General features: G+C 31.9%; 8 protein-coding genes, 3 long non-coding RNA genes and 2 other non-coding genes across 22 annotated transcripts; 5 read left to right on the forward strand and 8 right to left on the reverse strand.

Annotated features, from left to right (window-relative positions):
- Nucleotides 1–10,001: 10,001 nt before the first annotated feature.
- On the reverse strand, nt 10,002–13,482 carry LOC7456284 (protein S-acyltransferase 8). 2 transcript variants are annotated; one of them, XM_024605250.2, is made up of 5 exons: nt 13,287–13,479; nt 12,449–12,634; nt 11,799–12,104; nt 10,969–11,199; nt 10,002–10,742 (listed from the first exon to the last, which is right to left on the reverse strand). In XM_024605250.2, exons 1-5 carry the CDS (start codon nt 13,323–13,325, stop codon nt 10,458–10,460), a joined length of 1,047 nt encoding a protein of 348 aa, XP_024461018.2. In that variant the 5' UTR covers nt 13,326–13,479; the 3' UTR covers nt 10,002–10,457. The 2 variants fall into 2 exon arrangements, with proteins under 2 accessions (XP_024461018.2, XP_024461019.2); XM_024605251.2 differs by lacking the exon at nt 12,449–12,634 and having other exon boundaries at nt 13,287–13,482.
- Nucleotides 13,483–28,253: 14,771 nt separating this feature from the next.
- LOC7456283 (ubiquitin carboxyl-terminal hydrolase 27) lies at nt 28,254–34,320 on the reverse strand. Of its 2 annotated transcripts, XM_052454622.1 has the most exons (11): nt 34,123–34,319; nt 33,828–34,088; nt 33,246–33,372; nt 32,764–32,864; nt 32,454–32,687; nt 32,124–32,192; nt 31,872–32,000; nt 31,442–31,579; nt 30,419–30,481; nt 30,018–30,275; nt 28,254–28,911 (listed from the first exon to the last, which is right to left on the reverse strand). In XM_052454622.1, the coding sequence occupies exons 2-11, from the start codon at nt 34,053–34,055 to the stop codon at nt 28,639–28,641; spliced, it is 1,620 nt and encodes a 539-aa protein (XP_052310582.1). In that variant the 5' UTR covers nt 34,056–34,088; nt 34,123–34,319; the 3' UTR covers nt 28,254–28,638. The 2 variants fall into 2 exon arrangements, with proteins under 2 accessions (XP_052310582.1, XP_024461497.2); XM_024605729.2 differs by lacking the exon at nt 30,419–30,481 and having other exon boundaries at nt 33,828–34,320.
- A 5,828-nt stretch (nt 34,321–40,148) lies between these two features.
- Nucleotides 40,149–40,256, reverse strand: LOC112328279 (small nucleolar RNA snoR99). Its single transcript, XR_002983034.1, has one exon. It is a non-coding gene; the product is annotated as a small nucleolar RNA snoR99 (small nucleolar RNA).
- Nucleotides 40,257–40,456: 200 nt separating this feature from the next.
- LOC7457152 (small nucleolar RNA SNORD14) lies at nt 40,457–40,584 on the reverse strand. The gene has a single exon (XR_002983027.1). It is a non-coding gene; the product is annotated as a small nucleolar RNA SNORD14 (small nucleolar RNA).
- Nucleotides 40,585–44,687: 4,103 nt separating this feature from the next.
- LOC18100991 (uncharacterized) lies at nt 44,688–45,661 on the reverse strand. 2 transcript variants are annotated; one of them, XR_002982903.2, is made up of 2 exons: nt 45,307–45,661; nt 44,688–45,194 (listed from the first exon to the last, which is right to left on the reverse strand). It is a non-coding gene; the product is annotated as an uncharacterized LOC18100991 (long non-coding RNA). The 2 variants fall into 2 exon arrangements; XR_002982902.2 differs by having other exon boundaries at nt 44,688–45,197.
- A 7,999-nt stretch (nt 45,662–53,660) lies between these two features.
- LOC7457151 (crossover junction endonuclease EME1B) lies at nt 53,661–62,931 on the forward strand. 3 transcript variants are annotated; one of them, XR_002982786.2, is made up of 13 exons: nt 53,661–53,986; nt 54,066–54,221; nt 54,320–54,393; nt 54,818–55,000; nt 55,084–55,237; nt 55,342–55,451; nt 55,626–55,801; nt 58,890–58,953; nt 59,062–59,180; nt 59,346–59,435; nt 60,200–60,314; nt 61,627–62,746; nt 62,846–62,931. XR_002982786.2 is itself a non-coding variant. In XM_024604935.2 (12 exons), exons 1-12 carry the CDS (start codon nt 53,746–53,748, stop codon nt 61,804–61,806), a joined length of 1,662 nt encoding a protein of 553 aa, XP_024460703.2. In that variant the 5' UTR covers nt 53,661–53,745; the 3' UTR covers nt 61,807–62,931. The 3 variants fall into 3 exon arrangements, 1 of the variants encoding a protein (XP_024460703.2); XR_002982787.2 differs by having other exon boundaries at nt 61,627–62,242; nt 62,434–62,931; XM_024604935.2 differs by having other exon boundaries at nt 61,627–62,931.
- A 1,232-nt stretch (nt 62,932–64,163) lies between these two features.
- Nucleotides 64,164–66,813, forward strand: LOC127905571 (uncharacterized). The gene is made up of 2 exons (XR_008059720.1): nt 64,164–64,663; nt 64,910–66,813. It is a non-coding gene; the product is annotated as an uncharacterized LOC127905571 (long non-coding RNA).
- Nucleotides 66,376–70,305, reverse strand: LOC7456281 (probable serine/threonine-protein kinase At1g54610). 2 transcript variants are annotated; one of them, XM_002310011.4, is made up of 7 exons: nt 69,442–70,305; nt 68,978–69,262; nt 68,389–68,706; nt 67,963–68,184; nt 67,717–67,811; nt 67,523–67,628; nt 66,376–66,732 (listed from the first exon to the last, which is right to left on the reverse strand). In XM_002310011.4, exons 1-7 carry the CDS (start codon nt 69,820–69,822, stop codon nt 66,376–66,378), a joined length of 1,764 nt encoding a protein of 587 aa, XP_002310047.3. In that variant the 5' UTR covers nt 69,823–70,305. The 2 variants fall into 2 exon arrangements, with proteins under 2 accessions (XP_002310047.3, XP_024461676.1); XM_024605908.2 differs by having other exon boundaries at nt 67,717–67,814.
- A 146-nt stretch (nt 70,306–70,451) lies between these two features.
- On the reverse strand, nt 70,452–73,162 carry LOC7456280 (TSL-kinase interacting protein 1). The gene is made up of 7 exons (XM_024605909.2): nt 73,043–73,162; nt 72,739–72,835; nt 72,396–72,631; nt 72,079–72,322; nt 71,302–71,715; nt 70,856–70,975; nt 70,452–70,776 (listed from the first exon to the last, which is right to left on the reverse strand). The coding sequence occupies exons 2-7, from the start codon at nt 72,802–72,804 to the stop codon at nt 70,684–70,686; spliced, it is 1,173 nt and encodes a 390-aa protein (XP_024461677.1). The 5' UTR covers nt 72,805–72,835; nt 73,043–73,162; the 3' UTR covers nt 70,452–70,683.
- A 7,975-nt stretch (nt 73,163–81,137) lies between these two features.
- Nucleotides 81,138–86,111, forward strand: LOC7457148 (UDP-rhamnose/UDP-galactose transporter 4). 4 transcript variants are annotated; one of them, XM_002310584.4, is made up of 6 exons: nt 81,138–81,438; nt 82,444–82,616; nt 83,515–83,699; nt 83,789–83,989; nt 84,367–84,528; nt 85,538–86,111. In XM_002310584.4, the coding sequence occupies exons 2-6, from the start codon at nt 82,490–82,492 to the stop codon at nt 85,865–85,867; spliced, it is 1,005 nt and encodes a 334-aa protein (XP_002310620.1). In that variant the 5' UTR covers nt 81,138–81,438; nt 82,444–82,489; the 3' UTR covers nt 85,868–86,111. The 4 variants fall into 4 exon arrangements, with proteins under 4 accessions (XP_002310620.1, XP_024461647.1, XP_024461646.1 ...); XM_024605879.2 differs by having other exon boundaries at nt 81,195–81,354; XM_024605878.2 differs by having other exon boundaries at nt 81,206–81,354; nt 82,394–82,616.
- A 9,092-nt stretch (nt 86,112–95,203) lies between these two features.
- On the forward strand, nt 95,204–98,634 carry LOC112328164 (uncharacterized). The gene is made up of 2 exons (XR_002982810.2): nt 95,204–95,778; nt 95,866–98,634. It is a non-coding gene; the product is annotated as an uncharacterized LOC112328164 (long non-coding RNA).
- A 1,484-nt stretch (nt 98,635–100,118) lies between these two features.
- On the forward strand, nt 100,119–104,670 carry LOC7456279 (systemin receptor SR160). The gene has a single exon (XM_002310583.4). The coding sequence runs from the start codon at nt 100,770–100,772 to the stop codon at nt 104,367–104,369; it is 3,600 nt and encodes a 1,199-aa protein (XP_002310619.2). The 5' UTR covers nt 100,119–100,769; the 3' UTR covers nt 104,370–104,670.
- Nucleotides 104,671–116,239: 11,569 nt separating this feature from the next.
- Nucleotides 116,240–120,048, reverse strand: LOC7456278 (probable WRKY transcription factor 13). Its single transcript, XM_002310008.4, has 3 exons — nt 119,353–120,048; nt 118,810–119,031; nt 116,240–116,822 (listed from the first exon to the last, which is right to left on the reverse strand). The coding sequence occupies exons 1-3, from the start codon at nt 119,658–119,660 to the stop codon at nt 116,651–116,653; spliced, it is 702 nt and encodes a 233-aa protein (XP_002310044.1). The 5' UTR covers nt 119,661–120,048; the 3' UTR covers nt 116,240–116,650.
- Between the last annotated feature and the right edge of the window lie 24,131 nt (nt 120,049–144,179).

Raw genomic sequence — 144,179 nt, forward strand, 5'->3', positions numbered from 1 at the left:
AAGGATGAAATCTAAAAAGAATTATATATCCCAAACAAAAAAAATTGTAATTAAAAGAATTAGGACCAAGGTTGAAAGATTAAATAATAACAGGGGGTGAAATTAAAAATCATTTGTAATATGATAGATTATTTATATATTAAAAAATGGTAGGGTGAAATAAAAAAAATTTATTAAGGGCTAACCCAACAGAACCATGTTATTCTAAGATTAAGACAAAAATAACATTTAAGAGAATGGTGAATTAGGTGTTCCACTAATTATATCAAATAATATAAATAATCACACTAAGCACATATAACACAATAACCAACAATATTATTAAAGTGCTTAAAGTAAAGAGATAAGGGAAGAGAGATCGCAAACTCAGTTTTTAATGCAGTTTGTCAAGCCTACATCCACACTTCAAGTACAAACCGTACTTAAGTATTGTACTCTTTTACTAATCCAATTGAAAGATACAATGCCATTGATGAATCTACATCAAACAATTACACCACTTGAAGATGCCCCCTCTTCAAGATTTTTCCTTTAATGACAATCAGTGGCTGAGGCAGGGGGGCTGGGCCCCTGTAAGGAAAATTTTTTCCAGCCCCTCTCTTGAAATTTTAACCCCTTTTAGAGTAATTCTTTTAATTTGCCCCCCCTTGATTTTTTTTCTTGCTCCGCCCCTGATGACAATACCTCACCAATACCAAGAGTTTATCCAGACTCTCAAGTGTTTACAATTATGATTTGTAGACAACAAAATTTACTTTCTAAAAGAGTAGATTATACAACTAAAAACCATAATATTTATAACTCACTCAGTAGTACTTAGGATGACTGAATGTATATAAATATAATGAGTATGAGATTTTATATTCTTGTGTTAGAATATAAAAATTTAATTTAACACAACTTAGAGTATGTTAGGATTAATGATTTCTAGTTGTGTTTTTTTTTTTACTAGCTTCTATACCATGTGTTGTAACCCATTTTTGGGTCCCCACAAAAAAAAACATATAATAATAATAATAAAATAATAATAATAATAAATAAATAAATATATATATAAAAAAGAACAGAACTGTGTTGTTTTGAACGATATTGTTCCTCTTTCTTCTTCCCCTGGACGTGCAGCAGGGGAAGAAAGAAAATTTTTGTTTTTTTTTCTTTAATTTTGCTGTCTCTCTCTTCCCGCATGCTCTGCCAAGACCCGAAGCCCCACGCCCTTTCATGATGAGAAACCGAGGGAGTCGCGCCCTGCCAGCCACACCCACTGGCCAGCCAACCCGGCACCATGGCAGGGCAGTAAAGCCATGCTCTCCATGCGTAGCAATAGGGACGCCCCGACTCCCTTTGCCCTATAAATATTGCGCCCAACACCAGCAAAAAAGGGGGAGGAGGAAGTTTGAAACAGGGAGATGCACTGTGAGAGTTAAGTAAGGGAGAGAAGTTTGAACGAGAAAAGAGAGAACAGAGAGAAAGGAAGGAAAGAATACAGGGAAGCTTGAAACAGGGGAGGGAATTTAAGAGAATGTAAACAGGGAGTGTAGAAAGGGAAGAGGCTTGATAAGGAAGAGAAGAGAAAGTAAAACGAAATACCAAGGGGAGTGAACAGTCGAGTCTCGCTACTGCTTGGAGCTGCCGTTCGTGAGCCACGACACCGCCACCGGCCTCCACCGCAGCACCGCCAGCGAAGCAGCCAGAACAGCAAAGCACTACCTACCTTCATATTAGAACCACCATTTGGAAGAAGAAGCAGAGAAGCAAGGTGACAAAAACAGTAAAGCAAAGCAAACAGAAGCAAACTAGGAAGGAAAACAGAGGTTGGTGCCTCTGCACGGGGAAGGAGAAGAAAAAAACTACAGCAAAACACTGCCCGCCACCTCAGGGAAGAGCCACCGTCGCTCTGCCATCATCACCACCGCCAGCTGCCACTGTTCTCCCAGTCGACAACAGCACCGTGAGAAACAGAAGGAGAAAACAGAAACATAGGAGAACAAAGTAGGAAAAAATAAACACAAAGAAGAAAAAGAAGAAAAGCTAACCACCGTCCAAGTCATTCTCCAGTCAGCAACCACCTTCAGAGCCACCGTAGGTCAGCCATCTTCCCCTTATCTCCTTTTACTGTTCATCTTCTTGCATGCAGAACGTGCACTATGCATGTTTTGCAAGCAAGAAAATAATTAACTAGTTATTGTTCTCATGCACAGTAACTAGTCCATGTTTGTTTCGGGCTGGAACATCAGCCCCGTCCATGCGGCCGGGCTGAGTCCAGCCCTGTAGAAACCAGGCCCCAATTTATTTTGGGCTGATTTCGGCCCAGTTTCCTTTTGGGTCGGGTCTGGCCTGTTCGAAAAATTTTCTTCCGAGAATTATTTAAAAAAATCTGTGATTTTCTGCAAGTTTGTTATTGCATTTTGATCAATATCGGTTTGTATTTTTATATTGTAAAGACACAAATCCGGTATGAAAATACCCGGTTTTCATCAAGACATCAAAAAAAAATATAAACAATGTTTTGTTTTCATGCATACGGCCTAGTCTCTCCAAAATAAAGAAAAAAAAAATCATCACATCATATTTTCATACAACAAAGGAAATTTAAAAAAAATATATATATTAGCATGCATTTTGGCTTTAACAACAAGTTTGTTAGAACCATAAGAACTAGACCAATATTTCAAAAATTCTAAAAAAATCTTTGTCTTCTTTTAGTATCTGGGATTACGAATTTATACGTAAAACATATTCCTAATATTAAAAATATAGTTTTCATATAGACGTTAGAACAATTAGGTTTTTACCCGATAAGATAAGGACCTCCTTACTAAGGAGAACTTTTCTTAAACCATAGACAGACCAACAACTAGAAATACGATAACACCTTTCCTTACCGAGAATGACTTTTCTTAAACCATAGACAGACCAACAACTAGAAATACGATAACACCTTAGCTTTTTATCAGACAATTAAACAATGCAGCTTACCTTAAGTAAGACGTATTTGAGGTGCTAATACATTTCCTTTACGCAATCAGTCCCCGTACTCGATCTCTAAGACCAGTTAGGGTTCCTAGTGACCAAAATATTAGGTGGCGACTCCTATTCCATTTTCCACCGATAAACGACAAGAATTTCTTGTCTCCCCCATATTTGCCAGATAGATAATTACACTTTATATTGAAGTGGAATATTCGACACGACGCCGCACACGTGCGACACCGTGTATGAACGTTTAGAATCTCTCTTTTATTTTGCATAAAAGAGAATTATATATATGTTTTTAAAAGAAACTAGTTGTTTATAGCCGTTGGAATGCCTCTGACGACTAAAACGGTCGACCAATTCCTGTAAAATTCTAAAGTGTTCATCATGGATGAACAATGATCGACCGGTTCACTTGGTATACCCAAGCGGTTGACCAGTTCAGCTTAAAAACCAGTTTTGCCAGTTTCAAACCTGGTGAAACTTGAACCGATTAAATATATATCAATCTTATTTATGCATGTAATGTGAAGTGTGTGAGTTCATTTTAATTTGCTTATTGATTAAGATATAAAGATTTAACAATAAGCTCTAAAATAAATCTTTAACAGCTAAGTCTTCACTTGAAAACATATGTAAAAACCAAAAAAGCCGAACAAACATCCTAAACATGGTCAAATCTTAAAAAGCTCGCAACTTATGAAACCCTGAATCTGGGCCCTATCAAGAAGTTTATTATAAGCCAATTTAAAATTTTAAAATTTAAAAACTTGTAAAAGAAAAAAAAAAAGATAACAAAAAAAGCCTCGAGCAAGCTGGGCAACCAACTTGAATCAACAAATCAAACACTTGACCCAACACATAAAATTTGGATGACCCTGTAAATAGGAAAGCAAAAACAATACCCGCAAAACAATATTAAAAAAAATGCTTTAAAAAAATATGAAAGTCAACTCGGGCTAATTCTTCAGATCTATAACTCGGGTCATGAGACTGGGGTGGTCCCATTAAGGACAAACCTAAAAAAAACAAAGAAGCAATATTCTTAATCAAACAAATATTGAGGGATGAAATTGAGAAAAAAATAAATTAAAAAAGCAATGCAAAAAAAAATAATTAAAGCAATTATGACTAAATTCGACATAAAAACTAAATGAAATTAAATATTTAGGGATGAAATTGTAAAAAAAAAATCCATTAAAAAAATAATTAAAAAAATTAGGACCAAATTTGACTTAAAAATTAAATGAAAATAAATGTCTAGGAGTGGAATTGAAAAAAAAAAACAAATCAATCAAGAAAATAATTCAAAACAAAACAAATAGTAATTAAAAGAATGGGGGCTAAATAAAAAATAAATTAAAAAAATCAAATAACCAGGGATGAAAATGTAAATAAAATCCAATTATAGATAATCAATGTAAATAAAACAATTGCAAATAGAGAAGAGAGACCGAATCAAAAGAAAAAATAAATTGATGAGTTGTTATGATTTTTTGCATGGCCAACATGCAACCCGAGGAAGAAAGAAAAGGAAAAGAAAAAAAGAAAAGAAAAACAATTTTGGATCAAACTACGTCGAACCACCATACACGCGCCACCTAGAGAGGAAGAAGATGTCAAGACGAATCAAATGATGCGGTACAATCACGGTTACAACCACTAGAGCCAACCATACGCATCACCAGAAGGTGATGGAGCGGCTGACGCGTGCGAGGCAAACATCAATAGTTTTTTTGTTTTTTTATTTGTACAAAACCAAAAAGCCCTAAGGACCAAACAATAATAACAAACAAAACATGATGAATTACAACTAAGCCCCTGAAACAAGGTTAAAAAAATTTGAATGGTAAGGGTAATATAGTAATTCTACTATTCTACCAAATATAAAAATACAAAAATATTCTTATGCAAAAGGTATTGGATTATTTTATTCAATGGTTACATTAGTAATTTTATTGTGTATTAAAAAATAAAATTATCAAAATAACCTTATATAATCCTTAAAAGACAATTATGTCAAGGTAAAATGACCAACCTACCCCAAAACTAACTTAAAAGATTAAATGACCAAGGGGCAAATATAGTGATTAATTACACTATGATAATAAATTGTAATCAGTGTCTTGGGATATATATATCTTTCAAATTAATAAGAAAAAACATTTAATAAAATTGAAGAACATCTTGGTGCGTTTGAACATTCTAAAAAGTAATTTTTTTTTGTAAAAATTATAAAACATAGATTTTTTGCTTAGACTTTTCTTTGCTTCCAGCGCCTTCACCTTGTATGTTTAGGTAAAGTCTTTTCCTCCTTTATACCACAGCCATCGTTGATGGATTGGATTTTTTCCCATCATTCAGTTCTATGGTTATTTTTTTGTAGCTTACAAGGGATTGGATTTTTTCCCATCATTCAGCTTCTGAATTCACTTTTTCTCTCTAAAAGTTGAATTTTCCTCTATTACGCGACTCGCAGTAAACCACCCATCATGCCAAACACCGACGGTACCATCTCCTTCGCTGAAGAGGGCAATGATAATGCCATGAAAAGTGGTTTAGATTCTTCTATAAATTGTTGGGTTTGTATAGACGCGTTCGATTGATATAGAGACATATATCTAGTGTGGCTGTCAGCTCAAAGACTGTAAATTCTCTCACTGGACTTTATATCGCTTTCTTCCTCGTCGACTCGCCTCTCATCAATTATGGCATGTCTTTTAGAATCCACTCATGATAAAGTGAGTTGCTAATAATATATATATTCTAATCTTCTTGATGGTTTTAACGATGAACTTTCTTCAATTCTTCACCTGGGAAGAATGATCATATATATAAGATGATGTTGATTTGATTTTGTACCATTCTTATTGTCTAACAATATTTGTGTTGGCAATTCTTTTCCTTTCCTTTACCAGATGTATGGAGGATTATTCAACTTTGTTATTGAGGATACTTTCATGTTTACTCCTTCGTTCTTCACTGCTTGCAAGAGTGATAAATACAGATGGTCACTGGATGTTTTGCAGGGCTTCCAAATGTTCCTTACCCACAATATTATGCTCTTGCTGTCCCTTCTCTCCACTTTTTTCTTGCTGTCTACGGCATTATACGTTTTATAGGTACTTTCATTATCATTCATCATTGGTAGATTTTACGAGCTTTTATTGGGTTTGTTTTCAACAATTGCATCAAATTTGAAAGAAATTATTGTACATCGATCATACTGATCCACCCTAGAGTACTGTAAGGGTGATGATTGATTATAGGTTTACTGCAAAATGTATTCATTGGATTCAGGATAATCTTCTGGTTCTAAAGCTCTTGTTTTTTATGTTGGAGATGAGAGAAACCTGACCCCATTGCCATCATTTGCATTTCCTTTGAAGGGCAAGATAACTACTTTTCCATCAGTTATGATAGTTCTTGATTGGAATAATAATTGTTTGAAACTTTCAAAAAAGATTCATCCGTAACTAGGGGTTTAATGCTTTATTTGAGGCCATAAATTTGTTTCACATTTAAGTCGATCGCTCCGTTGTAGTAGTGGAGGTTTGGGTTGCTGAAAATGGAGGTTGATCGGTTGTGAACAATTTACTGGCGACTTAAATGAAGAAAGAAGAGAGAAAATTCCCGTTGTACTATTATTAATTTGATAAAAATGAATATTATATAATTATTAATTTTAATACTTAATATAAATTAAAGTAAAAAAAAATAATATCTTATTATTACTTTAAATATATCAAATTTGATAATAATAAAAATTTAGAGTAATTTTTTTTTGTTTTATTCTATTTCGCTCGTCATCAATTAAATAAAATACAAAAATAATTACTTTGTTTTCTACTATACTACCTAATATAATTTTATTTTGTTTTTGGTTTTTTATTAACTATTTCTATATTTTATATCGCAATACATTAACCAAAAGCGGATAAAAAGTACTCCATATCCATTTTAAGGGTATTGTCGATCATAGTTTAGTGATTGGGATTTAAATTGAGGTTGATAAATGGTGTTAATGGCTATTTATAAGGCAAACAAATCTGACAACTAGCCAAGGAATCAAATATTTTGTATAAAATTATTAGTTTGAATCTCATTAAAATTTTATATGATCGTTAATTTTAGAATATATAACATTAGTCGAGGTATACACAAGCTGTCTAGATAATTATATATATATATATATATATATATATATATATATATATATATATATATATATATATATATATATTCTGCATAGGGTTTATTCTTTTGAATTTTTCCTTTAAGCTAGGCTAAAATGTTTGATTGGGTTAGGTGGATTACTCTTATTTTGTTGTACTCATCAAGCATCGTATCTTTTTAATGAAAGGGTTTCACATTTGAGCAAAAAGAAAAGAAGAAGAAGAAAGAAATAGATGGCTAGACATTCTAATGACATAATTACAAAATAAACTGAGGTGTGACGATTTTAGTGTTAATTGTTTTCTCACATTTCATTCTGGATTGAAATGATTCATTTTTTTAAATTCACATTTTGATTCTCAATTTTTTTTTAACTGAATTGCATCATTTTAAGCTCTAATTAACACCTAGTTACTTATTATATTTTTAAAAATGATAAAATTAAAAAAATAATGATCATTATAACAAAAATAGATAGTAACATTGAATTTCATACATAAAGTTCAGTTTGGTCCACCTTTCTTTTAAGTTAATAAATAATCGACTTCTTTAGTTATTAATAATTCAATTTTTATACAAAACTTAATTTCTTTTATTTTTAGTCTCTGGTTTGTCAGAAATGAGAGAGGGAGCCGCCAGATTTCAATGTAAAAAGAGAAAATCATCGTTGACACTAATTCTAACTATCAAAATTGTTCAACTAGTGCACTTGAGGTTGTGGCCCAGTGGTGAAAGGGACTTGTTCCCTCCCTCTGCACCAAGGTTCAAGCTTCACTGTGCACGCCTGTTATCCCCGCGGTGCCTTACATGCTCACTAGGCTTGCAGGATGTTCAGTGGGCCCGGGGATTAGTTGTGGTGCGCGTAAGCTGGCCCGGACACCCTGGGTTACCAAAAAAAAATTGTTCAACTAATGTCAATGAGTTCTATTCGATAAGAAATTTTTTATAGTGATTGTTTAGAATCTCAATATTGTTTTAAAAAACAGATCAAAGTCAAGGAAGAAAATTTTTATCTAATTTGATTTTGTGTTTTTTGACTGTTTTTGAGTTTCTGATGTTAATAAATTTATTTCTAGATATTCGAATGGTGTTTAAAATGTGGTTTTAGATTAAAACGAGTTGAAAATAAATTTTTAAAGCAAAAATATACTCTACCTTGATTTTCCAGTCATCACTATGGTGACCAGAATCTAGGCAGCCAAATGACCTATCGTTTGGTTATTATATTTTTTTTTAAAAAAAGGGATGAAAAACAAGTCACCCGCCCCTTAAAAAGATAATAAAATAAAATAAAATCAAGCCTAGATAGGTCGAAGGTGCACACACTTAAGCTCTTTTTTTTTTTTTAAGGCAGTAATTAGGCTTACATGCATAGGCTCTCAATTTTTTTTTAATTATTATCTTATATTTAAGTAAAAAATAAATTTAAGAAATTTAGAGCTTAAGTGTGTGCGCCTTCGAGCCCAACCTGTAGGCTTGATTTTTTCAAAAATAAAAGGATGAAAGACAACTCATCCACCCTTTAAAAAGATAAAATAAAATAAAATAAAATCAAGTCTAGACAGGCTAGGGCTCGAAGGGGCACACACTTAAGCTCTCTCTTTTTTTTTTTTAAGGCCTAGGTGTGCTAGGTAATTAGGCTTGCATGCATAGGCTCTTAATTTTGTTTTTAATTATTATTTTATATTTACGTAAAAAAATAAATTTAAGATTTTTTTTTATTAAACCTAGTTGAATCTATAACCCAAGTTGCAGGTTTGACAAGTTAAGCCACAACTTTTGGGTTGATCTAATATGTTGTTGTCTCAATAATGTTTTTTTAAATGTCATATTGAAAAAAAAAGAATTTCAAGAATTTAGTTTATTTTAAATTTTTCTTCAAGATGTGTTTTTTTTTTTAAAGATTAATTTGTTCAGAACTGCTTTTTTATATAAATCTCACAGTCTTATAATCCGAATCATAGGTATAAGAAATTAACTTTGTTTGACTTAAGCCATTAAACCATTCACCATGTCAATATTTTTTCCATAAAAAAAAAGTCATCTTGCAATTTGTTATCCTTTAATTTGTTTTCTTCCAGTTTCCTTTAATTTATTTTGTGTATTTTTTTTATCTCATATGTAGGTAAAAAAATAATTTTTTTAAAATAGATTATTAAACCCAATGGATTTTATGATCTAAATTGAAAGTTTGACAAGTTAGACTACGAAGCTCGAGTTAATCAAATATATTGACATTTCATTATTTTGTTAAAAAAGATGTAATACTAAAACATTTTCTAAGCATTTGTTTATTTTAAATTATTTTTTATAATAAGTTTCGTTTTGATTTTTGTATAATTAATTTTAATTTGTTTTTTATAGAATTTTTTACCATCTTGATTTCTTTTTAAATCAAAACCACAATATTATAGACCCTCCAGGTTGTGGGATTTAATGGTGCTACTTAAAAATTTCTGCAATCTTATATTTTTATATATATTTTAAAAAAAATTAACCAACAACAAAGTATATATCAATAAAGTCATTAGTTCAATATTCAATATTCGGATCAACTTTAACTCAGCATGTGTAAGAGCGCCATTAAAAAAGAAACCCTTCATAATTACTATATTAAGAAAAGATAAAAGAATGGTTTAAGACAAGTTATTTGTTGGGAATTGGGATGTGATGAGATTGCTATTCATAATTTTTGCAAATCCCGAGATTGTAAGAACAAAATCCTTGGTAAATGTATCATTCTTCTTGTTTCTCTTTCTTCTAGTTCAGGATGGTTAGACAGACATTCTCTCCCCTGTTTGTTTGTAAAATTTTCGTTACAAAATCACGACGACTATTGTTCTTCTTGCCAATTCTGAGAATCAAAAACTTGCATGAAATCATATAAAGTTTCATAAACTATAATTGAGAACCATATTGTTCAGCAATCTGAGAAATGGTTACACTGTCATCTTAATGATGGAAATCATCCAAAGCCTCCCATGTGGAAATCCGCACCTATACTAAATGGGTTCTCTAAGAACTTTCCAGGGTATTTGTGCTACTATTATCAAAGAAATCAACACAGCATCCAATGGCATAGAAGAAAAAAAACGGAGAATAACAGTGACAACTGATATAGACATCACCCTTGCAGTTCTTCCCTCTAAATTGTGTAACTTTTGCTATCAAAAACTACTCTATGGCAAGAATCCCAAATCCCCAAGCTACACCATTTTTTTCTACCACATTTGAATAAGTGAGTTTCATTAAAGGCTCAACTTGAGATTCCTAATGCAAAGGGAACTCAGCTTCTGCTGCCTTCAGCTTCAACTGTTAACAGCCTCTACAGCATCGCGACGCTGGGATATCTTTAAAAGGTCATTATCGATTTCTAGATTGTCTTGTACTTTTGTCCGACTGTCTCCTTCTGAATCATCTATTTTTACTTCTCGGTTTATACGCATGGGCATCTCTTCTTGTACATAAGCCTGGAAATTGTTTCTTGAAGGATTTGTCTTGGTGCAGAATACTTCAAGAAAATTCCTGAAGCAACCCTGGTCATAGACATTGTGCCTGTTGGCTGCTCCATAGCGAAAGTTTTCATATGTAGTCTGAGGGAAATGTTAAAAGAGTTAGAAAATGGGCCATTTGAAAGCATGAGAAAAAAAGACCACCGATAACCATTATTTCCAAAAAAGAATTGCTTTAACATTCGCCGAGGGAAGACCTTTCGGCAGTTCACGACTTACGAGCACACAAAAATGACTCTGATAAAAATTAAAAGTACTCAAGCACAAGAAAAGAATGGTTTCCTGAAAAAAAGAGAAACAAACTGACCTGGTTTCTGCCTATAAGATACAGATGGAAGCAGGTGAGGCCACCGACAAACCAGAGGAAAATGAAGGAATAAACTATTAATATCACAGATGCAGGTGACTCCTTCATTGCCTTCCAGGGAGAACCATAATCATCCATAAGAAACTTTACGTTCAAAGCTGACATTGAAAATATGAAGATGCAGAGAAGAGCTGATGAAGAAACAAACAGAAAGAAGTACCGGTAGTTGCGCTGCAAAGAGATAAATATACTTGGTTTAATGAAGACAGAATCCATTCTTTCACTAACGCATACAAAAGTTGAAAACACACTGTCCTTGATTGCAAGCAATCTTTTGAAGAATTCGAATTCCTCCATGTATTCAAATGAATTTTTCTAGGTTCAAGTTCTTTTCATTTTCCTCACTGTTCGCCAATACACTAAACTAGCAGCGAACTTTGGATGGATGACCACATTGGCCAAATCCTTTCCATCAATTTATATAAAATTCCTGAAACTATAGCTCAGAATGATGACTTCCCTCAACGACTAATTCTTAAAATGGGCCCTTATCCTTGTTAAACAAAAATTGCAATGAAAATCCTTGATACTAGAATGACAAGTTTGGTTTGACCAATAACTTCCCCAGAACAACAGGAATATCTTCGCAGATCCAGGTTAAATAAAGTCACGGGAAGACTTAATCACCTAGTAGATAATTTCAAAGAGATCACGGAACAGAAGATTTTCCGAAATGCATCTTTTTAAATGTTTTAGATGGGTTCTTAATTTGTACCATGGACTCAATTCAACAAAAAATAAAATAAAATTGAGCAATCTATACTACATACCAGTCCAATGCATTGGCCCACCCAGGGACAATGGTGATCGAATCGCTCCACGCAGTTATCACATACAGAGCAATGTGAGCAACGGGGTGGTCGATATATCATGCATGTATCGCAATACTTCACTTTCACAGAAAAACCATTGACAGTAACTTCTTTTGTGCGCGGTAACCGTGGAGTAGGTGTGTGTCTCCCGCCAACATCTACCGAGGTTGAAGGGTCGTAGCAAATCTCTTCCTCTGGTGGATGTGAATTTCGAGGAACAATGCCTGGGTCACGGGCTGAAGTGAGAAACAGGAGCACCAATACCTATCATGAGTTCATGACTACCTATGGTCAATCTGAACAGTAGCCAGACTTAAACTGAAGGCAAGCAAAACATTGACCAGGATGACGGCCAAAGAGATAAAACATATAAAAACATCACCGGCACAAGAAAAGCATACTAGATTAGAAAAAAAATGAACGATTTTTAAGGAATATTGGGATAGTGAGACAGAATTAGGCAAGCTAATAGAAACATTCTGACTTTATAATAAACAATTTTTCACCATATTTCCGATATAAATGTGTCTTCACTATGATAAATAAATACCAAAGGTTGTCACAACAGTTGAAGTTATTAGAACAGAACAAGGATCAGCAGGACTCACGTATATTGTGAACAGAATTGTTACGACTAGAATGACATAGCCAGTATTAGATGTTGGAAATTCATGGAGGAGGTTCCTTGCGACATTTGTACAGAATATAACAACGGGAACCAGGATGAGCAATAAGGTAATAATCAATGATTTGGCATCTGGACCAAATATAAGCCTCCCTTTGCAGAAGAAAATCTGCATTATGAACCCAATAAAAGAAGAAAATTCAGGAAAACGTTGAGAAGGAAGGTATCAATTTATATACTTAAACCAGTCAAATAAATAATTCCCCCCATTGTAGAACCACTAGCATCCCATTTCTTTCCCATCTCAAGATTGCTTATCACTAGCCACTACCAAAGCCTATAGTGAAGAGTTCGCTAATACTACTTAAAGGTAACAACATCCAACCACTAACAATGTCCATATAACATATCAGTCAGGTCTCGGGCTCAACACTTCGCAGCGCTCTCTTATAGCCATAAAGGGTCAGAGGCCTACTTCCTTGCGTGGAGTGGACAAAATATATGCCCGGAGATTTAAGGTTCACGATGTGTCCACTTGCACCGTAGGATGTTGAGGTCAAGGCTAGTTATTCAGCTATCAAAAACAATACCAGCTAAAAACAAGAACCAAACATATTAAAAAAAAACAAAAAAAACCAAAAATGAAAATAATTCTATAAAATGCTTCTCAATACAATACAACGCAATACAAACAACAACCAGTTCATTAATTCATTGGAAAAGCACAGAAACTTCACTCCAACAAAACCCATCAGTCTAAATCTTACATAAACAAACTATATAAATCATAACCCAGATCATAATTGAATTAAGAAGCTTACATTGCGTCCCTTCCAAACATGGTATACACGCCTAGCCATTTAGGAGGTAGGTAGATAATCTTACTAAGAAGGAGCAAAGCAGAGAGAGATAAAGAGAGAGGGCAGGAGAAGAATATTTGAAACTTATGGCTGGAGGAGTGAGTGAATTGCTTTTGCTTTACAGACAGAGAGAGAGAGAGAGAGAGAGAGGCGGTCAGGGGTTTTAAAAAAATGAGGTGGAAGGAAATGATGGGGTCTGGGTTTTGCTGGGGCTTTTGGAACTTTCCTTTAACCTTAATGCCCTTTGTTGGAATTTGAGATAAAGTCATGTATTTTCCTTCTTTCTTTAAAATAAAATAAATAAACAAACAAATAGATTACATATTTAGTTTTAAATCTTAAGTGGGCTAAAAATAAAAATATTTTTTTATAAAAAAAATATCATTGATTTTTCTGGGTTAATTAACTATCCATGCTTTCTTTTATAGTTCATTTAATTAAATGTATAACAAGACAAAACTTGCTCTTGTATTTTTTTTAAAAAATAAATTTAAAGAATTTGATATCTATATTAGAATTAGATAATTTAGAAAATACTTGTATTTTTTAATATAGGTAGATTATTTTAAATAATAAATTATAATAACCCTCTAAATTATTTTAAAATTATAGTAACCATTCAAGAATTTAAAAGATATAAAAGAGTAAGTTTTTTGAAGAGAGATTTTATAATATTTTCAAATACTTGAAGAATCATTGAAATTTCATAATTTCTTAAAAGAGTTTTTATAATTTACCTTTATAAATATAAAATTAAGATTTTAATTGCACCATAATATCAAAATACAAAATAAATTAATAAAAAGTTAATATAAAACTATGAGATTGATCGTGATTTACACACAAGTTTCATTTTGGGTTTCTATTATTATTATTGGTAGAGGCAAACAATATTTGAAAAGACTATTTATTTCTTAATTATTATACAACAATTTTAATAAAAAGATTGACGTTATTAATATTAAAAAAAAAAAGAAAAAAAAAAAGAGAGAGGATAAAGGTTGCTTGGGAGGGGCGGGATTGATTGCCACGAAGGAGTGATAAAGCACTTTTTCTGCAAATATTCCGTGGACCAATCTTGGGTAGAATTCTTGTTAAATGACTTAAATGACCACACCAGCACCTTTTGTATCTTTATTTTAGGCAGGTTAAGGGGGCATTTTCGGAAGAAAAAACATGTGGGTGCTCCTGCCTTGCACAAGGGCACCCGTAAATAACAAGGCTTTACTCCCATCCTCTTTTTGTCTCCTCCCCTTTCTTTTTTGGCTTGACCGATCTGTCTATTTGTACAATTTTTTTATTATTATTATTAAAGAAAATGTCATTTAGGACATCAGTTAGAAAAAAATTATTCCACCAATACTAATTACGGGTATTTAACTTTTTTTCTTTTTTCGTTTCTGTTTGGTTTTATTGTGATTCTATAACTGGAATTAATTATATTTTTTATTGGGTTTTAAACAAATCATTTATATGTAGATTGCTAGTAACCAAAAAAATTATTTTTTACAACCTTTCTTAAGTTATAAAAAAATAAATAATAATAACATGATATAAAAATATTGTATATGATGTCAATATAAAAGAAATCTAATAAAGAAAGTAAATTAGGTTTTTTTTGACATCTAGAGTTACTCTGGTCTAAGAATTGAGTTATGTATGTAAATATATTATTTTTAAAAAAAATAAATTCTTTATATTTAAATTTGATAGCACCATTTTTTATATTTTATATATTTCATATCATAAATCATCGGTATATGGTTTCATCACTAACTTATTTTATATATCTTTTAATTTTTTCGGTTAGGTTGGTTTAGGGAATATTTTTACTATTTTTTTAATTTTGATAAAAAATAAAAATAAATTAGCTGATAAAAAAATTAAAATAGTTTTAAATCCAAGCAACCATCCATAAAGAGTTATCCTTTTTTCCTAGAATATATTCAATTTCATTACAATTGAAGTAGATCTTTATTTTTGTTGAAAAAGGTTTTTTTTTTAATTTTTTATGAAGTATTCCTATAATTTTTTATTGAATAATCCCTCCACCAAATTAGAAGTAGAAAGCCTATAAAATGAGCTCTAAAAGTCTAGATATTAGGTTATAAAATTATACTTGTCAAGTCTCTTTTTAGGAATGACAGCTCCAAATACAACAACTAAATCGGTGAGGGAGTAAGTAAGCTCCTCAAATCAGCACAAAGGTGTAAAAGCCTTTCAGTATATTTGGTTGACCATAAACATTATGGACTACCAAATTTGAACTTGATGAAGTTGGAAAAAACTTTAAATTGGATTTGGACTTTTCCATGACTACTACGATGGGATTTAGAAGAATTTTATTTAGTTGGAATGGTTTGGTCCCCGAACTCCTAAAAATAATCCCTCTATCAAGATAGGAGACTCTCTGATGCTTAAGTTAGTAAATCATAGGAGAAAAATAATATACAACAAAGAAGATGAGAATAAAGAGAGTGGATGTTATGATTACTGTCTTATCTAGTGGTGCAGACCTTGTTGTCAAGTATGATAGGACAACTCCCTTATACTGTTTGATCTAACTAGACAGTAATCCTGACCGGACAACTTGTTGTCTGATTTTCTTCTTCTTCTTCTTCTTCTTGGTATTATCATTTCTCCCCTGGTCTTTTAAACATTTTATATTTGAAATACTTGACTGATAAAGGAAATAAAGCACTTACTCTATTATCATGACTCGCAATCTTGAATTAAAGTATCTCCTTCCATTTGTATGTTTTTCTCTTATCATGACTTTAGAATGCTTTGTTTGCACTTCCACCTATAACTTGATTTTGTTTGGCAAGTTGCATGTTTGCATGTTTGTCATGACCTCTTCTTTTCTTTTGTGTTTTTCATTAGAAGATTGCTAAGGGAAAAAATGCAAACAGGCAAGTTGCCTGTTTGCATGTTTGTCATGACCTCTTCTTTTCTTTTGTTTTTTTCATTAGAAGATTGCAAAGGGAAAAAATAGAGAATTTTTACAAAGTTTCTGGTCCCCGCAAGTAGTTTTAGCATTTGAGCCAGATGAGGAGTGTACCTAAAAAGGATAGCATTTTGTCATGAAGTGGAAAATATTTTATGACCATGAAAATGAAAGTTCTAAGGATTGTGCAAATGACAATGGAGAATCAATGAAGATATTAGCATGATGAATGTTTAAGGAGATCATTACAATAAGACATGAAGATTTCATTTAAAGACATGGAGATTTTTGCAAGGAGACTTTATTTGGAGATATGGAGATTTTGTTAGAGATATGAAAATTTTATTTAGAGACATAGAGATAAGCAATACTACAGAGAAAAAGGCACAAATACTATTTAAAAAGACTATTATTTTTATTGAAAAGTTTAAAAGAATTTTTAACACAAGTGAAAGTATGTTTTTTGAAGATTATCTAATCTTGGGCAACACATTGTGGGATGTGCTGAACTTTTTCTCTTTTTATTAGGGTAACATTTTCTTTTTTACAAATTTACAAAGGTAACCCTTAACAATCATTCTATCTCATTGATAGAACATATTAGTCCTCAATATCATGCTCGTTATCGTGATGAAAAAGAAAATTTATTGGGGCTTTATGTGTTTGAAACACTCTTCATATGAGAGGGATATTGCACAAATTCTTTTTCTTTAATGGTAGTCAATATCTTAGTGCATGCAATTATCAAATATATGGTAATGAGCTTTGAAAATATTAGTTGATCATAAATAAATCACTTTATGTTCTTTTTGGATGCCTTAAGATGGCTGGAAGACTAATTGTGCTTGGGAGACTATGTTCTCTATTGCTAAAAGTGAGGGTGTCCTTACCTGGTTACATTAATTTCTTCTACTCAAATATTTTTTTCATTTTCTATTTCACTTTAAAGAGAATTTGGTTGTAAAGAGTGTACATTCATTTCTATAAAAACTAGTTGTAAACTTCATTATTCAGGGTTTTAGTGGTAATGGATTCAATAGACTTTCCACGTTGAAAATTTTCCTATTAAACCTTTAAAGATAAGCTCTAGGGCCCTTATTTTCTCGTTGTGTGATGGAGAATAACTTGGTTATTGTTTTAGCTGGTATATTGAATCTAAAATAGAAGATGAGTTTAGCATATAGATCCTCAAAGTCAATGATGAATCAAAGATCTAGGTCATGGTACCATACCTAAGCAGATCCTTAAAATGTTGTTAGAAAAAATACTTTCACATAGATCATTGTTTTGTGTTACGAGCTCTAACTTGCTTTTTACATTTTGTATATGTTCTTTTAGGTCTATTAGTCAATCTTAGTTGTCTAAGTTTGTTTTCAAGGACACACAATCCTTGGAGAGACGAGTATGTAGCACCCAATAGAAAAATAGAGAATCTTTCACTTAGTAGGACAATATTCATTATTAGAAGCTTGTGTCATTATTGATCTCCTCTCATGTTGGGTCTTTTTTATAAGGAGTGTTTGAGTGGGATTGATGGTGGTAAGTGAGATTTGAAGAGAGATTGATGGTAGTAGCCACTCTTATAGATATGACTTTTTGAGCCTTTTTTTTATTATTGAAATGTCTAGTTTGATAATTTCCTTATGGTAGGAGCGACTTCTTCAAAGGGTTGGAGTATAAGTATCCTCATACTAACTTTTTTATATGTCATTCTTCCATGTTCATTTGAGAAATTAGAGTTGTATACGTGTACTCAATGGTGCGTAAAGGTGACTATATATATAACCAGACCTAACCAAAACTGGTTTAAACCGATTAGTTTCGATTCAATATTTTAAAGAGAAAAACCAATAAAACCTTTTGGTTTTTTAGTTGATTTTTTATAAACAAATCCAATTGATTTTTATAGAATATGAGGCAAAACTAAAACAAGTTTATAAAATAGATTAGATAATTGCAGATACTTGACAACATATAAAAATAATCATAAAAATAGAAAAAAAAAGTAGAAGAAAATATGTGTAACACATTTACTTTCAAAAACAATATTCTATGTACCATTCTAGGTATCAATTTTTATTTATTTTTATATATTATTATTCAATAATTTCTACCGATAATTCAACAGCATTGCCCCTGAATTTAAGCACACCAAGTTATCAACAATCATTCATTATCACAATCCCAATCAATCTCAATAATTTTAATCATTCTTAATTCACCATTCACTTCACATTTCAATTATATTCCATATTAATCAAGTACATAATTAATGCTTATTATCTGAAAGTTCACATAATAAGAGAAAAACTAAGAAGAACTAAACATATATCAAAATGTATTTAATAAAGAAAACCTATATCACATGCATTAGTCATACATGTAATTAGTTTACAACTTTATGCTTAAAAGCAATGAGATTACAAACTTAACATGATATTAATGACAACTCAAAAGACATATATATAATATTTAAGTTACATGCCAAAAGTTATGCATTATGCTTAATTTACATTAAGAACATAAAACCTACAACACTACTCTAGTTTTACAAAAAAATGGACTTGAAAAATACAATAAATAGCAAATAAAATAAATTATCATAACTTATTCATTTTCATAACAATAGTTAAATGTAAATATCTTTCCTACAATAACTCACGACTAACTACTTATTCTTTAAGTTAACTCTTTTTTCATTCTTTATTCACTAATCTCATAATGTTGATATCAAGCTCTTAATATCGTCAATCACCATTTTTATGAAATGACTAATCAATGTCAATATCGAATTCATTCGATATCATTAGTTATCACCATATGATAACTAATCAAATGCATTTGATATCATTAGTTATCACCACCTGATAAACTAATCAATTTATGTTGATACCAATTACCTTAGTATCATTAGTCATCAAACCCATAAACAACTAATCAATTTCCATCCAAACATTTTTATTTTCCTTCAAATTGTGTTGATATCAATGTATTCACATTGATATCTTTAACCTTCCTCAGATTATTATTCTCCTTCACACAACATTCCCTCAATCATTAGGATTTTTCGATGCCAGCCGAACTAATATCATTAGCTTCTAACACGTGGACAACTAATTAAACATCATTTCCCTTTTTTTTCCATTTTCCTTTTACTTATTTTATCCATATAACTTAATTAACACAAACACTAATATAACAACAATAATTTAAATAAGGTTCCTAAACCTACATATTATAGGTGTTGAGCACCTACTTGTAACGCGTGATGTCCTAGCACCTACTCAAGCCTATGGTATAACTACTAAAGTGTTCATTGTCAATATAAGACTATTTCATCCTCGTTAACTCTCCCCAATTAAAAGTTATGTCTTAGTTTTCAACATAACAATTCTCATCTTAATGTTTATATTACATCACAATTTAAACATTCTTTTCTTTTATCCATTTTAGCTTTACTTACCCTAAATAGCCTTATGGTAATCAACATGCACTTATTCTTTCTTTCTCATTTTTTTTCCTTCATCTTAAACCTTTTTAGCCACATATATTTATGTATAGACATACACATCCAATAACATAATTTAATAAACTTATTCACACTTTCAACATTTAAGATAACTCATTACAAAAAATCAAATTCATGAATTTCCTTTACTTCTTTATGCAACTCTATTAATTTCACATGCATTAAATGCTTCAACTAACCCAATTAAACACAAATTTCATAACATTAAAATCAACATAAATCCTACTTTTTTTCTAGTGTTGGTCGAAATTCAATGCGAAAAAAACACATTAGATTTCTTTTCTCAATTTCCTTCAATTACCTCATTACCCGTCATTATAAATAAAAATCATCATCATAAACATTTCAACTCATAAGACTCAATATTCCATAATGTAAACCCTAACTAAAACTTTAAAATTCATAAATAACACAAACACTTATGGTAAAAGTGATCCTCACCTTCTAATCACATGGAACTAAAGAGAATTTGCAAAAGAAATCAAACTTTTTGTTACTTTTCTTACTTCTTCCTTCCTCTTTTCTTTTGTCCTGACTTACTCTCTCTCTCTCTCTCTACCTCTCCCTCACTTGATTTTCTCTAAATCTTAATGTTTATAGTGTTTAATCTTTACAAACTTCAAGAGCTTCTCTTAATTTCTTGATTTTTCTCTAAATTTCTAGGCTTTCCTACACATTTCTCTCTTCTCCTTCTTTCTCTATATAGTCAGGCCACGCACGCACATACACGCGAGCGCACACACACATATTTTTTCAATGTTTTAGGTAATTCATATTATGTCCTTTATTAATACCCTTTTGTTTTTCCAGGTACATTTATTTTCTAGTTTTCAACACATATTTATATAAAATTTAAATTAGGCTATTTTGAATCTCTTTAAATTACATTCTAGTATTTTTCATTCCTTTTACTTCATTTCCATTTAAGTTTTATTCACGTTTCTGTATTTTTTTATTTCTCAACCATTTTTTAGGTTTTTTTATTATTATTATTTAAATTAGGTCATAAACATTTTATTCCAATCTCATAATCATTTTTCATCCCCCAAGTATAAATTTTTAATTTACTAGCTTTTCATAATATTTACCTTATTGTCCATATGGATTTTACCCGGAGGTATACAATATAAGCTAAGTTAATATTAAGTAAAACTCATCTAAACACTGGATCTCATCTTTTAACAAAGGATGCAAATCTTAAGGTTTTTGGACAAAACAAAGTATATTGTCATTATGAACAACAAGCTTTTCAAAAAATAAGACATCTTTTATATTTATTTTTATGAAACCATATTACAAGCAACATCATTTATATTTATTCTTAAGGGTCCGGTTCAATTGGTTTCAGAAGCTTTAAATTAAAACCAAATCAGACCTAATTCTTTTCGGTTTTCTAATTAGTTTTTTTTTCTCAATTAGTTTTTTTGGTTTAATTATTTTTTGGTTTTTTTGCTAATCACTAATGTTGCGTGTAGAGGAGCTAGTTGTAATGTCACCCATTGAGGGATTGGAAAAGTTTAAAGCTGTTATTGTGTAGCTAGAATAACCTTAATGAGAGCTTTTATTGGATAGGTGACTTGTTGGAGATTTGGAGGAGCTGATGTACATACAGCAAGGACGTCAATTACCCTCATATGTCCTGGTGTTTTTATATTGTCAACCATGGAAATAACTTTTGGATGATGTATGAATAAAAAAAAACTAGCTTTCGTTTAGTTCCCATAGAATGCGTCGTTAATGAGGTCATAAAAAACTTTAAATTAGATATAGGCCTTTCCATAATTAGTGTAATGGGCTTTGAATGAATTTTTATTAAGTCGGTCCTAAACTCCTACAAAACAAGTCTTTTATCAAGATAAAGACCCTTTTATGCTTAAGTTTGTAAATCATAGGAGGGGAATAATATATAGGAAAAGGGATAAAAACAACAAGCGTAAAAGAGTGAATGTTGTGATTGTCGTAAGTTGTGTTAAGACTTGTTGTGTATTGGTATTTGATGACCTAATGTATTTATACATCTCACTGATAGGAGATTACCTCATGAAGTTTGAAGTTCTAGGCATACATTGGTGATAACTATTGGTGAGATAGATAGGCATATGCTTGCTATTTATCAAATAAGCGGACGTTGCACTAAAAATTCATACGTTCATAAGCAACACTATATTGATAGCTCTATAATGGAGAAATATGTTCCCATCGCTACATATCATAAGGTTATGATGATATACTAAAGCTATGCAATGGAGAAGTAAACATGTATTAAGGTTGCAACAATGGTGTACTAAAAATACATGTTAAAACGTTGCGATGTTGCACTAACAAGATGTGCCCTCAAAGATTAGGTGTATGCAATAACATGTGGATTAGAGATTTTGAGTGACCAAACAAGCATATACATGCCAGGGATTGTGTTGGGCCCGAGCCCTAAAAAATTTACCGAAAAGATCATTGTTCGGTATGGTGTTTGGGTCAAGGCCCACTAAAATTAATTGGATATTTTAAAACAATATCCCAACTAGTTTAAATAAGACTAAAGTAGTTTTTTTTGTAATTTGTTGATAAAATCAAAATCTAGCTTCAAATACATGATTTTCTCTCATCTAGATGAATTAAAAGGCTTGCAATATATCACTAGAAAGTTATGGATGTCTACTTTACAATGTAACTAAAATAAGTTCAAAATTCCTTTTGTAACTCAAGTTATGACCAAAAAAGTAGTTAGATGTCAAAACTGATATATTTGGATCTTTTTATTCCAATATTTTTTGTAATGACTGAATGTTCACCTATAAGCCCTTATTGAACATAAATTAAATTAATGATGGCTTGTACTTTCTTATTTAATATCTTCTTGAAGTCCACCTTAACTCATGTGTCTTGAAGAAGTCTATTAAAAACCTATTTAACCTCTTAGCTCTAAGTCTTGTTACAAGACTAACTGGAACCTCTAACAAATCTCTTGGTGTTGCTTAGATCACATCATTAATGATAACTAAATACTAAACTAGAAAAATCAAGAGGTAGATGTAGATAAAGATATTTAATCTCGCAATATAGGTCTATACTTGGTTGTGTAATAACTTTGTTTATTAGAATTAATTTTTTATTTAATCAAACGATAATAGAAATAGATACACACATAAAAGCGATTGAATAAATTAAAAGGGGAAAAATATCATACAATGTTACACATATTAGAAAAAAAATTGTTATCATTTTAAGTGAAAATCAAGTAAAAACTAAACGATATTTAACCAAAAAATAAATTGAAAAGCTAAAAGATAAATATGGATATGAATATCTGATTTTAAAACACAAGTCATAAACTTAATTGTATTTAATAACTTTTTTTCTTGGAACCAATGTTTTATTTAATTAAAAAAACATGTATAGAAAAATGATTGAGTAAATTAAAGAAAAAAAACCATGTAAGGCTACACAGAATCAATGCCTTCTAATATTAGAAACAAATGATGAAATCTTATTCGTAAACCAACTAAAATTAAATCATATTCTATTAAAAAAACATCATAAAAATTGTTAAAAAAATTAAAACCCAACATTAAAATGAGGTCTAAACATGCAGCTCTAGCTTGGGTGGCTCAATATGCCTATGCTTAAAACAATCAATGAAATTTTTGTTGGCATTTATATCAGTAATTTGACATGTCATCAAGTGCTAATAATTTTTAATTTTATAGGTAATTCCATTATCAATAATAATCTTACTTTGTGGACGTACTTTTTCATTTTTATTGGTAAGTCCATTAAGAATGCTATTTTTGTCGGCTAATCTATCAGCGTTTCATTGTGTTTTTTTGTCATTGTTATTTGTTAAAATCCCTAGCCAGCCTAAAAATAGAACAACAACAACATGAAGAAGAAGAAGCATATTCAAGCAAACAATTACCTATATTAAACCCACAACCACAACAATAAACACTTGAAAAAATATAAAAAATATAATGCATTAATTTAAAGCACCAGCAAATGTCTTAATTACACCATGTTAATTTTATTATACAATGATGTTTCACATCTAAATCAATTCAATACCTTTTTAATCATAATCATCCTTTTTATTTTTATCATTCTCATGTCCATCATCATTTTCTTCATTAAATATGAGGTTGATCTCATCATCTACTTTTTTATATCCAATGTTACTCAATATTTCATTTAACTTATCAATATCAACATCAATATAAGTATTTTTAGTGATATAAATATTTAGATTTTCTAACTCGATAGATGGAGCAACTCGATAAGGATCAAGTAATAATTTCATTTGAAATACATAATCTCTCATGGTTACTTCATCGTTTCCATCTTCAACAACTTAGACACTACTTATAGTTTTGGTTTTAACAATGGATAACCAATCAACTCTATTATGATTCTTTCTAAAGAAATATGTGTTTATAATACACTTGTTGGCATTGTTTGGCAAAAAAAAAACATCGTCGATGTTGTGAAATTTACCTTTTTTATTTATTTTGACTATACTATGGAGAGGATCTACTTTAATTCCTCTATTGGTATCATACCAGTAACATTTGAATAAAACTAATGTATCTTATGAACTATGATATTGTAATTCAATAACCTCTTATAACTTGCCATAATAATAAAATTCAAACTTATTGGAAGTTGAACTTTTTTACACAGACCATATTATTATATGTCTTTCAATCCTCACCATATTCTTCAGTATAAAAAACATATTCATTGATGAAATACCTATTATAATACTAGACTTTTATTTCAAGATCCAAATATAGGAATTTTAATCAAGCAACATTGCCTCCCATATTGAAAATTTGGTTAAAGTTAACGATCATTAACAATCGAAGAAAAAACATAAGTAAATCTATTTTTAGGAGTTATAAAGTATTAAATACTTACATTTATTTTAAACTACATAGCAAATTGTTCATCTTGTAATTAAAAAGTTTGAGCTTCAGTAGCATTTGGATTTTGAGATAACGATAATTGATGATGTTGCATATAAGAAAGTTATTAAATTGAGTCCATATGCGAATATAAGAGAAAATAATTTAAAATTATATAATCATAAAATTGACTTACCGAACAAAAGATCTCAATTCATTACTGTTGAATAACACATAATTATATGTTTATTTGAATTTGATGTTTATCAAATATCATCTCTTCATTGTATTCATTGATAATGGTCATCCGGGATGGAAAATATTATAAATTCTCATTTAAAGGTAGTTCACCACCACTAATATATCTTGGAACATTGTTGATGCTTATTCTCAAACAAGGCTTAAAATAATATAAGGTAAATGTTGAAATTTACTTAACAACATAAACCTCTCATATCAAAGTTGATGCGGACCTCATGATCACGTGGTCAAGCAACCCACAATGAAGATGATACAACTCCTAGAAAGCCATGAAGTCAGGTTTGATAGGAGTGTGACACAATAGATACCTTTCTTAATACACCAACACTATTGGAATATAAACTCTCACCTAACAAATACCAATTCGCAATGAGAAGTATAAAGAAAATATCACAAGGTCAGTTATAACTTGATATGTCAAAATTGTTCTTTGTCCCAGCAAAGAAAATATGTTGCATCACACAAAACACAAGTTTATTCATAAATCAATGGCTGTTGAAAATTTCTTCTTACAAAACCTTATATAATAGTTCAACTAGTAACCCTAATGGACCAAAAACTTGTGGGCTAATATTTACCAACTTACAATAAACTCAAAGTATGTTAACTAAGCCTAACATGAAGAAAATAATAAAAATACTAATTTGACACATAAACTAAAGTTGTTGCACCTAATTAAACAAAATAACCTAAGATTGATAGTTTTCCCTGTTTAAGTAATATCACGAACGAAATTCTCATCCTAGAAACACTAAGATCTTTGTTGCCACCTCTAGCTATCCAAAATAAACTAGGTTATTGATTGCTAAAGTTGTCTCCCCTTTAGTTTCCTTGTATGTCTAGGATAATTAATTGTAACTTTAATGAATCCTCTCAAAGCATGAAAACTCTTGTTTCCTTCCTTTAACCTTCCTTGTAAGATTAGGAAACTCCCAAAATAAGCTGTCATATCCTTGTAGGAAAAGGATCCTTGCTAAATAGAAAGTACACAAGTTCAAATGAAGTAAGTAACAAAATTCATACAGCTTGTTCTGACCTATATCGCAAGGCCTTCCCGAACTTCAATTGACCTTAAATTTTACCTCAACATAGAACAATGTGCCGGAAAACTCTGGGTAAATCTCATCCCGATCTAATGATTGGATTGAGAATTATAATTTTTATTGTAAAACTGGACAGTAGACACAATTATACTAGAATCTGAATTTCCTTGTTCAACCCTTTCTTGGATTATATCATTCCCTCTTTTTTTATGATGATTCGTCCTCGAATCATCGATAGGTATAATGGAGGTTTCATAAGCCTCTTGTTTAAGCATTCATAGCTCTTTTCTTGCCAACACTCGCCTTTAATAATTTTGTATGAAAGTAGCAGCCCTTATCTTTCATCCTTTCAGCGTTGTTTCTCATCTTTCTCTAAAGCTTGTCATTCATATAATATTTCGTTTAACTAATCAAATTCTTTCATTAAAACCCCAAACTTATAGGATAGATCTTTGCATTCTTCATAAAAAAAACACCAATTTTTTTGTTCATCTCCATTTGATACCTCATCTTCCTTTGCCATAATACCTCATCAGAATACATATAATCTTGATTGCAATACTCCCTTTATATTTTTTTACTCTAAGTTTTCAAACTAGACAGAAAACAAAAAAAAATCGACCAATCCTTTTTTATATATATAAAAGACCCTAAAACAAAACCTAATGATAGTAAAAAAAAGTAAGAAGACACTAAGGACTAGACAAAACTGACCCGAAACAAAAACATGGATAGAAACAAGTAGGTTTGACACGGAACAAGATTAAAAAAATGAAATTAATAGAAGGATATAACATGATTAATGGAGCCAAGTTTTGATACCAAATGATACAGGCCTCTTGATCACGTGATCAAGCAACCCGCAATGAAGATGGTACAACTCCTAGAAAGCCAAGAAATCAGGTTTGATAAGAGTGTGACACAATGAAAACTTGTTTCAAGGCACCAGCACTATTAAAATAAGAAACCCTACCTAACAAATAAAAATTTGCGAACGAGAAGTATAAGAAAAACGTTACAAGGTTAATTATACCTTGATAAGTCAAATTTATTCTGTCTCAACAAAGAAAATAAGTTGCATCACACAAAACACAAGTTTATTTTATAAATCCATGACTGCTGAAAATTTCTACTTACAAAACTTTATATAATAGTTCAACTAGTAACTCTAATGGACCCAAAACTTGTGGGCTAATGTTTACTCACTTACAATAAACCCAAAGTATGTTAACTAAGTGCATATATGAAGAAAATAATAAAAATAATTAATCTGACACATAAACTAAAGTTGTTGCACCTAATTAAACAAAATAACATAAGATAGATAGTTTTTCTAGTTTAAGTAATGTTATGAACGAAATTCTCATCCTAGAAACACTAGGATCTTTGTTTCCATCTTTAGATAATCCAAAATAAGCTAGGAAATTGATTACTGAAGTTGTCTACCTTTTAGTTTCCTTATTTGTCTAGGATAATTAATTGTAGCTTTAAAGAATCATCTCAAAGCATAAAAACTCTTATTGTCTTCTTTTAACATTCCTTGTAGGATGAGGAAACTCCTAAAATAAGATGTTATATCCTTGTAAGAAACGAATCATTGCCAAATAGAAAATTCACAAGTCAAAAAAATAAATAAATAACAAAATTCATATAGCTTATTCTGACTTATATCGCAAAGTCTTCATGAACTCCGATTGACCTTAACTTATTTTTTTACCTAAAGTCCTAAGTAAATTTGTTTATGCTTTCAAATAACTTAAAATTCTATCCAAAAACAAAAACATTAACCCAAAGCCCAAAAACTTTCTAATATCATATCTATTTTAATAGATAATTTTAAAATAAAAAAATATATCAATTAAACTCTTCTTATATAATTTATATAATGAAACTCATTAATACAAGATTGACTATTTTAAAGGTCAAAATCAGTGTCAATATTTTTTTTTTCTACCATCAAAATTCAACTACTCTTTCTCTCCTCTCTCAAACCAAAAATTAAAAAATCAAAATAATAAACTTTTAAATCAAAATTGTATTTTAAAAATCAACATGAAATCTATCAATTGGAAAGTAGAAGAACAAAAGTTAGTATTTTTTACTTTGATTCCTAACTTTAGATCTTGTGCCTTCATCAACAAATTAGAAGCAAATAGCTTTTATTTTGGCTATTAAAGATCAAATTGTCCTGGAAAAAAATGTTTATGATCGAAATAAATAAATAAAAATCATTGTGAAATGTGAGAGGGCCTATCATAAAAGCAACCAGTCAATTGAAAACTTCAATCAAACATCATTCCACTGTTCATCTTTGTAGCCAAAGACTATACCTTCATATTTTACAACAATTTTTTGAGTGCAAACCGGGAGAAACCATGTGAAAGTTCTTTGTAGTTTATAACTATTCAGTTTTGAACATGAAACAACCAAACATGGCAGCGCTGCTTCATCCACAAGCACTTCCTCGGTGAAAGAATAAAAAATTGAGCCCTCATATTTCTTATCAGGCTTTGTTGAATCGAAAATGGCTATCTGCATACATTTGATTCCATGACATCCTTACATGGCTTTGTGATTGAAAAATCTGCTTGTGAAGGGACATGCAGCTTCAAAAACTACAGGTGTGATTGGTGCGTTGTCAGCTTTCTACAATTCTCTCATAAAAGAGCAAGCTAGCTTCTGCAGCTAGAACATCCTCCTCTGAAACCCTATACACATTGGAGTCTGAAATACAAAACCAGTGCATGAGGGAAGGTTTGCAATTTTCATCAGGATGTTCCTCATGCGATTCTGATTGCAAACTTCTGTAAACAGTATAATGCCCACCACAAGCTCTTCCAAAATGCTCCACGACAGAAACAAGACGATATACCTGAGGTATTGAAGGGACTAATTCACAAGCTGCACTGACCTGTCAAAAATACCAAAAACATGGAAGAATGTACATCACATTTATTGAGTTAAGAACAATCTCGGAGGTCATCGCATACATCGACCCAAAAGAGCGCTGGGCCAGCACCACTGAAAGATCCAAGATAGCAAATCTCATCCAGCTATTATGGTTAAAAAAAATTCAACATATTGAGTCTCAATATAAGGTAGACGGAGATGACAATGATGACATTTTGTTTATCCTTTTTCTAGGGTAAATAACAAACTCATTAGTTTCAGGAGATCAAAAGCAAGAGCCATGATATAATGAGTTCCTTAACAAGGTGGCATCTATCAAAGAACCATTGGACTTGAAAGCTTAAGTTGTTATCTAAGATAAAAAAAAAAAAAAAAAGCATGGGCGAGGTAGGATTTAAACTTATTATTGCTTGATCAAATAAAATACCATATCAAAGGTCATTTCAACCTAAAAGCTTAAGTTATTAGGATCACCTCATAAAAAATAATGCATACGATTTTTAAAACTGCCCTTTCATTTCTCTTTGTGAGAGCAAAACTTCACATTGGGCTCTATTTAGTAAGTTACATCTTACAACTATGAAACATATGTTATTCCACTTAATAGATTGAACCCATAACTAAGACGTTATAGTTAAACTTGGGACATATTGTCTCTTTTACATTTCAGTGACAAACTAAGATTCAAAATTGTTGGTGAACAAACTACATGTACACAAGAGCATGAGTGCCAAAGCATGTTTCTCAACTCCTTTCTTGACTCGAGCCTTATGCCCCATACACTTCCTAAATATGTGTCTTCAATTATTCAAGAGTTCATGAGCATATGGAGGCCAATATATGTGTCTTCAATTATTCAAGAGTTCATGAGCATATGGAGACCAATTTGGCCTTGGACTAAACAATGTTGTAGCCCGCCCCTTTCCCAATCATACCCTCATCAAAGCTTCCAGCTAGATTTAATCCCAAATGGCTTGGCACAAGGTGAAGTTACTTGAGCAGCTAAACTAGCTAGAGCCACCAAGTTCATAAACTACTAAAGCATTAACAATATTAACTTTAAAAAATGTACGACGAAACATTCATATCAGCAATCATTCAGCGTACCTTTTCATTAGCTTGCGAACTAAAGATGTCCGTGGTTTGTGGTATTTTGGATTGTCCCAGGAAAGCTTCTGCATGTGCGGGGGATCTAAATGCATTTGCAGATAATAATTTTGAAGCATTTCTTTCATAAATGCTGTTCAGCATTCTGGTGTCATATTGCACATCAAAATGGTTTAGATGAGAGCTTGGTTTTTGACATTGCATCTCTTTCATCATGAATGGAAGCAGGTTCAAAGTTAATGGAAAGCTAATGTGGCCCTGCAAGCATCAATAAAGCAGTCTTCTATGACGTTGAATCCTCATTCTATTAATTCTAACATGTTAATACTAAGAAAGTGTCCTTGGAACAAACTGTGAAGAAATCTGGGCATGCGATACCACCAAGCTAAAAATTTGAATACCTGAAGTTTGACTACTTCTCCGAAAAAATTTATAGAAGCACGTTGTAATTGAATGCAAAGAATCTGTAACAAAGTAAGAGTGATGAGCGAGACAACATATTTCACTGCATTTCTACAGCCAAGTGAGATCAAATGCTATTTTTTTTTGTGTGTTCCAATTTTTATTTGAAAAAGGTGGGACTCAAACCTAAGACCTCTCCTCTCTTATGCAAGAGCACCACTCAGCTAAAGCTCTTTTTCTTTTTTTTTGGATAATGCTCGAGAATTTAATTAAACAGTCATCAAGAGACTGACCACAAAAGAAAAAGGTACAAATTAAAGGAAAAGAAAACGTAAAGGTACAACAATGAAGAGTGAAGGCTCCTCTTTTTCCTATAACAAACATGGAAACGACATCAGCAAAGCCTTGAGAAGCAACATATATAGCATGGGATCCCCACAAACTCAGACCATGGATGAACCACAAACAGGCGTAACAATATCCCCAAAAAGTCGCCACCTCCACAGTCAAGCACCAAGAAATTAATGAATCAGAAGCTACAAAGCCCTCCCCCTTCCAATGTTAGTCCAAAGTAAAATCCTCTTAGACAAATAAAATAGCAGGAACTATGTACAAGGGAATAAAGGCTTGAAGAAATTAAAAAAATCTAGAAGCCAGGCGATCATTTTTATCCTAAGACTACATTATCCATGCAAGAAATGAAAGGCATCTGTAATGCATGGCAGATTCAGACTGCTCATAACCATAAACCACAGCTGCTTTTCCTGATATCTGCCATTTTTTATCCCACTCTCAACCAACAACAAAATCCATCCTGCATTATTTAATAACATTCAAATCCAGTTACTTGCTCCAGATGATTTCATTATTTGATTAATGAACACCCAGTAGCTAGATTTCATTACTGATGAAGAGATCCCAAAGCTTTATACCAACTTTCCAGATGGTGATGCCCATGAAAATTCTTATACACTTTGAAGTCTATTATAACAAATAAGAAGTTTGGAATCAAAACTTCATACCTTGGGACTACGAGCAATGCTTAGTTGCTTTAAAGTGCGAGAAAAATTATTTGACCATGGTAGATTTTCTAGATGAACAAGGAGATGGCAGGTACACGAGTCTTGCTCATTACAACTCTTAAGTCTTTTTATCTCCGTCTGTAACACAAAGTCATGAATAACCATTAAGTAGTACATATACAGCACTCAATATCTTCCTAATAATAGGTCAGAAAAATTGAAAAGCCCATATCAGACCAACATAGAAAGAAGAGGCAAGGCAAAGAAGCCAAAAGAAAAAAAAGAAGAAAAAGGATGAGTTCAGGGTGTGCAGGAGAAGAGAGAGATGCATAAAAGGGGTCTGTTGGACATGCACAAATCTGTTCCTTTTCTCCAGTAGGCTAGCCATTAACAATTGAGGATAGACAGATCATTTTAATGACAGGATTACCTCTGTTGCTCCCCTTAAAGATAAATACTTTATTGCAGCAATGTGCCAACAGTGGCTGCAGCTGTAATTCTCAACTTGCTCAGAAACAGTGAACTGCCTGAGGCAATCCTCCAATCTACACCCAACCCTCTAGTATCATGTTCAAAAAAATGTAAGGCAGGCATATGGTTAGTTAGAAACACCACAAAAACAAAATTCAAGTGGTAAAATTAAATAAATAAAACTAAATGTCGAAACCTTTGTTTAACATACAATGGTGGCACCACCTTCAAGCACAGGCAAAAGAGGCAAGCTATGAAAAAATTGAAAATTCAATGAAATCTGCAAATAGAAAAAAAAATGAAAAGGAGATAAAATATGAGGAGAAAATCACAAGATTCAACGCAATTGAGAATTAAAATGCAAGAACTTCAAATGTTAGAACCTCGTATATATACAAAAGCACTCACCAAATCATTATTAAATTACACATGTTCCAAACATCATGCATCAAACTATACAAAATAAAAAATATAAATAAAAAAAAAGGGCAGAGAACGCTGATATTTTGCAAGGAGAAAGTGTTTTATGAGGAGTACAAACCTCAGTCGAACAACTTTGACACGTTAAAATGCTACTAAGAATTCCATCAAATGGTCCGAGGAAGTGCTGCTGCCACCTTTCTTGCTCACTCTGGATCTCAATCCTATTTGGAGTCAGAATTCTACAGTTAGGGGATGCAAATGCATCTGCCAGAGAATGATGTTTTGGAAGATAAGAATCAGAAAATTCGTCCCTTAAAGAGGACAGTAGATGAAGGAATGCTTCTTCAGCATCCTACACACACACAAAAGATGAATCAGTCACCTGGACATCAATATTTGCTCAAATAATTGTGAAGATACATTCGCACCTGTTGGCTCGTCAGATTAAAATTTTGAATATAATGAGCCATTGCAAGCATCACCTTTCTTGGACTCAATACAATGCTCTCTCTGCTAATCACAGACAGTTCTGCAGAAATGGACACTTGTCAGTCGGGTTTCAATAATCATGTCAGCTATTTGTAATTGTATGGTTTCCTGAAAATTCTGAAAGTTAAATAGTAATTCAATGTCCGCGACTCCTAGTAGTTTTCTTGAGGAGCCAATCCAATAATTTATCAGAAATGATATTAGAACTCTCAACATAATCTTTTTTACTTCCATGAGAGCATTGTATCCATTAAAGTCTGAAATTCATTGTGTAAAAAGAAATGTAGGAGTTACAAAAATATAAGTGAATATAAGCATGCATAATTCTGCAATCCTTCAATTGTAGCAACAACAATATTTAAATTATTTTGGAAAACTCAAAGGCCATTCATATAACTTGTAATATTTGTATTCATTTTACCTTCTAATAAAGCAGCCAAAGCCACCGTAAGCTGCAAGCTCTCATTCCATTCCTCACCGGCAAATGATTCCCATTCTTCTATAACCTTTTGAAGAAAAGATTGGAAATTTGAACAGCTACCTAAAGCCTGAAAATCAAGAATTCAAGAATAAGAACATCTTCAGGGGAAAAGCTAAAATAAAAGGACAATTTTTTTTTAATTTTATGCCTCATTTTTAACTTTAAGAAGATAGTTATATTGGAGAGCCAAATTGGCATTTCTAAATTGAATAGAGCTCAAAATTTGTTTAATATACTTTGATGTAAAAAAAATTTGATTGTAGTTGTATTAGTTAATTATTATTAATAAATAATTATATCAATATCAAATATATTAAAATACAAGTATTTTTTAAATGATTTTTTTCCATTGAAATGTATATATAAGAAAAAAAACTATATCTATATTATTCAAAAAACTATATTACTAATTTGACTCTTCTAAATAATTTTTTCAAGATACTCTAACAAAACAGCTTCTTGATTCACTATAACAATTCAAGGCAAAAAAAAAACAGCCCGGTTGGTAGAAAGTGATGATACCTGTAAGATAACATTCAAAAAGCAATTATTGCCAAGATTTTGCAAGCCAGGAAGCAAGAAAAGCTTCTTTGGACGATTATTATTCTCTCTCTGGTTTAATTCCAGCCAAGAAGGCAAGGCACTTAGTTTTAGATTCCAAGATTTGGGATCTTTTATTAGAGCCAACACCAAACCAGCAACCCCCAAAACAGCTGCAAGCCCAGATGCTGAAACCCAATTCGTCTTCATGTGAGATAAAAGATTGTCTATGAGTATTGCCGCCTTCCTTCAGTTGCTCCACAAGGACTCCTCCCGCTGTGACTACTACTAGTAGGGGTATTTGTCCCTCCTAACTTCTTTTTTTAACTGTTCTATTTTCGATTTCTAAAACTTTAGCCAGGAGAGATTGATCATGGCAAAACCTAGAAAAAATCTTACTTACAAGGTTTCAAGTTCAACATCTCATAGGTGTTATTATTTATATGAGCTCATGCTTTGAGGATTAGGTTTCAGGACATGAATCTCAAATATGTTTTTAAAGAGTTAGGTGAGAAACAAACTACAGTAATACTGTAGTTTTTTTATTAAATTAAAATCTCAAAAATAAAAATTATAATTTATTATTCAAATGTAATACTTTTCAGATTTATACTAAAATATGAGCAATATAATTATTATGATGAAAACTAGAAAAGAAAAAACAAAGTGGAAATGAAAAAATACATATATTTTCTGTAACACAAAATCATTTTCTTTTTTATTTTCAATTTTTTTTAGTTTATTTTAAAATAAAAATTAGGAAACAAGTTCATTTATTAAAAATAAAAAATAAATTTTCATCAAAAATACAACAAGATTATGACTATTCTTCATAAGAAAATTGAAAACAAAATTTATAATAGTAATTTATATGTATAATAATATAATTGTAAAATATTAGTATTATTTTATTTAAATTAAGAATTATCATGAAAACTTTATACATGTTAACTAAAAAACAATCCTGTGTATGATATTTATAATAAAAATAAATAAATTTATAATATCAACTAAATATAAAAATATAAAATAATAATAATAATAACAATTTCAGTGTTTCACTTTGCTAAAATGTTTTTGTATATAAAAGAAAAAATATAGTATTATTCATTATTTTATTTGTTTTGAAAAACAGCAAAAACAAATTTAAAGAAATATTTTAGAGAACTCAAAAATGTACCTTCCAAACTCTATATAAATTTTGAGAACTAGAAAATACTGAATGGATACTCATTATAATCAAAGGTTTTTAGATCTTTTAGCCTAGGTTTTGTCTTCTAGAAAAAAATAACCTCTATGAATTATTGATTAAAGTGCAAATAATACCTGAAAAAAATTGAAAGTAAAAATTAGTGATTCTTTTTTTAAAAAAAAATCACATGTATTTGAGGTTATTTAAGTGTAGTGTATTAATCACATGATTAATACTAATGTCAATTTATATATATATATATATATAAACTTAACCTAAATTAACAAAAAAAAATACTATTAATTAACCTTAAGTACTGTTTGCATTGAATAAATTAAATATAAATTATTTACACTAATGTTTTCCTTTATTCATTGCATCTATAAGCAGCATTAAAGGATTTTCCATTTAAAAACTAATTTTGTAATTAGTTCATTTAAAGTGTTTTCCATATAAGTATCTAAATATAAATGTTTTGTAACTCGAATGAAATTTAAATTATTATCATTCATTTTATAATAAATATTTCAAATTAAACATTTAAAACAATAAAAAAAAATAAAAAAGATGGTGATAAAGATTATAAAAAAAGGAATAAATAAATTATTATTATAAAAAAGCCTAAAGGAAAACACTATTTTACTATTTTTTTTTAATGTTCAACCAGAAGGAGATGTATTATGGACCGTCACATTATATTTATTTTTGTCCTTATAAAATTATATAGTTATAGTCACTAAACTTTTTTCTTTTCAATTTCATTCTCTCACATTATGTTTGCATGGTTTTAAGTTTTGCACATTTTTATATTTGCTTCATTTAGCGTGTTCGTGTTGGCATTAACCATTTCATCATTAAATTTATTGTAAAGGATATATCGACAAAGTTAAGGGTAAACAAACAAATGGTTATGTTTATGATAGCTACAAAATCTTAATTGGTCTTTTAAAAGTTATAGATAAGGGACTAATTAAGTTAAAATGAAAGATAACAATCATCTGATATATTATATCTAAGGTAAGTTGCATCGTTGTTTGTTAAAAAAAAAAAAAGGTTTTGTTGTGTTTAAGATTTTCTAAATTGATATGTTTTGTTTTAAAATCTAAATTAAGAGAGTGGTTTTTTATTTATACTTGAAAACGACTTTAACCCCACTTAAAAAACAGTCGGGTATTGGACCTGATTGAATGGCGAGTTATTGATGGGCAATGAACCTGCAAGGAATACGTGGATTCGAATAGCTACAAATTTCACCACCCACTCTCGATAAACATGTATAGAATCACATCGATCTAACCTAACTTGCTCACAACATCAAGGAAGATATTGCAAATACCTAATTTGTTCATTTTTTTCATCATAACCATGTTCTTTCAAATTCAAATACCTAGTGGTCAACATCTAAAAATAAAAGTTAAAAGGAGTCATTTAATCTCGAGTTGAGTTCTCAAAATAAATGACAACATATACAACATAACTAATAAAATACACAATAAGCAACAAAAACACGTATTTGTTAGTTCAATACCTAATAATCAACTTCAAAGGATAAGAGTCAAAAACATGTCCTTTAATCCTGGGATGAGCTTTGGAGATAAATGACAACTTATATATATATATATATATATATATATATATATATATATATATATATATATATATATATATATAAACAAACATAATCATAAGAATCATAAAATAAATGACATAGATGTGTACTCACCAATTCAAATACTAAATAGTCAACATCTAATAATTAAATCCAAAAATGAGTCCTCTAATTCCGAGTTTGAGTTCTCTAAATAGATGACAGCTTATACACAAACACAACATATATGCATAAGACTTTTTACATCAAAACCAAACTATCATGCCATGAATAAGCTAAAAAAATAACTCAATCTTCTTAACCTAAATACAAGGTATTGATTCCGTCCTTGTTCCACCTTAAAAATAAACTTTTAGTGGCTTTATACCCTCGACTTTGCCACAAAATGGTGTGAACTCCCACACTCAAATATTTCATCACAATTCACATAAAAATTAATAATACATTAATAATCATTCAAAATAAATAAATATTTATTTAGGTTCAAAAATGAACTTAAGGAGCTACTAAAATCAGTTGAAAGTTGCTGGAACAGTAATAGCGCGTGGGCTACACGCTTTAGGGCAAGAGGCCGAGGTTGTGGAGCATAAAATAAAATAAAAATAAATAAAAGTTTTGAAAAATATTAAATGAATATAAATTAAATGAAGTCCATTGAAATATATATATATATATATATATATATATATATATATATATATATATATATATATATATATATTTAATTTATCTATTTTTAAAAATACATTGAAAAATAGAAGTAAAAAATGGGTTATGACAAAATTAAAGGTCAACATTACAAAATAGAATATTACTTTATTATTTAAAGAAAGAGAAAATTACCCTGAACTTCCTGTAGTTTAGTTATTTTTTCATTTTGCCTTCATTTTTTTAGAAATTACAATTTACATTATATGCTAACATAATTTTTCAAATTAAATAAAAAAACAAAACTAACCTCATATAATATATCATAAACATCCATAAATGACAAATCAAAAAATTTCTCTATTTTCAGACATGATTTCTCTCCCTTATCCCAAAAAATACAATTTTTTAACCCAAATAAACCTAATATAATGGTTTTAATCAATTTGTTTAACACTAGTATAGCCATCCACAACATCAGTTGTGGCAACAACATATGTAATCTAATAATTGTACAATTGATTTCTCATAAGAGCATAAAAAAAATATAATATTCCTCAACATAACTTTTCTTGGCATTTTGAAAGGAGCATAGAGGGAAAATATCTTTAACAAGAGGATTTGTATAGCTGCGTGTTTGTGAGTGTGGTTGCAATTGCTTATCAAAGTGTTTTTCGTGTCGAAATGCATCAAAATGATGTTTTTTTATTTTTTAAAAATTATTTTTTAGATCAGCACATCAAAACGATCCAAAACATACAAAAAAAATTTAATTTTAACAAAAAATGTTTTTTGAATTGTTTGTAAACATTTGTGATAGGAGAAGGAAAGGGAAAAAAGATAGAGAAGGAGACCAAAGGGGTATTGATGCAATGAGAATTAGAGTTCAAATTAGGAAATTTTTAGTGATTTCATTTAGATTATGTTATAGAATTGTTTGTAAACATCTATTTGTTGTAGGCTTGTTGGAGATTGAAAGGAGAAAAAAAAAAAAAAGAATAAGAATAAAAAGGTAGCCATGAGATTTCATATTTACAAAAGGAAGGGATGTAAAGGATGCCTTTTTTATTGTTCAAAAAGATTGGAATAAAGACATTAAAGAAGAGAACTTGCTAAGCGATAAAGATTTTAAAAGTCCTAAAAAAATTTATTTATTTGCAAAACAAAAAAGAAAAAGAAAGAATAAGATAGTTAAAAGATGATAAAGTCATCCTGGTATGACAATTCATAGAGCACTTTTGCCTTGGATTGTTTGAAATGTTCAACAATAAAAATAAAAAGACGAACGTAAAGTCATAGTATTTTTTAGAATTTTAAATTAAGCTTTATATTATGGATGAACAAAGCTTTAAATTCTCTAATGTAGAGAACATATTCAGCCCTAATAATTACTTAAAAAATAAAATGTTGATGTATTTTAGCTATTCTCATGCTCATTTTTGTGTTTTTTGTCTATTTTTTCTTGTTTATTTCTAATTGAAAAAAAAATAAAAAAACTCAAAAACATGTTTTCTATGCATTTGCTTTCATTTCCTATTTTTCAATGTTTTTTCAAAAAACCAAAATCCCAAAAATGTATTTTCAATGTTTTTAAGTCATTAACGCGTACATTTTGTAATTTCAAATTACTTTTCTTATCGAATTGATGCTAGCATTGTTTTCCAAAAATATCAAAATACAAAAAAAAAAAAAACAAAAAAAAACAAAAAATCAAAATGTAAAGAAAAATGAATGTCATAACCCAATTTTAAATCTCTAAAAATTCTTTTATGTAAACTTATTTTCCCTAAAAAAATTAAAAAATCAAAAAATATATTGCAAGGTCACAAATGGACAAGCAATTTAAAGGTAGTCAAAATAGACTGAAGAAGAACCTGATCATATAAATTAAAAATTTAAGGGTTAAATTAGACCAAACAAAAAAGGTTAAGAACTCAATCGCAACAATAAAAGGTCTAATTGAAAAAAATATTGAAGATTTGGATAGATTTGCAAAATAATTAAGTTTGGAAACTTAATTGAACTTTTAGTGGGTCTAATTAATTTCATTAAGGGCTTAATAAAAAACAAAATTAAAATTTGAAAATCAATTTAATTAAAATTAAAAAAATTAATTAAATCATTAAACTTCTCATAGATTTAATTGATTGAGTTGAAAGCAAATTAGATTTGAAAGTCTAATTTCGGATAAATTGCAAGAGCTGTAAGTCCTGGGGACTAATTTTTAAATTCTAATAAGTTAATTTTCCAAATTAGGAGCTTAACTGTGAAGAAAAGAAAATTTGAAGGCTAATTAATAACATAATTAAAGAAATTCAAAATTGAAAGTCTAGGATTAGAATGAAAATTCACAAAACCCTAATTTTTAAGGATTCAAAACAGGCGACATGCCATTTAGGTTTTAACGAAGGTAAGGGATGGCGTGTCCTTCAACCACTCTTCTTCTTCTTCAGCCAGGATGCAAATCCGATTTCAATCTCGGTTAGAATTTAGGTTCAATTTCATCGGCTCATTAATACAATCACACCAGGATGCAAATCCAATTTCAATCTCGGTTAGCATGCAAATCCAATTTCAATCTCGGTTAGCATGCAAATTTCAACAGAATAAATTAAGTCTAAACTCCAGAAATTTTCAAATAAAATGAAACCATTCAAGCTGGAGCATTGCAATTTTTTTGAAAAATGAAAAAGAAAAATAGGTTGATAAAAGCCCTCAAGCCCCCACGAAGGCAAAAGCTCTTTGGCGGCCACTGCGGATGTTATGAGAAACAAGCAGCCTTTGAAATTAACATCATTGAACTCAATTACAGAGAAAGAGAATCTTACAATTAAAAAAAATTGATTAATTAAAATAATATTCCACCCTCTAATGATCAGCAAGAAACCAAACAATACTGCTGACAAAGTGAAACGGATGGATGTTAATTAAATATCAGGGACTCTTTCACCCCCTAGAGCACTCCAAAGTTCGCTAAAGGGGCAGACGAAAAGTCCCAAAAACTGATAAATCTGATTCAAGTTGCAAAGAAAATCAAGCAGCTGGGTCATTGTGTAAATTTGCAAAATAATCGCAAAACTGGATCAAACTCTATGATAAACACACACAATCAAAAGATGATAAAAGATTCAAATGAGAAATGAGAAAGGGAGAAAGGAAGGGGGGCTCAGACATCCAAGGAAGGAAAGATGCAGCAGAAGCTCTCAAGCCTTGGGCGAAAGGCGAAAGCTCTTAGGCGGCCACTGCGAATGTTCTTGAGAAACAAGCCTTTGGATCTATCATCATTGACCTCTCTAACATCATCATCCATTCATTAGTATATCCATAAAACAACCAAGAAACAATTACATAGAAAATTGAAAGACTAGACGGGTTAGGATGGATTAGCCATTTTTATACGGGGGCAGCGCAGAGGGTTTGGATTTTTTAGGGTTTGTGCGTGATTGTCTTATAGGCATAGCAGTGAACCGTATTTTTAAAAAAAATTAAATATGTTTTTTAAAATAATTTAAATTAATATTTTTTATTATTTTAATGTATATAAAAAACTATCATTCTAATACATTTTTAAATAAAAATTATATTAAAAATACTTTATGCCAATATTTCAAGCACGAAATTAAAATGTTTGAGATTTTTTCTGTTTTTTTTTTTAATATTTTTAGCTTGAAAATGAAAATATTAATTGATATTTTTATTATTTTGGTATTAAAAATAAAATTAAATAAAATTAAAAAATATTATAAGAAGCACCCCCACAATCTTAGACCCACACTGCCCAGATAAGATTTGTGTAATGGAAGTGGAACCATCTAAACGCGGTTCTACTGGCTGGAGTTCAATAACCTGGGCTGGGTGCCCATATCTGTTTTCAATTTTATGGGCTCATGTTTTTTTTTTTTTTTTTTTTTTTTTGTGAAAACTGATGAAAACCAAACCTGCTCCCTCGTGTTCAAACCAAATCTTGTGTCAGTACAAATTTATTAAATTCTTTTAAACGAGCTAAGGTTAATGTAAGAATGCGACTTTAAGATTATTTGAAGAAAGAATTTGCTTTAGTTTTAGTTTTTGATTTACTAAATATCTTTATCATAAAAAATATATAATTTTACCATGTAATTGCTTCATCTTATTTTAAAATTACTATTGTTTTTTTAATGTAAAAAAAAATATGGAAGTGTTGTATTTTCTATTTGTAATTGACGAACAAGACATTTAATGTATTCCAAGATAAAAATATTTTTGATTAACTCAGATTAACTTAAATTATTTTATCAAATTAACTAGAATAGAATAAAAATATGAAAACAAAAATTATTAAAATATTTATTTAATTACTATTAAAAGAGTATTATTTAGATACTCATATAATTAATTACTCCACTTGAATATAATATAATCTAGAAATAAAGATATTTTGATTCTAAACCAATTTTAAATAATAACTTAGATCTATTCTTGATTAATTTAAAAATTCAATAAACTACTTTATTTATAATATTTTAAATCAATTAATTTAGAAATAAACTAAAATTGATTTGTTTTTTTTTAAAAAAAAGGGCTATGCCATGGGGGCAAACCTGGTCTGAATTAAAAAGCCTTAGCAGCCACATGCCCGAGCTTTTTTTTAATCTTGACCTTAGGTCATCCGCTCTTTAATTTATTTATTTTTTAAAAAATTAAATATGCAACAATTGCTGTCCGTAGTTGCAGTAATGGTTAGAAAATCAAGGGGTTTTTAAAATTAATTTCTCAACTCATTTTCATATGAAAACACGCTAGATATCTCAATAAATCAATCTTTCAACTCAAAATTAACATCTCTAAATCATTTCAAAAATACAATATCAAATTTTTTTAAAAAAATCTCTCTCGAGTTCGATTTACTTTTTCAAGCAATAAAATTTTTTAAAATCATCAGAACTTTTCTTAACAAATGAAACACCAAATTTAACTATTTTGGTTGCTAGAATAGGAAAAAACATAACTTTCTCACTTCTTACTGTTTTTAGGTGAATTTAATGGGATGAACATAGAATTTAAAGAATACAAGAGTTACTGAAACACCATATATTTTATTATGAAAATGATGACCATATACATCCACATCTACTGATAACAAAATGCATTTTTAAAGTTGTATTTTTATTCATAATATTTATAAGGAAAATTATTTGTTTTTTAATTATTTTTATTTAAGAAAATATTTCCTTAGTATTTTATTTTTTTTCTATTTAATTTAGTTTTGTATACTAACCGAGTAGATGAAAATCATATAAGAAAAAATAAAAACACAAGTAACACAAAACTCTTTCAAATAAAGCTACCAAATGAAAACTTTAATTTAAAATTTTATTACCGAATATTTTCCTTTTAAGTTTCCTTTTAAAATAAAAACTAAACCATGAAATATTTTCTTTTCAAGTAGTCTTTTGAAATAAAAACTAAACTATAAATATATTATTTAGTAGTTTGTAGAAATTATACATTCTAAAAAACATTATTTATATTAATCGTATGTCTAAACTGAATAAGAATAAATTAATTCTCAAATTAACTAGAAAAAAATCATCAAAAAAAATATTTGATTTTCTAAATGAAACATGGAAAAAACAAAAACAAAACTATAAAAATATTTTCAAAACTAAATAGAAATAAAGATGACTAAGAAAACAAATAATTTTCCTTAAAAATCCTTTGCTTTAAATTCAAAAGGGAATCATGTTAAATCATGGCCTATAAAATCTAGAAAATTTATTAGGACCATGAGTTTGATCAGACACAAGAACTTGAGATCCATATTTCTTATAAGGTCTCCCTCCTCGGCTTGATATTCACATGCATGGCTTAAGAAATAAGATAAATACTTGCAGATATAAAAATTGATGTGATTTAATATAGAAGAAAAAATTAAGGAAACATTTAGTTTATAGAAATAGAAGTTTCTAGGAAAGGATAGGTCTGAGGTTTTTTTTTTTAAAAATGAAAAGAGAGAGAGAGAGAAAGGAATATGATATCTATCTCGATAGGGAATATTATGCCATAATACTTTTATATATATATATATATATATATATATATATATATATATATATATATATATGAAGTGTTGGTCTAACGATTAAGACACTGCTATATTCCTGTACGGATAATAACACGAGTTTGATCTCCAGGAAGCGTATTTATTGGAAGGGGCAACTATGAATCCCGAATGGAACTAATTTTACCCTTTAAAAAAATAAAAATACGAGGATAACCGAGTAAAAAAATATATATATATCTCATATCTAAAAATAAGATCTCAATCCGAACTTTTTGACAAGATAATTGACAAGTGTGATAGAATTTTGGGTAGGTTTTTTTTCTCAGATAACCCAGAGTTTTGAGTCCTAATAAAAGAAAAAAAGGAGGTGTGGCATGCGTTTAACAATTCCAGGCCCATTGTGAAAAAGCAGCACAAACACCACGGATTTAAGGAATTTAATTAGATATTAATCTATCCATATTGTAATGGGAACAAAATAGAAATACGCCAATGTTATAGCTTCAGTGTCAAAGTCACTTGCTATTGTACTCCATTGATGGAACAAACACTCTTGAGTGATCTTAATCACCAACCGGGTGATTTGACTGCAAAGGTTGTGACAGAGAAAACGTGTTGTACGTATTTGGGAATCAATCTTGTAGCATTTGTGTGAGGATTAAGTATCCATATGTATGTAATGCGGGATGTTCTTCATCATCATCATTATATTTCTGTAGAAGATAACCTAAATTGTTAAAAAATATATGATTTTATAGAGAAACTTTTGTATTCCTGTAGACGAAAGCAATGTGACTGATCAAAATACGATGAACATAGAATTTAAGGGATGAACATATATGCATGGCTATAGTTTGATAAGCATTAGTGTTCTCCCTCGTAGTTTAAACTCTTGAGTTTTAAACAAAGAAGAAAGAAAAAGAAAAGGTAAAAAAGAACATACTCTTTCAATTCAAAGAAAATAGCAAATTAACATGAGTTTTACACGCAGTCTGTTCGGAATCTAAGGTGGCTTCGCCTGGAGTCTCTAATTCCATCGGTTTTTATATCTTTACAGGTTAAAAGAAAGATTTAATATTTCAATGCATTAATTTGTTGCACCTCAGCCTCACCATTGAATCTGAGAAAGTGACTTGATTTAGTGCTTGATTTCAATCTAGCAATGTATTGAAGATTGATCCCGTCAAAAATCCCTACCTGGGATGTCACTAAATAGCACATACCCCTGGCAAGCAGCAAGTGCAACCACATTATCAACCAAGAAAAAACAAAAACGCAGAGCAATTCTCAAGAATCTATCTAGGAGTAGCTCAAACCAAAGAATTAAGCCCTCCAAAGACACACAAAAAGGGAGAAAAAAGAAAAGTGTGCTTGGATTTCATATCCAAGGTATTACAAGCATAATTGATACTTCTGTATCTCAAGTTAATTACTGTTAGTTCTTTAAGCCATGATTTATAACCTAATTACAAAAAACAAATTTCCATAGACTAATTAAACCCCTCCTAGTGCAATATTCTTTGCAAGTTACACTCCTAAATAACCATGTACTAATATATATATATACACACACACACTGCAATAATTGTCCCTCCTATATATTGAACTGTATGTGCTAGCTAGCTCAAAACCGTAGTAGATGTGTATGATGAGTACTAGAATAGACAAGACTCTTGTCGTAGCTCAACCAGAAATTTCCATTTTTTTAGTTGTGGATTGGAGGCTTCTTTCTCGCTGGAGTGTAGTCCATCCCAACCAATTCCTCCACGTCTGGTAAACCATTTTCTTTTGATGGAAACATATCATTTTGGTCCTTTTTCTCTGCTCCGTGGTTGCTAGCCTCTCGCAAAGTCCTTGCTGCTAGAAATATAAGAGAAGAGGAATCAATTAAGGAACAGTTAATCTACAATATCGAAACTTCAACTCTAGTTGTATAAAGATCGATTGTCAGACATGGAAATTAGTTTACCTCTAGCACAAGTGGAAACAAAGCAAAGAAGGAAAAAGGCTACAAGAACAAGATGATTGCGTGAAATCTTTGCCATCTTAGGACTTCTTTTTGGTTTATGTCAATATCTTGTTTTCTTTGTGTTGCCTCTTCAAACTGATCATCTCTTATATAGAAGTGGATTGGTACTTTGATGCCTACATGCTTGGACATGTGTTGCAGTCGACTGTGACCTAAATTTTTGTAGTAATTCTACGTGAGCAAATGTGGTCTTGTAAGTGTCAAAATCAATGTCTCCCTGCTGTCTCTGCATGAAAATGCTAGCATAGACAAGACCGGCCTCCTGTTGAAAGCTAGAAATGTACCAGTTGACGGGGGTCACTTTTAATGCCTGTGTGTAAGGTACCTTCTATCTTTTCTCTCTTAATTTCTTGATTGTTTTACTTCGGATTAACTTATTTAATTTCATGTAAATTAATATACTTAGATGTTCAAGGCCCTTTGCTATAAGAAGTGGGATTTCTTTCATATCTTTCTCTCCTTTTTTTGTCAAATCGAGATAAAACACATTCAGCAAGGCTGTTTTCAATCACACCTCAAGAGATGAAATATCCGTCTTGAAAATCCCATTTGATTGTTTGCTGGGAAAGAAGGGTATGATTCCGCGTAAGGAGACTTGTTTTAGCTGTGAGGTGCTGTGCCACAAGAATCTGCTAGAGCCCAGGACCATTCTTGAAATTTCTGCTCAAGATACTGGAAACCTTGCAAGGTAGTGATTGTTAGATGTAGCTGAAAAGCATGATAAGATAGCCAACGTCATAGAATTTATATAATTAATTGTTTCATACTATCAAATTCATTATAAAAAAAAAAGAGCACAGAAACTGTGTTTCACTTTCTGTTGATTTTTAATTAATAATGGCGCAAATCATCTAGGCCCAAATGGCAATAATTGCATTTGTCTTATTTTATTTCCTTGTATTATTCATTTGTTGGCAAGCTTATAATAGAGAGGCAGGCAGCAAATCATGGTGTAGAGGTGAATTGAATTTATTACAGTTTAGGGATCAGGGAACAGCTTCAAGCATGACAGATTTCTGGGCCCTAGTTCTTGCATACCGAAAAGCAGACGCTAGCTGCATTACCAAATCACAAGGAAATTTCCCCTCAAGTGGCGAATGAAATCAACGCATAAAAGTTAGCTAACATGACAGTGTTAAAAAACGCCTAGAGATTTAATTACTCTTGTTCATCGATCTGATTGATTCAATAGAGATTTGGATTCTTCTTCTTCGAGAAACCATGCATTAATCAGTGGAGGGAGAAAAACCGACATTGATGGAGGCTATCATCATTTCTAGATGAGCTGATCAGCTATGTTTGTACAAGAAAATCACGTGAAATACACTCTGGACTATCTGCTTAATGGAACCCTACTTGCACTCATACACCAAGCATGTCTAATCTTCCAAATTACTACTTAATCTACGGATTTTTTTTGCTCACCTCTAATTTAAGTTCACCAATACTCTGTAAATGGCAAGAGGCAATTAAGACATTAGAGTTTTATTAAAATCTTCAATTTTCTTTTTTATAATGTTTCTAATTTCATTTTAATTCTTTGGATATCTATCATTTTATAAAAAATTTATTAGTCATTCAATTTAAATTAATTACAAGTATTATATTTTTCAATTTGATGCTTATTGTTTGGATTTCTAATTTATTTCGTGATTTTTTTATATAAAAAAATATAATTCCTTCCAATTTCACCCTTTAATTACAATATTTTTTTTTCTATTTTTTATATCAATTTTAAGTCTCGTTCCTTTTTTAAAAATTTTATCATTTTACTAAATTGATTTTTCTTATTTCAATTTCACCCTTCAATTAAATATAAAATTTATTTTTTATTTTTATTTTAATGCTCATTCTTTTAATTGTTATTTTTTAAAATAATTTTGTATAATTAAAATTCTTTTTTCAACTTCTTCATTCAATATATAACTGATGAGGAATTTGACTTTATGTTTTTCCAGATTAGATGTTTTAGATTTAATAACTCGAGTCACGGGTTTAAAAAATCAACACATATTTTTTATATTACAAAAAAAACTTTGAAGTTCTTTTTATTTTTTTATCAGGTTATTCCAATACTTGATTATTATCATGAATTTCACAAAAAAAAAAAAATTAATACAGCTCCACGACAAGCATGGACACCGATGCTAGTATATATTACCAAAATGCCATAATATCTTTCAACAGCTGGGACCTTGGTGATAGTTTGCATTAATTAAGAGTTAAATCGTACGTATTCCTTTGTCGTCATTTTAGAGTGATTATAAGATTTCCATTTACAATTGAGAATTTAGAAATGAAAACTAATGTCTCAGTTGTAATTAACTTCCATTTCCTACCAGCAAAGTAGGATGTCAAGACAAGGTGAGGGCTACAGCCACACCCCTCCCTCCTCGTAGTTATTAGATATGGCTAAAATTCTGATCTAATCCAAAGTTCATATCAAGAATTTACAAAGATTATCTTAAAATTAAATTGTTTTTATTAAAAATATTTAAATGGTATTATTTTAAATATATTTTTATTTTTTAAAATAAAATAATATTATTTAAACAATGATTTAAAAAAAATCTAAAAGTTGACTTGGCTAGGTCAAATTAGTTTTTTATGTTTAGTAGTGTAATGAAAAATAAATTTAAAAATACTTTTTAGTTTTTTACTATATTATAAAAAATGAGTTGGAAAATAACTTATTAATATTTTAATTCTTTTTTAAGTTTATTGAAAGAATAGGGACTAAATTTGACATATAAAACAATTGAAGGAGGTTGAAATTGAAAAAAAATAATCTAATTTTATAAATTATTTCAAATAAAACAAATAGTAATCAAAATAATAGAAACCAAATCTAATATATAAAAAAATTAAAAGATGATGAAATTAAAAAAATAATAATTTAATTTCATATATTATTTCAAATAAAATAAATAGAAATAAAAAGAATGAGAACATAATCTGATAGATAAAAAAATTTAATTAATAAAAGGATACGAGAAAAGAAATATCAATAAAAGAACGAAGATCATAATTGATATAAAAATCAAATTAAGTCAAATTCTAAGAAATAAAATTAAAGAAAAATATATTCAAAACAACATATACAGCAATCAAATATTAAATATCAAATTTAATATAATTAAGAAATAACAAGATATTTTTTTTAATATTTCGCAACTTTTAGAAAATAATGTCTTTCATCTAAAATAAAAAATATATATATTTTTCTGAAAATAAAAAAAATTCTTTAAATAAAAAGTATATACTAGCTTTTTTAATGGTAAATAAATATAAAAACATTTTAAAAATTAATTTTAGGAAAACACTTTTTTATAAAATAAACGGGTATCTACCACCCATTTTTCACTGCTCACTGAGAGTTGGGGCCCCTTGAATACTTATCAGAAACCTAACAATTAGAACCATCCAATCTACTGAAGTGAATCTGGCCCACTAAATGGACGGGAACCGGGGAGGTTGGGCTTTTTCATCACTAATAGGAGAAGCTGCTTTTTTCATTAACAAAAAAATATATATTAAAAAAAAAATATTTTTTATTTTTTTAATTTTATTTTTAATATCAACACATTAAAACAATAAAAACACCAAAAAAAATTGAATTTGAAGCAAAAAATATTTTTTAAAAAAACTCCAGCTGAAAAAAAAAAAGCAAGCAAGGATGCCATTAGAAGATTGCTAACTCAATAATCCAATTTCTGTTGTTGGAATTAGGATGATTAATTCATGGTAAATTCAGTGAGGATAATAAAGCTAATCCATGCCTTTAATTATTTTTTTTAGAAATATCTCTTAAAACCAAACTATCAGCTCAAAATTGAGCACGTGTCACACTTTCTTGTCAAGCTTGATCATTAATGAAGTTAATTTAACATTAATTGTGCATTAACTTCGACTAAACTTGTATTAATCTCAGATTCCAAGACTTATTTTACTACGATCGATATTGAAAATGAGTGTTGGAGCTGAATGGAGCCGAGCTTCGAATAAAACATGATCTGAGAGTAATAATGTTCTTACAATTATAAAATGGTTGTTTGTATCTAAAATTTCTTTAAATTTGTTGACTTGGTGACCACTGACGACGGCAATCTCTGTTCACAAATCATGCTTCGATCAACAACTTGGTTTACCTTGGAGACAATATAATTGACAATGGGGGCTTCCTGTAACCCAAAGCCATGGCCAACCTCGAGATATAAAACTAGGTGGGAAGTTTGTGACCACTCTCCCACGGCTAGCGAGCACCTCACTTTTTTTTTTTTTTTTAGAACATCCATGTCTAGCCATAGAAAATTCATATCAAATAATTAATTTAATTCAATAATTTAAATTATTAGATTATATATCAAAATATGATTTATATTATTCTCTAACATATTTACTTAAGTAAAAGTTATTTGGACTTAAAACTTGCACATGTCAATACTACCTTGTGTTTAATTTTTATCAAATAAATAAAAATAATATGATTCGAACTTGTGACAGCTTGATATTAAGGCTGTGATATTATATCAAAGAATTAATTGAACTCAATAACTTAAGATATTAGATAAAATTTTAAGATATAATTTATATTATTTTCTGACAAGTTGATCAGTCTCATCGAACCCGCCATCATGATTAGACACGATAATCACCCCGGATAAGGCTTGAAAGTGATTCTATGAGAAGGTAACTGTTGCTGAGAATGTCATGGTCTGGCATGAGCCGGGTCCTTTAATGTCATGGGAGAGAGCAGCGTCGATTCATCTGGGTATCAATTGCTTTGCCTTTTGGACTCATCTGGGTCCTTTATGGTTGTTGGACTCGAGGAAGGGTGCGAGGAACGATCACAATAATGGTGGCTGTGCTCGGCTCTTGTTGGGTTGTAGTTTTAGGTCATTTTCAAGATTTTTGGCACGTAACTAGTTATTATTTTCTCGTGCTATTGGGCCAGTCTGAGAGGTATAAGGGAGCAAGATCACATGGATGTGTTGCTCATCAACACTACCTCGATGTGGACAAAGTTAGGATGGCCTAGCAAACCATGGCCAGAGCATTGAAATCTCCTCCGGTCAAAGTCGGCAATTAGTCTCTGTAGACCAGTGTAGATTTAGCGGGAGGGTGGAAGAACTGGGAACAACTTCCAAGCAGTATCAACGAGTAGAAAATACGGTGTTTGTTTTGATTACTCGAGCCAAAACAATGTTCAACCATTCAAGAGATGGAAGGCTTTGTGAGGGTCCGCGGCATTGAGAAAAATTGATAAATATAAATAGACATATCGGTAGAATGTTTTTGTTGATGTATTATGATGAATTTTTCTGACTGAATGTACCTCAGTAAGCATCAATGAAAATACTCTTTTCGTGTGTGTCTATATATATATATATATATATATATATATATATATATATATATATATATATATATCGAGAGAACTACAATGAAAAAAAACTAAAAAAAAAAGAAGTTAAGAAGACGATGATGTGTTGTTTTTACAGACAGAATTTTATTAAGGATTCCTCACTTCAAGTAAGCAAAACTATCCTTTTTTTATTTGAATTCAATTTCAAAATGTTAATTTTTATTGTATATTTATTTTGTTTAGGTGTTTACTTATTTTATGACTTTTTAACATAGAATTTTGTTGTATGAATGTATGATTTGTACATATTAGGATTTGTTTAAAATTTTATAAAATTATATCTGTTTGTAAATTGATGAAATTTAATTTGAATTTGTGATGAAATAAATAATGGTTTTTTTTACGGGTCCAATTTATGTTTTTTCAATTTTATTGTTGAGTTAAATTTTTTTGTTAATGTATAGAAATTTGAATTTATATAGAAAATTGATAATAAATTAATTATACCATTAAAATAATTTGAATAAGTTTGAGTTAAACCAATGTTGTATTATTTATTTAGTTTACATAATTAATTAATGCATGTTGTCATCAATATTCTATATAGGTGTTACATAAGTAATGGATATTCGTTCATGGATGTATCGAGATTCACCCGAAGATAATTGTTATATAGAAAATAGATAATCGTTCATAAATTATTTTTAACATCAATACATTAAAATGATCTGAAAATATAAAAAAATATTAGTTTAAAGCAAAAAAATAAAAAGTTTAAATTTTTTTAAAATATTTTTAAAACATAAAAATAAACGGGCCTTAAATTTTTATTTTATTTTCTATTTGTTTAAAAAAAATAAAAGAGAAAGATTTGAAAAAAATGATAGCGATGCTGCGATTTTCCAAGAAGAATGAGAAAAATTATGATGGAGAAGCTGCCACATCAACCAGCAAAAAAAATATATATGAAAAAATTGCAAACACGTGCCTGCTCCATGTGAAAAATCAGATGATCTTGGGCCTGTAAACTCAAACTCTCCGCCTGGTTTTTATTTCCCTCAATTTTGTTTAAAAAAACGTAGACGTCCGGTATGGCGGTATCATTTGAATTTGATAATTAAAAAAATCGGGATTCAAGTTTTTGAGCTAAAAAATTTAAATTTCTATTATTTTTCATCAAAAAAAATATATAAAAAATATTTTATAAATATTTATAACTCTATTTCTAACAATAAAACACATTTTAATCACTCTAAAAATTTAAAATTAAATCATTTAAAAAATTCCATAACTCCTATTTATTTTAATACATTTTATTCAATATCACTAAAAATATAAACCGTTTGTATTAAGTTTTTCTCTCAAAGCTAAATTTTATAATATCAAAATTAAAGTTATTGGCGACAAGAATTTAAACACTCGAGCTTTATCTTTTTTTTAAAAAAAATTTTTGGCTATTTTCTCTTTTCTCGCTCAAAATTTAAGGACTAAAAGGTAAAAATAAAATTTTCAAGGGCAACTTAAACAATAAACATGAAAAAGGATGTTAATTTTGTCATTGTTCTTTTAAATATTTTTTTACATTATTAAGAATTTTCTCTTGTGAAAAATGATTTATTATTTAACCCTAAAACAATTTTTGACGACTCATACATGCAATAATATGCAATCCAAATGAAAAAATCTTGTAGAGGCAATAACAAAACTCTGGAGGACCAAATTAGAAGGAACTAAAGTTGGATAACCGCATTGAAATAAGTATAAAATTTGAGGAACCAAGAAAGGAAATTTATGCAATACTATTTACAGGAAAAGTGCGAGGATGAAAGTATTTTATTGTTTTTTTAAAATTAATTGTTAATTAAAGTTAGGTCCCGTTTATTTGCTGGAAAGTAGTTTTTTTTTGGAAAGTGAATTCCGGAAAAGTGAATTCCGATATTTGGTAGTGTAATGGAAAATAAGTTGGAAAACACTTTCCAGTGTTTGGTTATGTCATGGAAAATGAGCTGGAAAATAACTTATTAATGTTTTATTTTTCTCAAGTTTATTAAAATAATGAGGAAAAAATCTTACAAATTAAAAAGTTGAATGAGAATGAAATTGAAAAAAAATATAATTTCATAAATTATCTCAAATAAAATAAATAATAATCAAAATAATAGAGATCAAATCTAAAAAATAAAAAAAATAAAAGGTGAATAAATTAAAATAATAATAATTAACATTTCATAAATTATTTCAAATAAAATAAGTAACAATAAAAAAAATAAGGACCAAATTTGATAGATAAAAAATTTCAATAAAAAAATGATAAAAAAAAACAAATAGCAATTATAAAAATAAGGACCAAAATTAATATAAAAATTAAATTTTAAGAGATAGAATTGAAAAATAAATATTCAAAACAAATTATATATAGCAATCAAAAGTTTGAGGATCAAATTTGATATAATCAGCAAATAATGACATTTCTAAATTTTCCACAACTTCCGGAAAGTGTTTTCCGCCCAAATTTTCCAGGAAAACACTTTCCTGAAAACCAAGTCAAATTTTTCTTTGACTGGAAAGTGTTTTCCGTTGATCAACTTTTCTAATAGCAAACAAACACAGGAAAATTTGGAAAGTGGTTTCCCGGAAATCATTTTCCGGAAAACAAACACAGCCAAAAGGAAAAACATTTTTCTAGAAACCAAACCAAATTTTTCTTTGACACTTTCCGTTGACTGGAAAGTGTTTTTTGTTGACCGGAAAGTGTTTTCTGTTGACTAATTTTTCTAATGGTAAATAAATACAGAAAAATTTAAAAAATAATTTCCTGAAAAGTGAATTTCGATAACAAACATGGCTTTAATGTTAATAATACGTACAGAGGAGTGAAAAAAAAAAAATAACCCGTAAATATAAAATCAGAAAATAATAATATTACAATATCAAAACTGTTTTCTTGTATCCCGCGCTTATTCGAAGACACTAACCAAACCAGTAACAGTCTCTCTTTCTCTCTCTGGTGTTGAATGTGGAATCCGATAATCCTCTCCGATGAAGAAGAAGAAAACCAAAAAACGCCGCTCCCATCTCTCCCTAAAAAACCCCGAACCCTACCCGATCCGACCATTCTAGTCCTCGACGTCGATGACCCGACCCCACACAAATCTCCCTCTTTCGTTCCCGAAACTCCATTGTCCGATGTCTCCATCGTCAAATGCACTTTCCCCCAAATTAGGGTTCCCGATTTTGATCCTGAAACCCTCTCTGGTTAGTTAGGGTTCCCAATTTATCCATTGAAATGTCGTTTTTATTTGCAATTAATTAGGGTTTTGTTCTTGTGTGAAAGGAAATGCTGGATTGATCTGTTTGGAATCCGAAAATGATGAGCCGGAAAGTGCGAAAAACTGGAAGGACAAGACGACTATGGATGCGGGTTATGATGAAGTCGAGGAGAGAAGAAGATGGAGTACTTCTACCAACTTTGACTCAGTCGATTGGCTTGGTAAAATCAATGTTGATTTAGTGGACAATGCTATTAAAAATCTCTTCGATGTTTAGGTCAAATTTACGGATGCTAACCGAAGATATTTTGTTTATCAGTGGATGCTAATGTAAATCAAATGTCCGGGGTCAGTTCTTCGCAACCGAGTCTCTCACAAGATGATATCTATCAGGTAATCCCTTAATAACAATAACATATTGCGTTTTTGTTTGTAGTTTATTTAAGGTCGAACTTGAAGAGAGAGTGGGATTGTTTTCTTACGATTTATATGAAATTGATGTCTTACTAGAAAATCTTGATGATAAGATCCATTTGTATTTTCTGCTTTTGAAGTCTTAACTTCATTTTTCTCTTTTCTTAAAAGTATCTGTAAATTGAAGTTATGTTGCTTGTTGATTCTGTTTTGATTTATCAAGTTAATTAAAATGGATTTTTCGAAGCTTTTTGTGAGAAGTTTATTAAGTTCAAAATAATTAAAGCCAAAACTCTGTTCGTGTTAAAAAGCGAGTAGCGATTTCTGCTGTGAGCATATGAGCTTTTTCATAGGTGTCTCAATTTTCTGATTCACATTAGCTTAATTATTGACATTGAACCAGATAGATGATTGTCCTGACAAAGAAAATTTTAGCATGGAGCAGATGGCTTGCACCTTGAAAGAGAAAAGGAAAACTAAAGTTAACTCTGCCAGGGAAAGTAGTGCAGATGAAGCAGTGGGAACGAAGAATACAAAAAAGGAGGAAAGAATTCGTTTAATGGAAGAAAAGAAGCTAAAGAAAGAAGTAATAATTTTAGTAATGTTACTCAACTTATATAGTATATGAGTTTATAAATTAAAATTATCTAATCAAAATCTGCTGAGCAGCAAGAGAAGTTGCAGAAAGCAGCTCTTAAGGCTCAAGCAGCAGAGTTGAAAAAAATGGAGAAAGAAATGCAAAAGTGGGAAAAAGGGAAGTTTGCTCTAAATTCTATTGTTGCTGAATTTGACACTAGAGTAATTGAACATGGCTCAGTGGGAGGTAAGAATTATTTTTTTCTTGTTCAATATATTTCTTCTTTTATTCTTCAGTAGATTCATTATGCTAATATATAGTTTTCTGAACTATCTACTTTATTAGTATAGGACCTCTGCTTACCAGGTTTGCTGATAAGGGCCTTACATATCGCGTAACATCAAATCCAATTGAAAGATCTATTCTGTGGACCATGAGTGCTCCAGAACATATTTCTCAGGTAATTAGTGTTCAGTAGATTTTGAAAGTACAAGCTAATTACAAATTTGCAAACGAGATACCTTGCCAGTTTCTTTCAAACTTGTATTGTTTTGCGTGCACTATGTGTGTTGTTAGGTTGCATTTCTCCTATCGTTAAATTATTACCTATATAATCCCTCATTATTTAATGCAGCTTTCTCGTGAAGCAACTGACATTCGATATGTAGCCCTTGTATATGAAGCAGAAGAGTTCTGCAATCTTGTTATGAGTGAATCGCTCCTGGATCATGTGTCTTCAGTTCGAAGCCATTATCCTTCTCATACAATTTGCTATCTCACAATTAGGCTGATGGCTTATGTCAATAAAAGGTGAGCAATTGGTGAAGTTTAATTAATGTAAATTTTTAACTTCTTTGTTCTTTCCATGTTTGATGCTTGTCTACTTTCTGTGAAATTTTATGCCTTGTTTCTGCTTCTATGATTGTGTTGTCTCTGTGTTTTGCATGTTGAGGGATAGTCATGTTTATCATAGCTGGCCAAAGAGACATGGATTGTTCATCTTGTTTTTAACCCTAGAAAATCAAGATTTAATAGATGAGGTCATAAGAAAAGTAGAGAACTGTGAATCCAAATTTATTAAAACTCATTCCAAAAACGAGAGTTCTTCAGATTAAATTTAAATTTGAAGCGGTGAGCAATCACTTGATTTGCAGAATCAGAAAGGAATGAAAACTATTTAAGTTTGCAAATCTGACTGGAGACATAATTCAAAGATGTGTGTTTGAATATCAGGAAATTGATTTCATTAATAAAATGGTGAATTTTGTTTTACTTGAGAAGCCTGAGTACTTATCTAGAACCACATAATTAAGCATTGAAGCACAAATCTCAATGGTATCATACAGTAGTAGCACTATTATGGCTATTAAGGGCTTGTTGATGCTGGTATCATACTGTAGTAGCACTATTCTCAATGCTACTCAAGTAGCACTCTGTTCAGAAATTTCTCCATCTTATTTAGTAATCTTTTTATCATTATGATATGCTAGAATGTTAGCCTGGTTAGCCTGGTTTTAAAGCTTATGATTTAGTTTAAAGGGATGGATTTAGCTTCCACCTTCCCCTCCTCACCTTAAATAGAAATATATTTGTATTTTGATACTAAATAATATATTTCCGTGAGTTAGTAAATCTTTTAAATAATTGATATGGTAAAATATAAGGTACAAGTACATAAGTTTGGGTCCTGGTGGATTTTGTGGTGGGGGGTATCTTTGCCACCTTGGTCTGACAGGGACAACTATTAATAGTCAGATCTGGCTAAGTTTCCATCTCCAAAGGGAGAAAAACTACCATTCAACCTGTCAGAGACCTTCCAGATTATTGGTCCCAAATGGATTCACCTTGTGGTTTTCTTCTAAGCAAAGGGCAGCATCATGTTAGGCGCAATAACTATGAACTCTATGCCATTTTCAACATGTTCATATTCAGGTCCAAATTATCAGTAGAAGATATGTGGAAAAGATTGCACATTGAAGAAGCGTCTATCATCATCCTCCAAGAAATAGATAGTGTCTTCCACTAATCACCATCCCATCCTCAACACCATCTTATGACCCTTCACCAGGTTCCACTACACATTCTTGTTGATCATGTGACTGGAACACATCATCCACAACGGGAAACAGTAAAGGAGACAGCGAATCACCTTGATGCAACCCTCTAAAACCTTCAAACCATATTATTTTTTATCCTAATTGACAATCAATGTAAATACCACTATTTACAAATATTTCATAATCTGCTTCATCTATCTTCAAAAACATCTCCACTCCTAGAAAATCCCAATTTACACTCATAGGATAGGCCTTCTTAAATCCACATTGAAACAATACCCTTCCTTGTCATCTCTAGACTCATCACCTTTTTGCTTCATTAACACCTGATTATGCTTATAGAATCTTTGTCCTCCATGAAAGTGCTTTTGTAATGCTAACTCTCATCAGTCAACACAAGCCTGGAGAATCCTGATAGCCAAGACTTTATGAACACCTGGCATCAAAACTTGTCGGTCTAAAGTCTAAAATCCACTGTAACTGAAGAATCCACTTGGGAACCAATGTAGCAAGCTCAAGTTAGCACTTCACTGACAATTCTATTGCAAAAGGATTCTCCACAAGCTCCCTTTTCAGAGATGAGGCCAATCCATATCCTTGATAATTTTTCTAGTGATGTCTCCAATCGAATTCCTTAATGATCTAGCCAACGAGGTAATCCCCTCTTAAATCAGGTCCGGGTTTCTGACCATTTCAACCTTCTCCTATCTTCCAAAGGGAATTGCAGTCATCATCATTCACTTTCCAATTTATCTAATCGTTCTCCTTTTAGCAGAACACTGCTCTTTCGGCCACAACTGACAATGAAGACCTCGACATTTCAATTCTTCAATTTCTTTTAAAGAATAGCAGCCTCATAAAGTGAATTCAGCCCACCATCCAGACCAAGGCATATTTTTCTAAGCAAAAACCGTGTGTTGGTTATCCTTGGCCTTTAACTGATCCTTGTAATTTGAACAGATTTAGCAATCTTTACCAACGTGTAAGTTGGAGAGAGAGCCTTCTCGAACTCTGCTTTGAAGCTGTTGGTAAATACAAGAATCTGCAAAACCCATTTCATGTAATCAGTACCCCAAAGTGCTCCTCACCGGAGTCTGGATTATTAACTGATCCCCAGCCTCAAAAATTAATCTCCAGATTGTCATCTCTGTTTCTCCACTCAGCATATAATTTTGGCGATGACCGCTCAAGGAGGTAAGAGTGTTCTCTTTGCCTTAATGTCCTTGCCAGAAGGCCTTGTTTATGGTAAAATGTGAATGGATAACAAGAACTACTCTCTCTTGGACGCCTTTTGGTGGGTTCTATGTGTTAGCTGAGATCCTTGCTACTGGAACAATGCGACTTTCTTCTTGCACTCTAACAAATGAAAGAAGGGCAACTGAGATGGTTTGGCCATGTCCAGCATAGGCCACATGTAGCATTGGTGTGATAAGTTGACAGGAGGGACATGGGGAAGATGAAGTTAAGATAATGTGGATGGAAGTGGTATCAGAGGATCTAAAACTATTGATATTGAAGTAGATTTGGTTTATGATCCACGTAGCCAATCCCAAATAAGTTTGGGATTTAGGTTCTGTTGTTGTACTCTCTAATAAATGCCAGCTACATCTAAAAAGAAAGTTGCTTCATTTGTGTAGCAGTTTCCATCTTCTCTAGCATTTTCGTTTACTTGATAAATATGCTGCAATGTTTGCTGCTGCTGTGTCAAAATGGAAATCTGTGATTGTACTGAAGCTTGTACTGTCTACCTTAGTGTTTTCTGCTATTCTTTATGTTGTTTATTTTTTGATAATGTTGTAGTATTGTATTGCTTTCTAAATTGGATGTTGACAATGTATTAGGGGAAAGGAGCAGTACAAGCAGCAGGAAAATGATGATGGTTGGAGATGTCCATCTGTTGAAGAGGTCAAAAGACAAGCTTAAAGTTTATACAAGTCTAATCACTTCCTGTATTTTCATAATAGATGTTTGGAAGGCATTATGAAGTTTAATAAATCGCAAACTTGTCTGCAGGTGCTAGCGAAGTTAACCACACATTTTGTTAGGGTACATTATAGGCTGTGCACAGATGAAGCTGAGCTTGCTGATCATGTCTTTGGTTTGACACGCAGCTTGGCATCTTGTCAATTTAGGTGCTGAAAATTATTTTTCTGTTGTCATCTAATCAGCTCAACTTGTAATCACCATCACACATCTTTTTATTCTTTTTGAATCACAACTCCTCTATCCTGATTTCTTTTTTATAGTTTAGCTGTTCAATTTTCTCACTCTTTCTTCTGTTTTACTTTTAATTGCAGAAAGAAGTTAACACAACTATCCGTAAATGCTAATGGGTCCTTTATCCCTAAAGACTTCATTGACAGAAATTTAATAAAAAAGAGTCCATGGTGAGTAATATTTTTTCCAAATTATATTAGTGACGAGCCTGCTTGTGTACATATTATCGTATAACTCTTAAAATCTATAAAAAATTGCTTATGTAAACTATTGAGTTCTGTTTCTCCAGTTGTCAAATGTTTTTATTCTAGTACATTTTTGGCAAGTCTACTTGCCATCCCATTTGCATTTTTCAACACTTTCTGTAACAAAAAATCATGATGTTTATTTAAATATACATGTGTTGATATTCTTCAATCTTCATGCTGCAGTTTTCCTATTATCATGAAAAAGCGATTTGCATATTTGAATCTAAAGTCAAATTGTTTGGAAAATAATTACTTGAGCTGATGCATGACAAAATTACAGCACCATGATGCTCCTTTCCTTTTTTTCCCCTTTACCTTCCACCAGAGACTTAAATGCTGAAAAATACTGAGATCATGCATAAAAACAGAAGATGCAGAACTGGAATGAGCAGAGAACTAGCAAAATTGAAATATTTTTATTAGGTTCTCCTTTTCAGTTTGATATGGTTTTGTTAACGATTAATCAGTGATACTATAAAAGTGAGTCAAACCGACAAAATGTTCTTGAAATATATCAAGTTTCCTTTGTAAGTTCATCCATAGATATGAAACTAAATATAGTATCAATTTTAGTTTCAAATCTAGCTGAGTAGTATATTGGCATGTTGGCTTTCCTTTTATATTTGCCTCCATTTATTTTCTCTGTTGCAATTGCTGTTGTTTGTGATTCTTCTATCTGCATTCAGGTTAAAAGCTTTGGTAGCTATTCCAAAGGTGCAGCCACGGTTTGCTATTGCTATATGGAAGAAGTACCCTACCATGAAGTCTCTTTTGAGTGTATACATGGACCCTAACAAATCAGTAAGTACTAAGAAAAGGCCACCAAAATTTTGGCATTAATGTTGACTTTCAAGCTTTGCCCTTTATGTATATCATTAATGGCCTATATACTACACATTTTACTATGGGTTTTTCGCTACCATCCCTGTGAATTGAAATGGTCCATTTTGGATTAATTTTGGGCTTGGATTTCATTCAATGTAGTTGACACTTCCACCATCATGCGGTCTATTGTGACAATATATCCTTTATATAAAAAGAAACAGGGCTCTTTAACTGGTCTGAAGATGCTATTTATTGCCATATTAATTTCACTAGGAGGGAGGGGGAGAGACTCAGAGAGCAAGGGAGGGGGTGTTAATGTCTATTCCTATATATGCAAATTTCTGTTTTTGCGCATGCATTTTGGTCTGGAAGGTCTGTTTACTATGCATATACTGTTAAGTAGAACTTGTGGAGTTTAATAGCACCAATCTTTTTACTAAAGAAAATTAAAGGACTGGACCAAAATGTTTGCCTGTCAAGTTTTCAATTACCTAGTGGAGAGATCTTGAAAATTATAACATGGAAATATGTGAGGTTCAGAATGGGTGTGCAGGTTTCATGTGATGGGAGATGCTGACCCTTTATAAAGCTGAAGGTATAATGAACCTTCTGATGAGTCAACAATAAAAAATAAAAAGAAAATAGAAAAGGCACAATTTCCCAAGGATGAATGGATTGTTATATGATTTTGTGACCCCTTGTCCTGGAACATTATAATCAACTGTGTCTTCCATATCCTTTTAAGGGAAAAATTAAATGAGCTGACGAGTACTAGAAAATGTTTTGAAGGATGATCCAAAATTAAGAGTATCAATGAATGAAAAGCAACCTAGCAATTGCTGCATAATATCATTAATTTATACAGACATTTATTTTGAGGCTATTATGCAAATGAAGTTACAGTGGTTGTGTTGGGAGTAAAGTTTGATGACAAGTACACTCATGCGCACTGCTCCAGGCATGATGTTGAATTCTTTAAACAAAGAAGATGCTTGTTTCAATAATTCTGCAGGTCTTTTTATTTTTTCCATTCCATCCATTCTCTTTATAATTTTTTAAAATTTACAAGAAACAACAACCCCTTTTCATTGTCAAATGTAAACCAAAGGCAGAGCCAAATGCTGCTCTTGACACTGTTGGAAGGCAGAATATTCCCCACCTCTCATTTGTATCCTTGCAGTGCACCAGTGTCTAGAAGATGGCCCTTAAATTGTGTAATTCTATTTTGTGCTGTTAGAGGTAGCTGCATTAGAATAACCATACATTTTTCTCTTTTATGAAAATGTAGGTGCACGAAAAGGAATTTCTGCTTGAGAATCTGACCACTGAGGGTTTCATTGGTGGTGAAAGAAGAGTGGGTCAGATTTGTTCAAAGCGAGTTTACAGGATACTTATGGCTCAAAGTGGAAACATCATAACTGATAACGTTGAAGATGGTGCTGACTTTTTCAGAGACCACTCATCTTAAATAACTCCCTGCTGTTATTCTCGGGGATCAAGAGTAGAGGTTTCTATAAATCATTTATAATTTTTTTCAGTCATTCTTTCTTTATGAGGACAATTGATCTGTTAACTTCACTTAGGAAAATGACCTTGTGGAAGTTCTAGTTGGAATACACTCCCTCAAGTGGCATTTTTCATGTGTCATGATCAGTCAGGCCTGTTGACAAACAGAGCAAATGAAATCCATCACCAGTGAAGGTGGGGAGATTTGAGATAGTTCTGTCTTGTTCTTGTCAGCAAGTTCTCAGACATCTTTCAACGCATCTGAAGGATGAGGCCACCTCACGGGTATTCTCTGTAGCTTTGCACTCGGGATAACCACTCTTTGTGCGCGCTTATACTGGTAGAGTGTGAATATAGACACCAATCACTAGTGCTAAGATCAGCAATATCAGAAATAGGTTTGCACTTCTTCCCAAGTCTCAACAGTTTACTGGGTCCTTAATAATCATTCTGGATTGTGATGTCTCGTCATCGTCCTGTCCTGGAGCCTACTGATAGATGGCTACTGAAGCTCTCTTTGATTTGTGTTTTGAGGTGGGGTGTTTAGTTTTAACTTTCAATTGGTTGCTTTTTCAATGGTTTCGATCAGGTTGGTGATGAGGGTTGGCCAAGTGTGTTAAGCCTGTTTGGGATATGAACTCCATTATCTATTCAGGTTCCAAAATTGATCTCAAGCCATGCTTCCGTTGTATCAGTTGTTTTCTTTTATCAGAAAAAAGACAATTATTGTTGATGCAAATGGAGAATGAGTTCTTAGGAGCAGAGACACTGAACAGTTTGAAGAAATTATCAGATCAGAGAAAAAGTGCTGCGTTATTTGTCGAGGCAGCAGTTTAGTCTTTACTGTGTTTTTCACTACCCGCTTTCCTGGTGGCCGTCTTCTTTTTAGCTTCTGAGTTGCGGTAGGTCCCTCCGGCCTTTACCTAACATCTGTGGGGGCCTCCATCACATCAAACTTATCTAGAACACTGATAATTTGTGAACATCTTTATTTTGAATAGGGTCAGCTGCCACTGGATTGAGTTTTGGATTGAGCTGTTGATGGGAAAAATAAATTTTAAAAAATAAAATAAAAATATTATTTTAATGTTTTTTTGAATAAAATATATTTTAAAAAGTAATTATTATAAGTACATCTGTTGGTGTTATTGGATTGGATCGCTCCCAAGAATATGTGAAAACAATAGTCTAATATCAAGTCGTCTTCTAAGGTGCCACCAAAGTTGAAGAGAGAGGATATGGACTGATCTTCAGCTGTCTTGGAGGGCATAATGACAGTTTCAATTCGATAGAGATGGTTAATCCCGCCATTGACTAATACGTTTATTGAGGGGAAAAAACAATTAATGGGGGGACCATTCTTTAGTTTAGCCGTGAAAGTTGGGTGATGTTCAACTACATAATAATATTCTAATTTTTTTTTTTTAAAAAAAAAGCTTAGGTCATAAAAAGGGAATTCAAAATCACTATTTAAATGCAATATTTCTGCATCAGAAAACTAAAAACCTAATTCTTAGTTTTTTAAATTTATACCGAGTTTGAAAAATATATTTTAAATGTTTCTTCGTGATTTTTCTTTACAAAAGTTCAAAAAAAAAAACATGAATAATATAATTTTTTATATATAAATACTTTTTAACATTATAAATATTAAAATTATTTTTTTACATATTTCATGTTTAATCATTTTTATAAATTTAGTTTCTATTATATATCTAATGTACTTTTTTTGAGTTAATAATAGAACTTTGTTAAGTTAATGTTTAATTTGAATGAAATAAAATTAATATTCTATAATTAGATTATTACGAATACAAGATATTTATTATAAATTATGGCTTTAGTTTTTTATATAAAAAAAATAGTAGTGGTCTTGATATATTTTTTTGCAGTGGAAAAATATTTTTGTTCTCAACAAATGAATACATTTTCTATTTTTTTATTTGAAAAGGAAAAGAAAAGGAAAAATAGTTTTCTGTAATAGATACTATAATTTCCATAAAGTTTCTAGTTTCTAGTTTTGTCATGCATACAAAACATTGTAGAGCAAAACAGGTAGAGCACGGCAATGCTGTAATGCATAGAGGGACCGTTCTTTTTCTCAAAGTTTTATGCTAAACATATATATTGCATATGGCCCTCCTCTCCTCTCCTCTCCACACACTATTGTCTCCCACCAAATCCCACAATATCATATTTTCCCATCTAATCAAACACCATTTACTAATATTCAAAACCAAAACGATTTCATCTAATCATCTAGTAGATGATTCAATTATAAAAACTTAAAATTAAATAGTTTGTTCTTTCTATGGTCTCAAATTCGAGCCCTATAGTTGCTAATATGATAGTCATTGAAAGCTTACATGGTCATTAATTTCAAGGCCCATAAGATTATTTGAGGTATACCCAAGCTAGCTAACATGTTAATAATAATAATAATAATAATAAAAAGCAATCTCCATCTTTTAATCAAACTCCATAATCATCAGCTTCAAGCACACGTCATTGCCCATGCAAACTCCACTACCACTAGGTTAGGTTTAGTTTAGTTTAGTTTAGCTTAGCTTCTCTTATAAAATACAAGTTAGGCCATGGCCTGCTTCTTGTGCTCGTTGATCTGATGGAGAAGAGCAAATCATTTTCCGGTTACTCAAATGCCTACTCAGAAATCCGGCTAGGCTTCGAGGAACGGTCTGGATCTTACAGCTTTAATGGCCCGGCAGGCAAGGTGGATGATGTTGAGCTAGAAAGTTCAGGCAATCCGGAGCTCAAGCGGAGGAAGAGAGTGGCACAGTATAACATGTACACCATGGAAGGTAAGATCAAATCATCGTTGAGAAACAGCTTCAAGTGGATCAAGAGCAAGCTTGTAGATGACTATTTTGATGACTGAACTTATATCTATATATTCTGCCGCCTTGCTACTGTTTATATATATTTTATATGCAAGAGTGTAAATTAATAATTATGTCTAAAGTCTTCGCAGTACTTTGCAAAAGAAGAGTGCGATGTTACTGGGTTTTATATGCAATAACCATGCTCTCTACTCTCTAATTTCTCAGACTGTAACCAAGGAGGAGGAGAAACATGCTTCTCCTTCCATATTCAATTCATGCGAATCCACCCATGAAACCCTTTCACGTCTTCGCTGGAACTGTGTTCATGTTCTTCGCTTGAGTTGCTCTGTTTAACCCAAGTTCTAACCTCAGCAACTGTAATATTGACTAGTGAGGTAACCCTTTATTAGTCCAACGTGTATATATATATATATCAACAAATCTCATTTCATAAACCCTGAATTAATTGTTTAGAAAAGTGGTTTTTATAAAGGATTCTTCATAAAATTACCGTTAATTAATTGGTTTGAGCTAGATATGTTGTCTTAATCTAACTAATAATTTTGTGAAAAGAAAAAACAAAATAAAGCAAACCATTAACTTTTGAAATTAACAAAATGAAATAAGAATACTTCGGTTGCATGATATGAAAAAAAAATATTAATTAAATGATGAAGTCTTGAATTTGTTTTTCAAATCAAACAAATTAATAAGAACTACCCTTGAAATTCCTCAAAGGATAGGTTGGATGATTAAGAAGATTTGCTGATTTTATAACCTTTTGAATTCGAGTTAATAGGAGCTAGTATCTGGGAGAAAAAAACTCACCCATATTAAAATAGAGTCTCTGCATACTTAGACCTAATTAGGTGCATATTTTAGAAAACATTTATGGTATTCAGGAGTTAAGTTAATTAGTGATATCTTATTAATTACTTTTTAGATTCACCTTGAAAATAAAAAGTAACATGAAAAAAAAAAAACTCATAAGCCATAAAAAATAATAAAATCACCATAATAAAATTATTTAACAAAAAAAATTTATAGAAGCCAATTTATTTAATTTTCCTCGTGTTTTTCTTTTTCTCCTTTGTTTAGACGTGTGGGCCGGACAATGTACAGGCCCAGCCTGTTGATTATTATTATCATTATTTATAAAGAAATGGGCCAGCCAGACGCACGGTTAGTTAACGGATCTGTTTAGAGCATCTCTATGATTTATAGAATATTAAAATTAAAAAAAAAAGACGAAAAAGTTGAAATCCAATTCAATATATATATATATATATATATATATATATATATATATATATCCTCACACCTAATCATGAAAGCAAACACTCTAGGTAGACCTGGTTGGATTGGATAATAGCAATTGTTTTAAGGGATAATTAGAAAAAATATATATCTTTCAAGATTTGATCGTGTTTTTTCTTTTTGAAAAATCAAATTTAATATCGTAAAAAATCAAAAGATAATTGCTCAGGATATCACGCCGGAAAGATTGTGAAATTAGCCGGAAAAAAACGAAGAAGAAAGGCTGCTCTCATTTATTGACGAGTGCAGATAAAACAAGAACAGTTTACAAACATGAACGCATTGTACAATATTTCCTCGCAGCAACAGCTTCAAGGAGGGGAGATGAAGATGCAGTAATATCACAGATAGTAACTGGTGAGATTTTGCTTGGCCTAATCTTTATCAAGTCCAAAGAGTTTTGATATTTTTTCTGGATCAAGAGCACGAACGTCCAGCGTAGAAACAGACCGGCGGTAACCACCTGGCATTGCATTGCCTCCATTAAGGTTAATGATGTCTGTTATAGAAGCCTGTAAAAGGGTGAAATTCTGGATGTTCTTGGTAGCATTAGGATGAGCCTCCGTTCTTATCGATCTGTTCTGATTCTGATCAAGAATCGGCGAGAAGGATGGCCGCGGGAGGCCTTGTTCTTGCCTCAGTATTGATTTTAGACCCCAGGATGTGCTGCTGCTTGCACTGTTTCCTGTCTCAAGGCCATAATTCATGCTTGGCTCTGAGATTTTCGCCACCTAAAACAAAGCAGAATACCATAGATTATTTACAAGATCATCACATCTTCTTCTTTATTGAATTACTAGTTTGATTTCTCACACTACGGGTCAACGCGCCAAAAAATAAAGCTTTTTTCTTTCTTTTCTTTTTTTTCTTAGCACTAAAACGGTGCATGCGTTTGTTAATATTTTTTTATGTGTTAACTAAAATAAATAGCGAATTATATATGGTAATAAATAATAATAAGTTTGTTTACTTTAATTCAAAATTAAGTTGGGAAGTTAAGATAAATATATTATTTTTTAGAAGAAAAATAAAGACTGAATATTTATTTCGCTTAGAAATCTAGTCTCTAAAATTTTAATGGATTTGAATCAATAAAATTAAATTTTATTTTGTCAAATTAAGCATTACTCAATATTGAAATATATTTTTAACAACGCAAAAGCCCTGTATAAAATTAACTGAAATAAAACATCAAACTCAATCCTAAATCAATTTTAAAAAAAAATTAAAACAAAATCAAGTGACAAAAAAATTAAAAAGAAAAAAAAACATTATGCAATCAAATGGATGTTGTCTTTCTAATTCTATATTGTATTTTCGTTGTTGTTTTTTAACGTATTTTTCATCTTTCATGACCCCGCGTGTTCATGATTCAAAATACTATTTCATGGTTTATCTAGAGTTAATTTTGTAAAATTAAAAGATAATTATTAAATAAATAAATAAAAATTAATCCAAAAAAAGATGGAAAAAAAATAAGGTGGTTGACTGTTTATATATAAATATAATCAAGAATGTTACCTCTTTAGAAGATTCTGTTTCTTCTTTGGCACGTTGAGAAAATGAGTTCTTTCTCCCTTGACCACCTTGTCTTGCTCGAGATGAGTGCTTCTTTGGATTCCTGCGCCTATAAGATGGAAGTACAAGCAAGTACACATTCATCAGTTTGTTGGGTGCAGAAATAAATCGATAAGTTAAGCAGCATTGATACTTACTTTTTCCGATCATCGATTTGATTTGGCTCATCCTCCTCTTTGTAAATTACTGGTAGACCTGAAAGTTCGCATGCCATTGGACTCGAAGAGAAGAACTGCTGGGGAAAGAACTACTTATAATTTTACTCATTGAAATAAGCTCCAGAAATTTGCAAAAGCAGCAGGAAAGAAAAGAAGAAGAATAGATATAACACAGTATATAACAATAGCAAATTAAGGTAGGCATTGCCATTATCGCTCACGTACGTGACTTTGGAGAGCAGAAGCAGCAGTGCCTCGATATGCTGGGTTCAGAGCGAGAAGTGTGGTCAAGAGGACAAGTGAAGACTCAGGAAAATCCTTAAAGGCTTCTTGGAAACTAGGTTTGTAGTGCTGAGGTGGTCTGAAACTTGTTGGTAGCCTCATTATCTTCCAATAATCCTCTGGTGGTGAACCACAGAGCTTGAAAATCCTATGAAGTTGCTCAACCTGAACACATGCATATTACATATATATAGCCTCACAAAACAGACAAGGAGGAAAATCTGCATTCAAGAAAATGGAAATGAAAACAATATGTTCCTCTAGCATTTGATTGTGTGCGCTTCTTGGTGATCATGGGATCTATAAATTATGAATAGGAATTGATTCAATGCACTTTCCTGATGGTCTTATAATGTCTTATCAATGTACCTCTGTCCTTCCAGGCATGATTGGCCTTCCAATGAACATCTCAGCCAATAAGCAACCAGCACTCCAAAGATCAATACCTACTCCATAATCAGTGGAACCTAATAATAGCTCTGGGGCTCTATACCAAAGTGTTACCACTCTGTTGGTAAGGGGTCGTTTTGGTTTAGGTATGAAGAAATTTGCTAGCCCGAAATCTGCGATTTTCAGCATCCCATTTTTGTCTATCAACAAGTTGGAAGCTTTAATGTCTCTGTGCAGAATACCCCTCTCATGGCAGTGCTGGAGACCTGAAAGCAGTTGCTGCATGTAGCATTTGACCTATATCAAAGACAGCAAATCGCCAAGTTTAGTATCTCATATATATGCACATAGCATTAATTGACCACTAGTTTATATAACTTTCATTTTTCCCATTTTAATGTAATATTTGAAACTTTTTCCATTCCGGTTCTACATATTTTCCAGGAGGTAATAGATTAAACATCTCTTTGAGCCACATACAATTAATGAATGGTCAGTTCATTACTGTGGCCCCAACAAACAGCCAGAGACAGTTGTTTTTCGAAGAAGCAGGAGGGAAAGTTCAAACCTGTGGTTCAGTGAGCCTTTCGCCTGGACGAGAGATGATCCTGGTTAGGTCTGACTGCATGAGATCAAAGACAAGATAAAGACTATATTGCATCCTTGATGTGGCTAGTCCTTCAAGCTTGATTACATTTGGATGATCTAGCTTCTGTAGCATCATTATTTCTCTTGCCATAAACTTGACACTTTCAGGCTCTGATGTGTCAAACCGAACCTTCTTTAGAGCAACTATCTTTCCAGTGTCCCTATCTCGAGCTTTATACACATTGCTATAAGTTCCCTGGCCTACCTGCAAATGAAAAACACAATTCCAATAAGATGATTCATAGTATCTGCTCCATTAATTTCCCACTAATCACCCTAGCCTCTATCGCCTTACAAATTCGAAAAAGAGTTCTTCGAATACTGTTTTGGTGTATGTTTGTGGGTCTGAAGTAGAGGAAAAGGTAACAAATATCAAACGCTAACCTTAGCTAGCTTATCATAAGAATCAGCACTCTTTGGAACCAAACCAGCCAAAACATCTCCAGCAATGTTGTCAACAAGCCATTTTGGCCACCCATCTACAAGTTCCTCTCCCCCTGCCTTCTTCGAAGAAAATCTTTGTGACACATTTCCAACATCATTCTTTAACCCTTCTCCCACAACCAACTTATCTCCTCCATTGACAGCACCATTCACGGCAACCTCTCTCTTCTTGTCCAATTCTTGCCTGAACAACTTTCCAAGTTCTCTCTGACCAGTAGGTCTCCCTCCATTCTCTCTCTTAACATACCCATTTTCTTGTTTCAACTTCTCTAGTGTCTGAGGAGGCGAGTATGTTGAACTCTTGGTCTGAACACACCCCATTTTTCAGAATCCTTAACTCTTCGCAGGGAATCAAAAGCACGTTGATTGCTAGGTGACATAGTAATGGTAATGAAAGGAGTTACATATGAAATGATTGTGAGCAGCATAGAGATTTATTTTTGAACAATCAAGAAATGCGAATTGGCCGTCCTTTGGCCTGCATTTTGTTTGGATTTTTGCTAAATGGAAATGCCTGTTGTCTTTGTTTGACCCTGCTTTCTCCGCCTTAGGAGTTAAGGAAGACTGTAGAGACAAGGTTCACTTTTGTCCTCCATCGTCAATGACTCGTTCTGTGTTACCAAGGAAAAGCTTTAGCTCTTTCTTATTTTGGCGGGTTGGTGAGATTCAAGGGTGTCGGTCCGATCACAGCCTCTTGCATGCAGGGACAATTCAGAGTTTCGAACTTCACTATAAATAATAATTTACCCTTGTTTGCAATAGACAAGCATTTTCCACTAGAAGTCTAGCTCCATATCCAAGATTCTGGATTCTAGATGCAGTTACTTTCCATAGTGTTTGAAGAGATTGTACTGTGGAGAAAACAGAAGTGCTCTCTCTCTAGTTATCAACAGAAGCTAAACTTGAAAAATACATTCCAAGAACATTGGAAAAGAGACAAAATGCAGGAGTGAATTTATAACGTGTTGTGCACATTGCTCTTTTAAACAAAAAATGGGACAACCAAAAGTTCAAGTACCTTTATAGACCTTCAGATTTCATGGCTAATAAAACATATTTCAAATATTTTCAAATTGATATCCCACAGTTGTTTATCCAACGACCAAGCTTTAGCTTGCTTATTTCAATTTCACTTTGCCCAGTATGCTCCAACTTTCACAATTAAGACAATGCAATCAGACGTCAGGAAATAATCCTGCCAACGCTTAAGCTGTCACCATTGATAATCTTTCTAGAAGATGACAGGCCAAGGTCGAAGGGTCCCAAAGAATCAGTCTGCATCAAGAAAGTAAATTAGCTGTTTGTAAGGTTATATGCAGGAAAGAGAATACATTTCAATTACGAATTCAAGTACCCATTTAATTCCTGAAAGCCCTAGGCTGTTTTCATGATTGTAAACTCGAGAACCAAGTGACAGCCCTGTTTCAGATTCTTCATAGCCATGACCTTGTTGAAGGTCAGATTGGTTATTGACCTGCAAACCAAGGACACAAAATTTAATGGCTTACTGAAGTTTATCTGAAATCGTGAAAATTTTGGTCCTCGACTACAACTTTTTATGAGATCAATACCCCTAAAATGACTTCAACTGCTGTTCCAAACCAAGAGATGTATAATACCAAATTATCAAATATCTATTAGCAGAGCTCTGCTTCAAATTTCTTGGAACCATCAAACATTTATATCAATCAATTTAATAGGTGAGCACGGGTCTAACGATGCAGCTAAAGTACTCTACACAACCAGTATCCTCAGACATATTTCCATCAGTAAATTACAGTATGGGAGAACTTAACAAACCGCAGTCATAGTTGGATGTTTAGATGACTTTGAACCAGCATCTTGACTGCAGGTCTGAGAATATGCACTTCCACTCAAAGCTTGACAATCTTTGCCTGCGGCAGAGAATTTCTTAATGGCAAACTCATGGCAAGTGTCTTCAGCATCCAAAATAGATGAGCTAGAACATTGAGGAAGTCTCGGTCCTTGGGAATGATTTACTTGCGCAGCAATAAAGGCATCTAGTGAATCAGAGATTAACTGGGAAGGCTTCAAGCCTGGGTTACTCCCATTTGATTTTGGATCAAAGGTATTCAACACTCCCTGCAATGATGCTTCAGATAGCAGGCCCCCGATGCTTATGTTAGTTTGACCATCATCCCACAGAGTTGAAGGCTGCCCAATGCTGCCAACATCCCTCTTTGCTTCGTTAACCTAGATAGACATGAATAAGCAAATTTCAGAAAGATATAACATTAAAAAGCACATTCTAATCAAATCTCCATATAGATCAAACATGCAAAGTTGACCTTAATCAAATAATTCTGGCAATCGATCTTGAAACTTTCTCAAGTAACTTCCACAAATCTTAAAACACTAAGATCCGATGATCATTTTGATGACTTATCAGTTACACACACACACACACACACACACACTCTAAAGGCTGAAATCTGGAAGCACTCATAAAGTCATAATCGCCACAGGAAAAGATTGCTGAACACTCAAATCAAGCAAATTACACAAGAACACAATAACAGCAATCAATTGAGAAAATGCCCAAAAAATATACAGTACCACAGGTCCAATTAATTCATTGGAAGACACCTTATCAGCCGAAACCACATTTGTAGCTCCAGTTGAAGTGCTTGGTTGGAACTCCTCACTGGTTTCCTCCATCCACTTCACTTCATCACGGGCACTCACTGCATCAATGCTGCAAACTTGCTGCATGATTTGAGGTTGCAAACAGGCATCATAGGTAGTTGACATTGAAGGTACTCCAACAGATTCAGTACCAGAATCCGAGAACCAACCATACCTTAAGACACAAAACAAATCAGAAAACTAAACCAAACTAATAAATGCAACAAAAAGGTGATCAGACCCAAGACCTTAGACGGAAAATAGATGGGTTCCCAATAGCTGCATAGACCTCTCCTGCACTGATATTAATGTCACTCAACGTCCACTTCTTAGTAGTTGAAGCTTCAGATGTGTTATAAGGGTAGAGGACTGGCTCCCCGCAAGCAATTCCCGAACCACCCCACTTGTCATTTAAATGCTTTAGCACAGACGACACCTTTTTCCGAGCGCTTAGAGTGAGTTCCAGGTAGGGATGATAGCCATCCTGCAGAGATTAATAAAAAAAAAAGGGTCGGCATTTAAAAATACACAAAACAAAATAGAATTAGGTCAAAACATATTTGCAACATCCCGCCGGTTGATATTCTTGACCTTTTCCAATCCCACACGAGTTCCTTCATCAATTGGAAAAAGCTGCAGCTTTATCTTCGCGGGCATTTGCTCGCTTTCTCCGCTGACCCACTTTTTCCTACTTAATAATTAAAAATCAATTTTACACTAAAACAATACCATAACCAAATAATTAACTATAGAAAAGGCTTTTAGCGGACTCATAATCAGCTTGGTTTAGTTTAGTGCAAATTAATTAATGATTAGCTAGGGTTAATCAATATCAGAATTCATGAAAGAGATTTTATAGAAATTTGGAGTTATGAGATTGAGAAAAATAGCGTACCTGGATTGAATTTTCAAGCTGATTGCTGACAGAGAGAGAGAGAGAGATTTGAAAACTGTATAGAGAAAGAGAAATGTTGGCGGGAATGAGTTCTTTTTTGTGAGGGTGTGTGTGTGTGTGTGTGTGGGGGGGGGGGGGGGGGGGGGGGGGGGGGGTGGGGTTGGATGAAAAGAAAGGTGGTTCAGCTTACATGTTACACTCGTGTGGGCCTCATATTTGGGCTTGGGTCTATCTTGTTGACTGGGCCTTGATATGTTAAAGTAAAAATGTATCCTCGTCTTCAAGAAGTTTGGACTATTTTTTTTTATAAAAAAAAAAACTAATATAGACAAGTGGCATGAGTTATCCTATTCTAGTAAATAAAACCATAACGACAAAAATAAATAAGATTTAAAGATAACTCATTTTAGAGAATAAGAAATGGATTTAATGATTGGTAAGTATATTATACAAAAGTCTCTCTCCTTTTTTTTCCACTCTCATCTTTAATTTTTTTTAATTTGTGTTCATAGATAGATATATATACTTATTTGTCTTTGATTTGTTGTCCCCATTCATCAAGATTTTTTTTTTTTTTAATAATTGTTGATTATGATTACTCAACAATCATGAATCTTTTTAAAGAGCTGATTAGAACTATGAGAGGTGTAGCTCAACTGGTCAGACTCTAGATTTTCTTTCTAGAGGTTACCAGTTCGAGTTTCACAAACATCAGGGTCGCTGGAGGCTTACATGGTCATTAACTTCAGGGTCCGTGGAATTAGTTGAGGTGCGCGCCAACTACCCTGACGCCCACTTTAATAATAATAAAAAAGAACTTGTTTAGTATTATAGTAATAGTTATTTTTTAAAGTACTTTTTGTTTAGAAATATATTGAAATAATTTATTTTTGATATTTTCACATCAAAACCAAATAAAAATACCAAAAATTTAATTTAAAGTCAAGAAAAAATAAAAAAATTAATTTTGTCAAAAAATTTTAAAACAAAAAAATAAACAGAATTAAAAGAGGATACTTAACCTAAACCTAAACATGATATAGGTCTTCTTTGTTTTTACGTTTCAAAAGTGATTTTGAAAAAATTAATTTTTTTTATTTTTTTTCTTTACTTTAAATTAATATGTTTTTGGTGTTTCTAGATTATTTTAATACGCTGATGTCAAAAATAATTTTTGAAAAATAAAAATATATTATTTTGATACATTTCTAAATGAAAAATATTTTAAAAAACAACTGCAACCACACTCTCAAACACGTTAATAAACTACTACCATGCATTATCATAAATGAAGGAATTGTTAGCTGATTGAGAAGCAGCTTGAAGTAGCTTTTACTTCACTTGCGTTTTCAACAAAAAAATTAACCGGGATCCACAAACAGTAAACAACTGTTTATATATTACCAATATTTTCAACAAAAAATTAACTGGAATTCACAAACAATAAACAGCTGTAAATATATTACCAAACATGTATTTCTCATTACATATATATTTTATAATTGACTGTAAACATAGAAATAACCACAAAAACAAACTCACTCTAACACACACTAGGACGAAGACCAGCACTGGCGAGCTTTGACATGTCTTCTCCCTCTTTACTTTTCAAAGAAAACGGAGAAGTTGTGTGTAAATGGGTGAGTGATATTTGCATCATGGAAAGGAAAGGATGGCGGCATTAGCCACGAGACTAGAGCCACCCTACCTTCTACCTAATTTTATTAGGTTTACAACGAAAACGACAACGCTCCCATTAAAGTTATTTTAATGACATGTTTATTACTTCTTCTTCTGGAGATGTTAATTTGTTACCTTCCTTTGGAAAAAATAAATTTAATTATGGGAAGTATAGAATCATTAGAAAATTAAAATAAAATAATAATAAGGCTGAGAGTGTTTCACATGGTTGATTGGCATGCTTGATGCCATTTTTTTTCCACCAGCCACTTACTCGTAGATTTTGTTGTTACTTCACTTATTTAGTGTTTATTTATCGCAACGATGCATTACTGTTTTGTTAAATTTTAAATTTGTTTTTTTTATAATTGTATTTTAGATTGTTTTAGTATGCTGATATTAAAAATAAATTTTAAAAAACAATCTTTATTATTATCCTAAATATCCCTAGCATGATTACCTGATGATCAAACAAGAGAGTTTTTTGGACTTGCTGCATGACAATATAAATGCTTTGATGCAATGCCACAGTTTTGATAGCAATTTTGCCAGTATTAACACGGTGGTATTATTTTTCAGCATGGAATTTGTGATCATAATAGTTACAATGGTGGAATGGTGATTGCCATTTCCTGTTACTTTTTCGTGTAGGAATACATATATTTTTCTGATGATCACGTGTCTTTGAATGTTGACAAAATATTCCATAGAATTTCTCAGTTTTCTAGTCATGAATAATGATGATTTTTCAGAATTCAAATAGAATAACAAATCTTCTAGATTAACTCCAACTAAAATTTATCAGTGTTTTACTGTAATGCCGATTATTATACACTATAAATATTTTTACTATGAATTATATTGTTTTACATTATAGCGTGGGTATTATAGGCTGCGAGTATTTTTATTGTAGACTACACTGTTTGGTGGAGACATTGTGAAGCTACAACCTGCAGGATCCAAGTGTCAGGCTGGAGGCACGCCCATTGGGGTTGCAGACACCCGGCGCTTGGTCTGCCCAGCCTTGGTCGTTGGGGGCAAACTCGCGCGCCTTGCTGCAGCCCCTGGTGCGGGGGTCCACAGACCAGTGAGGCAGCCTGCAGGCCCTAAGCTCCAGGCTGGAGGCACGCCCACTAGGGTTGCGGACACCTGACGTTTGGCTGTCAAGCCTGGGCGTTGGGCAGGCCACGCTCCAAGCTGCAGCCACCTGACGTTTGGCTTGCCCGACCTTGGACGCCTGCGTCAGAACCCAATATTCTTGGGTCTTGAGTTGTATTATAAATATTACTATTTTTATTATAATTCTAGTTATTAATATAAAAATATTATAATTTGTGTTATCAATAATCTTGGGTTTCTTAATTTAATTATTTGTGTTATAAATATTATTATTTTTCTTATAATTCAACATATTCATGTCAAAGATATTATTATTATTTGTGTTATAATATTATTATTTTTATAATAATTCAAAGTTTTAATATACAAAATATTATTATTTGTGTTATACATATTATTATTTTTATTATAATTCTAAATATTTATCTCAAAAATATTATTATTTGTATTAGAAATATTGTTGGGTTTCTAAATATAATTATTTGTATGATAAATATTATTATTTTTATTATAATTCTAAATATTCATCTCAAAAATATTATTATTTGTGTTAGAAATATTGTTGGGTTTCTAAATATAATTATTTGTGTTATAAATATTATTATTTTAAAAAAACAGTAATAAATTTGGTTTGAAGGGTAGAATTACAAATTATCATCATCATCATCATTAATAAATTGAAAAAAAATTATTATTACTATCGAAGAAAAACTATATATTTTTTTAAATGATTAAAAAAATATAAGAATTTGGGCACAAGTTAAATATTATTATTAATATTATAAATAACTATGTTGGGTCCAGCATTGTGCAAGACCCAAATAACCTTGGGTCCTGGCCACGTAAGGACCAAAATAGCCTCCGGTCCTGCAGGCTGCAGCATCCAAAATAGCCCTAGGTCCGCCCAAATGCAAGATCTAAATAGCTTGGGCCCTGCAGGCTGCATGACCCAAAATAGCCTTGGGTTCGGCCAGATGCAGGACCCAAATAGCTTGAGGTTTTGGTCGCGGCAGGACCCCAATAGCCTTGGGTCATGCAGATTGTAGGACCCCAAATAGTCTAGGGTCCGACTGGGTGCAGGACCCAAATACCCGGGGGTCCTGCAGGCTGCAAGACCTAAAATAGCCTGGGGTCCGGCCGGGTGCAAGACTCAAATACCTTGGGGTCCTGGTCGCGGCAGGACCCAAATACCCTTCGATTCATGCAAGTTGCAGGACCCAAAATAGTCTTGGGTCCTGTCGGGTACAAAACCCAAATAACCTTAGGTCCTGGCCGTGGCAGGACCCAAATACCCTCGGGTCTTGCAGGCTGTAAGACCCACAATAGCCTGGGGCCCAGCCCGGTGCAGGACCCAAATAGGCTGGGGTCTTGGTCACGACAGGACCCAAATACCCTCGAGTCGTGTGAGGTGCAGGACCCAAAATAGCCTTTGGTCCTGCCGGGTACAAGACCCAGATAACCTTGGGTCCTGGTCGCGGTAGGACCCAACTAGCTTTGGGTCCTGCAGGCTGCAAGACCCAAAATTAACCTAGATAGCCTTGGGTTCTGCAATATGCAGGTCCCAAACTAGCCTTTGGTCCTGGCATCGTCAAGACCCAAATTTTTTATGAAAATAAAAGGTAGGTTCGCGGTGTAGTACGGATCACTTAACTAGTGAAGTCTAATTATCATCGTAGATAAGTAAAATGTAAATCTTAAAAATTCATTGCAATTAAAAGGGTATTAAAATCTAATGAGGTAATATATTGAAGGGTAGGATGGGCGGGCTCTCATGGGAAAAAGAAAAGAAAGAAAAACATATTATTTCTACTTTTTATGATGAAAAAGTTACCTTAACATAATTTAGCTTGACATTTCAATCTAAAAATTTAAATTGATAGATGAGTTTTCAAGATATAATTTATATTATTTTTTAACATATCTTTTTAAGTAAAAGCTTTTTAAATTTGAAACTTATATAAGTTTACACTATCTTGTGCTTAATTTTTATTAAATAAATGAGGATTGTGTGATTCGAATTCGTGATCACTAGGTCGTCGTGATCACTAGGTCGTCAAGGCTCTAATATCTTGTCAAGGAACTAATTCAACCCAAAAGTTTAAGCTATTAGGTGAGGTCCCAATATATGATTTATATTATTCTCTAATATATTATCTTAAATAAAAGTCATTTGAGTTTGAAACTTGCACAGGTTCACACTACCTTGTGCTTGATTTTTTTAAAATAAATGAGGATGGTAAAGTTTGAACTCATGATCACTTGGTCATCAAGACTCTGATACCATGTCAAATAACCAATTCAATCCAAAAGCTTAAGCTATTATGCAAGGTTCTAATATATAATTTATATTATTCTCTAATACATCTTTTCAAGTGAAAGTCTTTTATATTTGAAACTTGTACATGCTTTACATTACCTTGTATTTGATTTTTATCAAATAAATGAGGATGGTGAGATTCGAACTCTAACCACTTGATTATCAATATATAATTTATATCATTCTTTAACATGAACTAAGTTACATTAAGCATTTGTTTTTTTTTTAAAAAAAAAAAAAACTTTGCACATCCTACAATTCACATAATATTTTTTACTGTACATTCCTTTGTTTTAACATGCTAAAACTTTGCATTTACGCTGGATCTTTGTTAAAAAAAATTGAATTATTTCAAAATTGTTATCAGGCGTGTGATAATAAGATTTAATGACAAAATTACTCGTCGACTAAATAAAGAATTAAATAAAAATAATCAAAATCAAATTTGTTACAACATTTTCATGATTATTTATTTGATAATCTTATTATTAGATTTATTTAATCAAAGAATCTTCTTAATCCAAAAACTATAGCTTTTAGATGAGGTTCCAAGATATAATTTATTATATTTTTTAAAACACCTCCTCAAATAAAAACCTTTTAAACTTGAAACTTACATAAGTTCATATTATCTTGTGTTATTAATTAATTTTAATTATAAGAGAAAATGAGGATGATGAGATTCAAAGTCATGATCGTTTAGTAGTGTTGAAAATTTGTTTAAAAGAACTTGATTAATAGACACTTTTAATATCAAATTAAAAGTGAAGTTAACTCATTTTTTTAGTTAAAACTTTGTTGGAATTTAATCTCCAACATATACTTTTTAACATGGAGCATATTAACATGATTTAAAAAAATTACAAGTGAACAACAAATTGATCTTAAATAACCTTTTGGTGGTATATTTTTAAAAGTTTCTATCCCACATAGAAAAGAAATAAAACTTTATTGGTTTTTTATAAAGTATAAAGTTAAAAAATTAAAATTAGGCTTAAAAAGCACCTAAGCTTTTAGAGGGGAGAGGTTCCAAGTAAAGTGGACTTTGGACTTAAACTCACACGTGCACTTGCTGGCTCGTGCTTGGGCTTTGGGTCCTAGATCTGGGTGTGAGTTTATTATAAAAGTAATATTTTAGGGCACAAATAATTATTTTTTGCCAACTAAAATTTAAATAAAAATAATCGAAATCAAATTTGTTACAACATTTCCATGATCATTTCAAAATCTTGTTATCAGATCAGTTCTATCAAAAAACTTTTTCTACCTAAAAACTCTAGTTTTAAAATATGATTTCTTATTTTTATAAAACACCCTCTTAAATAAAAATATTTTAGGTTTAAAACCTACACGGATCCACACTATTTTGCACTATAAATTAATTTCACTAGAGAAATTAATGTTAAAACTAGCATCTCTAAAATACTTGTTTACCCATCTATTTTTTTATAGATCTTTTAATGAATAAGATAAAGGTGATGAAAGTAATATAAAAAATAAAATGAATTGAATCCTATTTTTATCAAACATATAAATTTAATTTATTTATTAATTTGATTTAAATTAAATACTATAATTAAATTCAATTATAGTGGAGAATTGATTCCAACCAGCTTCTTCTAGTTTTTCTTTTTTAATATAAAATTAAAAAACATGTTCATTTCTTGAAAACATAAGAAATACATCAACATGACAACTATTTTTCATAAAAAAAATCAGAACTATATTTTATAATTTTCATCTTAATATTTTGCATTTGTAATAATCTAATTATATAATATTAATTTTATTTCATTCAAATTAAAAATTATCATGAAAAATTTATATTGTTAACTTAGAAAAAGATATTTATATTATGTCTATAATAAAAGTTAAATTCATAACACCAATTACTGTTTCTCAATAACCCCTTATAATTGGTTTCTAGTTTTTTGAATGGAGAAATATTGAATTTGAATAGGAAGTTCCAGCTTTTCTTTTTCTGATTCTAATTTTCTAAAAATAAAAAAAGTATTATTTTGTTTTTGAATAGCCCTTTATCTTTGATTTAATGAGAATAAAGAAAGAAAATGGCACTTATGGACAACACTTATTAAATATAAAAGTAAAAATCACTCGAACATCCTATAATTTATTTCATTTTATATTTTTTTTTATTGTTTAAAAAATTATGATTTCATTGTAGATGAGCTCAATTTTTTATATTTAGATTAAAAGACAAATCTATCCTCATATATAATATAACTAAAAAAAATTATTGAAAAAACAAAACATTTAATCAATCAAAATCTAATTTATTTCTCCTGTCTTTTCTAATGGCCTGTTTGCTATTATGATAGAATTACTATTTTATAATTTTTTAAATTTTTTAGTTTTAAAATGATTTTTTTATATTTTTTTATTATTTTGATGTACTGATATTAAAAATAAATTTTAAAAAATAAAAAAAATTATTTTAATATATTTTTTAAAAATTAAATTTGTTTGAGAGACAATTTTTTTTATTTTAAAGCAATAAAAACTTTTTAGTTATTCAATTGAGTATAATAGTAAATCTGTAAATAATTTAATATTTTTTTGTTGATTTTATTATAGTATAAAGTGTTATGAATTTATAAGATTTAGAATATTTTTTTAAAATAAAAACAAAATTTTAAAATAAAATAAACTATAAAATTCGCATAATAGTTTTCCGAATACAAAATCTATCTCCGTGACTCGTTGCTCATTATGCTATAGAAAATTACTGGATATTCAATCAAATCATAATTAGAATAAATGGCGGCGCATTGATTTACGAAATGAGATTAAAAACAATGTTTCTATTTTGAACTTTTCTTACCTTTCTACTTTTATCTCAATAGGAGAAATCAAAATTAAATCAAGAAAACAAAATTAGTTCCTTTTTTTTTTGAAAATAAAAGAAATCAATTGATTATTTTTTAAAACATTAAACCACTGATTTTATTTCCCTTCCTAAACATCCTCTCTCTGCAATTTCTTTTTCTTTCTTTCTTTATTTAAATATTAATGATTTCCCTCAAAGCCCCGAAGCCCATTTTTGTTACTACCATCCCCTCTCTCTCTCTCTCTCTCTCTTTCTCTCTCTGAATTCTCCAGCTGAATTTTTCGTTTTTCCGTTTGCTTCCCGGGAAAACTCACAATTGCTTCCCGGAGAAGTCTCTTTCTTTTCCAGGTACAGCCCATTTACTTTCGTTTTTCCGTTTGTTTCCCGGGAAAACTCACAGTTGCTTCCCGGAAAAGTCTCTTTCTTTTCCAGGTACAACCCAGTTACTTCATTTTAGTCCTTGTAATTATTGGCAAGATGGGATTCGTTTGACCTGAATTTATTTCCAGTTTTAGTAATTCTTAGTTCTTTTTTTTCCTGTCTGTGATTGAATTTGGATGGATCTGCTTCAATTTTATGGATTTTTTTGCTTCCATTTGGATTTTATTTACTGAAATTGAAATTGGGATTGTTTAAGTTTCCGGGATATGATTACTTTGATTTTTTAAAAAAAAAAAAAATTTAAAGCTAAAAACGTTGTTGGGTTCTCTTCAATACTCTGCTTGATTCAAGAGTAAATTTGAAGAATAATAAAAAGATCACTGTTCAATCCCAAAGCTCAGAGCACTTTAGTTCACATGAAATCTAACATGGTATGATAGTTTTAAGGTAGATCATGATGAAATTTAGCGCGACATTACGTTACGTTTTACAGGATGTATACTGTAAGCTTCAATGATCGTTGTGATAGATTAGCTGTTAGAATGAGCATCACGTCGTAGTAGTGGTAGAGGTCTTGTTTATGCACACCTCAGTGGTTCCTTTGAATTGATTTAAGGCTAATATGTAAAGAGATCACCTTGTTTGATTGAGAACTACAGAGGGGTCCCAATCCAAATACGTCATAGTTCATGAATTAAATCAGGGAAGAATACTATAGGGGGTATCAATCAAAATGTTGATAGTTCATGGAGGCTCTTTATGCTTTAGCCTTAATTGAATGACCAATTCGATTCGTGCCATTGTTTTGGGTAGGTGTGGTGCTCTTGCATCCATCTTACATTTTTATCATCTATAGTTTGTGTTTTTGGTTCAAACTACCAGCTTTCTTCATTGTTAAATTGACATGTCAATTTGTCATGCTATGGTATTCTTGTAATTTTCTATGCTGTTATGTAATTCATGACATAACCAATTAATCTTATTCATGTATTTTTCTTGAGTACAGATATTACACTTAACTTTTAACCTTCAAGTATTGTATTTGCTCTCATGAAGAGTGACCAGTGAAGTTTCTGCTGATAATTGGAAGTCGTACAAGAAAATGTCTTCAACAAAGGCTGACAGGAAGGCAGCTGGTGATGCAGCTTCATGGCTGTTCAATGTTGTCACATCTGTTGGAATCATCCTCGTCAATAAAGCCTTGATGGCTACCTACGGTTATAGTTTTGGTATGCTCCTAATGACAATCTACTCAAACAAATCTTATCAGTGTCTGATTTTTGCATAACCAAACTGATTATGTATTTTGTAATTTAAGCCAAGCGCTTAGGACAAGGCTTGCTGGTTTTGATCTTGTCCATTCTTTTCATTAGAATGTGTTTTGGATATTATATTCTTGTGTAGTACTAAGAAATGTAAAATGAATACGTGCATGTATAAATTGGGCAGGGATATGAATCCAGACATCACTATATCATTTCCATTGGCCTACTATTACATATCTGCATTACTTTTTTATGCTGGATGCCTGCGCATTATTACCTACCCACTTAGTTGTATTGTAAAATGTAATACAATTTTGTGGACCAAATCTGGGATAAATATTTAATCGCACTTTTTTCCACACAATGCTCATAATCACCGACTTCCTGAAGCATGAAAATGGGGTCCAATCAAGCTATCATTTTGCTCACATTGTACGTTCTTGCTACAATTCCTTCTATTGATACATATGCACATGGAATTGCCCATACATAACACTAGTTTCAAGGAGAGTGCATAATACAGCTTGGGACTTCTAAAAACAATAATTAAGTTGTTTATAAAAAAAACAATAATTATAACTAAGTTAATTAACAGCGTGATATTATGCAATCACCTGATGCATACATGTTTGTCAAGTAATATCATAAGAATTAAATTGATCTATTATTGTTTATTCATGTGGTTCAAGTTGTAAAACTGGAAAATTAACTGCGATCCATTTTGTATGTAATATGAAGAACTCGATTATCAATTTCACCAAGGAGTGAGGATAATGCCTCCTATTAGCTGATAAAGGAGTCCTGGGCATTCTGATTTTTTTTTTGCCGTGCCTGATTTTTTAAATCTAATGCTTTCTTGCAGCTACAACATTAACGGGTCTGCATTTTGCCACAACAACATTGTTAACTGTTGTCCTTAGGTGGCTGGGTTATATCCAGCCTTCCCATCTACCACTGCCTGATCTTCTGAAGTTTGTTTTGTTTGCAAACTGTTCTATTGTTGGAATGAATGTGAGTTTGATGTGGAACTCGGTTGGATTTTATCAGGTCAGTTTCAGAGTATTTCTACATGTCTGTTTGCTCTTTATTATGTCAATTTTAGAAGTCACAACTTTCCTTTTAAAACTTATTGTCAGATTGCGAAGCTGAGTATGATCCCAGTATCTTGTTTTCTGGAAGTTGTCTTGGACAGCGTGCGGTATTCAAGGGACACAAAGCTTAGTATACTAGTAGTTCTTCTTGGTGTGGCAGTATGTACTGTTACAGATGTGAGTGTTAATGCCAAGGGATTTGTAGCTGCTGTAATAGCAGTTTGGAGCACTGCCTTGCAACAGTATGTAAGTAACTCTATTTGGACACGACGTTATTACATATGATTGGCATTAAAAGCTGGGATCGTTTTTGGGTGCTAATTAAATTTCGATAAGTTCTAGGATGGGACAAGTACAGGTTCTTTGCATATTTAGTTTCCCCCCCTCCCATATGCACCTTTTCTTTTCATATTTATGCAGATATGCTTAATTGCATTCATTAGAAAAATTAGTCAATGGTTTAATTAGAAAATTGTTTTGACCTGCACCATTTTATGCCCATATGGGTGCAGTTGGGGCATGTTAATTGTGGTTTTGATTCTTCCAAATCTTAGTTTCTGTCCGTTTCTAATATTTGTTTGGATACTTTATTTATAACGCTGTTGGGTTTTCACATTGTACAGTATGTACATTATCTTCAACGGAGGTATTCTCTAGGATCTTTCAACTTATTGGGGCACACTGCTCCAGCACAAGCTGCATCTCTGCTGGTAGTAGGGCCCTTTTTGGACTATTGGTTGACAAACAATAGAGTTGATGCTTATGCCTACACTTTCATATCCACTGTAAGTTGTCTTTCTGTTATCTGGTTTTGGATTGTTATTTGAGGGATAGTTACTTTGCACTGAAGTTGACTACTTTGAGCTAGCATAATTCTCCCATTAGCTCATCAGAGGACGTACAGAGGGTTCAAGCCAATGCTTGATCACTACAAGAGCAAGAAAATAGCAACTTGTTTGATGCTTAGGCAACAAAGAGAGTTTAGCTGGCTAGGGTGTTAACATCCTTTTGTATGCCATTAAACAGTGGCTGCAAATATGCTTATACGTCGTTGCCCCAAAAGGAAAGTGTAAGCATCTAGCTTATACACCAGATGAGTACTTGATTACATGAGTGGACATGTGTTATGACTGATTAAGCTGAGGATGATTTAGACTGACTAAAAACAAACATTGGGCTCAGTTGAATAATTGAGCCTAAGGGGAAATCTTGGTGTTTTAGCAAAATAAATAACAAGAATGATACAATAATAATAATACTTGTAGGGTGTACTCAATCTGGTGAAGTGCCTTTAAGCACCCAAAAGAAAATTAATGTCTTGTAATCCCTGCCAATAATTGGTCAGATATTAGAAACTGCATGGAGAAGTTCTCTGTCTCCACACTTGAACAATCACAAAAATCTCATACCTGGACTGTACAGGTTGATAATTCTAGTTATGAAATTCCTGTTTATTTCTAGAAAACATACAGCACTAACTTTCAGTTTCGGAATTTTCTTTTTTCCACTTTTAATGTGGTAAAATGTATCTAATATGGTGTAGCAACATCTATTCATGTGCTTCTATATGTTTAGGTTGTAGATTTGGGGTGACTATCTATGCCATGGATATTAAATGCTTGTGTAGATACTGAAGCACCTTGCTAAATTCTCGCTATATAGCTATTATAGTTATGGTTTTCTTTCAATGCTGTTCAAAAGCTCAGTAGCATGCCTGATTTTTAAAGCTGCCAAGAAGCTGTGTGCTAGTTGTGGTTACTTTAACTGATCTGACACGCACTTTGTTGTCTGCAGTTGTTCATAGTCGTGTCGTGCAGCATTGCAGTAGGGACAAACCTCAGCCAATTCATCTGCATTGGCAGGTTTACAGCCGTGTCATTCCAAGTGCTTGGACATATGAAGACAATTCTTGTCCTGATTTTAGGATTTATTTTCTTCGGGAAAGAGGGTCTCAATCTTCATGTAGTTGTAGGCATGATCATTGCAGTAGCAGGAATGATCTGGTATGGAAACGCCTCATCTAAGCCCGGAGGGAAGGAGCGCCGTAGTCTTTCAATGAATGGCAACAAATCACAAAAACATGATGGGTTACCAGAATCCACCGAGGTGGATGATAAGGTTTAGAGTTCAGTTGAAGGTTGGAAAAGAAAAGGAGGAAAAAGACAAATATGCACTCGGCATTTTAGATCAGCTGATTTCAGGAACACTTTACACTTGGGAGGTCATAGTACTTTACTAAATTTTTTCATCACAGATTGTTTTCTTGTTCTTGAATTAATTCACGTAAAGGATGCTGTTGAGTGGGATACTAATTCCCCAAAGTTACGTCCACAATCATCTTCTATAGTAATTTATTTCCTTGTGAAAATCAAGCTCGCACTCTCCTTTCTGGCCTCTCTTTAATGCATCTGTGCTGTAGATTTACTGCTTATGAAGGCCCCCATATACCACATGCTCCCAGAACCCTGCGAATAGCCTGATGAATGCAAGGAATTGTTGGAATGAGCTTGTTTTTTCTCTCTCGTCATGGGCCCAAAGGAGGCATGCCTATTCACAATTGAAACACAGAAAACTTTCTGTGAACTGAACCTGATATTGATACACACTGGGAATAGTTAGCATTCAGGCAATCCCTTCTATAAAAATGGCATCAAGAAAAAATACATCTCATTTTACGTTACAAAGCATCTCGGTTTTTCATCTTCAAGCCTTCCTCCAAGTTACAAGACGACAAAAGGGTGAAGGAATTGGCGAACCTTTCTATGCTAGCTTCTTCATACTCTTTTGTTGGCACAAGAATGAACCTTTGTGCAGCAAACCTGTAGCTCTAGGTCAAGAATTAAAAGAGGCTGTTATCTCTTCTACTGCAGGATAATAATGCCTGCACTGCCATAACTCTTCTTGCTGGTCTGCCGAGAAAAAGAGAAGAAAGTAAAGGAATCTCTGGCAGGGCTGCTGGCATGGGCTTTATTCAGTATTGGTAGGGGCTTCTGGCATGGGCCTTCTGTCCACTCCCTTACACACCGGAGGTATCTGTCTCTCTCTCTCTCTCTCTCTCACTCTCCGTCTCCATCTCTCTCCCCTCTCATTCATACCATAATAATAATTCTGGTAGGGTCAGTCTCTTTGAAAGCCATCTTCTCTCCCGTGTGGCATTGATTTTCTATTCTCTATCGTTTTCTTTTTACTTTCCATTCAACGCAGGGAAAGACCAAAAAGAGAGGGAGACCCACCCGCACGCCTCTCCAACCCAACATCTCTCACTAGCTTAATCATATAACCTCTCATTATCCAATGAACGCCTTCCCTCGGAGCTCCCGCCCTCTCTTATCCTCATGCCACTGTTTATTTAAGAAACCAGAGGGTCACCTTTCCTCCATAAAAGTATTTTTTTTTCTCTCTTGGAAGACAAGAAGTGCCTCAGGCTATGCGTGAACAGTGTGCGTATAAACACGCAGTGAAGAGGGAGGGATTTTTCAATATAGCACATAAAGAGAGAAGAAATTTGGATACATTATTTCAAGAGACGGACCCCCCACCCCCCCAATAATTGATTGTGTAGGAGTTGTTTGTGCACGTGTGCTGTCCCCCCCTCTTTATTACATTATGTACGTGTTAGCATGAGTCAAAATGCAACCCCATCAATAAATAATGGCACCTTTTTTCTTGGCAACCAAACACTTTGAGTTGCTGTTCATGAAATAAAAATAAGTGGAATGAACAAGTGCTGATGGCAACTACTCCTCACTTGCTACTTCAACGCTCCATGTTTTTACTTGCTACCCATCTTGATTGAAGATTTTCATGGAGATTTATTGCCTTTTTTTTATTATTATTCATCAGTGTATGTTCTTCTTGCTTTTGGAGACTGAATTCTATATTAAATTTCAAATTTGAGTACCGTAATGAATTTGGGTTGGGTGGGAAGCTATAAAATAAAAGATAATATACAAACATGAGCATTGATCATGTTCTTGCCTGCCCTCTTCTGAAATCTACTTCATTATTTCCAATAAAACCTATACTATTTTATTTATTATAAATAAATTAAGACTCTAAGAAATGGAGTTTTTTTAGCACAGTTAAAAAAAAAATAAAGTTATACAATCGAAAAAATAGTTAGGGATCTAATGTATTTTCATGTATTGCATATGACATCTATAACTTTATTCTAATTTTAACCTCAAAGACCTTTTTTTTCTCTTTTTTTTCCTCTTCCTCTCTCTTTTCTCACGGTAAAAAATACTCTTGGACTAAAGTGTAATGAAATTACTAAAGTTTAAGAGGAAAATCATAATTTCTCAAATCTTAGATTGAAAACGAGAAACAAATCAAAGTATAAGAGTTTTTTTTTTATTTTTTTGTAATTTTACTATTATTTTAACCTATTTTATTAAACATAGTTGGGTCAATGACTTGAGTCTCAATTTTTTTTAGTTCTTTAAAATCAGTAGTATTGCATAATCATACTTTTTTATGTTAGAAAAAAAATTGGTCTGACACATGGTGTAAAGTGAGTCACCAATCTAGTATTTAACTAAACCAACTCAAATAGGTATTTTTTTTTGAAATATTTATCTTATATGATAAATAATAAATAAGTTACTATATTATTAAATCTAACTTGACTTCTTATCCAAACTCGATTCCATATTTATTGTTTAAGTATTATTTATTATTTAATATAAAATAAAAGATAATATATATATATATATATATATATATATATTAAATGAAGAAATTATAAATGTTATTTATACATGTTTGTATTATATCGATATTGAGTTATGTATATATTATATTGAATTAAAAAAAATATTTTACACACACACACACAAACACACACATATATATTATCTTTTATTTTATATTGAATTATAATACTTAAACAATGAATACTTGAAAAGATATTCCAAACTCGAAAAATAAAATATAAATATCTAAATTTTATATCAAATAAATAAATAAAATATAAATATAACATAAAGTCAATTCATCCATGAATACACATTATCATTTCCAATTACTCGTATAGTGATGGACACGGACAAATGTCACATGGATGATGCGAGTAGTCAAACTTACACAATTCAAGGATTTGTTTTCTCGAAGGTAAATAAATAAATAGACATGTCATTAACTAGATTCATTTTTGGAAGGAAGATTCAAAAAAAACCGAAAGAACTTATTCCCATTTTTTATTTTAGGAATTACTTTTAAACATATGCTATGCTTTTTGCTTATTCTAACCTCCCTTGTTTGAAAGTGTGGCCTAAACGAATGTTTAATAAATTTATTTATTTTTATTTAAAATTATTTTTTTATGTTTTTAAATTATTTTGATATACTATATCAAAATTAAATTTTTTTAAAAAATATTTCTAAATAAAAAATATTTTAAAAAGTAATTACAACTACACTCTAAATATTCCTGTTTAAAAAAAGTGCTTTTCATCGTGTTTGGAAGAATTTTTAAAGTCGTCTAATTTCAAAGTTTAAAAAGGACTATGGCTAAAAGAGTAAAACCATAAACTTTTTCTTTTATTAAAAAAAAAAGGGAAGATAATGAAATCTTTTTTACAAATCCCACCTCAACTAGAGTGTGATTTTCTTGAAAATTGATCATTGATAATTATATTCTAAAACCACCATTCTCTCTTACCATTTCATTTGTTGTATCCTCTCTCATCGTCAACACATGCTCCCTCTGTGGTCTAAGATTCGAGCCATGTGGTTGCTCATATGATGGTCACTGAAGGCTTAAATGGTCGTTAACTTCAGGGCCCGTGGGATTAGTCGAGGTGCTCGCAAGCTGGCCCGGACACCCACATTAAAAAAATAATAATTCAAATTTGTTCTTATGTACTCAGAATATAAACCCTACTTATTCTATAAGATGATCTTTTATGATAGGTGATGAGAAAGTTGAAGGTTAAAGAAAGAAATATGGATATGCATATATTAAAATGGGTGTTAGAAAATAATATAAATTATATCTTGAGACTTTACCTAACAGTTTAAACTTTTAGATTGAGATAATTTTTTGACATAGTATCATAGCCTTGATGACCAAGTAATCACAAATTTGAATCTTCTCATCCCTATCTATTTGATAAAAAAAACAAAGTAGTGCGAGGTTGTGCAAATTTCAAGTTCAAAGGGCTTTCTTTCACTTGAGAGGACATGTTAGAGAATAATATAAATCATATCTTGAGATCTCATCTAATAACTTAAATTTTTAGGTTGAGATGATTATTTGACAATGAGATAATTTTGATGAACTAGAATGATTTTGATTACCTAAGGCTTAAACCATGTGACTTTCATTTAATCATATTTTTTTTCTTGAGAAAACTATATTTATTTAGGGTTAGAATTAAATGGAAATATGGGCAAAGTTAGAAAAGCATCTTAAATCTAATGACTCATTTTAATGGAGTCTTCTAATGTAAAATCTCATTCAAAACCATAATAATTCAATTACTAAATAAATTTATATCAATTTATGTATATAATTCAATTCAATTCTACTATAAAATGGTTTCAAATAGCATGTTTATTTTTATGTTGAAGAAATCTATTTTCAATTATTATTTTATGTTCCTGTTATGGTGATAGTCCTTTGTTGCTTGATATGATCTATTTCTTATAACTTTCAAAGGTTTACAGACAAGCTTCTTCCTTTGACTTTTCAAGTTAAATTTTAGTGATGATATTCAAGAAAATTTATTAAATATCTTTGAATAACTAAATCAATGTGAGATATGTGTTTTTAAGGATGGAAATGCATAAAAGTTTCTATCAAGGGATCAAATTGAAACTTTTTGAACCAAAACAAGCCATATGTATGGCATTTTTTTTAAGGGAGAGGGGAAACAATCCATCGTTTGAGAGGTTAAGTATGATTGAGAAAGCATTATTTAGGGGTAAAAAATGGAAAATCCTTTTTTTCATCTATAAGGATCACATTGACAACTTCTATAGAAAAGGTATTGAAATTATAATTTATTATATTGTTAATTCTCTGGATCCTTCAGGGACTGGGTTGATGTGATGGTGTCTATGGCAGTGATAATCTCCACAAAAAACAGAAGATATTAAGAGAAGCAAAGCTGTTGAAATTTCGCCTCTGCCAAGTCCCATAACTTGTAATTGCTAATTCTCGATGAGCTATATGGCTTGAATATTTAAGTGTGTTTGGTATTGCGGTAATTGTTATGGTTGTGGTTTGAAAAAAATTATTTTATAAAAAGTATTTTTAGTTGAGGTTGATTTGAAAAAATAGGTGTTTGGTTAAAACTGTGGTTGAAATTGAGGCTGAACAAAAAATAGTTTAATGTGTTTGGTTAATAATGCTTTTGAAATTGAGGTTATAAAATAATTTTAAAAAATATATATTAATATTGATGGTTTTTAATTTAAATATTGTAGATTTAACTATTGCTATTACATCATAAAATAAATAATACTTTATATAAAATATTTTTTATTGTTCCATTAAAATATCTACAATTCCATCACGTATGAAACACATCCGATAAGGACTACAGTTTTTGTGGTTTTTTAAGCGCGCAATAAAATCAGGTAAAATATAATCAAGAACAAAATTGGGATTGCGATCAAATTCTGCAAATGCTATATCATCAAGCGATCTCTGTCTAATTTATGTAGTGTCATTGAATAATGTTAAACAATAGCTTTTCGAATAAAAAACAATTAAAAAATTAAAAATAATTTTTATTTTACTGGGTCGGACCTGGTTCAATGCATTTTAAGTTTTGAACTGGAACCGGCTTGACCGGAACAGGCTTGGCCGGAACCGGTCCGACCGGAATAGTATAACTGGCTATAGTCAACAGTGTAACATGCATACACTGAACAATATAGCGTACACTGTTCATGCTAATTATTAGCATGAACGGTGCGCAAATATGTGGTGGCCATTGTTTATTGTTGAAACAAAAACAGCCTTCCACTACTTTGTGATTACTGAGTTTGGAACGCAGTAAAAGATGGGACTAAAAAACAGTAGATGGTGTTTTTCTTCATAACCAAACGTACGTTCTGTGTTTTATTTAAAACGCAGTTACACTCGCGTAATCAAACGCAACGCAATAAAAGGTGGGATCCATGAACAGTAGAGTAAACGTAAAAATCAATTGGCAGCCATGGTCAACAAGCTTTCTTGTCTTTTTCCCTGTACTGTCCTCACATGGGCTGATGGCTTGATGTTTCTATCAAGAGTTCAATGCTTAAACACTGTCGGTTCTTCAAAGCCATCACATATTGCTCAGATTGCATTTTCTAATAAATACGAGCATCTACAGGTTTTGGAATTAATGGAAATGGGTTTGATATGCCAATGGAAAAACTCAAAGCTGTAGTGATCTTTCCTAAATTCTTTCAAATTTCCTCAACTGGGATTTTCCTAAGAAAGTTGTTGTCGATAAAAAGGCTAGAACAAATTAACCAGGAAGTTGGAGCAGAAGTATTTTTAGAGGAAAATATATATTTTTATTTTTTTATTACTATTTAGTTTTAAAAAATATTTTCCTTTATGGTATTTTTGCTTTTCCTATTTAGTTTAAGATATTTATTTTTTAATTACATCTGGATTCTAATTAGTCTTGGTGGTATATACTTAGCCATAAGATAAAGATCATGTTGCTTTGTTGATGTTGGCTATCCCAAGTTATTGCGGAGGGTAGTGCTATTCCACTATGAGGATCACTGGTTAATTCCTTGAAAAATAGTGATATTGCATTAGAGAGATTTCAAGTTTATCTCTTGAAGAGTGGTATTATTGTACTAGAAAGATTCCTGGTCAATATCTTGGAGAGTGATGCTCTTGCACTTGGAGAGTAGTTAGGAAGACTTATGATTAATTTCTCAAAGATTGATGTTATTGCACTTGAAAGAATAAATTCATCATTTAAAGAGTGATGGACTTCATTTTACTTCTTCACAAAATAACACTTCATTTATGGGATAATTACATTGTTATTTAAATTATCCATAATATAATTTTAAGTGATCAGAAGGTTAGGTGTGAGGAAGATTCTTTTCATCCATATCTTGCGGGTGATAAGTATTTGCCTTGACAATCCTGAAAACTCTAAATGGACCATCCCATTCTAGGGTTAGCTTGCTCTTACTTCCTCTGTTACTCAGCTTTTAATTTTCTCAATACCAAATCTCTTAACTTGAACTTTCTATTTTTAGCCTTGTTGTTAATGTCAATTAAAAATAAAGCAGGAAGTTAACATTCCTAGCAAAAATAAAAGATAGATACAAATGAAATGTTTTACCCCAACTATTCTTTTTATATTTTAAATGTTTTCATTTATTTTATATTAGAGAATGATTTTCATTGCAAATAACAAACAATTTTTATTTTTATAAATGCGTATGGAGATCCAACTCATTTATATAAAATATAAGAGAAAAGCAATTGTAGATAATTCACAATAATCGCTTTGAAGCATTGTGAAATTTTAAAAAATATTTATAAAAATCAATCTCTATTTGAAAAAAAAAGTTAAACCAAACAGTTTAAAAAAAAAATAAGAGAGAGGATATTCACAAATATTTACATAAAAAAAATTGATGAAAGAAAAAAAATAAAAAAGGACTAGGCTCGCGTGTCTGGTTAACCATAAAAAAACATAGGTATGTTTGGGCTTGAAAGCCTAGCAAAGTAATCTTTTTTTTAAGGAGCGAAGGATTTGCCATCCACTATGTTTTGTTTTGTTTTGTTTTGTTTTTTTAATAATAATAGGCAATAGGTCACCTATTGTGGCAGATGATTTATTGCTTGCTAGATTGTTTTTTTATCATCTCTAGTGACAGAAAAATCTCCTAGTTCTAAGACCTTAATAATTATTTTATAAGTTGTTTTCACCTAAAAACATTAAATAAACCTTGATAAACTCATCTCAAATCCCAAAACACCATATAATCACTTCAAAAAACAAAAATAAAATGAATAAAAAAAACTTAACTAACCTCAATCTATTTTTTTAGAATTGATTGAACTCTTCTCGAGAAAACAAATCTATTAACATAAAAATTAATTTTTTTGATGGTTAAAATATAACCATCAAATCATTTTCTCTTTCCGTTCTCAATAATTAGGGATATAAACATTAAAAAATAAAATAAGACAACTGGGATAGAATGATAAAAAAGCTATAACTTTATGAATCAAATTAAAATTTATCGTGTCAAAATCTAAATGGTGTATGTTGTGTTGCTTTTGTTAAAGTTGATTTATCTTTTTTTAATTTCTATTTTAGCTACAGTTAGAGCCGATTTAGCCAAATAGATTTTTAGCTCATGCTTAAATATCAATAAAAACTTAGTATATACGAGATAATGCAAATTGAAAAGAAAGCAAAAAAAAAAAAAAAAAAAACCATACTAATATATCATAAAAGGCTTAAATTGATCAATATGAACATTGCAATCCACATAAAAATTCTTAGTTGTTATAGAGTCTATTTGAAAGTGTAATAAAAATTAATTTTTAAAATATTTTTTATTTGAAAATATATTAAAATAATATTTTTTTAAATTAATTTTTAACATTGATATATTAAAATAATCTAAAAACATCAGAATATTAATTTAAAATTAAAAAAAATTAAAAAATTTCAAAAATATAATTGAATTGCAATACTAATAAAAAATTAGTTATTTGGATAATAATGCAAATTGAAAAGAAAGCAAAGAAAAAAAAACCATACTCATATATCATAAAAAGCTTAAATTGCAAATAAAAAATTAATGACCAGAAAAATCGATCAATATGAACATTGCAATCCACATAAAAATTCTTAGTTGTTATAGAGTTTATTTGAAAGTGTAATAAAAATTAATTTTTAAAGTATTTTTTAAAAAAAATATATTAAAATAATATTTTTTTGTTTTTTTTTAAATTAATTTTTAACATTGAAATATTAAAATAATCTAAAAATATCAAAAATATTAATTTAAAATTAAAAAAATTAAAAAATTTTAAAAATATAATTGAATCGCTGTACTAATAAAAAATTAGTTATTTCGATAATAATGCAAATTGAAAAGAAAGCAAAGGAAAAAAAAACCATGCTAATATATTATAAAAGGCTTAAATTGCAAATAAAAAATTAATGACAAGAAAAATCGATTGATATGAACATTGCAATCACGTAAAAATTCTTAGTTGTTATAGAGTCTATTATAATAATTTTTTTTTTTAAAGTATTTTTTGTTTGGAAATATATTAAATTAATATTTTTTTATTTTTTTTTAAAATTTATTTTTAATATTGATATATTAAAATAATTTAAAAATATCAAAATATTAATTTAAAAATAAAAAAATTAAAATTTTTTTAAAATATAATTCAATGGCAATACTAATAAAAATTAGTTATTTCGATAATAATACAATAATAATCTTCAAGCTAATATGGGGGTGGCAACCCTTGGTATTTTAATCATGCTATGTTGTCGTTTTGGTAGCTCATTACGATGTCGTAGAGGATATCTTCTTGTAAATGGTGGAAGTTTATTGGTGATCAGGTTTATTCAAAACCAATTTGTTACCATTATAAGCGCACTCACAGGAAGAGATTGTCAACAGCATAAAAATAACAACTAACTTCTCCCTCCCTCTGTATTTCTTTCATTTTCTAAATAGCTAAATGGCTAGTCTTCGTTGTTTTTCGCTACAAGTGGTATCGAAGCGGCGGTCCTGCCACTGCCGCTTCACAACCATGGCGGATAACGGCAGCTCTACAAGAGTAAGCTAAACAACTTGAGTCTCGTTTCTCTCGCGTTGAAGCTTTTAGCTAGGTCAAATCAACGAGGGGCTCAAGAAACATACTGGAGGGACTGAGACCAAACTTGCTGAGCTGAAACAGAAGCTTGGTTTGTTACTGCGCTAAAAAGGGTTAAATGTGGTGGAAACAGTACAGATTGGCCTGAAATTCAATCCTTCTGGCCCTGTCAATTGGGGTTCACCGCTACACCACGTTTCCCCACAAGAACCTGGTGAGTTTTTTCTAGATCCTTTTTGCTTTAAATACACCCCAAGATTGATCCGCCTTTGTTTGATGGGGAAAATCCTCGTGGTTTCAGGGTTAGAAAATGTCGCAAATGCTTACAGATTTACCAAATTCCAGAGGAACAGGAGTAAGCTGCTATGTTCTTGGAGGGGAAGGAAAGCATTTGGTTTCAGGGCTTTAACCACACCATCTACCCATCGAGGCTCTCCATCCTTTTATCACCACCTCCCAATCGAAGCTCTCACACAACAACCCAAACCAGTACCCATAATCATAGCACTTGGAACAAACCACCATTTCCTCATTTTTCCACTCAGAAACCCTAATGTTTCAAGTGCGGTATCCATATTTTCCTGTCATCAATGCAAAGGGAAGGATTTAAATAGTCTTGAGTCTTAGGAAGACATGGTAGAGGAGTTTGAGAATGGAGAGTTAGCGGATGGTTTGATTGAGATTGACGAGTAGGTCGTGGAGGAGTATGGGTTGTCAGTGAATGCAATTCCTGGGAGCATCACTTGCAACACTATTCTAATTAAAGGGGAAACTGATAAACTACCATTAGCCATCCTAATTGACAGTGGAAGCGCGCACGGTTTTGTAGATGTCAATAGAATTCCAATTCTCATTGTCGGGGGAAGTGAATAAAAAAATGACAAACCACTACCGCTGTTCCTCTCAGTGTAATAGTAGCTGAAGGTAGTGTGATTCAGTGTAGAGCCAAATGTCCAAATTCTGAATGACATATTTTTTTTACTAATCCGCTAGTTCTGCAGTCAGGGGGCAATGACACGGTGCTTGGGGCTGATTAGATGAAGGCATGCAACCCAATTTTGTCTGATTTCTTGAAGATGAGCTTGACCTTCTAGAAGGACGGGCAGGAAATAGTTCTTAAGGGAATTATTGGTAATCAGGGGTTGAATTAAAAATGCTTATCGCAGAGTAAGTAGAAAAGGCTCTGTACCAGCATGTCTATGGACTGGTGGCTCAATTGTTTGCTATCCATGGGCAAGAACAGAAGCTTGAGGAGATTCAGCCTGTGGTGCATGATTTGTCACTGGAATTTGATGCAATCTTCGCTGAACCTACTCAGCTACCACCAAGCAGGGAGTGTGATCACTGGATTCCACTGGAAGAAGGCACCAAACCAGTCAATCCTTGACCATATAGACATTCCCATGGCAAAAAGGATGTGATAGAGAAACTGGTTAAGAAAATGCTAGATTCCTCCATAATTCAAGTGAGTCACAGCCCTTTCTCTTCACCAGTACTACTGGTACAGAAGAAAGACAACACTTGGAGATTCTGTGAGTTATACAGTGATGAATGGTTTTCCAAGATCGATTTATGAGCTGGATATCAAAAACACATAGCACTCTCAATTTATGAGAAAGAGTTCTTGGCTATATTGCTAGCAGTTCAGAAATGGAAGTACTACTTGGAGAGTAAGAAATTTATTATCAAGAGAGCTTGAAATACATGTTAGAGCAGCGCATCAACACTTCTATCCAAAAGAAAGGGCTCAAGAAATTGTAGGGGATCCAATATGAGATTCATAACACCTATAAGAGAGTGAAGAATTCTTTTTTGTTGGCCTAAATTGAAAGATAGTGTAAAGAGAGTGGTGGAAGAATGTGATCCATGTGCCAGAAACAAAAGTGAGATTGTAGCATACCCCGGGTTGCTGCAACCTCTACCCACTCCTCCTCGTTCTTGGAGTGACATCACTATGGACTTCATTGAAGGAGGTGGTTGGCAGGTTCATATAATATACCCATTTTCTTACTCTGAGTCATCCTTTTACAGCTTTGAATATGGCCAAATTTTTTTCAAGCATGTTTATAAATTGCATGGTGTTCCAGCTCGCAAGTGACTGACAGCGATAGGTTACTCGTTACCTTGTTTTGGAGAGAATTTTTGAGACTAATGGGCACTGAGTCGCGTTCTAGTTCAACACATCACCCAGTCAGATGGGCAGACAAAAAAGTTGAATAGAAGTTTACCAACTTTTTGGAGGTGCATGACTTTCCAGGGGTATAAACAGTGGCGCAAATGGATTTCTTTGGCTGAATTTCGGTACAATAGCAATTTTCATTCAGAAATTGAGATGACTACCAAGCTCTGTATGGGATACCCCAACCAGTGGCCAGTTTTGCTGAATTGTTGCAAGAGAAAACTCAGATGGTGGCATTGCTCAAGGAAAATTTGTAGAAGACTCGAAATTGGATGAAACAACAAGCTAACAAGGGCAAAACTGCGCGCAATTTTTGTGGGGGTGGCCACGTTTACCTCAAGCTGTAACCTTTGAGACAAATTTCAGTATCCTTGCAGAAAGAACCTCTTTAGGGTCTTAAATCCATCCAGCCTTCCATGTTTCATTAATCAAAGAGGAAACTAGGAGCCAAGGTGGTTCCAGAACAGCTACTGATGATCAGGGAGAGAATGTTGTCGTATCTAGGAGGTTGATTAAACGAAGTTGTCGTTCAAAGGTTAATTCAGTGGTTTAACCTGTTACCAGAAGAGGCCGCCCCTAGAAGATCTCTCTTTCATTGAAAGGCAGGTTCCAGATTTTCAGGACTGATTATGCTTGAGGACAATGTTGCACTTCTTGTTATTTTAATTCTGCAATGTCGTTTATATCTTTAGCTGTTGTCGTTTGTTTTTTTTTTTTTGTTTATTGTGTGCTCATTACGGTGTCGTGGAGAATATCTTCCGGTAACGGGCGGAAGTTTATTAGTCGCACGTGTCGTAAACTTATGGTTTATTTATAATCAATTTGTTATAGTTATAAGTGCACTCACGATAAGAGAATGTCAATAAAGAGAAATAATAATCTGTTCCTTTATAGTTGTTTTTCACTACATATTGTAACAAAATTATTTTAAAATTGAAAAGAAATTAAAGTTGATTATTATAATTCATACGTTTTGGAGTTTGAAAATGCTCATGAATTGCTATAGTTTTGAAACCGAACCTGCCCGGCGGGTCGATCCGGGGATGAAATCGGGCCGGGTAAAAAAAAATAGAGGAAGAAAAAACCCGGCAAGATTCGGTCAAAAACCCGGTTGTGACTCATTGACTTTTGTTTTTTTCCACTAAAACGATGTCATTTTAATTTTTTAAAAAAGTTAATTCGAGCGATCCGATGACCTAGTTAAAACCCTGAGTCGGCTACGTGAATTGCACCTTCAAAATTAAAAAAAAACACTGAAAGAGATGGTGAATTTCCTGTTCCCTATACATGTTTCACCATGGATGAGAGCTGAATTTGTCGCTTTAGGCTAATGGTTGAGGATAAGGTTATCTTTGCAATGAAGGAATTTTAGCATTTCTAAATTAGAATTTTAGCTCTCCCTAGTAGATTTTGCCCCCTCTTTTAACCTCTAATCCTTCTTGTTTAAGGAATTTCATTTATAACCTTCCCTTTTAAGCAAATGTAAAGCTCCATGCCGAATTAGAAAACTTGCTTTAAATTAAACCCTTTTTTCCCCCCATATCATCCACATCCCTTATGGAGGAGGGTTTTCCTTAATTTGCGATCCAGCACGAGAATAAATCAGATTTATGCAATCAAGTCCTCTTGATTTGATCAACTAACCATCCAAACTCCACCAATCAGCTTAATTCTCCCGATAATACTAACATTAATTTATGGTGCTAAGAGATGGGAACCATAAGCTGTGGATCAATGCCAGCTCAAGCCATTTATGGTGTCTGTCGCTGCTGAGCCCTAATGTCAAGCTCGCAAGATTTGACATTTAAAGCGGAAACCCCAAGAAACAACAGGCACGAGTGTGTATAAATGCCTTTCCATTACTAGATCATAACCCATCCAGGTCAATGAAGTGATTTCCACTCGAACTTTTTGTAGGGAAAAGGGAGAAAAATTTAGAGCCACACGTGCGATGAAAATGTGTAGGAGACATTAGGGCTAGCACGTGGCCCTCGCTCCTTCTAATTAATAATTAATACTAGTAATTACTGTAGTATACAACTCCACCCTTTTAACTTTCCCAATGTAACAAAAGGGCTGCTGCTGCTGCTCTTGCTTGCTTCAAGAAAAAGGAACAATAAAAAAAAATAAAAAATAAAAAGAAAAGAGAACTCCCTCCTCCCTGTATAAATGCCAAAACCACGTCGATTAATCCTCGTGAGCAAAAGGGGCTGATAATAATAAATAAATTAAGGAGATGGAATCTTCCTCCATTCCATTAATTGACAGTGATGGTTCGATCGTTGATCACACGTACACTGGCAATAAAAAGGAGGAAGAAGAAGAAGCTAGAGAGACGACGAGAGGGCCCTAGAGAGAAAACCTCAACAGTGATCAGAGGATTTTTTTTTCTATGCTGTGAAATGTTTTTCAAACAATCACAGTTAAAACTAGATAGGTTGCGACTAGCGAATTCCAATTTCAAGTTTCTCTCTCTCAAATAATTCACTTGAACAGGACTACTAGTTGTGTTTAAACCAAGAGAGAAGAGAACGAAAAATAAACACTCCTCTTATCACTTTGAAGATGGCTAATTAATTCTTGATTTGTTTTTGTTTCCTTTTTGATGAGAAAAAAGGGAGTTGAGAGTAGATTAAACAATTATTCATGAACCCTGAAAAGCGAAACACCCATAGAGACAAAGAGATAATTTACAGACTCGAGTAGACAGAGAAATGGGGTTTGGTTAGAGACGCGAAACAAAGATAAAGAATTGGGTTATGGTTTTCTAGAGAGAGAGAGAGAGAGAGAGGGCAGAGAGGCACATGGCATGTGAGCAACAGCTGTGTCCACTCCCCACTTGATAAATACCCTTCTTACCGTCAGTACCAGGTCTTTTGAGTCTCTCAGCTTCCTTCCTTCCTTCCTTCACCCTTGAAGTAAAACCAAGCTCTCTCTGCACAAAAAAAAAACCAGAACTTGAAGCTCTCTACCTCTCTAATGGCTGCTCTCAAACCCTAAAGACTCAACCTTTTTCTTTCTCTCTCATGAACCCATCGACAAAAATGAAAGCCCACTTCCTTGCTTTGCTTCTCTCTCTTACCTTTCTCTCTCTACAAGCCTCACCACCACCTTTCCTTAGCTCAACAAACGAAGACACCCAAAACCTTATCAACTTCAAGACCACCCTCTCTAACCCATCTCTCCTTCAAAACTGGCTTCCTAACCAAAACCCTTGTACCTTCACTGGAGTTAAATGCCATGAAACCACTAACAGAGTCACCTCTATTGGCCTCGCTAACATTTCTTTATCTTGTGATTTTCACTCTGTGGCTACATTTCTTTTGACTCTTGAGAGCTTAGAGAGCCTTTCTTTGAAATCAGCCAACATTTCTGGCTCTATTTCTTTCCCTCCTGGATCTAAGTGCAGCTCCGTTTTGAGCTACTTAGATCTATCTCAGAGTAGCCTCTCAGGTTCTGTCTCTGATATAGCCACTTTACGTTCTTGTCCAGCCTTGAAATCCCTGGACCTTTCTGGCAACTCCATTGAGTTTTCAGTGCATGAAGAGAAATCAAGTGGGCTAAGAGGGCTCAGCTTTAAGTTTCTTGATCTTTCTTTCAATAAGATTGTAGGCTCAAACGCGGTGCCTTTTATTTTATCTGAAGGCTGCAATGAGTTGAAGCACTTGGCTTTGAAGGGAAATAAATTGAGCGGAGATATTGATTTTTCAAGTTGCAAGAATCTCCAGTATCTTGATGTCTCTGCAAACAATTTCTCTTCGAGTGTTCCCTCGTTTGGTAAATGTTTAGCTCTGGAGCATCTTGATATCTCTGCCAATAAGTTTTATGGTGATCTTGGTCATGCTATTGGTGCTTGTGTTAAGCTCAACTTCTTGAATGTTTCAAGCAACAAGTTTTCAGGTTCAATTCCAGTGCTTCCAACCGCGAGTTTGCAGTCTCTTTCACTTGGTGGAAACCTTTTTGAAGGGGGGATTCCTTTGCATCTAGTGGATGCTTGTCCAGGTCTTTTTATGCTTGATCTTTCCTCAAATAATCTAACTGGTTCTGTCCCTAGTAGTCTTGGTTCTTGCACTTCATTGGAAACTCTTCATATTTCTATCAACAACTTCACTGGTGAATTGCCTGTTGATACTTTATTGAAAATGACAAGTCTGAAGAGGCTCGATTTGGCATATAATGCTTTTACTGGTGGTTTGCCTGATTCTTTCTCACAGCACGCTAGTTTGGAGTCTTTAGATCTGAGTTCTAATAGTTTATCTGGGCCAATCCCTACTGGTTTGTGTCGAGGTCCAAGTAACAACTTGAAGGAGCTGTATCTTCAAAACAATAGGTTTACTGGGTCTGTTCCTGCTACCCTCAGTAACTGCTCTCAACTCACGGCACTCCATTTGAGCTTCAATTACCTCACTGGAACCATCCCTTCGAGCTTGGGATCGCTCTATGAGCTTCGTGACTTGAACCTTTGGTTTAATCAGCTCCATGGAGAAATCCCACCTGAGTTAATGAACATAGAAGCATTGGAGACTCTGATTCTGGACTTCAATGAGTTGACAGGAGTGATACCTTCAGGTATAAGCAACTGCACCAACCTTAACTGGATCTCATTGTCTAACAATCGGTTAAGTGGTGAGATTCCAGCATCGATTGGCAAGCTTGGGAGTCTGGCAATTCTCAAGCTGAGCAACAACTCCTTCTATGGTAGAATCCCACCAGAGCTTGGAGACTGTCGTAGCTTGATTTGGTTGGATCTTAATTCCAATTTCCTCAATGGAACAATCCCACCCGAGCTGTTCAAACAGTCTGGCAGCATTGCTGTCAATTTTATCAGAGGAAAGAGGTACGTGTATCTGAAGAATGCAAAAAGCGAACAGTGTCACGGGGAGGGAAATTTGCTTGAGTTTGCCGGAATAAGATGGGAGCAGCTGAACAGAATCTCCAGCAGCCACCCCTGCAACTTTTCCAGAGTATATGGAGAGTACACCCAGCCCACATTTAATGATAATGGATCGATGATCTTCCTTGATCTTTCTTACAATATGTTGTCCGGCAGTATTCCAGCAGCGATTGGGAGTATGTCATACCTCTATGTCTTGATCTTGGGTCATAATAATTTCTCTGGAAACATTCCACAAGAGATTGGAAAGTTGACTGGTCTTGACATTCTTGACCTCTCCAACAATAGGCTTGAAGGGATAATTCCTCCGTCGATGACTGGCCTTTCATTGCTTTCGGAGATTGATATGTCCAACAATCACCTCACTGGAATGATTCCTGAAGGGGGTCAGTTTGTAACATTTTTAAATCATAGTTTCGTCAACAACTCAGGCCTCTGTGGAATACCTCTTCCTCCATGTGGGTCAGCTTCAGGATCAAGCTCGAATATTGAGCATCAGAAGTCTCATAGGAGACTGGCATCTCTGGCAGGGAGTGTGGCAATGGGATTGTTGTTCTCGCTTTTCTGCATCTTTGGTTTGCTTATTGTTGTTGTGGAAATGAAGAAGAGGAAGAAAAAGAAGGATTCAGCCCTTGATGTCTATATAGACAGCCGCTCACACTCTGGCACCGCAAATACTGCCTGGAAGCTGACTGGTCGTGAAGCATTAAGCATCAGCATCGCCACATTTGAGTCAAAGCCCCTGCGGAATCTCACTTTTCCAGATCTTCTTGAAGCAACAAATGGCTTCCACAATGATAGCCTTATAGGCTCTGGAGGTTTTGGTGATGTGTACAAAGCAGAACTGAAAGATGGAAGCATTGTAGCCATCAAGAAACTGATACATATCAGTGGACAAGGAGATAGAGAATTCACTGCTGAAATGGAGACCATTGGCAAAATCAAGCACCGGAACCTTGTTCCACTCCTTGGTTACTGCAAGGTAGGAGAAGAGCGAATCTTGGTGTATGAGTACATGAAATATGGTAGTTTGGAAGATGTTCTACATAACCAAAAGAAAACTGGGATCAGACTGAACTGGGCTGCAAGAAGAAAGATTGCCATCGGTGCTGCCAGAGGATTAACTTTTCTTCACCATAGTTGCATCCCACTTATCATTCACAGGGACATGAAATCTAGCAATGTCTTGCTTGATGAGAACTTGGAGGCCAGAGTTTCCGATTTTGGAATGGCGAGGCTTATGAGTACAATGGACACTCATTTGAGTGTTAGCACATTAGCAGGCACACCTGGTTATGTCCCGCCCGAATACTACCAAAGCTTTAGGTGCTCCATCAAAGGGGATGTTTACAGTTTCGGTGTAGTCTTGCTTGAGTTGCTGACAGGAAAAAGGCCAACAGATTCATCTGATTTTGGTGACAATAATCTTGTTGGGTGGGTGAAGCAGCATGCCAAATTGAGAATAAGCGATGTTTTTGATCCAGTGCTCTTAAAAGAGGATCCAAACCTTGAGATGGAGCTCCTACAACATTTGAAGGTAGCTTGTGCTTGTCTAGATGATCGGCCATGGAGACGACCCACAATGATTCAAGTAATGGCAACGTTTAAAGAAATTCAAGCAGGGTCTGGCCTTGACTCACAATCCACAACCGGCACCGAAGATGGAGGTTTTAGTGCAGTTGAAATGGTAGAGATGAGCATAAAAGAAGGGCCAGAGCTAAGCAAGCAGTAGGTAAACAAGTCTTGTCGATTTTCCATTGAGCTCTGAACACAGAAAGAAGAAAGAAGGTGAAGGTGGTGATCATAGAAATGATTCATTCAACTCCAACAAAATTTCCCACCTTCATAAAAATGGCGGCATAAAACTGCCTGTCTGCCTGCATGGCTTCTACCATTTGATGTATGTATCATGTCTTATATCCTCCTAGCAAACTATTGTGATTTTATACATAAAACAAAGGTTGTTTAACTTGTTAAACAGGTGTAAATATACAGTCTCATATGTTGTTATGCAGCTTTGGTTTTTTAGTTAATTTTCTGTTGCAAGCCAACCTTGAAAAAAAAGAGCTCTGATGGATTATATATCTGTTGTGATCTCAGCGATGGTGACCTAGTAGAGGTTTGGATCTCTCGCCCCTTTCTCCATGCTTGTTCTCATTCTCTCTTTCATGGTATTCCTAACTTACCTTAAAATTCAGTTGCATTGCGGCATTCCAAAATCCCTCCTTTTCCGGTAACATGTTGTAGGATATTCCTGTCCAAGTCTTCGCACGTCAGGTCTACCTCTTCAGCTGGCAAGGCCAAAGGTGTTTGCCGGTTTGATAATAATTAGTTTTTAAATTGTTTTTTTAGAAAAATATAAAAAAAAATATATTTTTATTTTTTAAATTTTATTTTTAATATCATATATCAAAACAATCTAAAAATATTAAAAAATTAATTTAAAAAAAATAATAAATTTTAACCCCAAAAAAAAAAAAAAACCAAATTGCACCTCCCTACATCCCCTTGATAACATGAAATCAATTAGATATATAATCCAATGTTCCAAAATCTCTCGCTGCCAAGCATTTTCTATCGAGTTCAATTATAATAAAAGGTACAAAACCAAAATAAATATGGTTTGACAAATTTTTTTTTTTTTTTATAACGTGGGATGTTCGGGCCAGCTTATACTTATCACGATTAATCCCCAGACTCACTGAACACCTGCAAGCCAAAAATAAATACTAGTTTGACAATATTTAGATGGAGTTGATATTGTTTCTATTTAATTTCTTGTTTGAAACCAAAAATAAATCAATAAATAAATACTAGTTTAATAGAGGTAATAATTATTTTTTAAAGTGTTTTTTTTTTGAAATATATTAAAATAATATTTAATTATTATTTTGGATATTATATCATTAAAATAATTTAAAAATATAAAATTTTTTAAATTTTAAATTTTTGTTAAAAAATGAAAGAAGCAAAGGGGTAGAGGGGGGCAACATTGGAGGACGTGAAAGCCAAAAATCACTGTGAGTTAGAGAATATCTGGACCATTTCTATCAACGCTTTCTCTTACAATTTGAATTTTTTGCACATCGAGGCAGGACGAGGACGAGGACCATGCAAATCCACAATCAAAGTCTCAATCTCATAATTGTAAACCCACCCACACACACACACTCACTCACACACACTCACACAAGAAAACATAGGCAATCAATGATGGCATGAGTGTAGAGGTCGGTCCATGGCGATGGAGTAGTAAATTCAGGATTTGGCCTTCCTTGGAAAATAAAGCAATCAATTACATTTGTCTCTTTTTCCATGGATAATGTGTTGCTCTGGACCAAGCAATTATAATGCCCTTTCTAGCTTGGGAAGTGTGTGCCTCTTTTTGGAGCCTTTGTATATATACAACTCTTGCATGCTGTCCCAGATGGGCATTTTTAGAAGTTCAATGCTCGCATCTTGGCTTCTAGCAACTTGTGAAATATTATACGTGATACTATATAGTATAATATCTGGGCCATTTTGACTTTTGATTTTCAATTCGACGGTCCAATACCCTTTTTTTTTAAAACTAGTTCTTTATTTACACACTGGACACAACACCAGCTCAATTGATTTTCATAACAGTTATCATGGTCTTGTGACTATCATTTTATATATGTGAAGCTCACGAGTCAAAATTAATATGAACAATAGCAAGGTTTGTATTTCAACATGATCCACTTTCATTTGTTGAAATGAATGCTCAAGTGCATATTGACCCAACAAATTTGTCTCTTGCAAGCATTTTGCTTGAGCTGGCCATAGTGTATCTGAGTGAAAATTTAAGAAGTTCCTTTTCTTCTTACCAAATAGAGAAAACCAACATCCTTCCTTCACTTCTCCCATATTTCCAAAACCAATCCCTCTTGACGATCAATCATTTTGGTAGTGAGTTGCTAGTATGGTATTACTAAGTACCCTGATTATTAAACCCGGCCCGGCCTGGTGGGTCGACCCGGTGGCTGGACCGGTCAGGGTTTAATAAAAAACCGGCCGGGGCAACAACCCGGACGATACCTGATGTTTTTTTTTCTTTCAAATGTAGGATTTGAAACCCATTAGTATATATACTCTATGTTCCTAAAAAAAAGTTATGTTTTTTTAATGTGGGATAAAAAACTTTTTGGTTTAAATACTTCAACTTAAAATGATAACATACTATTTTTTCAATATGAGATTTGAAGTTTTTTTTGTATATATACTCTATGTTTCCAAGAAAAAAATTTATGTTTTTTCAATGTGGAATTTGTAACCCATTAGTATATATACTCTATGTTCCCAAGAAAAAAGTTATGTTTTTTCAATGTGGGATAAAAAACGTTTTTGGTTTAAATACTTCAACTTAAAAGCTTAATATAATATCTTTTTTAATGTGAGATAAAAAAAACTTTTTAAAATATTCTTTTAAACTTCATTATTTACAATATGTATAGACTATATTTACATTGATTATTTCTTAATTTTTTCATATGAAATATTAAAGCTTTAAATATATTTTTTTAATTTTTCCGGGTTGATCTGGGTTGACCCATGAAACTCGGGACTCGGCCTCTTAGCCGAGTCAACCCCCGAACTGGGTTTAATAACTATTCTGAGTACTTAAATGTTCAAGTCAACCTCCTCGATGACCCATTTCAAGAACTCGAATCCCAAGATAAAGTACTTTTGAATTTTAATGCTTCAATTCGTTTCTTTTTTTTTTTTTTAGCCAACTAATGAGTAGATTTTGCATGAAATTTACATGTACTATAAACTAAGATAATATCATTAAAAAAAATTTATTGACACCGAAATCATCAATTTTTATGGTTAAAATAGGTCTCAATCGAGATTTTTTTTATTTTTTTTTACCATAAAAATTCAGCCGCTTTCTCTCTCATCTCTCAAACAATGGATAAAAAAAATAAGGAAAATGAAGTTTAGGACCAAAATTGATTTTCATAAATTATCAGGGACTAAAAATTTATAATTTGCAAAGTTGGAGGACCAAAGTGTACATTTAGGATCAAGTTTATAAAAACCATATCTTTTTGTTGTATTTCTTAGTTTAGTCCCCTATCTTTAAATCTTTTCATTCTTAATAAAATTGCTTTAATTGAACATCAATTTAGACTTATAAGGATGTAATCAGGAAAAAACAAAGAGGCACTTGGAAAAAAAAAAAAATCACTATGCCATTCCATAGTGATCTATCTCTAGTTGAACAATAACGTGGAAAACAATATTTTTTCCACACCCTTTGAATTATTACTTAATTAATTAGTATGGATGTTTTGAAAAGAGAAAACTATTTCTGCGTTATTGTAATTAATATAAAAACAAAATTCAATGCTATTTTTCATAGAACCGCCAAAAAAACATTAGTGACTACTATTCATTTGGTTTCTATAATTTTAAAAATTACAAAATTTGGGAGATTTACATGAATTTTTCAATGATGGGCACCAATCATTAACATTTACCAATCACTTCACCAATAACATGCTAGACGCTACTTCCAATAGTAGACACCAACATTTTCATCAATCAATTTTCATGCAACTCTCGAGGTGATGATGTAATAAAGATCCATAAATATCTTGGGTCACTAGGTGAACAAAATAGTTTATAATTTTCTCAAAACTCCACACTTCTCTACATTTATATTTTCTCTTAATTATCCCATACAACTACTAAATTAAAATATCAGAGAGTCATTTGTTCCACGAGGGACTTGCTTTTCAAGCAAACTTTCAATCATTAATTCTATCCCAACAACCAATAAACCCAAGTATAAAGCCCATATCAAGCTTACACGTCTTGGCCCAAGGTCGCAGCTTATTAAAAGCTCATTTTTTATGTGATGTTTTTTCACAACTTTATTAGTGGAGCTGCCCGTGAAAATTGAATAAAAAGTTAGTTCATTCCCTATCATTATTCACTAAAACTCTTTCCATGACTGACAAAACTTCAGGACAATGAAGGTTACTGATCTTCCTATAATAAAGACTCTAGCTCCCTTAGATCTTTAACAACTCACTTATCAAGTGCAAGTGCTTAACAAAGCTATTCTAGCCATACAAAAACATCTTCACACTCTTTTATTCTATCAATAAAATTTTTAACACACAATTCAATTACATGCACCGGATACATAAAGACAACTCCATTTTCATAAAGGAATGAGACAAAATGATGTGCGAGGTATGCACAGAACTCCCTTTACAAAGGAATCGCTCTCACTATAAAAAGAACTTTTTCACAGATCCTAACCACAAGCGTGACTATCTCTATCAATCCTCCTTTAACTCTTACTCGCATGCTTGTTGATAAAAAAAAAAAAACCTAGATGCAAGATTGCACCATCTTCTAAACACCATTCCCATCATGTGGGAGAATATTTACTTTATTATAGAGTGTTACACATCCACCTTTTCAAAGATTGTGTCAATGCAAAAAATATTCTAGATAACTATGATGACCTTATTGATTCTAAAGAACATATATAAAATGTAAGAAGCATCACAAAGCTTGTGATGCTCTGTGTAAGAGTTTTCCTTTAACTTTTCATGGATTTACTAAGGTGTAGTATCACAACCTTGAACCTAAGTTTACATCTACTCATTATAAGAACACCCGTATATTTTTTTATGATAGAACTCTTCTCAACATGAAATAAGTAATGAAGAACCATATTCAAGTAAAGAAAGCAAGTGTGACCAGGAAAGGACTCTGATATTTTCAGATAGCTTAATCTTCACAACGCCATCAATCTTCTACCATAATATAAAAAGAGAATGTTGTGATTACCTAAAATTTCTCGAGCTTCTTACCATACCTCTCACTACCACATGTATTAAGATATTAGCCGTCATTAAGGGAAATGACTTCATGTAAAGTCCACCTCTTATGAAAAATGGCTCAAATACAAGGATCTCTAACAAGTTTTGTTTCTTTCCCCATGACCATGAACATAATACTGAGGGATGTCATGCCTTGAAAAAAATAAATACTGATTTCCCGAGGATATCTCTAAAAGTTTTTTTTTTTTAAAAAAAAACCCTGAGCATAAAAGGAAGCAAGACTGCATATTTGATGATCTGCTTGAGATCAAATAATCTCTGAATTAGTTTCAAGAATTGTATCAACATCTTTTAAACTTTTCAATAAAAGCATTCAATTCTCTATATCTCCAATATCCCTAAGAAAAATCTCAAAGGGTTGTGATCCGTCCTTTGGTCTTTATGACCATTTATCTCTAAAATAATCAAAGATCCTTCTCCATTTTGTGTGACTACTCACGGAACACTTCCTTGCATCCTAAACCCATATAAAAATTATATTACTTGCTTTTAAACTCACTTCTTATCACTATACTACTTATTTTAATAAAGCAAGACAAATAAACTCTTCTCTTTCTTACAGAAATGTTGAGAGAAATTACAAGAAGTCTTTCACACAAACAAATAAAGTCTTATTATGTATATTTTTGCACAAGACCCCATAGATAAATACATTTAAAACCTTGATCTTGTAGAAGTTGAAATAACTTGCTTTTAATTCATATAGACCTAATTTCCATTTATTCTTTATGTAAAAATCCATCTCATAATAGTTTTAACCAAACACATTTTTTTTTAAACTGAATTTTTTAAAATCACAACTAAAAATATTTTTTAACTTATTTTTTGAAACTGCAACTGTAAAAATTATCATAATACCAAACACACTTAAAAGTAGCGTTTCGTGCTTAACGTTTCGTGTGGTATTTTAGACAGAACCAGTTAGTGGCCTGTATTATATAATAGACCAATGTTTTTTCATAAAAAAAATATTAAAAAAACCTAAGATCCAAGAGCCTTGGGTTTGGCTGCAACACGAGGCCCAAGAGCTTTGGGCTCCAAATAAATAAAAGACCCAAGAGCCTTGGGTTTGGTTGCAATCCGAACCCATTAGACTTGGTTACGGACATCGAACCCAAGTGTCTTCGGCCAGGCGAGGCTGCAAGACCCAAGGGGCTTGGGTCTGTGCCACTGCCACTCCCAAGCCACTTGCGTCAGTTGATCCTTTCCATCTCCAAGTTTCTCGGGTCTGGAAGGACATGTTAAACCCAAGTTAATAATAACAATAATAATAATAATAATAATTGATTTTACCCTTCAAATCAAATCTATGTTTTTTTTATAGCAATACAATTTATTTCAAATTTAATAATATTTATGATATTAATAATAATATTAATTCAAACCCATTAGAGTTGGGTAAGGAAGTAGGATCCAAAAGCCTTGGGTACCATGCCGGATGTATTAGCCTTGGGTTTGGATGCCACCCAACAACCTTGGGTCCGAACTCCAGACCTTAGAGCATTGGGTCAGGCAGGGATGTAAGACCCAAGTGATTTTTATCTGTGCCCCTGACACACCTAAGCAACTTAGGTGAGGCACCCTTTTCCAGCCCCAATGTTCTTGGGTTTGGAAGTGATGCCTGACCCAAGTTAATAATAATAATAATAATAATAATTAATTTTACCCTTAAAATAAAATCTATGTTTTTTTTTCAATAGTAATAATATTTATTTTAATTTTAATAATATTAATGAATTTAATAATATTTATAATATTAATAATGATATTTAACTTGTATGTCTAAGTTCTTATATTTTTTAATCTTTAAAAAACAATTTATGATTTTTCTTCGATGGTAATAATAACTTTTTTTTTTAAATTTACTAATGATATTAACAATAATAATAATAATAATAATAATTCTTAATTTTATCCTTGAAATCAAATATATTTTTGTTTTTCAATATTAATAATATTTTTTACAAATGTATTAATTATTATATTAATAATATTAATTATAATAAAAATAAAAATAATATTTATAATACAAATAATAATATTTATCATATTAATAATAATATTAAATTTGTCTAGCCCAAGTTTTTATATTAATATTTTTTTTAAAAAAAAATATGGACCCATTATCAATGGGTCCGAACGCAAGATCCTAGAGAATTGGGTGCCGTCAGGATGCATTAGCCTTGGGTCCTGACACTGGACCCAAGAGAATTGGGTCTTGATGTGGATCCATTAGCCTTGGTTCGAACACGGACGCCTTACCTATGTGTCCGGACGCCGAACCCAAGAGCCTTGGGTTAGGCGGGGCCGCAAGACCCAAGTGATTTGGATCTGCGCCCTTGCCACACCTAAGTTAACAACAACAACAATAATAATAATTGATTTTACCCTTAACATCAAATCTATATTTCTTTTATAGTAATAATATTTCTTTTAATTTTAATAATATTAATTAATTTAATAATATTTATAATAATATTTAACTTGTCTGTTCAAGTTCTTATATTTTTTAATATTAAAAAACAATTATGGTTTTTCTTCAGTGGTAATAATAATTTTCTTAAAAAAATTACTAATAATAATAATTTTTAATTTTACCCTTCAAATAAAATCTATTATTATTTTTAAATATTAATAATATTTTTTTACAAATGCATTAATTATTATATTAATAATATTAATTATAATCAAAATAATAATATTTATAATAAAAATAATATTATTTTTAATATTAATTATAATATTTTTAATATTAATACTTTTACTTATAATAAATATAAAAATATTATTTATAATACAAATAATAATATTTATCATATGATTAATAATATTAAACTTGTTTGGCCCAAATTTTTATAGTAATAATTTTTTTTTTTTAAAAAACATTATTAACGATAACAACAACAACAATTGTTATTATATATATTTTTTATTTTTTTTTCTTTGTAGGGTCTGCAGACCTAGCCGCACAGGTTTGGAACCCTGGGAGGTTAGCATACTCCAGGCGCTGGTCATAATAGACCTAGGCGAGCAGTTTTGCAAACCCAAGCGAGCGGGTCTGCAGATCCAGCGTGCGTGGGTGCAAACCCCAGGCAAAGGGGTCTGCAGACCCCAGACGTGTGGGCTTGCAGACCCGCTCGCATGGGTCTGGCCCTAACACCCAGGACATGGTAGCCTTAGTGCTAGGTGTTTGCAGATTGGGCTTGTAGCCCACCATACCCCATCAAAATTTGCACCGATCATTTTTTCTCAAACTATCTCTTCAATGCCAAATGCATTCCAATAAAAAGACAACCATGCCCTTTCTTTATAGTCTTTGCAACTCTGTCCTTACATTAATTCAATTCACAATATTTTATATCTAGGTAAACAATAACAGAGATATTAAGTTATTTTAGTATATTGTATAATAATAACATGAATTGAATGCAAGTTGTTGGATATAAAAAAACACAAGTTAAAGCTACTTCCAGTGTCTTGAAACTTCACCACCTAAAACAAGTCTTGATTTTATTTATGTATTTGTAGAAAAACGGCTAATCTGTTTGTGATTCATTACCATTTATCTTGTGAATTACATTGGTAAAACCAACATGTTATGCATTCACGGGAGATTTACCCACTCACACAATCAACGACGAATCCAGACTCCAAGGATAAAAAAGTCTGTCCTCAATACTTAAACATATATCTAATTTAGTCCCTTTTTTCCTTTAAGTTTCCAGCTTGATCCCTTCAAATTTAAAGTTTATTCCAACCTGTACTCCTAAACGACATTTGCTCACATATTCAACCTCTCTTTCTCTAAAAACTGGCAAATATGGTTCTTTTGTTCCTTAAAAAGTTTATTTTAATCTCCAAAAGCTTAACATATTACTGTTTCCAGGAAAAAAAGATTTTGTAACTCCTCGAAGTTCTTATTTCCGGATCCATCACTGCACATAATACAGCCTATACCCAACAGAATTCCCTATTTTAACACATTATTGCTTGCTTGGAAAGAAAGAAAGAAACAGGCAGTAGCTTTCTGAAAGAGAGCATTCAATTTGGCTCGTGTGTGTACACGGGACATTTTCGAAAGACAAGCGTGGAGTGCGAGACAGAGATTGTTGGAGGAAGGGCCAATTTTCCTGAGAATGTTGTGGCTAAAATAGCCTAAACCATAGCTTCCACAAAGACACGCGCATGGCGGATCACAGGTTGGCCAATGGGCTATCTGTTTCTGTCTGAGGGCTTACACTGCATGCAACGTCGCCTTCTATCATAAGCTGCCTTCGTTTTCTGGTCTCTTCCACAAAAATATGACCCCAGAAGGGTTTGATTTATTTATATTCCTTCACAAATATCCAGCTTAAACCTAATTAGTATTTAATTAATCTGTGGGATATTGCTGTTTAATTTACATGGGGACGACTTGTAGGATGCTCAGCTCCTATCATTGCTTGTGATTTTTTAAACTGGAATATGAGGGCATTAATTAATATATATGAGCTTGACAATTACTTGAGCGAAAACTAGTCATGAAATCATTTTGGGCACGACTCAAGGATGAATTTATATATGAATTTTTATTTTATTTTATTATAAATCTTGTATTAATCAAACTGTAACTACTGAGAAAAATTGTCATAGAATACAAACCGAATAATTTTTCTATTAGTTTTCTTGTATTAAAAAAAGAAGACGAAAATTTGGGTTTTAGTTTGCTTGATAATCATCATCCTTTTGTTCTTACAATTTTACTTTTCTTTTTTATAAACTCGAGAAGTCTTAAATAAAATTATATAAAAAAACTATATATCTTTCAAAATTAATTTAAGATTTTCTCAGACATGCATTTCTACTATAAAAATAACATATATGATGTATTAAATAAGTAAATAAATAAATATTTAATAGTAATAATACAATAATATATATAAAAGAAGTATGTTAAAGCTCGGTTGGGTCACAACCACACCAAGCTTTTTTTGGCTAGGTTGGGCTATAGTCTAATCGAGCTATTATCCTCAATTTTTTTTTTTTATCAGACTTAATCAAGCTCGAGTTTTGATCCGATCAAGCTACGTACTGTGGTTGACCTTGATTTACTATTTATTACTACTCATTACTATCCATAAAGAATAATATGCATGGTTCTATATATAAATAGTGTTATTTTTACTTGTATTGTTTTAAATATTTTTCAAGTACATATAATTTCATGTTTTGAGAGAGACACAAAAGAATATGAACAACACTACATTTAGTATTTTTTTTTCTCTACACACAAAAAGAAATATTCCATCCTCATGATTTTTTTTATGTTTGTCCTCTTGCTTGTCACTTGACTTGATGAAGTTGTGGAAGAACTAAAAATAGAGGGGCATTCAACAATTTTCTCTCGTTGAAATTGGCACGTGGTCAAACAAACAGTCCATTAATTTTTAGCTATAAAGAGGAGGAGATTTAAAGGGAGCCACTCTATCTAACGGTTCAAATCATAAACATCTAAGGCTTCGTTTGTACGTGAATATAAACCTAATTATATTCATTTTAGAATTAAAATTTAATTAGAAATATCTAATATTATGAAATATTTATCAGAGAAAAGATCGAATTATTATTTTAAAATAAGAAGACGTGAATCCAATTTATCAGTATTCTGAAGAATTTAACATCAGCATAGTAACGAGCCAAGGCTTTCCTCTTTTGGGGACGAAGGGCTTACACGTGGACGGAGATCACTTGTCATTTGTCCTTAAGCTGATCTGGGCCCAATTCTTCTTGCATCATCGTCGTTAATCAGAATCCACGTCATAGTCTCTCAGCCCAATTATACAGTGGGGTCAAGTTCTCAGCTTCCGTCAGTTAACAGCAAAGCAAAGAAGAAAGGCCTTTGGAGGCGGTGGACCAACGCCACTCCGTGCCACCTATTACTATTACCTAGTGTTGTTTGTTTTTTTCGTTTTTTTTTTCTTTTTAATTAGGAATGATAGTTTCAGCTACGTTTATTTGCAGTTGAGTTTTTAATAAGTTGTCCAAACTCATTTTACTCCTGGGTTTTAATTGTTTTTTTTAATATAATAATGAAAATATTTAGATCGTAGAGAATTCTTGTTTAACCTGAGTTTAAAATTAAATCATATGAGAGTTTTTTTAAAATAATTTAATTGATTTAGTCGGTTTAAAGATATCCTGTTTGATTGATAAGAAAAATCTAAGGATTAAATTGAAAAAAGAAGAAGATGAAATTGACATAAACCTTTTGCATGTGAGAGTTTTTCCAACATGATATATTTGATTTATTCGTTTCTAAAGCAACCTACCTAACAGATTGAGAAAAAAAATCTAGGAATAAATTTGAGAAAAAAAATCCAGGAATGAAATTAAAAAAAAAAGAAGATAAAATTAAGAAAATTTGAAATGAAGATGAAATTAAAAAAAAAAAATTAAAATAAAACAGAAGGGAAAATCGAAAAAAAATGGAGGGAGCTGAACTCAGAATTAAATCCAAGTCTTTTAGTAGTATAGAAGTAATTTAAGTGGTTTTACCACTAATCAATTAGGTTTTCTTTACAATTTACAATTAGTAGTGGGCTGGAGGGACCGGAGGCAACTCTGGCCTTAAGAGTGTAAATAGGCCAATGGCCCAGGTGAAAGTTAGATAGCAGGCCCATAAAAAAGGAAAAAGAAGACAGAAACGCAGCAAGGAAAATCGTGTATGGCACGTGGCAAGTAAAATCTCATGTCATCATCAAATGTAAAGGGGAGGAACTCAGATGCGTAATCATTTTTCAAGTCTGTGGACTGTGAATATAGGAAGTTGCACATGAAAATGGGTATAAAAGCACTCAGAATTCTTACTAGAGAGAGCTAAAAAGACGACTAACCATAGGTATTCACACTTGATTCTTCTTTTTGACCCGACCCAAGACCCGGTAGACTACCAATTCGGAAAAAAAAACCCTAAAACATGAACTGTAGTAAGCTTTTATTTATTATAAATTAGGCAAAGGAAGCAGGAGGCCTAAGAAACACGGCCGGCACCCACATCACTCTCTTGTTTTTTCCATGTCCTCGCACCATCGAAGAAAACCCCATGCACACCATTTGCAGAGGCTAGATTAAGATGACTTCTTTTAACATGCTAAAAGAAGAAATTACTAAGCTGAGAAGGAGCTTGTGACTCTTCCAGATCAAGAGACGGGGAATGAGCATGTCTGCCTTCGTAGGTTGTGATAACCATCCTTGGATCCTCAGCTAATCTCTCCACGCGTTTCTTCACACGACAATTATCTTGCGTACAACGGTAGTAGCTCCTGCATGGAAAAACATAAAAAAATAGTCACCCAGTTGAATGCATTTAACTAGCAGCAAGCTTAACTGTGCAAGACGAAATGCTTGAAGCCTAGCTAGCGACATTTATGTATTATGCAGGCATGGTTTTCCTAGCATAATCTCTGTCATCTTGACTTGATTAGAAAGAAAGTGTGAGTGATGCGACTGGTAGCTGTGCTTGTGCTATATGGTTATAGGACTTGAAAGACATGCTCCGAAAGAAATGATTAGAGCACTTGCATGTGACCCTTGTTTCAATTTAGACTGTCCCTTGAGATATATACTGTACGGAAGTGATGCAACAATACACCTTCTTTTTCCTGGAAAAATGCATAAAGTTGCCTGAAAATGAAAGAATCTTAAGGGTATGTATGCACGTACACATCACTAGCATCACTACTTGCCTCCATTTTCAACAATCATGACCATCAAGAAAACTTTATACAATTTGGCAGGCACCTTTAGAGCATGAAAAGTTTGTGCAAATTCCATCGTGGAACATGGCTAGCCCAAGAATTAATGATCAGTGGGGGATTTCAAGATATATATATATATATATATATATATATATATATATATAAGCAACAGTGAGGAAAAGTTCTGGGCGTACGAAATTGTTTGTGTATGCTATAGTTCATAGCATCCTCTCCAAATGATGTTTTTGAGAGGATGGCATAACACTAAGGCCTTGAACTCCCAAAATATTATGAACTAGAGATTTAACGCAGCTAAAAGAGTGTGCATAATTTCACCCCTAATCTGCTGATTCTAGATTTTCAAATGTAGGATTTTGGTTTCAGGCAGCCGTTTACTTCCACAAAGAAAAAGAGTGACATATATTTTTGTTCCTCTTAAAGATCTATTCTAATCAAATATACAAATATCGAGTAATCCAAAGATTGTAAAGTGATTTATTCTAAACTACATAATTGAATTGATTTTTTTCCAAATGATTATGCAGGATTTAGAAATTCAAAACCGATATCATTGCTGTAGAATTTTCTTCTGCATTGTAAGAAAATTTGATACGTGTGGTCACCAAAGAAAAGCAAGATGCAACTGCTTAAAAGCACTAGCTATAATGCACTGCAAAACAGGCGCTCTTCTAGAGGTGTTCGTCTGAAAATGTCTCTTATCCTCTCTCACCTCTCCATTGCAATGTCCACCCCCGTCGTAAACCATGTCAGGGAAGAGGACAAAGAGATTGCACTAGACAAAAAAACCTCCATAATTAACCTGACTGCCCACATGTAGGCTGCGAATTGAACGCGCATGTACCTTTGTTTTGGTAAAAAAATATTTACTTCACCAGCTCTTCTACATGCTGAGTTGAAATTTAGTAATGAAGAGGTGGGACATAGATGAACATAAACACAATGTAATGTAAGGAATAAGGATATGGCAGTACACTTCACTGACTCAGATCCATACGTTCTCATTGTACGGCAACTGGTGGTGGATTTCTTCATACCTTCCCATATTCCTTTGAAGTATACAGCATGAAACAATATATAGCTCGATGTGACCAAAATGTTCCCTCAGGATTCAGCTATTATGATATCATCTAACTTTTAGAATTCCTGCTTAAATTAGATCTTCTACTTTCCTTGGCAAACGCCATTATAATTGATCAGCTGTTGCACATTTTTTGTTACTTTATCTCAGTTTTATGTCTTAAAAAGTTAATAATTACTTCTTTTTGGCCCCTTTCTTCAATTATTTTTATTGTCAATTAATGATGCATCAATATGATCGATATCTCACATACTATTTCTCAATAAAAATCTCCTGGCCAAGACTGTAAAGCCTAACCACAATGATAACAGCAACAACAATGATGAGAGAGAGAGAGAGGAACATAACACATGTGTATGTGGGATACAATTACTAAAGCAAAGCTAAAATCCAAAGTGATATCCAACTTTATGAGGTGATAGTATGTACTGATCTTTAATTTGAATATCTAACCTGGGATGCTGTGTGTTCTTTACCACTTTCTGGCCGTACTTCCTCCATTTGTAACCATCATCCAGCACATCCACATCACTCATGGTCTTGAAACAGAACCTGGGCTCCCTCACCTTCCTCCTTGCTTTAATCTTCTTCATCTTTATTGATGACAACCCTAGATGATCTTCTCCAGAACCACTCCTTTTTCTGCTCAAGCACTCATTTACCTCTCCCCATGCCCTGAAAACCATTTCAACAGACTAGTAGATCAGAGAAAGAGTAGTGCATGCATGAATATATATATACCTACTTTGGTTGGGTTAAACAAAGTTTATGAATTGAAGGACTACCTATCTATGCATGGATTAATTAAACATCCATTCTTCTTATCTTTTTAACATTTGACTTCTATAATATGTGATCTATTACAAGTGCTAAACAAGGAGGTTAAATGGTAATCCAAGACCTAGAGTATATTCATGCAGTATAGTTGCTTCTTTAACGGTTAAAGGAGGGGAATGATTTGCATGATTTTCTTCTCAGAAGAGTGATCTTTCTTACCAGAGATTTGCACGAGATCTTTGCAAGGAAAGAAGATGGGGTCCTCCCAAATCAGAAGCAAAAGTGCCCTCTCTTTGCTTGTGAGTGGCAGACGAGAGTAGTAGGGTTTCAGCGATATTAGTGGTTGAAGGTGCATCAGCTGCAAGTGAAGGAGGTATTATGAAGCCTTTGGAAGATTGGTGGCAACTACCCAGTTGAGGATAGGTCAAGTGTGAAGGAAAAGAGAAGAAACCCATTTGTGTAGGCATCTCTTGATCTTCAAACAAGGGCTGCTGGTTTAGTACTGTAGCTTGGGGAGCGGCTGCCATCTCTTATCTCTCTCTCTCCTGAAGATAGAACACCAGTAACCTTTGGTTCCTTTTATAGGAGAAAAATCTGGTAAGGGAGATCTCTAGATGATCACAGGTGTGAAAGCAGTCTAAAATTAAATAACCAAAACAAAAAACAAGGAGGTTTATTCTCTCAAACTCCTATAAACAACATGTAAGAGAGAATTATCAAGATATGAACCCGAGTGCGCCTATAAATATGTCCAGCCACTTTCCCTTTTAGCTCTCCCTTTTGTCTCTTATCTCTCTCTGTGCAAAAGAGCCTTTTAAAATTTTCTAGCTCCTCTGATTTGAACTTTTTATTTAGTTGATGTAGTTGAGGAAGGGGGGATAGGAAGACAATATATAAAAAGGGAACAAGCCTGTGACTTCGATATACAGTATAACACTAAAAAGTGCATAGACTTTCTACAAAATGAAGTTGGTTTTTTCACTTTCTAAGTGATTTTGTGCACCACATTTACTGTTTGCCCTCGAAAGAATTGGAATTTTCGTGTCCTTAGCGGGTAAATGGAATTTTCCTGTTGTCTCCGGAGCTTAGAGGTCAACAATAGATGACAAATGGTTGAATCCACCCGGAAGAAACTTGGTATCTGTTTCTTTTTATTTTAAAAGTATTTTTAAAAAATCTTGATTTTTTTTAGATCGCGTATATGCCAACGATACCTTGCTGGCTGTATGATTTTCTCTGCGCACACTCATTCTTTTTGTTCAATGCGAAAGAAATAGAAATGGAGAAACATAAGGGTTCAAGAGGAGAGAAAAACCATCAAATACATGTGAACCCATGAGAAAATTATTACTCACAAGCTTCAAATATCCAGAAAGTGAAGAAACAGGAGATGATACCTAAATGATAGGATAAAAAGCTATCACTATCTAGGGTTTCTTTTGTTAAATTGTTTTTACTAGGGTTTTATTTCTTTTGGGCACCAAAAAGAAATATCAGGAGCAATGATGATGAATCTTAGGTGCCAATCTCTCACTCTGAAACGACGGTGAAGATATCATTATGATTGACGAGAGAGGCCCTATTAACTTTTTGCATAGAAAAAAAAAAAAAAGCTTCTCAGCTTTCTCCCTTTTCATTACTTTTAGCCCTTTTCACCTTATAAATATTTATATATATATATATATACATGTGTTTGTGTGTCTGTATACTTCCACCAACCCCACACATCTTACCCACCATTTCTCAAATTCCAAACCATCCACCTATTATGTTGCTGTATATGATCCCTTCAATTGAACACAACAGCCCTCGTTGCTTTCTTGAGTTTTTCTTAGTTAAAAATGAACTCTTTTGGGGGTCGTAATTCTATTGCTATCATAATATTTCTCTTCCTTTTGTTTCTCAATCCAGGCCATGGCCATGGCCATGATCAGATTGTATTTCTTTTAACTTGAAAACGAATTATGTCGTCGCTGTACTTGGGCCAACGTAGTTTAGCTTGGATTGAATGATTAACTTCATTTAGTGGAAAAGAATGAGCCGAGGAGATCACCTAAGACTCAATATGATGGTTAAAATTCGTAGGCACACAGAAACTGTTCCAGGTGTAGGGACTTGCAATTAACCATGCAAATTCAAGCAATAGATTTGGTAATAATATCATTCAAAATGAACCTTATGGTGGCATATAATAGTTTAATTGGTACAATTATTTGATATCATTCTACAATATAGATAAGTGATTGAATCGCGATTGTTTAAGAGTGTGGTGAAAGTTAATTTTCAAAACGATAATGTTAAATATTAAAATAATATTTAATTTTTTAAAAAAATATTATTAACATTAACCCATCAAAACGATTCAAAAATATAAAAAGAATTAATTTCAAGCTAAATAAAATCTTTTTTTTAAAGCACGGTTGGACCATAATGTTAAATATTACCTAAATCTATAATGGAAGAGTAAAGTTTTTTTTTTAAAAAAAAAGAAGAAGAAGAAGAAAAGGATGATATAATCCATATTTTAAAATAATTAAAAAATATAGATTAAAGAAAGTTACGGAAAATAGAGTAGGAAATTTTGTCCATGGCTAAATTTGCAGCGAATATGTTTTGAGAGAAATAAATATTACTTGCGTACTTTTCTTTTTTTTAATAATAACTCAAGATGACCTTGTGGATCATTAGACATTACTCTTGCAAAATAAAATCAAGGATGAGGTACTGAATTCAATAACTACCTTCGTCCATCCGGTGCTAATTTAAAAAAATAATTTTATTGTTGATGTTGTTTTAAAAAATTTAAGTGGCTAGGGAGAAGGAGAATATATTGTATAATTGGTTAATTTTTTAATTTTGAAAATTTAATTTATTTTCTTTAGCTAAGATGGCTAGAGATGAATTAATGCCTGATATATGTAAAATGATTTTTTTTTTTTATGAATTTGAGAACTCTCTAATAATTACATCAGTGATTGTTTTAGAGAAAATATAATAATATTACAGAGAAATATTCTGGAAATAAATATGCAGTACAGAATGAAAATTTCAAACCTTTTATTTAAAAGATTCATGGTCTATTTATAACTCATGAGTATTTTAATGGAGAGGAGGAACAAAAGTGTAATATTATCTTGATAGTATTAAAAAAAAATATCTCTAACATATATATTAATGTTGATGGAAAATATCACTAGCACATGTATTAATGAGAAAAAATACCTCTTATATATGTATTAATGTGGATGAAAATACAATAAACCCTTAAAAAACTTTTACACACTATTCTTTACATAACATTAATATCAATAAAAATATATGAATTTTTGGAATACTTTTATATATCTAATGACTATATAAAAAGTAAAAAGTAAAATTCAAAATATAAATTTGCCTAAAAATAAATATATCATCTTTTGTTTTTTTTGGTTGAGCCCAAGATATAGTTAGTCATTCCTTTATCTGAGTTCATGAGAGATAGGATCCTTTTTTTGACCGAGCATAAAAAAAATAAATCCTTTTCTTAGCTGAGCACAAGATAGATGAGTTTTATGAGGAGTTATTGGCCTTAAATTTGGGTTTGTAGAGGTTTGCTTCCAATAAGTTACACGTGTTTCATTGGAATATATATTACATTTCTTAATCATTGAAAAATATAGCAGAAGTCCCTTTGTTGGAATTTATCATCTAAACTAATAAAATCTAGCTTTTGATTTGAAGAAATAACTAATGCACTTTTAAGATAAACTACACTGATTTTCTCAAAAACCTATGAATAATAATATTAAATTTTAATGTCATATGCATCCAATGTACACGTAGAAGGGCACTTTTATATATATATATATATATATATATATATATATATATATATATAGACACACATTTCATCACGGGTTATAATTAATTTTTTTTAAAATATATCGGGTATGCAAGTTAATGTAAATTAAAAATTTTATGCAAACATCTAATTAAATAAATCGATATAATTTTTTAAAATAAAAAAATCATTAACAATAAACAAATTAAAAAACATTAAGAGATAAATATAAATCAAGATATTCAATTACATAAAACGAGACATTCATCCACTAATATTACTGAACTTGTTTATTTAAATCAATGAAAGATAAATTCATACCCTAAAAAACCAACGACTTAAAAGATAAATACAAATGAAATTGACTGAATATACTCACGCCATAAAACAGATTATGCAAGCCCGAACACATCAATAATATTATTTTAAAATAAATATTTTTATTTTAAAAAATAAATTTAATATATATATATATATATATGAAAAAAGGCATGGAAAATGCGTAACCTAAGTGATGAGATCGGAATAAACCCATATAATGTTTTTTTGAAGATAATCACAAAACCAATACTAAAACAAAAAAAAATCCAAAATGATAAGATCGTACTAAGTTGAATCTCTAACAAATCAAATGTTAAAAGATGAAATAAGAAAAAAAAATCAATTACACAAAATGATCTAAAAAAATTAGGGTGGAAAAAAAATTAATTAAAGGGATAAATTTTTTCAATTGGAGGGTTAAATTGAATTGAAAAATAGCTACAATAAAAGGAAAAATAAATCAAAAGAATGATGATTAAATAGAAAAAAATAAAATAACAAAAAAATTGATTGAATGATGAAATTGAAAGCTAAAAAAACTTTAACAACAATGCTAAGAAAAAAAAAAGAGTACCGAAATGAAAAACAAAACATATGTGAAACTGCAATTGAATAGGGATGACAATTTAATCCGAACCCGATGGATGTTGACCCGACCCGACCCGAATGGATAAGTTTTTTTTTTTTTTTTTTGACTTGATGGATAATGGATAGAGTATTGATATTATCAAAACCGAACCAAAACTTGCTCAAACCTAACTTAAAACCCACATGAACCTAACCTGATATATATATATATATATATATATATATATATATTTGTTAACTATTTTACTTTTTATAATGGATATTGATTGAATACATAAAACCTAATGAATAATTTATGAATATCTAATTTTTTTACCTGATGGATAATGGGTAGGGTATAGATAACAAGAAACCTGACCTGCAGATACCTATTTCCATCCCTACAATTGAAGAACTAAATTGAAAAACAAACACTTCTAAAAAGAAATTAGAAATAAACAAGAAATTAAAAGAATGAAGATTGAAGTTAAAAAAAAAAATATATGAGAAATTGTAATTAAAGGACTAAATTGAAAAGGAAAAAAACTTCTACAAATGGACTAAGAAGGCAATAAGAAATTAAAAGAATGAGGACTAAAATTGAAAAGTAAAAAAAAAGGACAATTATGTACATTACTTGTTAGGAGAGAGAAAATAAGGAAAAAAAATCAAATGACCTCTAACAATAATCCGATCATCTTTAGACATCACGTGTCATTCCGCATTAAAAGGGACACGACGACGTGTGAAGGGAGACGATGGAAGGCTGTTTTAGCTACTGAGTGGCGTCCGAAGCATCACCTGAATGACTCGAATGCCACACACTTGCTGCCATATTTTGAACACGCATAAACAACTTTGCTCTTTAAAAAGTTAATAAACAATGTAAAAATACCATTTTTTTTTATCTTATCCAAGGTTAAATACATATTTTTATTATTAAGAACACTATGAAAAGTCAATAAAGCTCTTGGTCAATAACTTTAATTTTTGTTGACTATAGAGGTAAATTTATAATTTTACTATTAAAAATAAAAAATATAAATATTTTCAAACAATTTTTTAATGATAAATGGATTAATAAAAAAAATAAAAATAAAAACCCCTTAAAACCCAGCCCTGAACAACCCAAAGATCAAGGACAATTTTGCCAGCACACTATCACTGTCCATAATAAAAGCACTTTGCTTGCATGCACAATGATCCAAGCAATGAAACATCAACATGCTTTATATGTTTTGTTAATATATAATACACATAAAAAGATACTGATTATGAAATTTATCAATAAATAATAAAGTAATTTGGTATTAAAAAATAAACTCATCATTAATGTGGATGATTTTTACCACATACGAAGTTAATAATAAACTTGATCCTAAATTAAGGACGTCATGGATTAACCAAACATGTAAAGGATATTAAATATAAAACCTTTTAAACATAATTACTAAGTCAATTTCCTCGAAATAAAATGAAATCTTGTAGTTATTTCAACGACGACTAATTTTATAATTCCTATTATGGTCACATTACTTATATAGTGTTTGATTATTGTTTTAAAATAAAAAAAATAAAAACAAAAGAGATAAGATAAAAAAGAAAATAAAGATAAAATTATATTTGATAATGATATACAAAATAAATTGACTGATTTTTTTATATCTAATTTTATAATTCCTATCATGATCACAATACTTATATAGTGTTTGATTATTGTTTCAAAATATATATAAAAAAAGAAAATAAAAACAGAAGAGATAAGATAAAAAAAGAAATGGAGATAAAATTGTATATGATAATGATATATAAAATAAAATGACTGATTTTTTTATCCTTTTGGATCTAATTTTATAATTTCTATCATGATCACAATACTTTTTGATCAAAATGTATTTGAAAATGATATACAAAATAAAGTGAATGATTTTTTTTTATTTTTTTATTATGGTAGACAAGACAAAATAAAATATGCAAATTTTTATTTCACCCTTAATATGTGTTATTGTCAAACTTGCATATTTTAAAAATAATTTGATTTTTTTTACTTTAATTTATATTGAGTGTTAAAATTAATAATATTATAATAACCTTAGGTATAAAACCAGGATGGGTCATTAAAGGATTGCTAGGGGTTACTTTTATCTTTTTAATTTTCTCAAAATAGTATAATTTTTTATTTGCCCCCAAGCTAAAAAAAAATGAACTGCTGGCCAAGAGTGTTTATGCCTTTATATTTTTTTGCAAGATTATGAAACGACCTTTTTACCCTTGTATTCAGGAAAAAATAAGGAAAGGATCTAGGGGTGATTTTGTCTTTTCATGTTGGTTTTTTTTTGTGTGAATGTCGGAATCACGAAGGGTGCTTTGGACTTTTCACTCTGATTAATTAATTTTTAAATCAAAGAACAATTGGAGAGTGAGATACGTCCACGATCTTATAACGGCGTTTACGGTGTATCTCTATGGTCAAATATGTTGTTTCGCCATGTCATCAGAAGTGTTGTCTCGCCCTCTTTCTCATGGTGCGGCGTGTGGTGGTGGTAGATGGATGGTTTTTTGCCGATGGTCGTTTTTTTTCCTTGCTACTTTTCTCTCTCCCAGCAAAAGTGTACACCTGTCCTCTTTTCTTTTCATTTCTCAATTTTAGTCCTTAGGTTTTTTATTGCTTATTTTTGTCCTTGGTCCTTTTGGAAAAGTTTTTGATGTTTTCAATTTCAATCTTGAATTACAATTTGTCATGGATTATTGTTTCTGATTTGGTCCTTATTCTTTTGATTTTTGATTTCTAATTCTTGACTCCTTTTTTAAAGTTTTGTTGTTTTCAATTTCATCATTCAATTAAAGTTTATGTTATTTTTTTTCTAATTTAGCCCTCATTATTTTGATTTTCTTTTCCTTTTGTAAAAGTTTTTTTTTCTTTTCAATTTAACACTTTAATGTTAGCTTTTTTTTATGCCCTCTAATTTATTTTTTATTTTGATTCTCAAACTTTTGATGCCCTCATTCTTTTAATTATAATTTTTGATGTTATAGATTATTTCCCCAGTTTTATCATTTGGCGTTTGATTTGTTGCGAATTGAACTTCATGATTTTTTCATTTGTCATGCTTTCGATCTAATGACATGTGTCACGAGTTTTAAGAGATGGTATGCTTAGAGAATTTGTTTTCTTCTCATTTGCCTTTACAATTTTATCATTATGCATTATTATTTTTTTCAAAAAAGATTGGTTTTGTATTTAATGTTGGAATGCTTTTTTTTATTTTATTTTATGCTGATGAGCCTTATTTTATAAAAAAATAATTATTTTGAAATAATATTTATGATATGTCTTGCCTTGCATAATTTTCTTTTCTTTTATTTTATTCACTTAGTTTCATATATGTTTCTATTTCTATTATTTTTTTTATTAATTTTAATAAATAAATTTGGTTAACACAAACGAATAAATATCTTATTTTACAAGATTAAATATTTTGATCTATATCATTTTCTTACTTTTTCTAGTTTCTGTTTTAGTTGTTGTTAATAATTTATTTATTTATATTGATGATTATCGATTTATTTTATTAAATGCTTGGATAATTTTTTTATCTATACTTTGATTTTTTTTTGTGTAAAATAATATATTAAAATAGCCTGTCTAATTAGATTTTTATTGTTTAAAAAATACAATATCTAAGTATGCATATGCTTGCGTGGACATGATGTGGCCATGATGTCACAATGCGACGTCCAATTGATAAATATAATATCCATAATCCACAGACTGTTAAAATAATACTTTACATGTTTCTCACTTTCACTTTTGGGCCCTAATTAAGTGAGAGATAGGGCACGGGGTGGCAAACTCCATCATTTCTTTTTTTGTCTCTGTTTATAGGTGGCCATTATGCCTCTTAGATTCGTTCCCTATTTTCTTACTTTTTTTTTTTTCTGTAGGGAATAAATAAATAAATATATACATTGCTGCTTTAATATTCACCTTTATTCTTGCCTTGGCCAAGGAATTTGCTTCATTCGGTTCCCATTTTGTTTCTTCAAGTGGTCTACCAAGCACATCATTCTTTTGATTTGATGACACTTAACAAAGGAATAGGGTTCGTCCTCGTAAGGATTCTGAAAAACAAAGAGTCCTACCTTATTTTGATTACAAGTTCTTCAAAAGAAAAGGCAATGTGATTCAATTTTGCTCAAGGAAAGGGAAAAAAATGACTATTGGTTGTAATAATGAAGGTGCGAAATTGATCTCGCAAGAAAAACCCATTGGCTTGGGTATTGAAAGCCAAAATGTATTTTTCCTATGATATAATTGTTTTTAACATATTGTGTGGGGTTTAATTTGTTATGTTTCTTTTTCATGCATAGTAAAATCACTATTATAGCTTAGGTTTAAAAATTCTTATGCTTTAGGCTTAGGGGTGTTTAGGCACTTTTCTTTTATTGGGTATAGTGCAATTACTTTAACGCTCTTAAAGATAAAAAAAATAAATTAAAACTCTCTTATAAGGGTGTTTTGGTCATTTTTTTTATTGGTTTTGTTGTAGGTTTTGAGGTTTCTTAGGAGTGTTATTGTAATTATCATATACTTAATATTATTTAAAAAAAATCTTCTAATGTGTGCAACACACGTGCCAACGTGTGGATGACCCTCGCACCATTCAGGCAGCACATGCAGGGCAGTCTGACTACCAAAAACATTCTTCTAAAGCAGCGTTTGAAAAATCTCAACATCCTTTAATTGATGATGTGGCGCGTGTGGGCGAACACCACTGGTTTGGTGCCAAAGACCATTTCTTTTCCTTCTTCTTCTTATAGCGATAGACACACTTCACTATTCACTACAATAATGGAGTGACATCTATGGCCTTGACAAGAAAAAATGATTGCTTTTGATTTAGGGGTGTTTTCGTCTTTTTACACGGTTCATTTGTCATTACTGATTTGTTTGGGGGAGTTATCATCGTTTTGTCTTGTAATGCACAATAAAATAACTTAAATACCCCTAGAATATAAAAAACTAACATTGCTGGACAATGGTGTTTTGATATTTTTACTTTTTAATTGTACAATACAATTACACAATCGTCCCCGGGGTAAAAACAAATAGGCCATATAAATGTCATAACCCATTTTTGGGTTATTCCCCAAATTCACCTTTTTCTTTCCAAAATAAAAATCAAAAAATAAAATAAAGACTAACATTTTGGCAAAAGCAAGCTTGGAGGATTTCACATGTAGAAAAAATCAAGTTGCAATTTTGGATGGAATTAAGAGCTTAATTGTACCATATTTTACCAAAAACTGGAGAGATAATACAGATTCAAGGTTAAGTTACATGATTATTGGACAAATCTACATAAAAATTAAGTCCAAGGACATAACTAGATTTTTAATAGATCAATTTGATTTAATCATGGACCAAATTAAAGTTTAATTATGTTTAAGAATTAATTTGGGTCCAATTGAAAGATTTAATTAGGTACAAGGACTTAATTATACTTTAAATGGGTTAAATTAATTTAATTAGGAGCTTAATTGGTGAAAAATAAGTTTGGGAGCCCAATTTGAGCTTAATTGAGAAGATTGAAATTTTAGGAGATCAAATTTATTTTTTACCAAGTCAATTGATTAAAATCAGAGGTAAAATTACAAGAAAATCAAAGTTTTGAGGTTGATTAAGGGCTAAATTGAAGAAATTCGCAGTTAAGGATCATTTTGAAAAAGGTGCTGAACTTTAAGGACCCAATTGGTTGAAATTAGGGGTAAAATTGAAGAGATTTGAAAGTTTAATGGCCAATTAGGGGCTAAATTGAAGAAATCCGAGACCAATGACCATTTTGAAAAAGGTTCTGAAATCCGGGGGTGAAATTGAAATTCATCAAGGGCAAAATTGAACAAAATTAAAATTTCGAAACCAACCAGGAGTGTAATTGAGGTAAATCATAAATCAAAGGACTAAAATGACCTTGACCATAACGACATCGTTTTGGGTTAGCTATTCATCTTTGTTTTTAGAGAAGCTGTTTGAGTGACCTCCTTCCCAAGGCATTTAATGCTTTATCTCTTCATCAAATTTGACAAAACTTGCGCGCAAATGATCACTTGACACCTAGCTACACGCTAGTGTGATCCTTTCTTGCTAATTGACTCTATAGTGGTTGTGAAATCACTTCAAAGTAGCCAACCCGACCAGCCTTTCTTGTAATAAATCTGACAGCCTATGATAACCACTTTGAACCAACGACTGAGATCTTTTTGGGTCGAATCAAAGGCTAAGATTTGGCACCATATGATATAAAGTGTCCCTCTTCCACCCCCTATTATTATTTTTCTATGTTTGCAAGGCTCGCTGGTATTTCCTTTCTATCTTGGTCGCTGTTTCTGTAACCCTCATATTTAGAAGAGGAACTTGTTAGATCCTAGAGGATATCATTGTGTTAAGGAAATATCCTTAAGGACAATGTCTATACACGCCTTAAGTTATAGTTTGTTTCTATTCATTGTATCTATTTAACAATAATCTTAAGGATATTTTAGTAACATGGATGAGAACACTATTGTCGACAACACTGCTACCCTTAACAATGCTATTGTTGAGAACTCGCTGCTGCCATCTCTCTTGTCAGCAACTCTGCTGCTGCTGCTACTATGTCATTAGGTAAGCTATTCCCTGATATTTCAAAGAATGAGGCTTTTGCTAGAGAAAACTTCAGAAAGTGGCAAGAAAGGATCTTTGGTGTCCTTGACATGCATGAAGTTGCATGGGTTCATACTAATCCCAAGACCAATGGCAATACCATAGCATGGACATATGGAAACAAGCTACAAGGAAGCGAAGGAAATATGGAGCAATATGGTGACAAAGTATACTGTCGAAGATATGGGAAACAAATATTTATCTTTGGAAAATTTTACCAATGGGAAATGGTGGATAACAAAAATATCAAAACTCATATTAATGAATACCATAGGCTACTAAAGGACATGAAAGCTGAAAATATCAACCTTCCTGAAGGATTCGTTGCTGGAATAATGAACAAAAAACTACCTAACTCATGGAGTGACTACAAACAACAACTCAAGCACAAGCATATAAAATTATCTTTGATTGATCATATTACCCACATCATCATTTAAGAAACAAATAGAAAGGAGTTGTAAGCTACTAGGAAGAAAGATATCACTAAAGCAAACTTAGTAGAAGGGAGCTCACATAAAAAAAGGTTTGAGCATAAATTTAATACTAACAATAATAAGTCCAATGGTAATAATACCAATATGTTCAAACCCAAACCCAACAATTTTAAGAAAAAAGAAAATTGTTTTGTGTGTGGCAAACCTGGCCACCATACACCTCAATGCTGAAATAGAAAGAGAAACCACAATCCTCCTAAAAGTAAGGTCAATTTGGTTGAAGGAGAAGATATCATAGCTGCGGTTTTTTTCTCAAGTCAATATGGTGATCAATAAGAAAAATTAGGTGGTAAACTCTACTGCTACTAGGCACATATGTGAAAATAAAAAATTCTTCCTCACCTATACATCTTTTAAAGACGGAGAAGAAGTGGTCTACCTTGGAGACTCAAGAATTGCAAATGTTCTTGGAAAAGGCTAAGTCCTTCTGAAATTGACTTCGGGCAAAACATTAGCTTTGAATGAGATGTTGCATGTCCCTAATATAAGAGCAAATTTGGTCTCTGTGGCTATATTAGGAAAATTTAGGATCAAAGTATTATTTGAATCTGATAAGATTGTAATGACTAAGAACAATGTATTTATAGGGAAATGATATTATAACCATGGACGTTTTGTACTCAATATTGCTAATGTAATGAATGAAAATGCATCTTCTTCTGCTTAATTGCTTGACTGTATTGATTTATGGTTTGTTAGATTAGGATATGTTAGTTTATCTTATTTTAAGAAAATGAGTTCTCTTGGTTTAATTTTTTTTTTAAAATTCTTCATTTATAAATAAATGTGAAATATATGTTGAAGCTAAAATTACTAAGAAAACATATGCATCTGTTAAAAGAGAAACTGAATTTCTTAGCTTAATACACACAAACTTAGGAGATTTAAAACAAATTATGACTAGAGGAGGTAAGAAATATTATGTGACCTTTATATATGATTTTTCAAGATATACAGAACTTTACTTGCTTAGATGTAAAGATAAAGCAGAAGTAGAAAATCAACTAAATAAAAAAAATCAAACGAGTTATATCTGATAGAGGAGGTGAGTATGTTCTAATGAATGATTATTGTGAAAATAAAGGTATAATACATGAAGTTACTCTATCTTATTCACCCGAGTCTAATAGGGTAGCTGAAAAGAAATATATAACTTTAAAAGAAATGATGAATGCTATGCTAGTTAGTTCTTTAACACCTGATAATTTATAGGGTGAAGCTATTTTATCTGCATGTCATTTACAAAATAGAATTCCTTATAAGAAAACTGGTTTAACACCTTATAAATTATGGAAAGGTTATTCTTCTAATTTAAAATATCTAAAAATGTAAGAGTACTGTTTAGCTAAGGTTATATTACCTGAACCAAAAAAGAGAAAGATAGTTTCAAAATTTTTTGATTGTATGTTTATTGGTTATGCTGGAAATAATGTTGCATATAGGTTTTTAGTTTTGAAGAGTGATGTGCTAGATTACAATACTATTATTGAAACAAAAAATGAAATTTTTTTTAAACACATTTATTCATTAAATGAAAAGTTTCTCATGCACCTGTTAATGATAATAGAGTTGATGAAACTCATATTGAGAAAGTGAGGAGTAAGAAACAAAGGAAAGAAACTTCCTTTGGAAATGATTTTTTTACTTATCTGGTAGATAAGGATCCAGTAACTTACTCTGAAGCTATATCTTTTTTTGATTCTTTGTTTTGGAAAGAAGCAATTAAATTTGAAATTGATTCGATTTTACAAAATCAAACCTGGGAGATTGTTGATTTGTCCCCAGGTGCTAAATCTATTGGTTGTAAATGATTTTTTAAAACAAAATATTTTTCTGATGGTTTTATTGATAAATACAAAGCAAGATTGTTCGCAAAAGGGTTTTACTCAAAAACAAAATGTGGATTATTTTTTATACTTTTTCACCTGTAGCTGGAATATCTTCAATTCAAGTTTTAATTGTTTTAGCTTCTATTTATAACCTCTTTAAACATCATTTTGATGTTAAAACTGTTTTTTTTTAAATTGTGATCCAGAAGAAGAGATATATATATGTTACAATATAAAGGTTATATTGTTCCTCATCAATAGAATAAAGTTTGTAAATTGAAAAAGTCTTTATATATCTTAAAACAAGCTCCTAAACACTAATATGAGAAATTTGATTAAGTTGTTTTAAATTATAGTTTTTCTTCAGTTGGTGTGTATACTATGTCTATTGACAATGGATATGTGATCATTAGTTTATATATAAATGATATGCTTGGTTTTGGTACTAGCATGAATGTCGTGCATAGCATTAAACGTTTCTTAGCCTCTAAATTCGATATGAAAGATATGAGTGAAGCTAGTGTAATATTGGGTATTAAAATTATAAGAAGGGACAAAAGTATTATGTTAACACAAGAACATTATGTAAAGAAACTTCTCAAAAAGTTTGGTCACTTTGATGTGACACCTGTGAGTGAATACTCATGATGCTAACACTCAATTAAAGAAAAATAAAGGTGAAGTTGTTACTCAGCTTGAGTATGCTCGGATTATTAGGAGTTTGATGCATATGATGAACTTCACTCGACCTGATATAGCATATGTTGTACGTAGATTGAGTAGATATACACAAAATCCCAATCATGAGCATTGGGTGGCAATAGTCCGACTAATGAAATATTTGAGAGATACCATGAATTATGGTATTCTATATAGTGGATTTCCTGCAATATTAGAAGGATACACCAATGCTAACTGGATTTCTGATTCAGATGAGATTAAATCCACTAGTGGCTATATCTTTATTCTTGGTGGTAATGTAGTGTCTTGAAAATCATCCAAGCAAAGTTTATTAACTTAATCCACCATGGAGTTAGAATTTATTGATTTGGAATCAATAGGAAATGAAGCTGATTGGTTGAGGAATTTTTTTACAGAAATTCTATTAGGAATAAAACTAACACCTTCTATATCCATGTATTGTGATTGCAAAATGGCTATAACCATTGCTAATAATAAATCTTTCAATGGTAAAAATTGACATATTCGATTAAGACATGATGTTGTAAAGCAGCTGTTAAAAGATAAAATTATTTCAATTGATTATGTGAAGTCAGAAATGAATTTGGTTGATTCTCTTTATAAAACACTTAGTAGAAAGATGATATTAAAAACATCAAGGGGAATGAGACTAATGCTTAAGTGAGAAATCAAAATGATGGTAACCCAATCTATGTAATTGGAGATCCCATGAATTAGGTTCATATGGGTAATAACAAAGTCATTTGTGATTCTGTAGCTCTATGAAACAAGTCATTTCCTATGATGTGAGAATAATGCTAGTCTGCAATTAAAGAGAGGATGGATTACAAAGTTCTTAATGAGTTTTTTATTCCTTATGGATAGTGTTCAAATTGCAGTGAACACTTAATGGAATCACTTATATGAGTGCTGAATGGGGTCACTCCAATGAGATACTAGCAAAATCTCTAGAGCACTCATGAACATTTAGGTGCGCGCATGACCTATTAAATGCAAAAGCGAGTCAAACAGTAAGATTTTGTGGGGGGTATAATGTGATTGGTGAGATACCTAACTTACAATAAGAATTTTTGGTTCATAGAAATTAAAAATTTCACCAATAATTCTGTAAGTTAAATCTCATTCTTTATACAATCTGATTCATAATCCAAAAGATACTAGGTTAGATGCATTACACTCAATAGAAAGAAATCCAACAAATATTTTTTTTATATTCCAAAACTCTTTTGAAATATGTGGGGAATTGTTATAAATAATGAAGACTATTTTAAAAGGTTTTTTTTTCTTCTAATGTTTATATAGTGAACTTTGATATGGGTCTGATAACCTTGATAGACACAAGACCCTTGGGTTTGACAATTATGCTAGACCCAAGGAAATATGGGTCTGGCGAACGTGCCAAATTCAAAATACTTTGGGTTTGATAATCAACCTAACTCAAGGCAAACATGGATTTGGAAATGGTGCCAAGCCCGAAACACTTGGATTCAAGGATTATGGTGTTTTATGGCCGTGTCGGACCCAAGATAATCTTCTAAATTAAAAGTAGTGGAGGCATGGTAAAGCGTCATGTCTCTTATTGGAATTATTTTATAACAGTCACAAAATCCTAACAACTCTTTTATTTTAAAAGTTTTTTAAAACATTTACAACTCTTTAATTCCTTAACAACTCTTTTTTTTTTAACTGTTGTAACTGCTTTTTAATTTCCAATTTATGTTATGCCTAGTTGTTCCATGTTAGCAGTCTATAAATTCCATACAATCTTACAGTCAAAGCATGTTGAAAAAACAAACGTAGTATTATTTTTCTGTGTTTGCAGTCATGACTTCCATGTTTTTATGCAAACACTCATTCCACTTGCTTATCAGAATTTATTGCTAAAAAAGATATGGGATGCACTCACGGAGATCAATCACTTTTTAGAGATATATGCTCTAACAAGTTGCATGCCCAACTCATGAAGAAGCTTGAAATGAATATCGTCCAGAAAATTTGCAAACTTGAGATGATATTCCCTCCATCATTCTTTAACTTAATGAAGGATCTACCTATATATTTACTGCTTAAGGCAAAATTTGGAGGCCCTGTCCAACGTAAACATATTTATCCATTTGAGAGGTTAGGGATTACACAGGCATCCTAATTAAATTTACATTGTCTTTTATTTATTTATTTATTTAATACATTCATTTAATTTCATGCAAATACTTATTCAACCTTAAAAAAAAAACTAAAAACAAGACGCATGTTGAGACTTCGATATGAGAGACTTATATGGTTGAAGAAAACTCAAAATTTACCTTGTACTATTATAAGCTTTATTTGAGAACAAGAATCAATTGTGTTTCAAGACATGATGATGGTGGAAAAGTACCTTCGAGCGAGGATTTGTCAATATTTTCTCATCCTCGATGAACTCTATCAAAAAACACATTGAGGGGAAGATACTTGACATGAAATCGAATTCAGACATGCACTTAATTATGTGCTATTTAATTGATATCAATTAGGATTTATATTTAGTAAGTACAATATTAACATGTTATTTTTTAAAAAAACATTCTCTTATATTCTTATAAACTAATGGATGAAATAATTCTTTGTAGGCTACATCATCAATTTTTACTATCTTAAAATTCACATATGACTGAATATAAAAAATTTCAATTAAAAGATGAACAATTTGCCACATGGTTTAGAACACATATATGCAGTACTTATTAATTGTTAACTCTCGTAATACTTGATTTTATTACACCTTTCTCTTTAATCGTTAATGGTTGTAATCATGTACCATGTTTATTAAATGGAAGAGAATGCTAATGATAGTTTGAATTTACTATGTTTGAGTTTTGAAAGAAATGTTAAATGCTATAACGAGTATTTTATAAATAAATATCTTTCATATTAAAGAGTATGGTTGGGTAAAAAGACCTATAATAGTGAAGTTTGTGTTAAGGGATTACATTTTAATGAGTATGAAGTTAATTATTATGGGAAGTTAGAAGAGGTGATTAAATTAAAATATCATATCGAGCATAATAGAGTTTTTTATTTATTTAAATACTATTGGTATGATATCACCGATAGAGGAATCTAAGTTGATCCCCACCACGGTCTGGTTAGAATTAATAGAAAGACTAGACTTCTCAACGTCGACGATGGCTTCATTTTATCTAAGCAATGCCAACCACTTTATTACACATACACTTCTTTCTTTAGAAAGGATCGATATAAGATTGATTGGTTATCCATAGTAAAAATCAAAATCAGGGGTCATGTCCAAGTTGTTTAGGATGGTAACGATGAAGTAACTACGGGAGACAATGTCTTTCTACCTGCTGAGTTAGTTGATCCATATCGAGTTGCTCCATTTACTAACTTAGAAGAAAATTTAAAATTTCATGTATTTGAGAATATTTTTGTTCATGTTGACGCTGATGAGTTAAATGATACATTGAGAACTAGTCAATATGCAGAAGTCGATGAAGGTGATGAGATCAACGAGCTTCAATTCATTAAAAAAGATTATAATGGGCATGACGATGATGAAATTGAAGAAGAGGAAGACAATTCTAATTAAAAATATTTTGAACCAATTTTAAATGTAAAACATCAATTTGTAATAAAATTGACTTTAATTTAATTTTTACATATGTTGTTGCTTTACAATGAACTATTATTAGCACAATTGAAATGTTTATTACTATGATATTATTATTGTGTTATTGAACAAAAATGGTGTTATTGTGTTGTGATTTTATTGTATTCATAGGTTGTATAGATATGAAATACAAAAATATTATGGAAAAGGTTACTGTTTTATACTGATGGAATTCCCAACGGCATATAAAATACCAACATAATTACCGATAGACTAAGTCCCTAAAATAGTTCCAAAGTGTTGAAAAAAAAATATAGAACATTGCCACTGATAATTACAGATTAAATTAATGACGGACTAAGTCCCTAGAAAAGTTCCAAATAGTTAGAAACAAATTAGAGGACATTGCCACTGACAATTATAAACAAAATTACCGACGGAATAAGTTCTTTGAAAAGTTTTATAGAGTTGCAAAAAAATTACAGGATTTTGTCTTTAACAATTATAGATGAAATTACTAACGAACTAAGTTCATCGTAAAGTTTCAGACAGTTGGAAAAAATTTACTGAATTTTACCACTAAAATTTAAAGATCACAAACGAAATTATTGATGAAACAAAATTTCATCAGATAATGTTTTGGAGGGTTGGAAAATTTTGGGTTTTATTTAAGAATTTCAATGTTAATTACCAACAAAATTACCGATGGATGTTAAAAATTAATAAATATTTTATTGTCCATCGGTAATTCTATTGGTAAAAAACCCTATTAATAAAAAACTAGAATCCTTAATTTTAGAATAACAACATGTCTTCTTCCCCTCTTTTCTTCCTATCCTTCTCTTGCCCTTAATTTTTCATTGTCCTTTGGCCCTCTTTTCCCCTTTCTCTCCATCGTCCTCTCTTCCTTTCTTCCCCTCTCCTTTTATCCTCAACGCCAGACAAGTGAAAAGTTTTCATCATCTACACTAGATAAATCTTCTACTCTTTCCTTTTCTTTATTGCTAATATTTAGGTTGAATGTGAATTTTCTGGGATTTGTTTTAAATGAGATCTTTATTTCAATTTATTGTGACTTTATTTATTGATAGTTATTTGTAGGTAAGAAAATTTTGAGTAGTCTCCTTTACAAGGAAGGTGCTACTAAAATGTTTTTAAAATAGTGTATAATGATAATATTTTTTATATATACTTAATTTGTTTAGATGATAAAGAAAAGGTCATTAGAGAGTACTACAGACATGGGTGTTGCTTGTTTTTCTAGTAACACTTTTGATGACTATGAGCCATTAGGTGCCGACCATGACCAGTCACCTCATGCATAGGCACCCTCTCTTGATACATGCTCGTCAAGTGGGAGGACGACTCACAAAGGAGGTATCCTTTCTTATCAGAATGTATACTCTAGGAAGTATATTGCGCAATGAAAGCCCAACCACAACATATAAGTTTGTTTTCCTTTTCTGTATGATAAAAAAATATAAAAAATGATGGATAATTTCTGAATAATTAATTTCAATGAACGAATAAAATTTCAGGTTTACAAATGTGGAGGCTTCTCGCATGATAACATTAATGATGAAACCGTCAATGGAAATGCCTTTGTTTTAAGTAAACTCAGATTTTCAAAAATCCTGAATAAATGCCTATGATTGATGTTTGGTTGAGAAAGATAAAGGTTGCCATATACATAAACAAATTTATTTTTTTAATATCAAATTCAGTCAGTTTTTTAATTTTAATAAACTAATTATTTTATAAAATTGAGGTGTAAGGAAACATTTTACCGAGAGTAGGCTAACAACGTTGTTGCTAGGAAAGTGTGAGAGAATCACAACGCCTTTAGGTAAGATTAAAATTGCAATCTTAATCAATAATTTTTTTCTATCAAATTGCATAACTTCTGGTACGAGGCCTTAAATAAATCAAAGAGATATGCAAAAGAAATATATTTTCCAGGTTGGGAAGACGTCATCATATTGAGAGATTTCAGACCACTAGACGTTTTAAAGGGTGTCTGGGATGCATATATTCAGCATGTTTTTTCTAAGCTTTTCTTGTGGTGATCATAGTTCGGTGCACAAAACTAGACCAAAAATATTTATGGTTTTATTACCATGCACACTGGCTGATCCATTTCATTCATTTTGCATGCAAAACTTATGGTAAGATTCTATTTTATAAGATACTTTTTTTAAAAAAACAAATGTTGTATTATATGAAAATGTTTAACTAACAATAGCTTCCTGTTGTAGGTTATGATGCTTGGACGTGATCCAAAAACGATGGAGCTTTTTGTTAAAACTCACATGGAAAATAAAGACCGCAAAAAAGGGGTATAACAACTCATGGATAGCCGAGCTCAGAAGTTCATGATAAGTTGGATTTCAATAATTTTTTTAAAGTTATTATTTATTTAAATTTGATGACTTTTTTTTTTCAAGAAACATATAACACCCAATTGTAGGAGAGACATAGGGAAGATCCTTTAACCTTTCTAGAACTCGATATGGATTTATCGTTGGAGGTTAAATTGTTCGGTGGACCTGATAAAAATCGGTTTACGGTATATCCAACACTACGGCCGAGGATGTGCGGATGAGTCATAGTGTATGAACCGTTGCTTCCTCTTAATTAAGATCGAGTCATCAATCTCTGGCTATCCAAGCGATTGTACGAGAACAAGTTAAGCTTAAATGACCCAACTTAGTGTTGAGACGACCTAACTTAGGTCCGAGATGGTCGACTTGAGGGATAGAATGAATATTCTTAAGAAGCTATTGGCAACCCTTACTAATGCTTGTGGTCAACCTTATCACCCTCCTCGTTCTGGCGAAGATTCTCCTTCACCTCCTCCTTTAGCTTATTTCCACTAGATAAATTGTAGTAAATAATATTTTTTAAATTAATAATAAAAAATTACATGACTTTATCACTGATAATTACAGAAATTACCAATGAAATTGTAATCACTAACACAATGACTGATAAACCGAGTCCTTTGAAATGTTCCAGAGAGTTAGAAAAACAATTACAGGACTTTATCACTGATAATTACAGAAAAAATTATCGACGCACTAAATCCTTCAAAACGTTAGTTAAAAAAAAATTACAACATGTCAAAAGTTTGAACCAACTGCCAACCTAATCCTAGCAAATGTGAAGTGTAAATAACAATATAGAGATAAAGGCTAAAAAGACAAACTATGGCTGTAAACACCAATGAACACAACAACACTAATGTGGCACAATTAAATCCCCTTGTAATCTGATAGATTCAGGGAAAAAATAGCATAATGTAAGCAGTCAACAATGGTATACAACATCACATCATCAAGCACTTAAACAAATGAAAAAGTTCATCACATAAACAATATACAGTATAAAAAAGTCAACCAAGAAATATGGTAGTGCAAGACTAACAAATAAATGTAAATGCTGAAAAGGAAGGAGAATGACTCATCACAATGACTTTGTATGAGCAAAATATTTTTTAATAGGAGTAAATGTTGTTGTTTAAGCATTAATTCAAGCCAAACAACTTAAATTATCAAAAGGCATATCATTATCATACACAAAATGTCATTATCAAAATGCATCCAAGTTATATATATATATCCTACTAATCTCTAGTAACCTAGTGTTCAATGCTTGAATTTAAAAGGGGCTTAGATTTAATAACTCCTCCCGATAACAAAGCATGATTAAGTAAAGTGTCAAAGAAAGGTGCAAATCAATTCCTTAAATCAACATTCCTTCTAAAAGCTTCCTTTTCACTTTTAAGTTTGCAGAGTTCACATATGTGTAATTGGATAGGGAAACATTCGTTCTAAAAACTTATTCACTCAAGCTAACCAACTAACTCTGCACGTGGCTTATTCTTCCTTAACTGCTCCTCTGCTGTCATATTCATCACGTTGTGAATTCTTCTTCAGTTGTTGCTTCTTTTTTGAATCAATGCTTGCTTAATGACTTAACATAACAATACATTCTCCTTCAAATGATTCTTGACATAAAAAATCAACATTAAATTCAAGAAATTGCTTTGATAGTTTTCTCTAGTTCTTCTTAGGCTGTATATTTCTTGAATAGGTTTGACCACTACACTAACCCCATCACCACAGTCTGGTTATCTTTTTTCATCAACTTTTTATCTGAAATTACCATATGCCTGACCTTGACTATTTCTCCTTCATCTATTATTGGTAGAATTGAAGTAGTTATTGCATTATTCTCACTTTTCATTTGAGTAGTGACACATGATATACAAGGTGAATGGAAGCTTTTATAGGCTATTGAAGTTGGAAGCTATTGTCCTTATTCTCTATATAACCTTGTATGGTCCATAGAACCTCATATTCAACTTGCGATTTTTTCTGAGTGTAAGGTTGAGCTGTCTAAAGGTTGAATATTAACATATACCATATCTCCAACTTGAAATTCCCTCTCTGATCTTTTTTTTTTGTTTATTGACCGCTTCATTATGTTCCTTGCCCTTTCCAATAAAATTGTAACAATTGATCCAAGCTTGCTCATTATTGAACTACTTCTTCCACTGCTGTTATTAATGTTATGGCTGAAGGAGGATAGCCAAACAATGTTTGAAATGGTGTTATTTTAATGGCTGAATAGTAACTGAAATTGTACCACCATTGAGCTCGAGACAACCAATCATACCACCTACCAAGATTATGCATTTCTATGCATCTTAGATAAGTCTCCAACATTGGTTGACCCTCTCAGTTTGTCCATCCGTCTATGGATGATAAGATGAACTTAACAATAGCTTGACGCTTGATAATTTGAATAGCTCCATCTAGAACAAATTAGTAGAATTTTTATCTCTATTAGTCACAATTATTGCAGGTAGTCTATGAAAATTGTAAATATGATCTAGGAATATTTAAGTAATCTGTTGAGCAGTGAAATGATGTGTTATTGCTAAAAAATGCCTATACTTAGTGAATATGTCTATTATGACTAATATAATATTCTTTCTCGTGGTTTGGGCAACTCTTAAATAAAGTCCATTGTGATATTCTTCCAAATAACATTTGAGATTGGCAATGGTTGAAGCAATCCAAGATAAAAGACTCTTTCCATCTTTATCTATTTACATGTCACATTCTTCTTCATATATTCTTACCTGTATCTTCATGATAGGCCAATATAACACCATCTTGAACCTCTTAAATGAATTTTGCTCTTCTGTATGTTTTTCTAACTGTGAATCATGTACAAAACTAACCAACTTTTCTCTCAACTCTCAAGTACTGCCAATGATAATTTTATTTTTATATCTAAGAACTCTATATGCCCATGAATATTCAGGCTAATTTCCTTGTTAATAATCTTTTTAGCAACAATCTTCTTAGGATCTGTTGAGACTCCGTATGTGGAAATGATGTGTCTTAAAAACTCAATCTTCTATTCATAAAAGAAACACTTTATTCTTTTAGAAAACAACTGGTTATTCCTTAAAGCCTCCAATTTTGCCCTTAAGTGGTGCAAATATAGGTTTAATGAAGGGCTATAAACCAATACAAATATTTTTAGAAAAGGTTCTAATATTATATTCATTAATGTTTGAAATATAGTTGGAGCATTTATTAAGCCAAATAGCATCACTTTAAACTTATAATGACCATAAGGTGTCTTGAAGGTGATTTTTTCTATATCCTTGGTATTCATCCTCACTTGATGGTACCTGATCTAAGGTCAAGTATTGAGAAAAACTATGAAACTTGTAGCTTATTCAATATATCATCGATTAGGGGACTAAGAAATTTTTTTTAATGGTCATATTATTGAGTTGTCTATAATCTATACAAAATCTCCAGGTGTTATCTTTCTTCTTAATTAACAAAACTGGAGAAGCATAAGTGCTGCAATTATGTTGTATGACTATTTTATAACATTTCCTTTACCATTTTTCAATTTATCCCTTGTGCACATAAAAACTCATATAAGGTCTGATGTTTACCGATTTAGATTCAAGAATCAATGGAATTATGTGATCTAAAGTTCTAACTAGTGGTAACTATGTAGGTTCTGCAAAAATATCCTTAAATTCTTCCAAAAAAGCCTCAACTACTTCATCTTATTTAGTTATTGTTGGTTCATTATATGATTCTATTAAAAAAACTTACCTATAAACCTATAGACTGCATCTTTTAAACTCTTATGCATTTTGGTTACTCCGATAATTTGTAACTCAGCAACATTAATCATTCTCTCTTCTTTTCTTAATGACAACTTCATCTTGATAAAATTAAACAAGATAGGAGAGTACACCCATAACCAATCAATACCATGAATAACATCACACCTACCCAATTTCAATACCTTTAAATTAGATTGAAATTCATGACCTTGTATGAACCAAGTAAGCTTTGGACAGTGGGAATTACATCTTATAACATTCCTATTTGCTATTGTTACTGTGAACACAGTAGTCTTAAGTACAATAACTTTAATTTCCTCGACCACAAAAACATCTATAAAATTATGGGTGCTTCAATTGTCTATAAGAACAATCAAATTCTTTCACTGACAGAAAACTTTTACCCTAATGGTGTTATGGGTATAATTATCATCTAGTGGAATAAATGATAACCCATATTAATTTATTTCTCTATCCAATCCTATAATTTTATTGTTCTCTCCTTCTGTTAATTCCAATAATTCTTCTTTTTCATCTTCTAACCCTTTTATCATATGAATTCCCTTAACATTACATTGATGTCCATACACAAACTTATCTCCACATTAAAACATTGGCTCAACCGCCTTTTTTTGTTCATATAAAGACTCAGTGTGTTTTGATCCTACTATGGAATCTACCTTAGAATGAATGAAAGATTTTATTGGCATATTACCTAATGTTCTTCGCTAAAAAAAAAAAGTTTGTTCTTGAAAGAATTTTGGCCCTTTTTACTACTGCCCAATTCGATATCTCTTACCGTTTTGCCTATTCAAAAGCTTGCATCAGTGTAGCAGG

Source organism: Populus trichocarpa, chromosome 7, assembly GCF_000002775.5.
Source record: "Populus trichocarpa isolate Nisqually-1 chromosome 7, P.trichocarpa_v4.1, whole genome shotgun sequence".
Taxonomy (NCBI): Eukaryota; Viridiplantae; Streptophyta; class Magnoliopsida; order Malpighiales; family Salicaceae; genus Populus; species Populus trichocarpa.

Excerpts from the sequence above, each read along its gene's own strand:
- LOC7456278 (XM_002310008.4), bottom strand. The coding sequence starts at position 119,660 with ATGGCAGCCGCTCCCCAAGCTACAGTACTAAACCAGCAGCCCTTGTTT. Across the intron at positions 119,032-119,352 it reads AGATCTCGTGCAAATCTCTG|GGCATGGGGAGAGGTAAATG; the intron begins GTAAGAAAGATC and ends AATGGTTTTCAG. Across the intron at positions 116,823-118,809 it reads AAGAACACACAGCATCCCAG|GAGCTACTACCGTTGTACGC; the intron begins GTTAGATATTCA and ends TTTTCCATGCAG.
- LOC7456283 (XM_052454622.1), bottom strand. The coding sequence starts at position 34,055 with ATGAAGACGAATTGGGTTTCAGCATCTGGGCTTGCAGCTGTTTTGGGG. Across the intron at positions 32,193-32,453 it reads GTCAAAGTTGTTCGACTGAG|ATTTCATTGAATTTTCAATT; the intron begins GTTTGTACTCCT and ends TTCTATTTGCAG. Across the intron at positions 30,482-31,441 it reads GCATTGCTCGTAGTCCCAAG|ATTCTTTGCATTCAATTACA; the intron begins GTATGAAGTTTT and ends ACTTTGTTACAG.
- LOC7456280 (XM_024605909.2), bottom strand. The coding sequence starts at position 72,804 with ATGCCCGCGAAGATAAAGCTGCAGCTTTTTCCAATTGATGAAGGAACT. Across the intron at positions 72,632-72,738 it reads CTCGTGTGGGATTGGAAAAG|GATGGCTATCATCCCTACCT; the intron begins GTCAAGAATATC and ends TAATCTCTGCAG. Across the intron at positions 70,976-71,301 it reads AACATCCAACTATGACTGCG|GTCAATAACCAATCTGACCT; the intron begins GTTTGTTAAGTT and ends CTTGGTTTGCAG.
- LOC7456279 (XM_002310583.4), top strand. The coding sequence starts at position 100,770 with ATGAACCCATCGACAAAAATGAAAGCCCACTTCCTTGCTTTGCTTCTC.
- LOC7457151 (XM_024604935.2), top strand. The coding sequence starts at position 53,746 with ATGTGGAATCCGATAATCCTCTCCGATGAAGAAGAAGAAAACCAAAAA. Across the intron at positions 55,452-55,625 it reads CTCCAGAACATATTTCTCAG|CTTTCTCGTGAAGCAACTGA; the intron begins GTAATTAGTGTT and ends TATTTAATGCAG. Across the intron at positions 58,954-59,061 it reads GATGTCCATCTGTTGAAGAG|GTGCTAGCGAAGTTAACCAC; the intron begins GTCAAAAGACAA and ends ACTTGTCTGCAG.
- LOC7456284 (XM_024605250.2), bottom strand. The coding sequence starts at position 13,325 with ATGGCTAGGCGTGTATACCATGTTTGGAAGGGACGCAAT. Across the intron at positions 12,635-13,286 it reads ATGTTTGGAAGGGACGCAAT|ATTTTCTTCTGCAAAGGGAG; the intron begins GTAAGCTTCTTA and ends TTCATAATGCAG. Across the intron at positions 11,200-11,798 it reads TGGGCCAATGCATTGGACTG|CGCAACTACCGGTACTTCTT; the intron begins GTATGTAGTATA and ends ATCTCTTTGCAG.
- LOC7456281 (XM_024605908.2), bottom strand. The coding sequence starts at position 69,822 with ATGGGGTGTGTTCAGACCAAGAGTTCAACATACTCGCCTCCTCAGACA. Across the intron at positions 68,707-68,977 it reads AAAGGCTCACTGAACCACAG|GTCAAATGCTACATGCAGCA; the intron begins GTTTGAACTTTC and ends TCTTTGATATAG. Across the intron at positions 66,733-67,522 it reads AAACAGAATCTTCTAAAGAG|GTGGCGAAAATCTCAGAGCC; the intron begins GTAACATTCTTG and ends GCTTTGTTTTAG.
- LOC7457148 (XM_002310584.4), top strand. The coding sequence starts at position 82,490 with ATGTCTTCAACAAAGGCTGACAGGAAGGCAGCTGGTGATGCAGCTTCA. Across the intron at positions 82,617-83,514 it reads TACCTACGGTTATAGTTTTG|CTACAACATTAACGGGTCTG; the intron begins GTATGCTCCTAA and ends GCTTTCTTGCAG. Across the intron at positions 83,700-83,788 it reads ACTCGGTTGGATTTTATCAG|ATTGCGAAGCTGAGTATGAT; the intron begins GTCAGTTTCAGA and ends ACTTATTGTCAG.